Source organism: Periophthalmus magnuspinnatus, chromosome 8 (genome assembly GCF_009829125.3).
Source record: "Periophthalmus magnuspinnatus isolate fPerMag1 chromosome 8, fPerMag1.2.pri, whole genome shotgun sequence".
NCBI classification, from domain to species: domain Eukaryota; kingdom Metazoa; phylum Chordata; class Actinopteri; order Gobiiformes; family Gobiidae; genus Periophthalmus; species Periophthalmus magnuspinnatus.
In genome coordinates, this window is record NC_047133.1 from 1,357,422 (window position 1) to 1,471,470 (window position 114,049).

Genomic DNA, 114,049 nt, shown 5'->3' on the forward strand with positions numbered 1-114,049 from the left:
TTTGGAGTAAAATACTACAGAAAAATGTTAAAAGTGGAAAATACATGGAAATTCTGATGTAGGTTATTTATGTATTTAATTGATTTATTGGTGCATTTCAGGTCAACACTTAGATCTTTCTTTAAAATGAATAAAAGCCTTTGTGTGATGCAGTGGGGCCCTCTAGTGGCTCTGAATAAAACAACATTATTTGCAGGATACGTGTTGTATTTGTGCTGCGCAGTGTCCGTAGTTGTGTTTTTCTGTAAAATCCTAACACATTTTGAGTTGGAGAGGCACATGTGCTGATTGAATCTCCTCCTCATCAGCCCGGGACACCTGTGGGATGAGCCCTAATGAGGGAGCAGGTGTGTGTGTCCAATAAAAGCCTCGCCACTGCGCGTCTCTCTGCTGTTTTACGCACAGCTAAAAATCTACTATGACCAGGAAACCAAACAGATTCTGCTTCGGTGTTGTTGTCATCTTCACCTTTGCAGCATTAAGTTTTGATCCAGGGGCCTGTGAGCCTGTGGGTTACTCTGCACGAGCATCTGAACCCCCCGCGCGTCATGGAGACGTGGAGCGCGCTCTGACCACGGACACGTGGGCCCCGAGGTCAAGAGGAAGGAGACAGGGTTTAGGCTCGAGACAAATCAGCTCCAGTTTAATGAAAACAAAGGAAACATTCAGAGACATGTCTGAATTTACAGGCAAACCTAAGATGGTGTCTTCACTGGACCAATATCAAAATAATCCACCTTTTCACTCGAACTGCTCTGGAGGAGAAGTCCAGCAGGTTATTTATGGAAACTTTGACTTCACTGATACAGGTCAGAACCAACATGTGTCATTTATTTAACACAATCAGAACATGAGCAGCAAATGTTTTACTCAGACACAGAATGCAGTTTAAAATGGGCATTATTATTTATTATTATTATTATTATGATGCATTTGACTATCACTGACCTCCATGTTTGTCTTGTAGATGTCCAGGCTCAGTCCAGAGAGGAGCTGCGTCCTGTGGTGGAGTGTGGACAGGACTCGATGACCCTCACTGTGAGGGGGACCAGAGCTGTGCCGCTCCGTGTCATCACAGGTGATCACAGGTTAACACTTATATCTTCACTCAAAGTTTTCACAAATCAGTAAAAAAAAAAAGCCTTGTGATTTGTAGGAACTGACTCCTCACTCGCTCTGTCTGAACTGCCGTCTCACTGCGGCTTCTCCGTCCACAAAAGTTGGAGAGAAATCGCTCTAGTTGCTCAGTATAACGGCTGTTATGTCACCGCACAGGTAACCTCTCCATTTTATACTTCTTATAGTTTGGGTTTTTGTGTCATTGTGTTTTAAATATGACATTGATTACACACATGTTAAATAAAACATGAACATGTAACATTAGACATAAAATAAACTGTTTCAGAACGATCGACACGTGCTGCCTTTGCTGTGGCGCAGGACACCGGTCAGGATGTCGTGTCCAGTGTCTCCAGTGAAGTCCCAGAGTTTGGACGGACTGTCCCAGTGCTGCTCGTCCTCTGGCCTGACCATCAGCCTCAGAGACCCGTCTATGTCCAAAGAGCCCAGTGTAAATGGTAAACCACACACAGACTAAATCAATATTCTCTCAAGAAAGTCCCGTCTTATGAAGTGTTTCTCTGACTCTGTCCTTGTCCCTTAAGTCCGGGGCGAGTGGACGCCTCTGGACGAGTTGGTGCAGCACTGTGGGTTCAGTCTGGAAAGAGGAAATGCAGAGACTGTCATCACGGTGCCATTTCTGGCGTGTGGCGTCACATCGAGGGTAAGGGCTTCCTGCTTTGATTCATAAATGTAACGATTCAAGAAACTATTGTTCTAAGCTCATTAAAAGCGGCATGTGTTAAATTTTAATGTTTATTCGTCGACATAAACATTTGTCATGTCATTTTCACAGGGAGGACATCGTACACTTTCTCTTCAAATTGGGGAGGAAGTGTTTTTCTTCACATGTCCCATATTTACTACTGAAACATCTCATGAATCAAACGGAGCTTATCAATTTACCACAACACAAACCAAACCGGAGACAGAAGAGCTGAAGCCTAATCAATGGACACCACCGTATTACCTGGCACCACTCTACTACCCCCACCCTACACTGCACCACCGAGCTCGTGTCCCACAGGTGACTCCTCCCCTCAGGACAGTGGAATCTCTACTTAAAACCCTCGTACGTGATGAGCAGAATGACCACAGACAGCCCCCACATGAGTACTACAGTCTGCAGCCTTCACTGGGAGATACTTCTACCGTGAAACATCCTCCTCCACCTCTGAAGGGCTCCACTGTCCGTACGCAGCCTCACAAATATGTTTTCAATCCGTACTACCACTACTACCACCATCCCAAAATCCCACAGAATCCCGGCTCTGCGGCGAAATCTCAGCTCTCGAGTGAAATGACCGGCGTTGCACCTTTGTTTCATTTGAACTCTGCTACTGAGCTTTATCCCAAACCCCCTCTGTTGCCCTACGCCGTCCCGCAGCATGACGTCGTAGAAAAAACTAACTTTGAGTCTGAAAAACCAATGCACGGTCTCCCTGAAGTCTATAAACAGCACAATATGGACACAGTTGACCTCAGAATGAATCCAAATGATCAAAAACCCTTTGGAACAGTGCCCCCTGCTGGAGAGTCCACACCTTCAGCCAGTCCACATCCTCCCACATACACGCACTGGCCCCTGCCTTATTACTACCTGTTATTTTATGGACCTAAAAGTGAGAATGATCCTTTTCCAGCTGCTGCTCCCGCTCCACAAAGTGCAAATCCTCTTCTTCAGAGCGATGATGTGCAGCAGAGCTTTGTCTCAGACTCCCACTCTGCCCCTGAGCTGTTTGCACCGGTCCATGATGCAGCAGAAGACCTGATGAATGAAGGACAATCGACTCCACACTCCGATCTGTCACAGTGGGGGGAGAACTATGTCGTACTCCCCCCACTAATGTCTGAGGATGACGGTGTGGAAGGTAAAACTGTCCTAATCTTATCATTTTATAATATTGGCCACAGATTTAGATGGTTTATTTATTTATGGGGATTAGAAGTGACCTAATCAGGACTGGAACTGGATAATTAGTGGATATATTCATAATAAAAACCTTGATTCCGTTGCTGTTTGAGGCATATATGAATACGATTTGACTCGATTTAACTAGGATGTGAAGTTTAGTTGGCGTTTTCTTTTAATCGCTGTGTGCTCTTTTGATTAAACGGCCGTACCACGTTGAAAATCGATCCTGTCTGATCTCTGGACCTGGTTAGTCCTGGACAGGTGCCACAGTGAGTTGGTTTAGAGCGCACACTGTCGTCATCTCCTCGAGCTTGACCGTTCCCCATCCTCCAGTGACCGTGTGAGCAGATGTACAGTACGAACGAGTCTGTGCCTGAGATAATGAATGTAGGACAGGTGAAAATGAGTCTATAGCTACAATCTGGTGATAAAAAGATGCATTTACATGAAATTTACATACGCCATATAAAAAAAGATGCATACGATTTTTTTTTTTCTCAGTCTGACATGAAATCAGACTCAACTTTTCCCGTTTTAGGTCAATTAGGTTTAACAAAATTATTTATATTTGCTAAATGCCAGAATAATAAAAGGATTTTTAAGACAGTTTTTCATTTCTTCAAAGTCAGAAGTTTACAGAAATTTCATTAGTATTTGGTTCCATTGCCTTTAAACTGTATGATTTGGGTCAAATGTTTTGGATTTCCTTCCCCAAGCGTCTCACAATAGTTGTCGTTCTGTCTGGAGGAATGGGCCAAAATTCCTGCCAAGTTTGTGCCCGTGTCACTCGCACAGGCCTTTCCAGGTCCGTTCATTTTAAACAGGAGATCAGGTCTTTGTGATGGACACTCCAAAACATTGACTTTGTTATCCTTAAGCCTCTTTGTTATCCTTAAGCCTCTTTGTTATCCTTAAGCCTCTTTGTCACCACTTTGGCTTTAACTTCCTGCTGATGTGTTGAGATGTTGCTTCAGTTTTTCCACATAATGTTCTTTCCTCCTGATGCATCTGTTTTGTGAAGTGCACCAGTCCCACCTGCAGCAAAACAGCCCCACGACACGATGCAGCCACCCCCGTGTTTCACAGCTGGGATGATGTTCTCAGGCTTCTTCCTTTTTCCTCCAAACGTAACGATGCTCTTTTTGGCCAAATGGTTCAATTTTAGTTTGTTGAGACACAGGACATGTCTCCAAACATGAAGCTCTTTGTCCCTGTGCATTTACAAACTGTCCTCTGTGTTTTTTCTGTGTCTTTTGGAGTCATGTCTTCTTCCTGCAGAGTTTCCTTTCAGTCCATGTCCTCAGTCCTCGTTTCACTGTGGATAATGACACACTCTTACAGCTTCAGCAGCTTCTTCACCAGGTCTTTTTCTTTTGTTCTTGTGTTGATCTGCACATTTCAGACCAAAGCTCGTTCGTCTCTGGGACACGTCTCCGTCCTGTGACGCTGGACAGTCCCATGGCCTTTGTACTTGTGTTTAAATGTTTGACCAGATGAACACTTCTCTTTGTGATATTTTGGCTGATTTCTTGTGACTTTCCCATGACGTTACACAAAGAAGCAGTGTGTTTCAGGTGTGTCTTCAGATAAATCCACAGGTGTGTCTCTAATTCACTCAAATGTTTTTACTGTATTTTAAACGCGAGAATAATTTTTCAAAGTCAGACGTTTACCAATAGAAATCATTTTAATGAGCCAAATTGACTTAAAACGGGGAAAGTTTAGTCTAATTTTATGTCAGTGAATAAAAAAGCGTACACGTCTTTTATATATTGTGCATGTAAACTGTACGTGCTGTAACATTTTCACTGCCCAAACACATGAACATATCTGTATTTGTCCTCTAAACTTGAATAACACGGTGCTTCTTTGATTCTGCTGGTTCTTTAACACCTGAAAGACTGGTATGAAGTTTGGCCTCTTTACTCTTTCTGCCGGCGGCCCTTCTGTCCTACTCCTCACGCTGAGCTGTTTCTGTGTGTTAGATGCAAATAAAAAGCATATTCCCTGCGCTTTGTCTTCACACAGGTCACACGAGCGCCAGTGTGACCCCGCCCCTCGACGCGCCCGACTGTCCTGGCACTGGGTCACATTTCCACTTCTCTACTTCGCCTGTGAAGGGTGAGGTTCTGTAACAGCAGATCGTGTTTGCACATGCCCCAAAATGACAAAACGCACAGTGGGAAGTTGGAGAAACACTCCCCAAAAAAAATGTGTATGGTTTGTTTGATTCTCTGTCGACAGATTGCATATTGGGAGAGTACCTTTTGTTTTCTTTACCCGAGTTTGTGGGCGAACCTAAAGTGTCAGGTCCTGATCGCTCCAACGGGGAAACGTCCTGTGTCGTTGAACGTTTTACCTCCAGCCCCAACCTGTATTTTGTTCCCCTAAAAGACTGTGGGGTCACAAAACAAGTACGCACAAGAATCTAGCTCCATCTAAATCATTCTGTGTGGTTAATTTTATCTCCTCTTCGTCTTAGGTCACAGATTCACTCATCATTTATCAGCTACAACTTGAAACTCGTGACTCTGACAGTTCTTTGATAAAGTATGTGAATTCCTTTTTACTCCCGATCGTTTTCAAACTGATATCTCACAAATGCAAAGTGCTGTTCTGTGGAATTGGAAGGGACTTAATTTGTTTTCTGAGCACAAACCTGAAAGATAAAGCTCGACTAAACGTTTGTAATGATTCTGTGGATGTGTGCACCTCCAGGATGATGGTGGAATGTATTTTCTACCCCGGTTTCCTCGGAGCAGAGACTCTGTTCATACTGGACCCTTTCCCAGCTCCGTACACAGCTGCCGCCCCCGTACAGATGAGAATAGCCACAGGTGATTTATCGCTGCGGCTTTAATGTCTTCTACCGTGTGTTGGGGGAATCCTCGTTACTAATTTGTTCCTCTAGATGAGTCATTGAGCTTCCACCCCTCGGCCCACCTTCCCCTCCACAGTTTACGGGGCAGGTTGGTTTATATCGAGCTCACGCTGCTGCCTCCTGACCCCGCTGTGGCGCTGTGGGTCCACTCCTGCATGGCCTATACTTTAACTCCATACGTCAGCGCCATGGTCATTTACGACGGGTGGGTTCTTCACGTTCTTTTATACGTTGTAATAGCCGCCGATGCTTAGAGTAACTGCATTTTCTCGCGTCGTTGCAGCTGTTCGTCTGGAAGCGCCTCGCAGCATCTTCCTTCGGTTTATCCAAACACTCAGTACATCGTCGTTCCCTGCTTCCTGTCCTTAACGTCGCCGAGTCCTTTGGTCGTGGACGATGTGGATCCTGAGGTACAAAGACGTTTAAAGACTTGACCAAAACATTTTCTGTTCCTCCTCCTTTTCTTCTCTTCAGGTTTACTTTGTTTGTCTGACGGAGGTGTGCCCTGTGTTAGATGGAGTCTGCATCAGCTGTGAGTAAAATAAAGTAGTGAAGAGTTTGAAATAAGATACAATGTCGTCTCTGGTGTGTTTCAGCTGCATCTTTGGGGCTCCTACTGTAATCCTGAAACATTAGAACATGTCAAACTATTCCCTTTTTTCTTTTAGGTCCTGAATGAAAATGAGTAAACACATGAACAAGATGATACTTTCTCACAAAATGATAAATAAATGATAAACTCTGAATCCATTGTAATTTGCATGTAAGTAATACTCTGTCCTGTTTTGACGTGGAGCTCGGTGTCACTTTCTGGCAGAGAGCGACTCCGTGCCCCGGGTGAAGGTGAGGGCTCTTTGTCTGGAGCTCGAGTCCCTCCTATTGTGTAAACATGTGATCTTGTCCAGGCGAGGGCTCCATGAGACTGAAGATTAGTCGCACAAAAGTCAATTATTACTCACAAATTACAAACGTACTTGAGTCGAGTCCCTGTATTTCAAACGATAAACCACTGCCCACCACCTGGAGATGAGAGAAGTGAAAGTAAACCACCCGAGCGCTACGCAATCAAAACAGGAGCAGTGTATTTCTACAGAAGTTATGCAAGAGTCACCTGCATGATTCAATGGAAATGGAAAGTTAAAACCGTGTCACACATTCTCCACAGGCAGAGATGCGTTTTATGTCATACTGTGAAAGAAAGTTCATGCAGTGAGCTGTACTGAGAGGCACAGATGACTCGTGTGTTAAACCTCGTGGGAGTAGAACGCTACACTTTACATTTGCAGAAAATATATTAAAAATGCCTCAACATCAACGTGCACAGCTCCACATTAAACACACGGGCCTTTTCTTTTCTTAAACGGGTTAAATGTTTTGGTATTGAAGATGGTTGTCAGTGTTTTTCAGTTAAGTGGGCACAGTTAAATGTTACACTTGGATAAAATTGTGTTGATTATATGTTTATAGACTAATTCTAAAAAACAAACCAATGTAATTCTCACAGAAAATGATGCATGATGCCCTTTTTTCTACAATAACACAAGACTCTTTAAATCACTTTGTGTTTTATTGCTAACAAGCGTAATTGAAATGTTTTTTTACAAATGCAAAATAACAAAAATATTACATTTCCAGTGTATCACAAAAGTGGTTCTTAACTAAAGCTTTTCTAAAATTATGAACTTATTATTAAACGGCACATCCATTAATACAATCTCAACAAAAATGAATCTAAGTGATAAATGTTTGGGACCACTGCTTTGTTTTTAACATACAAACATTCCCTTTATGAACTTAAATCTCCAACATAACGATCAAATACAGGGACCACCATCGTTTCACATTCTGTTGTAACGATGTAAAGATCCTGAAGTGGGAAGAATTTTAAAAATCCGTAACTCCTGCTCCTCAGTCCAATGGATTTGTCTTGCATAATGACCTGACGCGTGAACAGTGATTTTTTTTTTAAACGTCTCACAGCCTTTTGAGTGACCTAAGATGAGCACGACGTGACGACTTGTTTCCATCGTTATAAGCCCCGGATAACATTAAAAAAAAAAAGTTTAACCACGTCCCAGTGCGTTGAAACGTGGTCTTCTTAGTAGACTTTGGAGTAGTAGGCATCAATGGCGCGCTGGCTCCTTTTGAGGTGATTCAGGAGGATGATTGAACAGACCAGCGCTGTTATCTGTCGTACACAAAGCGGGGAGGGGATGAAGAGCAGGGTTTGTGTGGGTGTGTGTGCGTCTATATTAATCCAACACCAAGAAAACACATGAATGGAAAGCTCAGGATGAAAAAGAAAGTGTCATGAGTGCGGAAAAGTAATAAAAGGGCTTGGGAACAAGATTTCACTGAATGTATGTTTGAGCTCACTGTTTTTATAACTTAGCGGAGCAATTAAAGCATTTTTTTTTTTATTATTATATTATTTTAATGTATTCCTTTATTGATTTGACAGCGTTTTTGACAAATGGTGCAGACAAACCCAATGGAACTTCATAATATCTGAACTTTTTACCGATGTGATCTGAAACTATTTCACTTAAAACCTAAAAAAAAAAAACATAATTCAGTCAAATCTAGTCCCATTTCCCATCCAAACAGTTTTAAGGTTGTGTAACGGGGAGGTTGGCTACAGAGAGAGGAGTGAAGACCACAGGCTCCTGATCGGGGGTAGGGTAAGAGGAGGAGGTGTAGAAGGTGTGGTGGGGGTGTGGAGGATTAGACGAGGAGGTGGTGGAGCTAAGAATGATGTATTGAGGAGATGCAGCAGCCAAGCGAATCTTTTTAGCAAGAGTGGAGCTGCAGATGAGGGCTGTGATCTGAGAAGACGTGAGCAAAACAGTGACGAGTATGAGAGGAGAGGAGAACAAGACACAATAATGGCATGGTTAGTATGATTCACCGCGCAAAAAAGAGCGTAAGACAGTATTTTAAACATCCCCGTGCAAATATTCCAGTATCTAAGGCGTTTCGTTTCACGCAGTGGAGTAATACGTTTGATAATTCAGTAAAACGACTGCATTATGAGTTGGAAAAATACTGAGAAATATGACAAAATAGACATGCAAAAAGACATTTTCATACCAGAAGAGCCCCGGTGCCGAGGAAGATGCCCAACACGACAGGGGCCTTTTCGTCAAAGAACGTAGATATCGTCGAGGGGCAGTTCTGTAAAGCAATGCCACACGTTTTGTTTATTAAAAATGCTCTGAAATTGCAGCCCAAGAATATTGTATTTATGTTCTTACAGGCATCTTCAGATTCTCCAGTAAAGTGTTTGGAGCTGGGCAGGTTTTCTTGGCGAGGTCGACAAGTGGAATCCCTGACACGCCACAACAATGAAGCTACGACAGAGGGATGAGGTCAAATGTGACAAAAATGAAACCGTTTGTGAGAGAAAATGTTTGTAGGAAAAAAAAGTGGAATTATGAGACTAACCATTTTTTGCACAAACGTAAGAGTGACCGCTACGGCCGGGTCTCCAGTCGCCACATACACGCCGTACAAACTGGTGTAGAATTCTGCCGTTCGCTTTCCAACCTGAATCATTCAAGGAAAATGTTAAAAGCTTTTGGAGAACTTTTAAAAACTCCTTTTCCTCTTACCTCGTCATGATTGGTGTAGGCCAGCACGCCAATAATTATCTCTGCTCCGGCGAGGATGGCAACGAGGCAAGAGAACTAAACATGTTAAGAGACAAACATTAAGAAGGTTAAATGAAATTATGGTAGCTTTTAGTGTCTTTTACATAAACTTGTTGACATGTTGAAATGTGCAGCACAGTGAGTGCACGGGTAAATATTAGTGACATTTGGACCACAGCTTTGTCTTACCACTTGCAGAGAACATCTCTTCTCGCTGCACGCTCCATAGTCTCCAAACGTGACAACGATCAGCATCACTGAGCCGAGCACTATCAGCACCGTCACCCCTTTGGACAACAGACATGATGAACCCAGAGAAAACAAACAACAGACTCTCTGTTACTCACCTATTACAAATGTGCTGGAGTTGAGTTCCTGTATTTCAAATATGGCTCTTGTGTTGTTGCTGAACCTCAGCCACAGACCAAGGCCCAAAAAACCAATGCCTGCCACCTGGAGGTAAGAGAAGTGAAAGTAAAGCACCAAGGCATTACGCAATCAAAAACAGTCACTGTGGGATTCAAGGGAAATGGAAAGTTAGAACCACGTCACACATTCTCCTCGGAAAGAGACAAGTTTTATGCCACAAAGTGAAAGAAACATCATTTCAATGGAACAAGCAGCAGGAAGCTCTCCTGAACACATGATGTGAGGAGTGTATATAACACAATATATATACTGTACAGTATATATAACACATGATGTACATTATATATAACACATAATATATACTGTACAGTATATATAACACAATATATATACTGTACAGTATATATAACAATGTGAGGACAGTATATATAACACAAAATGTACATTATATATAACACATAATATATACTGTACAGTATATATAACACAAAATGTGAGGACAGTATATATAACACAAAATGTACAGTATATATAACACATACTGTACAGTATATATAACATACTGTACAGTATATATAACACATACTGTACTTTATATATAACACATACTGTTCAGTATATATAACACAATGTGAGTACAGTATATATAACACATACTGTACTTTATATATAACACACGTACCGCAAAGATGCAGTCGAACAGGATGATGATGTATTTGCAGACGAGGCCACATCCGTCCACAGCCATGATGACAGAGACAGAGGAGACTGTCCTGTGTTTAAGTCTGAAACACCAAAGAGTGTGGTCAGTGCACAGTCCACGGTCCACAGTCCACAGTCCACGGTCCACGCACTGACAGAACTGACAGAACTGAGAGCACGAGTCTTTCGTGGACGACCCGGAGCGTCAGACACAAACCTGCTCTGCGCACAAAGCTGCTCGTCTTTTCTTCGACCAACTTCGCACCAAAAATTGCCAAACGCGTCAGATTCAGCCCGCTGCGTCTTTTACTCTGAGGATTTACGCACAAGTCCCGCCCCTTTGTGTTCGCTCAACAAAGTCATTGGCTCCAGTTTGAGATGGACACAGAGTTAAACCAACCAAAAGAGTCTGAGGAGGAGGAGGAGGAGGAGACAGACGGAGACAGGAGACAGACGGAGACAGGACAGAGACAGGAGACAGGGGAGCGCACGGGGAATCTGCTGAATCGAAACTTAAAAAAACTGCAGTAAGTGTGCGTCATTTTATTGCACTTTCTGTGAGGATTCAGGCCTCCCAGCCCTTTGTGTTATGTTAGGAATACATGTATTTAAAATAAATGAAATGAATGAATACATACATGAATAAATGAATAAACAAACAAACGCTCATGGGGTGTGAAGCCTTTTTTCCTTTTCCATTCCAGAATCCAAAGCACTGAAAATGAAAACTCCTCACCTTACTCTGAGAAATGAGACCTGTTGGATCTGAAATGAAGCAGCACAATGCACAGGATGAGCCTTTTTACTGATTGAAATAAGGATGCGTTTGTTGCGTGTGTTTTTTGTTTTTTCATCTCATTTAGTTTGTTAATTTTCTAAAGTTAGTAGCCTATTTTGTAGCCCATATTTTACTGTAAAATAATCCCAAAAACATGATAAACAAATAATATGAATCTCCTCTAGACTAGATTAAAACTTTGATGGGTCTTTTTAGTTCATGTGTAGGCCTCTGTCACAGAGTTTAAAAAAGCACTTATTACTATTTCCTGTTTATGTATTATGTTTAGCTGTGCATATGACTTTTATTCTGTTAATTTTATTATGATTATTTGTGATTATTTATGTTTTTATTTGTGTGATTTTAATGTTCTTCTTATTCTGTAAAGCACTTTGAATTACTTTGTGTAAGAATTGTGCTGTACAAATAAACTTGCCTTGCCTATTCTGTTTCATTTGAATTTATATGAATTGAATTGTATTATTATTATTATTATTATTATTATTATTATTATTATTATTATTATTATTATTATTATTATTATTAATTTTTATTTATTTATTTATTTATTTATTTAATCATTTTATCATTTTGACGTTTTATTTTGACAAACCGGAAATGCGCGTTGCTCCGTGTATTTTATTTTGGTAGCGTCACTTCCGCTCTCAGTCCCGTTGGAGGCCGCAGAGGGTAAATTCTGTTCGGGTTGAAAACTATATTGTATAAAAGTGATTTACTGTTAGCATAAATACAAGAACATATGTTAATAAGACATTTTTTTCACATGTATTGAATGTATTTTGGAGCGCTAATTCTAAGTTATGCAACCTCAATTTGGACTGTAAAGTTTTTCAGTTAGCTTTGTATTATTTCATGGAGCTAATGGCGCGAAAACGAGCCGCCATGTCACGTGCTGTTCTCGTTCTTACTGGGAGCCGTTCTCGTTCGTGCAGGGAGCCGTTCTCGTTCTTACAGGAGCCAGTGAGCCTCATGTGTCAACTGTATGTTTGATTTTATTTTTATTTATTTTTTAAGTCTAGTGAATAGTGCATTTGTCTCTCTAAAAAATTACTCCACTGTTTCCAATGTAAATGTAAAATTATTTTATTGTTCAGACATGATTTATATAATTGTGTTTCAAGGTGATGTGTAACTCCTGTGTAATATGATAATAACAGCCCAGGGTGTCACTCTAAGCCCCCTCCTCTCAGTAGCATGTTGGAGACTGCAGGGGGAGCCACTGTGCCTCATGTGTGAAAACATTAATAAAGTGTTTCTGTCACAGGAGTAAAGCTGAGGGACTCCACCCTGTGTCCTGTGTTTCGTATCCGGCCTGATGAAAGGTTTGCAGCCGTTACACCTATTCATCTTTAGCTCTTTTGATGATTAGAGTTAAAAAAAAAAACAATCTACAAAATGATTCTGGTCTGTTTGGTTTAGTGTTTTGACGATAGACTTACTAAAACTTCAAACTCAATAAAAAGCTCAATACCACCAGCATAATAATAATAAGAAGAACTTTTATACATTAGTTATGTTTCACCCATAACATCTTTTTAACTGATTGATAAGTGAGTTTTCATTTGAATAAGTTTATTTTGGTTTGATTTGGGCTTCACTGTCTCTTCGTTTCATGTTTGGGTCTTACATTCCCCTCTATTGGACACCTAGAACTATCTGTGTTAAATGTGTGGAGACTGTGTGGCTCTTGACTCACTGTTCTGGGGGACAGTGGGACAGTGGGACAGTGGGGGTCATCTGCGCTGAACTTGAGTCACAGAAGGCGACGGAGTGAGAAACGCAATGGAAAAAGCTCACAACCTTTTCCAATTACAGAACAAACATCAGACAAACACTGTGACAGCCACGTTAAGGCACGGGGGGGGGGGGGGGGCTGTGTGACTTTCTGGAGACGCACGTGCGATTTCATGGACATAAAACTAAAAACCACACTTCAGAACCTTCTCCGTGGAGATACATTCGTTTTTTGCCATACTGTGATAGATTATAGCTAAAAGAACAACACTTCAATGGAAACGAGCAGGAGAAAGTCAGAGTGAGAGTGAAGATCATGTCTGCTCAGTGTCAGTGCAATAAACAACCACAACCAAACTGAGAAAAAAACAAATCATGCTTTTATTTTAGTCCTTATTTTGATTTTGGCTGTAGTGTTATATACTGTGACTATAAAGGACAGGAGAAGTTAGACTAAATAATTTAATGTATTTTTAGAGATGACTTGATCCTTGAGGCCTTATGCTTATTAAATAGTGGAGTATTTGTGCTGCTTTAAGGCACATCTGTTCAGTCCCAACAGGGGGCGCTAAAGCCCCGTCAGTTCAATCTGTCTCTTATTGGTCCTGTTCCTCATCATGTACGAGCTGTATGTACATTTTATAATCATACTGTTATATTTTTATACAGATGTAACATGTTGGCCACAGTACTGTAGAAAACCACACTGGAGACAGACCAGACTTATTTTAATTAATTAGCCAATCAGAATATTAGTTTGTTCTGATTAAGCAGCCTCCATATGGACTTTATATGACAGTATATTATATATTACAGTTTATAGTCCATGTGATTATATATTACAGTGTATTATTTATTACAGTTTACAGTCCACATGAGTCCATTTTTATCTTGGATCAAATTTACAAAACTGATGATGATCATGTGGAATCAGATTCACTGGAGCGGAGAGTTTGAAGTGGATCCTGTTGATGCCAATTATGTTTTACAAGGACAAAGACATGTGGACAAAGACATGTGGACAAAGACATGTGGACAAAGACATGTGGACAAAGACATGTGGACAAAGACATGTGTATGGCGTAATGGTCACGTCTCCAAACCATAAACTGGAGTAAGAGAGCGGCTGGGGGCGGGTGGAGGTGGGTGGAGGTGTGGGGACGGGCTTTGGGAAAATAAGGAGAGACTGAGAATGTGCAGACCCTGGGCCAGCCCACCTCACCTCCCCGTCCTCTCTCCCACAGCCCGCCGTCCCACAGATCTGACCGTGGATCAGCCGCGCGCGCTCCAGGCTCCGCCAACCGGGACCTAAACCAGAGGAAACCGTGTAGAGCCAGGTCCACACGCCAAGACACATCCGCAGCGAGGAGAGGACGCGGATAGAACCAAGGAGAGGCTGAACACGGGCTGAAGCACTCCAGGCTGAAACACGGGCTGAAACAGTCCGGGCGGAGGACACGACCGGAGGACACGACCGGCCCAGGAGGACACAGAGCTGCGCTGCTCATTTACTACATTTTCCTTTATTGGCCGCAGAGAAAGACTCTCAGAGCCACATTTATACAGAGAGCTAGCGGAATGTAATGCTAGCGGGCTAGCTAATGTTAGCTGGCTAATTAGCTTGTCAGGCGTCCAGGAGTCAGACTCTTTACTCAAATAGGTCACTGTTTGGCATCTTTTACTTCTCTACACTCACTGTTTGTCACATTTATACCTTTTAAATTGACACTATGTTCATGTTTCGACAAGCAAATGGAAACTTTGACAACAAAGTGTAAATGCTGCCAGTAATAATACATTTCTAGAGCAGTTTTTGTGCGTGTTTTTGGACATTACACATTTGGAGTTGTGGACTATTACAAAGGAACGTTACGCAGAGACATTTTGACTGGAGACTGGGCCGTCCAATGTTAATGTCGACCGACGTTGCATCTTTAATGCTTCCCGTTAGTCGGGGAATAATGGACCGGGACAGGGACATTGATACTGCGGCTGGAGCCCACACGAGCGCGGCCGGGGTCCCAGCAGCTGTGCGCGGCATGAAGAGGGGAGACCCGGAGCCGGACGCGCAGACAGCCGCTGCCCTCACTGACCTGACCGGGGCGGAGTGCAAGAGACCGAGGATAGATCCAGGCACCGGGGCTGTGGTTGGAGACATAGGACAGGTGAGACTGTGCTCATCTTTGTGTTAGTCCTGGTGCTTTGGGCTTTTGTTGGTTTCTCAGAGGATTTGTGATGTTTTACCAGACCGTTCTCTCATCAACAATATGCTCATGCATCATTGCAGCAAACGGAGAAGCCCCTGGTGTAGTGGCAAGGTTAGATTTAAGAATGAGTATAATGGTTAAAAATAAAAATAAAAACTCAGGAGAAGGGAGATCACAGTGAACCAGACAAAGGTAATGTGATCCAGGCTCCATGGCTATGACAGGCAGCAGCACAGATCAGAGCCATTCATCATGTGTGTGTGGAGAGTAAGCCCCTACACGGGCACATGGGCGAAGCCTGCATTTTTACACACACAGAAAATATCTGTTTATTTGTCTGTGATTCATGCTTCAAATCTAAATACATGCTGCATGTGCCATTAATCACTGGGTGCCCCTCTGATTGTCGCTAGGTGTTAAGAGAGAGGGAGACGGATGGGGGAGGGGTCTGCACAGTGAAAGACAAAGAACAGAGTCTTTTGGGCAAAGGCAGGAGAGCAGAGGGGCTTAGGGGCCCTTCTTCTTACATGGGTCTTCCCCGTGTTCACAGCAGTGCTGAGGCAGCATTAGTCTGCCAGTCCAGTCTTTGTAGATGACTGTAAATCAGGCGTCAGCTGGAGTGCAGAATGCACCTCTAATGTTTGCACTCTGCAATTCTCCTCTTGTTTATGTCTCTGTCTCCTTCTCTCATAAACACATGCATCATTTGAACTCCTCCTCCTCACATATGCTTTCATAAGCCAACAGCACTGGTGCTTAGTTAAAGGAAACAGCCCAAAGTGCTGGGCAGGGGCACTGGGGCAGGCTCAGGGGTTACCTGGATGTAATTGAATCCTGGGGAGCTGTTGAAATGCTTTAATTGGCTGTCTGTCTGAGGGGCTGCAGAGCCAAACATGTGGAGCGTAATGTCTGATAAGTTCATAGCCGATGGACATGATGATGGGGAAAGGTTATAGCCCGCCGGCAAAGATGATGTGACGATGAGCAGAGCAGCGTGGGGACCATTCTCTCTGCCCATCAGTTGTATCGATTGCTTCACTCAGTGGTGTGTGTGTGTGTGCGTGTGTGCGAGAGTGTGGGTGTGTGTGTGTGCGGGGTTTGATGGATGGCTGGACAGCAAAGCACAGTTTGATGAAGCAAAACAAACAGATGTTAGGCAGGGTCTAAAGTGCTAAGTGTGCTCTTTGACTTCATATTTAATAACAGCAGCTTTTTAATACATAGGATAAATCACCGTGTCTACTTTAGTTTTATCCAAATCTAAGTAAATAGTTTTGCCGTATGTCCTATGCTTGAAAGAAAGTGCACCCTAGTAGTACAAATCGTCTCTTTTTTTTGTTTGATTAATGAATTTGTACATGGTCTCTGACAAATAAAGAAACAAAGATAGTGCACCAAAGCATTAATTAGAGGTATATGGTGCCATAATTCATTTTGTCTTTTAAATGAAGCATAAAATGAAAGTGAATTTGATAGATGGGTCAAGTTCTTGTATCACATAAATGCCATCCACTTTATTCCGTTTATCAGAGGGCGGGTTTGCTGGGAGAGCAGTTTAAGCAGGGACTTCCACACTTCCCTCACCCCAGACAGTTTCTCCAGCTCCTCTGGTGGGACCCCAGGGTGTTCCCAGGCCAGAGAGACATAGGCAAGGCAAGTTTATTTGTACAGCACAGTTCGTACACAAGGTAATTCAAAGTGCTTTACAGAATAAGAAAGACATTAAAATCACACAAATCAAAACATAAATAATCACAAATAATCATCATAAATTTACCATTAAAAGAGAAGAGTGCAGAATAAAAACCTTTCAGTCGTCTGCACAGCTGAACAGAACCGTAGAACAGACATAGTCCATCCAGCGTGTCCTGGGTCTTTCCCGGGGCTCCCTTGTAGTGGGACATGCCTGGAACACAGGGGCGTATCCAGGAGCCATCGAGCCACCTCAGCCGGCTCAACGTGGCTCTTTCTCCTCCTTCACTGTTGTTGCCCAAAGTGGGGCCCCAGTGACACCTGTCTGGGAGATGTAACTGGCCTTGATATTACACTCGTCTTAAGGAGCTTCTGAACCGCCCTTAGTTTGACCTGTCACCTAGGACCTGTTTGCCATGAGTGACCCTACGAGGAGCATGAAGCCCCTGACCACACAGCGCCCGGGACCATTCAAACACTTATATCACTCCACTACATCACGTGTGTCAACCTTGTGTCTAGCATTTACCTTTTCCCTGGAAATATTTGTCACTCATCTTTAGCAGCAATTAATAATTCAGATAATGAAATATTGATGTTCCTTGTTCCATGTGCACAGTATTGAGGTCATTGTTTGAGATGACCTGATGTCAGACATGTGCTGGATGGACGGACAGAGGGGTCAAATAAAGGATGACTCCAAGGATAAGGCGGTCAGAGAGAGGTATATAGTGCCATTAGGCCAGTACCATTAGGGATCATGATAAAGCAGGGGGAGATGGCTGATGGATCGCAGGGATGTCATGGAGAGTGCTGCAGATAAGCAGGAGGAAAGGCTATGAATGATGATTAGTGGAGTAACCCTTTAGCTTCACGCTTAGGTAAATATACAATGAAATGACATTCTGGGGGAAATGTCAGCGTATTTGTCAAGGTGTGCCTCACGGATGGTTTACTACGGCAGAGCACGTGCTTGGGATGGCCACGACTGATTCAGGGGAGGCGCTCGTATCTAAATGAGCCTGGCCATTACCGTAGCACTCCCATTCAGAGGTGTAGTGGAAGCGCTGACCTTCCTCCTGACTGTAAATCAGGCTTTTTATAATAAATGAGAGTGCAGCACTGGGCCTGCTGCCTTTTGTTCCTGCTCTCCTCCCCCACTTGTGCTCATACATACATTCATAAACAGCCCGTGAGGACCCCGTTTGTTACCCCTTCTCCCCTTTGGCTGTCCTCTGATTACCCCCAGCTCGCCCCGGGCTGATTTCCAGATTGCTGATTGACTCCTGGTTCTGAGTGCCATCCCCCGACCTTTACCTTAGCGAACTTATTTTTTTATTAGGAAATTAAGGAATAAAATAGGGAGACTCGCTTGTATAGAAACGCTACTACTTCAATCTTTCTTAACCAGTGTAACATACTACTGTGTTATTTTTCTGTACACGTAGATCGTTAGGCCCTAGTGCCACAGCTCCAGGCCCCAAAGGTGGATAGTGGCCTCCCGTTAACTCAGAAGAAGCAGAATACCTTTGCACTCGTCTGCACATGAGCACGCCTGGGCCCCTGCTCTCCTCCCTCTGTGTTTATTGTCCTTCATGCCTCACGCGTCTCTCATCCTACTCTATTGTTTTGATGTGCTCCCTGCAGGCAGAGCTATGGCCACTCAGACCCTTAGTCCACTTTCTCTCACTCTCTCTGTCCATCTCCCTCTTCTCTCCCCTCCACCAGAGCCGATTTGTCCTATCGTTGGCAGTAAAGAGGCTTTGTGTTGCGCTAACGAGATCAAAGCTCATTTAGCGGAGGGCATTAAGCGGCCTGATCGCTTTAACAGGGACGGAGCGGAGGGAGGGGGGCCGGGCCGGGGTGGCGGCATATGGACGCGTAGATGATGTGGATACTTGAGGTTATTACCCAGTGCGAGCGGCTTTATTTCAGGCTCGCTGGCCAAAAGTGTTTGTCACAGTTTGTTATTTCAAACTTGAACTTTTCATTCATGCCCCAGGGCCCGGAACACGGTGATATCGGTCGCTAATGAAAATCCATTGCGGACATCAGACTAAAATAATTCCTGTAAATGTCTGTCTGGGGGTTTCTCTGCGCTCAAATGCTAAAGAAAGTCAAAGTCTGAAAAAGTTCTTGCATAAACATTAAAACATTGCCAGTGGAGCTTAACAATATTGCGATTTAGTAGTTACTATTCCAATACACTCACAGTAAATACATTTTTGCCAAGTAGTTAAAACAATCTCAGCGGCTCCCATGATGACGCTCTGCACCTCCGCGTTAATGATTGCTGTTAATCTTTGAGCCGTGGCCCGGGCGAGTCTTGACTTTTGAACTAGCAGCGATAAGCTAAATATTCCCCAGACGCTGTTGCTTAACTCGTATTCTCCGCTTCTATCTGTGCTGTGCTTTTGCTTTGTCCACTTCACTACACTGTGCTTTATTGACACAAGAGCCGCGCTGCTATTGCCAAAGCATAAGGAGTAATCAGATCAAACGGGAAAGGCACTGACTGAAATGGACTGCGCGTATGCTTCCTCCTCCTCCTCCTCCTCACTGTTGTAAATGTCTGGAGGTTTAAACACGGCGCTCGCATGTGAAGTCTCCCTTTATGGTCATCTTTCCCCCCATAATCCCTTGTTGACCCCCCTCCTCCTCCTCCTCCTGCTCGTCCTCCTCACCCCTCCCCAAGGCTGCCCCCAAACTGTCACACACACTCCCATCTTGCCCCTTTAAACGGAGATATGCCACTTCTCCCTTTCACGGCTGGGTCATGCGGGATGCCCTGTCGAGCTGCGGTCACGTGGTGTGTTCTGCAGTTAGGAAATCTATCTTCATCATCGGCCAGCGCTGCCTGTGTTTACTAATGTCCTACAGTGCCTGCCGGGCTCTGCTTTGACCAATCAAAATAATCAATTGCGACAGTGAATGATGCGACCCTGAGTCAGCGATGTGGATGGATGGTAACGCCGCACTACTGTTTTATGTCGACATGTTCTTCTAGGCTACAAGTAATGAAATTTATGAAAAATACCTTGAAAAACATATATTTTTACACACATTTCTACACAAACTGCTGGCATCTCCTGTCTCCATGGAGATTATTACATTTAACGCTGTGAAATATATGGATAATACGCACTGAAAGCATGTGGTTCTTAAAGTAATTGATGTTTTATTGATTAGCTGAACTTGGCAGCATTAGATCCACATTTTGAGATACTTGAGGACATGACAGAATATACAGTATATATCTGCATAAATACAGGTTTTTGTCAGCTCGTCGCACTGAAAAGTCTGTAAAAATACCAAACGCGAATACGCCCGCCAATGCTTCAACCTTTTAACATTTTGAGTTGCACAAGTGTCTGTTTCTGCCCACATCGCAGCAGCTCAGCCTCAGTACAGGCAGGCCATACATTAAAAACAACACAAACACAGGCCAAATATAGGAATGCCACTTGGTATGTAAAGTGTAAAATATACTTGCTGTAGAGATTCTTGGCCCGTGCAGTGTATGTATAATCTCAGAAAACGTCTCTTCCTTTGGTTTCCTTCACGTCCTACCTTCTGCACGGCGCCTCCATCTGCTTTGCCTGTCACTGCGCTCCACAACTGCATTTGTCATTTTTTGGCTTCATCATATGGCTTTCATATTCTTTCTCAGCACATCTCATCCATCAGTCTGTCCGCTGTCCTCCTGCTTTATGCGACCGCTTTGCCCGTCTAAGATGCCATTTTAGTTTGCAGTACTCACCTGTACTTTGCTTTTCACTCAGTTAATATCCTGACTGTTTTCCTACCCTGCATAGATTTGTTACTATGCATTCATTTGTAATACTTTACTTTGACATTTAAAGCCTAACTAACCTCATTTGGCACAGCTTTGGCAATTTACTCGACACTTCTCAGACACTTTGCACCAGCTGCAAGTTTGGTGAGATGGAGAGGGTTGTAGCTCTTCACGTTTTGAACTTCTACCAGTTTGCGTACGCTTCAGCGCTCCAATACTGAATATCCAGTTACCTCACATCTGTTTTCAAACTTTTCACAATTATGGCACAAAGTTCTAAGCCGACTTTGAAGTCTGCACTGGCCCCAATAAAAATGAACGGATTGACTAGTTGTACATTGCAGCTTTTGGCTAACGAGGAGCAGTGTGGGCGCGGGGGGGCAGCAGGTGGGACGTTTCTTACTTTAGGTGCGTGGATAGGATCACCTCGCTGTTCTGTCTGTGGCCCGCTCGCAGACGCCTCTGTAATTACCCCTGCGTCCCTCCCCCCCCTGCGCCATCTGTTGACCTCATGTCATTTTGCCTTCCTTCACCAGCGCTCACTGCTCTTTTTTTTGCCTCTTCTTAACTTCCCCCCCCTTCTCTGCCGCAACTCCCGAACTTCTTCCCATCTCCTAAAATAGCAAGGCCCTGGGAGAAAAAAATAAACAAGCAAAAACACCCTTCAGTTTTTCCGAAATGTTTACGTTCGCCGGACTTTTTAGTACTGTCCTCGATTTTGTCTTCCAACCCTTGGGCAATCTGCAAACTATTCCAAAAAGTTGCCCCGCCAGTGCTTTTAACTCGGCAAGTGCATCAGTTTTTCCATTTTATTTCCCCAACTGTGGTAGGGAGGAACAAAAGTGCCTGGGAGACGCGCAGGCTTGTAACAGACTTAAACGCAATGCCATATGGTAAAGGCAGAGCACGGATAAATGAGGTATCAAGTTTATCCCCCTCCCCCACTCCCTTAAGAAAATATAAATCACACGCATTCTTCGCATATGACTCATTTTCTCCATTTCGCAAATGTTGGAGCGCTTGATTTCGCTCTTCCCCCTTCCCCCTCTCCGTCCTTAACTTAGGCCATGTCCAAATTCCTCTATGCCTGCCCGGTTTTCATCTTTCTCTTTCCGTCTTTCTTCTCTCCTTCTTCGCAGCCCATTCCCAGTGCGCCTCAGACGGATTGATTCCAGATGTTGCTTTAGCTCCGCCTTCTGTTTTTTTTTTCTTTTTTGTCTTTTCTTCTTGTCCATTCGTGACCTCGCTCTATAATTTGGGCACATTTGGTTTGGATTTTTACAGGAATTCCATCGTTGCCGACTTCATAATCCAAAAGCTGCAAAAGCCGACTTTCTTTTTGTTTAAATCCCCTCCCCAACTTTCGGCACATTCGGTTTCATCGCGGTTCGCCGTAATGAGTACACCACGCCAGCTGATCCTCTTACTCAGTATTCATACAGCCATTGAAATTCATTGTGGTACGATTTTTCTTATTTCAATAGGAGGCTTTTTGCTGCATCGCCCAGGGCCCCGTGGACACGCAGCTCCCAGCGCCACAACCTTAACACACTCACTATCTTATTATGTCCGTCTGCCCGGTCCAGTGTGCTGCCATAGCGCACCAAGGAGAGTGTTTCCCCTGGGGACGAAGCACGAGGGGGAAATTAGTTCCAGATGAAACAGGAAGTGGTGAACGAAGACAAAGAAAGCGTTGTTTAAGAGTGGGTTTGTGGACACATATATCTTCAGGGTCAAGGTTGAGTGGCCTAGCGTCACGAAAACGTACCTAACCTTCATATACTGTATAGCTTTTTTGCCAACCTCGTTCTGTCTCTCCAGCCCACAACGTCTAGACTTTACTTCGCTTTAGGCAGTCATGTGTCCCATACGCGTCTGTTTTGGATCTTAGCTTGTGCTTTTACAGTTGAATAGTACATTAAAACACAAACAAGCTTATAGAAAAGTTCCAAAAGCGACTGTTTTTGTAAATGCGTGCAAGTAAAGAGCATTAGATCACTGCGCTCAGAAGAAACAGCCTATAAACTCAGTCTGATCGTCTCATCATTATGGACATCGGGAAATCATTTAGTTTTAGTTAAATGTCACAATACGTACACAAAACTCTAATAACGTTGATAGTTCAGTAACACAATGATGACACTATTAAGAACTCTGCATGCTGCGCAAGACGTGAAAATCTGAATACCAGAGATATGTTTTTTTATATCAGTAACAACAAAGTGGGTGAACAATAACACAATTAATAAGAACTGGAGCGACACTTGCCAGGTTCCCAGCTGTGCTTCACCACTGGGGGCTTACACGCCGCCAATACGCTATTGTACCTCCCGCCTTGCCCACTTCTGTTTGGATAACTACCTCCATTCTCACCTTGAAATCACTACATGTGTAATAATGACAAGTTCTAACACAAGACAAAAAAAAAGAAACATACACAATCTAATTTTACAATGTTGGAACAGTCGACAAAGACACACATCGAGCAGCCTGTTTGTTCTGCGCCCGCTCGCCTGGTCATTAGAGTGCGGGTTTGGACAAGCTGGATGTCAATATGCTTCCACCGCGATCCCTCCAGCCTCTGACACTTGCGCTTGATTGGCTCAATGAGCAAACCAGGAAGTGGGCAGGCAGCTGGAGGTCAGGGCCGCAGGGTTAACACTGTTGACACTCTTCGCAAGTCAGGCGGACACACTAGGCGGCCTACTCTCAAGCTGGAACAGTGTGCGAGCGGGGCCCGTGAATAGAAACATTTTGTCTGCCGCTAGTCCGGGAGATTAAATGTAATGAAAACATCGGCACTTCTAACGCCAGGCTAACACCCATCCCCCTGAACATACATGCAGGACAGGAGGGCTAGGTGCTGCGAGAGGATTACACTCTGAGCTCCACTTCCTTAAATATGTGTTAGAGTAGAATGTATTTACACTGCAAATCCAAATTCTACACATCCTCAAATAAGTTTTACAGTTGTATTATTATTAAAATGATCAAATGTCAGATTTTATCTACTGTTTTGGTCAATGGCAAAGGTCATTCTAATCATTTTACAAGCATTGTCTTTAAAAGTTATTATTAATGTTAATGACAGTACTCGTGTTATTTATGTATTTATATTTATTTTATCTTTTGATCCAACGCGATACTTGGCCTTGGTGTTTTTGCTGAATCCAATACCAGTCCTATATCACGTATAGTGCTGAAGTAGACTAAGCTTACTCTATTTTGTAACGCTACAAGAGCAAAAAATGACTGTACTAAAAGGCTGTCTCCAAAGAAAAACTGCAAGAATAAAAGAGATTTGGAGGACTAAAGTGTTAGTCAAATGTTTAATGGTCTTGATGATAAGTTGTGCTGATTTAAGCACTTTTACTTTTCTACTTGGTCACTTTTTACCACAGAGTGTGGATAAAAACAGCATTGAGGGTTGTAAAAACGCTCATCCTTGGAGCACACTGCTAATTATGCAGAGTAAACAGAGTCTGTGTTACGCTGTCGTCGGGTTGCACTCTCCGGAGCTGTTCTACCGAGTTCAGCGTCCACAGCAAAGGCTAAATGAAGGTCTCAGAGGTGACACAAATGGGTTTTCTGTCATTATCAGCATGTTTTAAGTGTCAGAGCCTCCACAGTATGGATCTAGAATAAAAATAAAAAAAACTGGATAAGACATTAACCCTCTGTCCCGGGGCGAGATCGACTAGTGGCCGCTCCAGGTACTGCAGCTCGTTTGGGCCCAGAGTGCAGTGCCTTTTCCCCGAATTCAAACTGCCCGTGTTCGGCTAACAGGACATGCACAGCTTTCACTAACGACCGATGACAACATGAACATTTAAACATTTGAAATCCTAAAAGCACCTAAAAATGAGCTTTGTTAGAATTAACGTAGCCTCACTCTCAGCCAGTCTGCATTTAACCTCCTCTGAGCGTTAGTCGTAGCATTACCCGCAGACGTCAACAGCGGCAGTGCTCGTATCTACAGGTTGTCATTAAAATTTGCCGTATTGAAGCTTTTGCTGATACCCGTATCGGTATGGGAACAACCTTACATAGTATTACATTTCTTTGTTGAAATACATTTAAATTTATTGGCTTAATCATTTGTTTTCAAGCTAATTACAGTAGAATTTACATGTGACATAAAAAATGACTCAAATGAATTCTGTTTCCAGCCATAATAGACCGTCAGCACTTTTTTATGAGGCACATATTCTGCATAGTAAAAAATGTTCAGTTTGAAAGCTTGACATTTCTTTGAGCTTTCCTCCAAACTGCTGGGCGTAAAACCTAATGCTTTACCCTTACTGTAAATGTGAGCGAACCCCACTGGCCCTCAGACACCCCCTCCTCTCCCTCCTCTCCCTCCTCTCCCTCCTCTCCCTCCTCTCCCTCCTCTCCTCCCTCTCCTCCCTCTCCCTCCTCTCCTCCCTCTCGTGTTCGATGGAGCCGAGGCATGAGTCTCCCCAGGCGGCCATGTTTTCTCTGTTAGGCATGCCAGCAGGCGAGAGTGCACCGTTATCATCTCTCTCTGCTGTCAAAATATCATCGTCGGGTTAACTTTCCACATTGTTCCAAAGCCCCTCCTCGACTCCTCGCTCTTTGTCTCCTCAGCGATGGCTCAGCACAAATCAATGCCTGCTGAAATAACACACGAATTAGCTAAACCGGATAAGAAGTAACCGAATTAAAAATAATTACCAAGCAATTAGGCACAACGCAGGGGTGATCCTGGAGGAGTGGGCTGCAGGGGCGACCCGTCTCTTTAGATCTGTGTAGGAGGAGACTTGTCCTTGTTTGAACTGGTTTAATTTTGAGCCAGTTGGATATAGTTTTGTTGCCAACCCTGATGTCTAAGTAATTATTCAGCATTAAATCAAGTTTGTGGCTACTGTTAACAAAATGTATGGGTTTTAATGGGTTTTTATGTTTAAAAAAAAAAGAAAAATGTTCCTTTAAAGTCAGAACTGTGCTCTAAACTCCAAACTACATGTTGGCTGTAGGGTTGGACATTTTGATTCATTAAATGGACCAAAGTCAATGTCTGTCACTTGCTCAGCCTTGGCTAAAACTGAATTGTAGTTTCTCACAGTGTGTATTTGTTTTTTTTTTCCTCTTTGGGTCTTTAGTCTGAATTTATTCAGGCAAACTAGTGTGTGGTAAACATCTTTTGTACCACACACAGTCACACTGGGTTAGTGTTCGAGCGCAGTCTGTGTTATGAACTTGATAAATAATTGACAATAAAGATTTACAAATACATATATTGCCATTTTCTCTGTGCATATGACAGTTATAATGCGATGGCACTGGTCTGTACAGTTTCAGTGAGGTACCATGTGGCTTTGATCCTCAGAATGTTCAGATCTGTGTAGTCCCTGTAAAAAACAAGCTAAGTGCAGCTGTTTTTCTGCTCGAGAGCTCTCCAGCTGAAATGTAAAAGTTTGGGACTGTCATGCCGCATCCGTGTGCTTTTTCAAAGTGCTGCCACTCACCGCTCTCTTCCCTCCTGTTGTCTCTTGCAGAACAATGAACCTTTAAATCCTGGTTTCCATGGATACCCACCTCACAGTCAGGTAAGAGCTTAGTGACTGCTCGCAAACCATTGTAAAAAATTGTGCATAATTTCAAAGAATATCCTTGAATGTTATTGCACAAAAATGTGACTGTGATAAAAAGCAAATGGTTTGTGTATCTGGTGTTATGTAAGCTTTGTTAAAAATATTCTCTTTGAAATCGGTGAAGTTCATGTGCTTCTCGTCGACCGTCATATTTTGTCTTTAGTAATGATCCGCTCCATTGTATCACGCTGTTATATTTTCCTGCCACTGCCTCTGGTGCCACATAAATGACGGCTGTTAGAGGGACTGATGAAAGAGAAACTAGCGATTGAACCTCTTTTCACTGCTCTGACCCTTTGAAAATAGACATTAAGCTATTGGCTGCTTTAAACTAAGCCAGTCTCTGTGCATGCTGTGCTGCCTCACAATGCCACCCCTTCCCTTCTCTCCCTCTGTCGAACTATCTCTCCATGCATATTGCTCCCCGTAATGAGCGGCGTGTGTGCAGTGCAGCGGCCGGGTAGCTGTCTTATCTACCGCCGCGCAGTAGTGAGAGTGGCTTAGCGCGTGCCACTGGTGCGCACATGCCAGCCTCTGAAGCCTCCATGCGTGTTCCTTTGTCTGCTGCTTGTGGCCTGTGTTGGATGTGCAGCTCTCTGGCAGTGCCACAGGAGGGGAGTGTTGGTCTGCTGAGCCCGATGGCCCCCCCAGCCTCCTCCTCCTCTTCACATCACACTGGCCCCCAGCCTGTGCTCACTGTCCGCTCTCCTCTAGCAGGCTCCACGCTTCTCCTTTCTGGGGAATATACTTCTTCAGCAGCGTGACGGAGGAGAGGAACAGGCTGACGACTTCTTTATGTTATGAGATTGAGTTCACTTTCTGTGTCATGTCTGGGACGGAGCAAACATACACTGACCACATAGTATTAGGGTTGCAAGATGCAGCTTAAAAAAATCAGTTCTATATAGTAGTTTTCTTATTGAAAGCCTTTTGCTGCTGCTGAAATGAGTTTACATGAATCCTTTGCACATGTAGACGTAGTTAATAAAATGCGCTTTCTGTGCTGACATCAAAGAGACGGTTTTGGCTTCAGTCTTGATAAAAATACCATGTGTTTGGCAAATAGTCACCTGCTTGGTATTGTACTGAGATTATTCACTGTTACTGGTCCTTTAAAGTCAGGTCACTAACTAAAATATTATAACTGAGAGTAAATTATGAGGCATTTGTTTTGAAAATGCTCTTAACTGCGTATTTCCGGTACATAGCACAAATATAAACATTAAATATTAAGCACATAACTGAAATAATGACCTGTCGATGGAGATGCAACTTTAATTGATATGTTTTGGTTTGTAGTCTCTCCCATAAAACAGTTATGTATTGAATAGATTATTGTACTTCCATTATAAACCCTCTGATTTCATGATCTACTCTGGGTTGGTCTCGGTTGGTGCTGGGAGACCAGGTGCAGTAGTGGCAGAGTGGTTAAAGTGCTCATCCACCAACCCCAGGGAGGGAGTTCGATTCCCACTCAGACTTTTTCATACGTGTTTTTAGGACAGACTCTTCACTCACCTTGTGTCCAGTGTCTGTGTGGGCTGGTGTATGAAAAGTGTGTTGGACAGTCTAAACTAAATAAAGAAATATATATATTTTTTGTTAAATATTTCAGTTTTTAGTCCACTCTCTTCCTGACCAGTGAGAATTGTAAGGCAGTAAAACATGAAAAAATGAAAACAATGTTACTGAAGTCTCCTGGGCCTAAATCATCCATAATAAATATTCTGTCAAACGCGAGTCTTGGCCCTTTACTCGTCTGAGGCAAATGAGGTCAATACCTAAACCGTTCTCTGCAGTGAGCCACTTTCATCTACTCCTTTTACTTCCACTGTTCAACACATAACTCTGTGTTATCAAAGATTGAAAAGTCATCTGGGCTAATATATTCCACCCTTGAGCACACATTAGGAGTCCCCCGTGCGCTCGCCACTACCTGGTTATGCAAATGGCTGGAGTGGGGCCTAGCGGGGCTGGACAGGCTTGTTTTGGTAATGCCCCTGTCGAATGTTATGTATGCATGTTTGAACCGCCTATAGGTCTCGTCTGTGTCAATATGAATGTGTTAAATGGTGACAGGCTCCTGGAGGCCCTGCTGCTGGTAAAGTTAAGAATAAGGCCTGGGCACAAGTCGCCAAGAGACACTTTGACCTTTGGGGGCTGGAGATGTCACTCTCCCGCTGTTTATGTCATGTAAAAGACCACGGATGACAACACAAGTAAATGGCAACATGGAGGTTGCAGGCATCATGGAAAAGTGTAGTCAGTTTGTAATATAGGTCAGAACAAATCCTGACTAAATGCTTCTTCAGCAGTATACAGAAAATGTAGAAAAAAGAAAAAAAAACTTCTAGGAACTAAATGAATGTCTGTATCTTGCAGTTTAAGATGCTAAGTATGCTAATAAGTTTCTTCTTATTTAGCAAAATTGCCAAAACAAAAATGATTACAGTTCTCCTTTTTGTATCTGTTGTCAGTTTTATAACTGTAAAAAATGTTTAAAAAAAAATCTTATAATGAACTACAACAGTACAGTTTTTCAAAAGTGGTTTTGAAAACGGCGACACTTTGAAATGTAAAATGGTGGCCCACAGCAGGCTTTTGTTTGAATTGTATGATGAGCCGAGGACAGATCTAGGCCTTTGTTTTAGCCCATGTGTTTGTTTGTGTCAGCGCAGGTACAGGTCCCAGCACGGCACATCTGTGTGTACATTACACTGCCACAGTTTATCGCCTGGTGCAGCCTGTGAGCTTAATCCAGCCATCATCCCTATTCATCCTCTCATTTACAGCCCTAATCCTGTCATCCCACTCTCTGTTCCGCTTTATCCTTTTATCTGCGTCTCCAGTTATCTGTTGTTTGCATCCGCTGACCCTCTGTTCTCCCTGAGTTGGCCCTTTTTCCTCCGCAAGCACCTCCAATCACTTCTCTGGCCCTCCCTCCGCATCCCCCTGGACTCCGTTCTAGCCAGACTCAGCAGATGTCTGAAAGCTTGGCATCAGGGCTTTTTTTCCGCAGGGTTCAGTCCCTCCCATATGAAAATGCGGCGCAAGGAACTGCACTCTGCGAATTAAGCACCCTCCAACAATAAAGTGTGGGGATGAGGAGCCGGAGGGAACAGGCGCAATGCAGCCTTAGTCCGCTTCCAGCTTAGGTTCAGCCACGCTCGCCTGGGTTTTTCTACAGACAAGAGTTGAAGAAGACAAGAGGAATAGTCATGTAGGAGCCTACCCACGCAGCGTGCTACCTAGCTGTCTACTGACTGGCCTACCTACCACTGCTTTTTGGAGCTGACAGGCTGCCAAGCAATAAATAAATCATCAAAAAACGCTGCAATGCAGTGGGGGTCGCTTTCTGTACTCTCAGGCAGCCAATGCGTGGATAGAAGACGGCATCTTCCTTCCTGTTCCTTTTCTCTCTACAGGGGTTTGAGGAGACAGCCACAACTGCGTTCTGTCTTTAACCAGACACGGGGCTAGCCGGCTACTACTGAAGGATGGATGCTTTGATGGATAGGAGGGTTTGAGCCTGAAGAGGGAGGGAAAGTTTTTAAAAGAGGGGCGGGAACAAGAGGAAGCAAAGGGGGGAGCAGCGGGATGTGTAACGCAAGCGTGTGAATGACAGACGCGGTGCAAAGAGGAACCAGAGAGGTGGAGTAAGGAGATTCGGGCTGTCAGGAGCAGAAAGACAGCAAGGCCAGAAGAGGTTCACGGCCTGAGAGGAAAAAAACAGGCGGCCGGGGAGTGACAGACAGACAGGAGCTACGTGCTGGAGGAGAGAGAAGAAGGGACACACCGGAGAAAGGGAAGGAAGAAGGAGGAGGAGGAGGAGGGAGCAGACGAGGGAGAATTTGAATGTGTGAGACAAACGTGGACTGAAGCCATCATCACCTCATGGTCCTGGAGCACAGACACAGGAGGAGAGGAGGAGCAGGAGAGCTGGACACGCACAGGGAACCGGAGAGCAGTGCACAGTGGACAGTGGTTCCTCCAGAGCAGACCATGATGGGGCTGTACTATCCTGCACTGCTGCCGGTGAGTAAGCTAAATGCTAAATGTAAACAGTTTGTGTACATGTCTGAAAAGTCAAATGCGAGGCAAAAAAGCGGCTCATTCTTAGAGATTGTTATGCGGGAGCTTGTTTGAGCGTGAATATATGGTGTGTTTTTTGTTGGCTGAGTCTTGGCCCAGGTGAGGCCTTCGTCAGAGTTGACTGAACAGCAGAGCCTGGAGCTCACTTATTTTCCAATTAAGTCACCTGGACTTTGTTTTAGTGAAATGTTGGTGCTGTTTTTTGTTTTTCCGTACGTTTAAAGAAACCATTAGCTGTGTGTGCTTGCATGGAAACATTAGCTGACTTACTGCAGTACAGTATATGAATTTTAGTTGATATTGCTGTTTTTGCAGTGCTTAGCATATGGTGGGTGTGTCTGCTCCTTTAGCTGAAGACAGCCTGAGGAGCAGAGCTGTGCTGGGGCCCTGTTGGAGCATGTCCCTCTCTGGTGTAGAGTTCCTCTGGGCCACTGGGGAGGTTAGGGTGCATACATTAGGTAGTATGGCTGCTCTTTGCCTGTGTTGACATGAATCTATAGTAGAAGTTGATTGCCCGCAGCATGCTGACTGCTCAGTGTGGCGTTAGCTTCATGTCTGTGTATGTCCGCTGTGTGCAGAGTATGCAGCTTTGGCCCGCCGTCTGACATTGTCATCCAACTGTCTGTTCAGCTCAAACTTCATCTGTCTCTGGACACAGGGAGACAGGTGTCACGGCCCAGTTGTTTCAGAGCAGCCACACACCAGTTGTTGCTTGAAATACTTCAGTGTCTCCTACAGCTCTGCTATTAATGAATACACAGTCACATCACTGTGTGCTCTTGCAACATGAGCTCACTCACAGCAATGTCTGTCAGTCACAGATCTACATAAGTCGTCTAGCGGCCAGTTTATCTCACATCCAGAGAGTTCACTCTCACAATTATAACCAGACATGACTTCATTAACATCATTTACCTGTTGTATTCCAGAGGCACTGCTCGTGGCCGCAGCATGTTGGACTGTCATGTGGGACATTGTTTACTCTGTGACGCTGCTGTGCTGAGCGGTCACGTCCGTGTGGTTGGGCCCACAACAAGACCACTTAAATCTCAATCAAATGTTGCCCTTTTCACCATGAACTTTCCCTCTGTCTCCCCTCCTCTGCACTTCCCCTCACCCTCCAGGCTGTAGCAGCTGTAAGCCAAACACATTATTCCTCTTCAAAGGGAATGACACCAAATGGAGACTGGCGGCAATAACGAGAAGGGTGTAAGGCACTTTAAAGGTGACACACCAGCAGTCGCCGCATTACTCCAAAACCCACGTGTCGCTCTATTTTTGGAGAGTTTAGCAGCAATAAGAGCTACCTCGACATTCTTAAATTAACTATAACATTTGTTGCAGTCACTAGGGTCCATTCTTTCATTCTATCATTCAGTTCTCTGTGTAGAGCGTGCACAGTTTCTACCGCTCGGCAAATGACAATATCCAGTTTGAAGTTTGTTCTAATGGGTTTTATTCAGGTCACAATTAGAATATTTGGATGATTATTCAGGAAAATGTGAATGTTTATCTCTAGGAATATTAAACCAGTATCACTTATCAATCAGGTGTTTTTTCTGATTCCTGTTTCAGGACTTGGTGTATCAAAACTTATGTGTATCACTTCTTCTCACCTCTGTAAATGTGTTTGTTGTCTGGAGGTGCTGCATCCTTCCTCTGACCTAGCTTCTTACTTTTAAGCTAAAGGCGTGCATCCAGACCTGTGGTATACTGTGAGTATTCTCTGAGTATTAGCATAACAATTCATCTGCAGCATTGCCTTCACAAAAGTGCATAGTTAGCCACTTTAGGAAGACAGCCCTTCAAGGAACTCACCAGGGATCCACGCCCAGGTGCTGCTGTTTGTGGGAGTGGAACTGCAAACACCATGAAAATAAACAGTGGCTGTACTCTCCACCAACAGGGGGAAGCACACAGACCTGTACGTTCTGATGTAAGGCCAGTTTAAACTAAACGTGTCTTTACTACAATGCTACATTTCACCTGCTGCTGCTGTGCAAGTAATACATTTGAGCACTGATGCTTAAGTACTTTGAATATTATGTGTGTAATGTAATGGACTTCTCCTGCATCTATACTTCTATGAATAACATAAACATACGTGCTTTTGGAACAAGCGGCTCCAGGCAACAATAAATAATATCTGTGTACCGTGAAATGGTGAGCAAATTGGTTAGCAAAACAACACATTTGGACTTGGCAATAAGCCCTGATCCATCCGTAGTCGTGGTCAGTGATGCCTAAAGTGAAGTGCTCACTTCACACTATTGGTGGTCTAGTGCACTCTAACTGTTTTCCCGATGCTTTTAAAGCAATGATATTGTCAGTCACTAATGCTGCTCTCAGTGCTCCTCGGGCATGTGGAAGGGTCAAGGTGTGAAAGCACTGACCACACTGTGTGTACAAAAACAGATGTGATTCACAAATGCTCCTCAATACATCTCCATGGTTACCTGCAATATTAGAACCTTAATTTAGGGGAAAAATGCATGCATGAGCTTTTGGTGTTTCATTGCTTTGGTATCGGTTTTATTTTGGAAAGCTCATCGTATGATTGAAGGTTTAGGGCTGCAAACGTGTCGCCTTTTGGTGAAATTTGTCATTTTGATCTTGAAATAAAAATAAGGTCATTCAGGTGAATCGTGTATATCTGCAATAAAAATAAACTAGGGGGCGGGGTTATATCAGTCAGCTCTAAATACAGCACGTTCACGTTGGTTTAGGGCGCACTCTCACCACAGCGAGGGACAGTGTCATGTGCATCTGCAGGAGCCAATCAGCTACAGGCTGAGCTCCCCCCGCCCAGCGCTGACCCGCCCTGAGAGAAGACATGGCCAGGTGAAAGTTTTGGCGCTCCATATGTTCGCTGTTTGTCTGCTGTTCACATTTTAAAGTATTTTTGTTGCTAATACGAAGCTAAGTGACTGCAGCTCCCGTTTGGCCCAAAGCTGCTGCACGCTGTTTTTTAACGACCACTTTCATGATCGTCAAGAAATTATAATTCTAGAAATGTGCAATAAGACGTGAGATTTTCCATCCTCGCGATGTGAGGAGCGTGCGTGTGCATAAACAATGAAGTGACTCTGTAACTTCAACAGCCTCAGTCACAAAAACATGAGTTCAGATCTACACATCAGATTTGGGTTTTTCAGGAGCCACTGTCCAAATCAAACTTATAATCAGTGAATATATTCAAGTAAAAAGTAGAGATTCAAATATGGACCAAACAGTTAAGTCTTTGTTCAGTCTTACACTTACGTGGGGTAATAATACTAGTAAACACTTCAAACTGTAGTAGACTAGTGGTAAATGGCTCCTGTATTCTCTTCTTTTATTGACCTGCTGTGATAAAAGTCGACTGTACAGGGCCCCAGCTCATTCTTTAAAGCCCAAACAGTGTGCTGAGCCCAGCCTTGTGTGACTCTTGTGTTCTTCCATTTACTGCTGAAACAGTTTTATTTTTTATTTACTGTGAAGTAAAAACATAACATTATTTGCACTGCAAAGTATGAGCTCATTTACCTTCTGAAATGTTCTAGAACACGGGGAACCCCACGTCCCCATTTCTCTCCCATATTGACACTTTACACACTGTACACTGCAGACACTGTCTCGAGTAGGCGTTTTTATTTAAAATTCACATTTTTCAGACAAAAAATTTTTTTGAGCGTCGTTGCTGCAGACGGTTAGACTGTCGCCTTTTTCACTTTGCACCAGTTTGAAGCCTTGAGGTTACAACTTTAAGCATTGACATTTGGCCAATTTCTCTTTTTTCAATGTACCAAACTCACCAGTGATGCTTCTACTTGTAAATGCATTTATACATGAATAAAATACTAATGATATTAATTATTCTGGGCTATGCAAGGTGAAGGCATGTGGTGCTGCCTGTGTGATTATGATAATGAGACTCATGTTGACGATGATGTGAACTGTCAAAAACAGGCATGTGTTATGTTACACACCTTGGAGGGGGCGAGGTGACACTGACAGCCATGTGTCCAGCTCCTGCTCCCCACTGTGTCCAGCTCCTGCTCCCGCTGCACTCAGCTCCGTGCTGCTTTACTCTACTCAACTGTCAACTGTTATAATGTCAGATGACATAATGAATAGGAAACACTGTACACCGCTGTTAAAGAACTTCTTTTCCATTTCCTGATGTTGAAGATCATTCCTTTCAAAATCCAGATCTGGGAAGTGTGACCAGTACAAATACAAACCATACAGTCTTAAGGGTGAAGCTGCAGCGTGGAATGTAGAGTGGATCTTATTGGTGGATCTGTTTTCCACAATCAACTGATGCCTCTTTGAGCAGAATTCACTGTGTGGAGTCTTTCAGAATATCAGTACAAAGCTAAAATACGTTCAAGCTTTTAAGATCCTAAGTTTTAGAGTGGAGGAAAAGCCACTGTATTCTCTGCTGTGGCTTGTCCTTATAGGGGCATGGGCAGAAGGCTGTATGTGATTGACATAACAGAGCAGTAAACCCTTTGAGTGACTTGAGAGGCGGGCACTGGTGGTTTTAAAAGTACAAAAATCTCCCCCTCTGGCTTTCATCAAGTGTGGTGAGTAAGAGCAAAGGGGAGGAGGGGGCATACCAACCCCAGCAACAGCACACACTGCAGTGGTAGAAGACGCTCTCTCTATCCTCGGGCTTCTCTCGCACTCAGCAGTTATAGAATACAAACTGTATGATTGATGAGCGCGGTCAGACCCAGTAGCATAACCACTTACCCATTAATCAGTGGCTGCCGGGTGCGTTACTTGGGCGGTGAGGTGAAAGTCAGCGCAGCAGACTTGATAAGGCTTTGCAGTGAAAAGCGTCCCCTCTCCCCACCCCCTGATCTGCTCCGGAAAAACATATGGTGCTCCAGGTAGCACCGGCTTCTGCTGCACGCTGAGCAGTGCCTCCAGATGGAGCGCTCTTCAGTCTTCTGTCGTTATTTAAAGGTGCGCAATTCAAAACACAAATGCTCAAACTTTCTCAATATTTGTCTTTTACAACACAGCCCTCAGTGTTTCCCTCTCCATTACACTGACCGGGTGCCCCGCCCCGTCAACAGCCCCCCGCCCTGTCAATCAAATTATATGGTGCTATTTATCTAGCTTCAAAACGTCTTTACCAAATCAGTTCCACTGCTCCATAAGAAACGACTGTATTTGTGTAACTACAGTCCATATTTTCCCTCCTGCTCGGCCTGTCTAATCCAGTCCGTCCTTCACAGTGATCCGGTCCGGTTTTACGCTGTGCCGCGCTCTGCTCCGCGGCTCACGGGCAGCGGCGCCAGCGCTGCTTCTCAACAGGGATAGATGTAGAAACTGTCCCAGCTCAGGCAGAAGTTAGAGTTGGTAGATCATAATATAATAATTTAGAAACACACCATACAAAAGACATTTATAAGGCCTGAATATAAAATTACAGACTGTAAGCTGCACAAATATCCTAAAATATTTGAATAGAATCAGAATAATATTAGATGTTATAATGTGTTTTACAGCCGTTTAATTGTTTGTATCTATATTAAATATCATACATTTAAAATAATAAATGAATATAATCTATAGGCGTGTGTTTATGTCCTGAAAGTGCGACTGAGCGTGTGCACATATGTGACCACCCGAGGGAAACACTGCGCTCGTTTTGAGTGATTCATGCATGTTGCAGTAATATTTATACTTTATGTTTGAGTAATCTTTATCCTTTATGTTTATACTCTTATACTATACAGTTACAGTTTGTGTTTTTTGTTTTTTTTAAGCGGTGATATGCCCAGGATTCAGCTGTGTCACATAGTCATTTTGGTACAAATGTCAAAAGAAAATCTGTCAATGGACAAATCATTGCAGGATTGAAGACGTTTCGCTGCTCGTCCAAGCCTCTTCTTCAGTTCTGTTCAGATTACCACTGAACGCCGCCTTATATTTGTCTGAAGGAGGAGCTAACGACACTGAAACTCAAAATACTCATTGTTTACAGTTTGTGTTAGTAGCGAGGTCTGTGGTGCTTGGATGTGCACTGTGCCTGAGACGTAGCAAAGTTATTCAAGCCCCAGTGTCTTTTGCTATGGATCAGACCTGGACAACTGAGGCATTACACAGATAACTTTGGTACAAATGGAGAAAAAAAAGCACTAGTTGTGGGCGTGATCTGTAGATGTCCATAGGTGGCGCCAACAACTGTGTGGCTTGTTGTCGTGATGACGTTTATGACGATATCAGCTCCCACTGGGCACTTTCTAATTCAGAAGTCAGCAAATTTGTTTTATTTTATCCTTTTTATTAAGTCATGTTGGATCAGATATAAAAACCAAATCAAAATATAATTATCCACAGGTGTCGTAGGTGCAAACACACGCACAGTTTATCTTCTTTAAGACAAATCTGTTTTAAATTAAAATCTAAAGATGATGTTTTTTCTTACTAAGGCCGTCCTTTTTTTTAAATTTATTTTGACAGTTTGTCCCTTTTCCAATGAACTGAACAGTACATCACATTTTTCCTTGTTTTGTTGCCGTATCTTTTATTTACTTCTACTGCATCAGAAAGTCATTCATCAGGATGCCACCAAATTGCCGATGTGCGCTGTATTTTTTGCTCTTGTCGTCGTTAGCTTAGCCTTTTTTGCTAGCTGCCACTCCTCTAGTGTAAATACTGCCCTAATCCCAGTGCAACGTGGAAGGAGGTCTGTTTTGTTCTTGGACACGCTTCCTTGTTAATCAGAAGAACTTGCCTAGTGTGACAAATGCCTCGTGTTTGTATCTGCCACAGACTCGGTTCACCACATGGTAGAGAAGCATGACCAACACTTATCGAAAGGCAAGCTGCTGCTAATATCCACGGGGTCTCTGCTGGTCCGCTTTAGCTTGGGTTCACGTCTTGAGTCTAAACCCGCTTGTGAGGACACGTACAGGCCCTAAACATGTACGAGCCTGTGCTTCAAAAGGCATTACCCGGCCCAGGGATCATTCTGACATGTTCACAGTTGGGAGTCAAATGAACAGAATCCAAAAAGTCTCGCGACATTGGGGCGTGGGGATCGAGATTAATCAGAAAAGTAATTAGTCTGAATAAGTGGCCATTTAGATTCAACTGAGATGTGCACTTTTATTCAATTACTCGCTCTATTAAAAACCTCACACATTTTAAATCGTAGATGATTGTTACGTAACGATTGGAGAAGAAGAAGAAAAAAAAAAGCGTATTTTTTCCCGGCCGGTGCAGGTTAGCTCTATTGACTTTGCGCCCACGTTTAGCTCTGAGTTGGATTAGATTTATCCAGCGCGAGCTCAAATTTGTTAAAGGCTGAAATGGTGAGTTGATAAATGGAGAATGCGATGGCAGTGGACGTGGATCATAAATGAGAAGCAGGCCTCCTCCAGACTGCACCAGAGGCATTCCTGACTCTGGAGCGGTGCGCTGCCCTACATGGCAACATCATATACTGGAGATATACACAGAGCCAGCCAGGAAAAGTGCAATAATGGAAAAAGACAGTGGAGGAGAGCCAGAGACTATGGGAAATAGTGACACGCTCATTTAATGTGGTCCAAAACTTTCCAGCCTAAGTTTTGCGATCGCCACAGTTGAATATGCATTGGTAGAAAAACATACACTGCACAATAATGAGGTTGATCTAAAGTTTAGAGGAAGCCCACACGTTTCTTCACAGACGCCATCAGACTTTGTGCTTTAAATAATGAATGAGTGCAGTGGTTATACTTTTCTGTTTTAAATGGCATCAGCAGACTTCCATGTTGCACAGCGTTGGCCACAGCAAAAACACATAATCATATTGTTTTTATGCGCGACATTTGACTACATATATATCTGGATTAAAAAGTTACCCATGTTTCTTATGTGGGTGATTCATTTTTATGTTTTTCCTTGAGGTAAAATCTTCTCAAATACAATAAATACAGTGTTATACCCTTTGGCGAACAACAAAGACAAAATGGAGATGCTTCCCCTACTGCACTGGGATTAGGCTGCATTTCCAGTTGCATGCTCTGTCGCTTGTGCCCAGAGCCGCCTGTCTCTCAGATGAGCTTTAGCCCTAACTAGCAGAATACAGTTGTCACAGTAGAGGAGCTGTGTGCAGCCAGGCGGCCTATAGGCAGAGAAAGGGAGAGACTGAGAGAGCACCCATTTGCTTTTGTGGCGTTGCATCTTAGTTACTCTGTCTAATTAAAAAGGCTGTCTGGAGACTGAGTGTCTCTAGGCGTCACCCTGCCCACATCAGCCTGCGGCAGACGCCACAACAGCTCTTCATGGTGTGGATGCTGTGTGTCATGCTGTGTGTTTTATTTTGATTGAATTAAAAAAACAAAAAAAACAACCTGTCTCATAATATTGGCTTAACCGTGTCACCTTTACCATCACAGAACTGTCAGACGTTGATGATATAGTTGGTCAGCATAGTCAGCGTTCTTTTGTTGGCCTGATTTGAAGTGGCTATTTTAGCGCCGGCTTTGTTTGCTGCACAAATCCAGATTAATATTAGACTTTTATGTATTTCATAGCGTGTGAACATACCATCAAAATGCCACAGTATGCGCTACCTCTTTAGATTTGTGCTTGAACGTCATTTGAAAATACTGTGATTATGGGACGTTTGCCGTTGTTGCTGTTGTCCTCCATCCTTTCCCACTTGGGCTTTTTCCAATCCTCCACAGTTTGCGCACCTTCTCAGACCAGGTGTGAAAACTTGAGCCTGCCCTTGAGGCTGTGAAGATTGCAGAGACGGCAGCAGTGCAGCGCAGTCACTCCCCGAGATAAGACGTACACGTATTGGACCTGGGCTGTAAAGAATCTGTGGATGCTCCTGCTGTTCCTGATAGGACTCCCCGGTCTTTGTTCTTTTACAGCTCTATCTGATACACAGTAAATCTGAATTATAGATGCCGCCTCAAAGAAACCCACTGCTTCTACAGCTTAAAAAGAAAAAGGAATAGCAGTAAACACGTCACGGTTTATTTATCTGCGCGCGTGTGTGTCCATGCATCCTATGAGCATCTTGGTATCTCAAACTGTGTATCGAATTTTCTGACTCTTAATAATAGATGTGTTTGCTGTAAATATTTCATGGTCGGCTGACTGAAAACACATGCCTGTCAGAGATATGGAGGTAAAGGGAGGGGGAGCGGCGAGCGAGCGGAGTGAGAGAGTGAGAGAGAGAGAGAGAGTGAAATGTAATAGGCAGGTTTTAACCCTCGTATTCTGCCTTCATCAGCCAATGGAATCGCCGTGCTGACTGTATATATGCTAATCGACTCTCTTCCTCTCCTTCTCCTCTTTCTCCTTGTGTGCGCTCCTCCAGGGCTCCCAGGATTCGACAGGAGGACAGGAAGGACTGGTAGCTCCGCCTTTTGCAGCGTTCCCCCCTCCACCCCCACCTCAAAACGGCCTACCCGGGACAGAATTCGGCCCCGGGGCCATGTTTGGTGCTGCGGGCCAGGGCACAGCAGAAGTAGGGGCCAGTGCAAATGGAGCCAACGGTGCTGCCACTAACACAAACAATAATGTAAGTATTGTTTTCCTTTTTTCTTTTTTTTTGCAGGGGGAAGGTTTGCTGTAGTGAAATTGCTTTTGCACATAAATGTTTCTATGTTCCATCTTTAATTTTTCCCTGCTCTACACAGGTCAAGCCCGAGGAGTCGTCCCAAGGAGAGGCGGGGGTGCAGTGTGGGACAGGGGGCTCAGGAGGAACAGGAGGAGGGTCCCCAGGAGATTCAGAGGCCAAAGGCGCTCCAAAAAGACTCCACGTTTCCAACATCCCCTTCAGATTCCGGGACCCAGACCTCAGGCAGATGTTTGGGGTAAGTATCAATAAATCAAGTGCAGGGGGGCGGGCACGGGCGTAAATGAACGAGAAACACAGACCTGGGATAATTGCCCGTGTGTCAGCGGCGAGCAAGAGGCCAGGGTTCAAGGGAAAGAGACGCAGTGAGAGGTTTTTGTCTTTGGTGCTATAGTGACCCCTGGTGTTGGGTAATTAGAATGCCTCTTGTGATTTCAGCGTTGAGGACCTCAATGTTTTGACCATAACTTTATGTATAAAATGACTTAAAGCTTCCTGCCTTTTGAATTAGCAACTGTGATAGAGTTAAATATGAGTATGAGACAGAATTTTCTCTATGATTTCGTTGCTTCATTGTTTTCTACATTTTTTATTTTCTTTTTTTATTATGTTTCAGCAATTTGGGAAAATTCTTGATGTAGAGATTATTTTCAACGAGAGGGGCTCAAAGGTAAGTATATACATATTTGTTGACTCTCTCAGACTCTTAAATACCCCTTTTAGCGCCTGACTGCGTCCTGTCCCCCTCACCCCCGTCACCTGTGCTCTGTGCCACAGGGTTTTGGCTTCGTGACATTTGAGACCAGCGCAGATGCAGAAAAAGCCAGAGAAAAGCTTCACGGCACGCTGGTGGAGGGCCGTAAGATTGAGGTAATTTTCTTCATGCTGTCTCTACCACCACTCCCTCCTCCTGGCTTCTTTTATATCCTTGTGCTTGTACAATGACTGCTAGCTAGCACTCATCCTCCCTCTAGTCACATGCTCTGATGCAGCCCACTGGTATCCCACTCCCTGGACCCTTTGCTACAAAACTATTACTTCCAAATCTGTTTCCCTCCTCCTCGTGTTTTGGTGGTGCCAGTGATTGGGGGTGCAACAACAGTACATAAGGCATGCTGTTTCCTTTTCTTCTGCTGCCTTTATTTTGACATATTTGCCTTTTCACCTTTTTCCCTCACTGAACTCATAGCCACGTGATGTTCCAACTTTTCTTTGTGCTAAAATGGGAATGTTTGTGTGGTGGTACCGGAGGTAACTTAGAGGAACGCAGGGAAAGGATGATGCATGGCAGATGGCTGTCAAACACTCATTGAGTTCTTTAGTGTAGAAATCCCTCTGTGTTCCTCTCTCCTGGTGCTGTGGCTAAGTGGTTGTGACAAGCTTCTGGTGCAACGGCAGCATGCTGGGATCACAGCGACACTGACGCATGTTCACTTTCTGGAGATTTGGCCAGAGGAGTTTGATGTGCAGTTCTGTGGGTGGAGGTTGTGTTTTTGTTTTGTTTTTTTTGTAACTGAAGCATGTGCTGACTGTGTCCAGTTGCTCTTTTCTTTTTACTTGGGGGTTTCAAACCACCACTGTCTATTTTGGAGACCCAAGCCGCTGTAAGCCAGGACCTGTGCATGGGCTTATGGTGGAACTCCTCGTGAGTGTGTGTGGATGTTGAAGTCATTTCTTGCATGACAGATGAGACTGGCTGGATCCTTTTTTTTGTTTTTGTTTTATTTTTAACTCAGCAGAATGGTGGGTTGAGAATGAAAGACAACCACCTGCTCCACACCCCCTTCACCTCCATCTCCAGTCAATCAGCCAGCTGAATGGATACAGATGGAGCAAACATAACCTGTCTGTGTTGTTGAGTCCTGTCCAAATCCATGCATGCTCCCAGCCACTTTGTAATAACGAGAAAGCAGTTTGTGTTCATTTTGAGTTTTGAATCACTCTGCATGTTGTACTGGCGTAGTGGTGCGAGGCCGTGGTGAATTGGCTGCATGGTGGGTCAAGCAGCGGGAGCCTGTGGAGTGTTTTGGTGCATGGGCTCAGAGAGACAAAAGACTGACACAGGACAAATATTGATGTGTTTGTTTTTCCAAAGCAGCATTTGTGCCATTTCTCTCCTCTCACAGATGTTAACTCTCATCTTAACCGGGTCATATCATTTCAGAGTTTATTAAACTATATTCATAAAAGATGGAAATGTAACTCTGAAATATAGGCCATTGGTATAAGGCTGGTTTTGTGTGACTGTAGTTTGCTAGCATGTCGGTTTAGCATGGTTACTTAACAATAATTAGGCCCAATGATCCGCACAACTACACTGCTTTACTTGAGGTAGTCGGATGTTTTGTTTTGCATGTTAAGATGTTCTTTTGAATTCCATAGATGAAACTTTCGCATTTATTCATTTAGCATGAAATCAGCTACACTCTGCGGCCTTGGGGAGTGATTCCACTCATTGGAATAGGGCTGAGAAGCTGAATTTTAAAATTGTTTAAAATGACTTCAATCTGGCGTTTTGTATACTCAGTGCATGTTTGTAGATGATTATTTAGCGGTTACTAATAGTGCATGCTGTTATAAAACCAGTCTACGCTCAAGTTGTGCTCAAAGTTCCACTGTACTTCTCTTTGTCTGGAATAAAACTCTGCGTTTTGAAGAAGTCACTTTGCCGTGTGCATCCAATGTGTCCATGTAAGTCGCCCAACTACAATTGTCTCTACCTTCTGTTCTGTGACCTCATCTCATTCTCTTCATCTATATATGGACCGCAGGGTTCTATATATAGGCGTGTAAGTGTGTCTGCTGATATGCACTCACAAACATCTCAAAGTATCAACCCCTCATCCATATCTAACAAAACATAACCCCCTCATCCATATCTAACCACGATTGCGCCAATGCTCAATCACACATAATCCAGCTGACCTTCATAGCATCGGTTTGCCTCGTGCACATGATACCACTGCCATTAACTTTGAGAGCTAACGATGGAAAGGTCCTTGGATCCATTTAACCACATTCATGCATCATCTGACAGAAAAGCCATAACTGAGTAGTATGCTTCCATTCGCACACCAAAAACATACACATTGATCATTAAAGCCAGTTTTGATTTCATGACCAGTAGTGCTAAACAAAGTGCTGGTCTAGTAAACAGATTTGGCCCATTCTACCACCTGTTCTTCAATAGCTAAGGATCTAAGCTCAGAAAAAGATGCCGTTTAGCTCATCTTTATTTAATTTCTCACGTCAGTTCCATCTGCTGCAGTGTCAGACTGTCAAGATAAACTACAGATTGGAATAAAGGCATTCGATTAAGTTGTTTACCCAGTCGGCCTGAAACAATTAACACTGAAAAAGTGCCAGCTTTATCTGTTTAACTTTGATCTTTGTTGAGCACCCGTGTACTAAAACTCCACCAAGGACAGGAGCGGCACACGTGGGCCACCGAGGAGGGAACTATAGGAAGCTTTAGCACCCCATTAACACATACTTAAAGCTGTCCCACTGTAGTGACAGCTCTTCTCAGCGCAGAGTTTTAGACATTTAAAGGGAATTGTGTAGAAGAGCTGAGGTGTGTGTGTTGCATCTGCATGTGTGTGAGACAAATGTGTCATTCCTGTGTTTGGGCTGCACAATATCCTGAAAAAAAACATGAAATAAATGTTGCTCAGATCAGTAAAAGTTATAAAAGTACATTTGTAATTCCTTTTAAGGACTTTTTTACACTCAAGACTCATGTTGCCTAATTGGACGCCATATTCTATAATTCATAAACACTCAGAACGTGCCTCTGCTGTGAGCTACGAGCCGTTAAACTATCATGCACAAATTGAAGAGCGACTGTAACAAGTAAGCCTATAGTTGTATTAATTCAAACTGTACAGATAAGCTGCACATGAGCGTGTCCTATAGGACTTAACTGTAACTGTAGTAAACTGTAAACTGCATATTGTGGAGCCCTGATGCTTGTGGGTAAATGGAGTGGGATTCTTGCATGTTTGTCCATTCTGAACAACCCTCGTCAATGGGACACAGCTGGCGTTCCTCCTCACCTGAGCCTCAGCCTCATCATTTCCATGAGCATTTCTGAGGCTTTTATTCACCACTAAAAGGTTTGGAATGATAAGACACGTGCGCAAACCAAGGCTGCCAGCTCCCATGTCCCAGTTTCAGATGAGCGGCTCCCTCACTTCCCCTCTCTGGAATTTGACTTGTCCAGTTTTGTCATATTGAGTTTGTGTTCCTGCATGACTTGTTTTTAGACAAGACTATTGGACGTGTGTGTATCCATGCGTGTATGCTTTGTACATGAGTGACAATTGTCCAAAAGGGGAAAGAGAGTTTGCACTTTCCCGTTCCACTTGTCTGTTTTTGACTGTGTGTCCAGTTCATCCTTCCTCTTCTTTACCTCTTCTTATTGCCAGTCTTTAAATTCTTTCATATCTTTTCTAATTCATATTTTCCTTATTTTGAAAACATTTCTGTCTTTTGTAACCACTCTTGTATTGTTTGAATGTTTTTTATGGTGACTGGTGGTAGAGAGAGGAAATGTTAGCCATTTTTCCCACAAACAATTTAAAAATAAGCTCTCCCCTGGTGGCTTGACTTAAACCACAAAAGCCTTTTCTCGCAGCTTCTAACTAAAGTAGCTCCCTTTGTCCTTTGACTGTAATTGCCCCAGACCGTGTCAAACCATCCCATTGCTATTCTTAAATGGAGACTGGTGTGCTTTTTGACTGGTTGACACCGATCATTTTAACTGGCTAGCTCTTTGTAAAGCAAGGTTGCCCCATATCTCTATTATTCATGTCTATGGATTAGCAGAGTGATGTTAAAATGGTCTTTTCACAGATTCTTTAAGCTTTAACGGGGCCATGAGCGGGGACATTTTAGGCTTCCTTTGTTTTGTAGGATTATTTGTTCTTTTTTATTTATTATATTTTTTCTGTTTTCCTGACGACTTCTGTGTGTTGTTGTCAGTCTCCACGGTAACCACTCGCTGTTTCTACGGCAACGGTAAGTTGTGTACAAACATTTATCACTGAAACTGATCCCACTCCTCCACCCCATCTTTGAACTAGTTATAATGATATTGGAGCTAGTAATGATTCTAGTTCTAGTTCCTGTCTGTTGTCACCTAGACGGACAAAGCATTAGCTGTGTTAGCGCTAACACCCCCACCATCTCATTAACACCTCTGAGAATGAGCGAATGTAATCACTCAATGCAAAGATCCTTGATCTGTCTGCTAAATTCTCCCCCAGGACCTTAAATGCATACTGTTTGTTTCCTCCAATCATTACAAATCTGCACAAATGATGTAATGCCTCTCGTTTCATTGACCTGCTTGCTAAGGGTTGACCTGCAAAATGTCCACTCCTGCTGTATGTCAACATCGCTATACGTTACCTTTTTATATTAGACTAGCACCAGGGGCGCAGCTCTGTTTGTATGGCCACACGCTTACTAAAGGATTAATTGGGTTAGGGTCCTTTACATTTTCAGAAGGGGTTGTTTGAAGCTCAAGAGTCAATTTATTCTGATTGTGAGGCTGTACATTTCACTTCAGAAATGTAAAAGCATCAAGGCAGGGAGTACAAACCCCAAAGCTATTCAAGACCGACTTCAAAAGTCAGTTCACCAGGCTCAGCCCTGAAAACACTGAAAACTGTCACTAAAAAGAAATGTGCTCACTTTTTAAGAATGCCTGACAGAAGTGCCATGTGCTTTTTACTGTAGCATCCCTTTAAAAGCTTGTGCAGGTCTGGTGACGTCTAAAACCAGCCAGTATTTAACCATATGCATCTCTGAACCGATATGGGGTTTACCTTGCTGGGTCTACATGCTGCAATTTTGTTTTCCTTTACTTTTTTGTTTTAGTTTGGTTCTTGTAGTGGACTGTCTTGTGTTCTCAGTAGTGGTAGACGATGTAGTTGTAGTGTACTGGTCTCAGTTTGTGACACAGTTCTAATGCCTGGCCAAGTGTCTCATGTTTATTTCATTTCTCTTTTTTGGGAATGAGGATTTCTCTCTCTCTCTCTTCTGTCTCTCTCACCACATACAATGAGATTTGCAGGAGAATGGTCACCAAATCTAATATTGCTTTATTTGAATGATGCACCTTGGTATTTTGTTCATTCATTTTGTGTTCCTCTCTCTTCACTCCATCTCTGTCCTGATTTTGACTGGCTCTGTCTCTTACTATCACCTGCACCCCTCATGTACCTGTCCCATCTCTGTCTTGTATGTGTTTGATGTGGGAGTGCTGCTATTGTAATTTGATTGGTCTCTATGCTGCATCCGACGCTTGCTGATTGGCTGATTTTATTTTTATTTTTCTCCTCCACTTTTTAGTCATGTGATGCACCCATATATGGCTGCGTGTTAATTTTTGTGGTATATGATTCTTAATTTTGTCCAAAAATGTTTTTGCACCCCCTCTATCTCTCCCCTATTTTTGTATTTAATTATTTTTTTAGGTTTGTAAACCCCACAAGTTTGGTTTCATATGGAGTTTTGACATGCCTGATTTGAGTAATTCCTATTATTTATTGCTAAGGAAAATTATGGGCCAAGAAAAGTTCAATTATCGACTCAGATTACCTTCCACGCCGACCTTTGGTTAATTTGCATGTGTCCACCTAACGGCATTAATTGTGCATGACTCAAACAGTATAGAGACAGGTGACAAATAACAGAGAGCGCCCCCTCTGGATGACAATGCCCCTCCCCAGGCATGCTGTGAATACGACGTGAGTCATCTGCTGTGGGCTCCAGACTGCTGCTTATGTTGAATCATACATGCTAAAGAAGTGCCATTCTTGTTAAAAAAAAAAACAAAAAACAATGTCCCTGGATTTGCTGCTCTGAAACTTTTACCCAAATTATTATTTTTTTGCAGTTGCTTATTAACTCCCTGTAACATCCCTTTTAATTTCTCCATGCGCAGAAGGTCATGGCTCTGCACTGCTGTCAGTTAAGTACAGTGCTCCAAACCATTCAGTTCTGTGAACTAAAGAACATTATTTCCATTGCAAGTTGGAGTCAGGGCTGTGTAGGATGCTTATGTACTTGGTGTCCTTGTTAATATTGTTAACAGACGCCAAAAGCTGAAGAAATAACCCAACCGCTTAAGAGGCATTCTTTTAAAGACTGAAATGCACAGTACGACTGCAGTGCAGAAATGCTCTAGGCTCAAGTGAACAATGTCATCAGAAAGCTACTCCGGCTATGCTAATAGAATCAATCACCACTGACCTTGTCATTTGGAATGAGGGGAAAAATGAAGTAAACCCCATTTCCATTTGAATTAATGAAGGTTGGCTGATAGAAAAACATGGCGCGAGAAGTTCTGTGAACAGCAGTGGGGCCATAATTGTTTCCTAAATGGGAGTGCGGTGTTTACATCCACACGAGCACTCATTTCCCAGTCCGTGTCCTTTTTTGTCACACATAAGCACACTCATCATGGCGCGCCTAAAGGTCATTAATCTTTAGCTTGTTTCACATTGTGCAGTGGAACAGCACACTCATACTGCACGGTTATTAGAGGAAGCTACAATCTTCTTCTTTTAAAGCCCATCAAAGGAAGATGAGGACAGATCAAGGGACCCGTGTATGAGCCTTTGAAGCCTGAAAGAAGATTATCGGCCATCTTGAAGAGAGGCGTAGGCATTAGCCTGAAAATGTCAGTGGATGTGCACACATGTGCACGTATTCAAATTCTCAATGGATGGTACAACATGCCTGCTCCAAAAAGCAGGCACTAAACTGCTGCTGTTTCTTCTACTCTGTCCCTCTCGGCACAGGAACATAAGCAGCCCTGTCCCCATGGCAGCCCTAATGCCTGCAATGAATCACCAAATCTTCTCTGGGCAACTGGCTTTTAATTGCATGATGACTAAAAATCTCCATAACGGTTCCCACCCACTTTTTCTCCCCGCTGTAATTGACATGCAACACACAGACAGAAGTGAAAGTGTTAGGCAGCCATGACAGGAGCAGGGCACAGCTGAAATCCTTGTACACGCTCCCACAGGGCAGCTACAGCGCTGGGGAATGATGCTGTTTTATACATTATGTAAGAAATAAAATGGTGACGTGAATTAAATAGGCCTGATAGACAAAGTTAGAGTGAGCATGCCAGAAGAGAACTGTGAAATGTGTTAAAGTACAGCTCTGTGTTTGTCTTTACCTCTGACTGTGTCCTCCTTCATCCCCAGGTGAACAATGCCACAGCCAGGGTGATGACTAACAAGAAAATGGTCAGCCCCTATCCAAACGGAGAGGCTCTGAGTGCACTGCCTTATGGTAACCACGCACACACACTGAAACATGACAACAGTTTAAAAGAACATCAAGGATTATATATGATCTGTTATAAAAAATAAAACACTAATGGAAAGTTCACAAGTGGAGAATTTTCTACAATACTGTGTCATAGAAAAAGCAGCTTGTGTTTCCAAAAGTTTAAAATTTATACTGGATCCAGGATAAGATTTTACCGCAGTAAAGTTTCTCTCCTCCGTAATGTTTCGTGCAAGATCGAAACATGTTGATTATTAATGACATCTGCGGCCTACGTGACGCCTCAGTGCCACAGCGAACCACAGAATCAGAAATTTGGATTACGACCAAAGAATAATATCACGTGGACAAAGTATTCGGAAGAAGTTATGCCTTTTGTGTCCGCGCCTCGCCCTTTTTATGGACTGTTCTGTACCGCTCCCAGGAAATATTTACTTTGATGGTTTTCATTTTATCTGCGTGCTGTCCTTGTGAAACGACTTGTGGTGTTTCATCCGTCTGGCAAACTCCTAGGGATGCAAAAAAACATTACTGACTTCCTTCTTCTCTAACTACTTATCACATTTGAATCAATTCAGCTGCTCTTTAGGCGCCACTGGACCCAACAGCCCAGTATGAAAGTGAACGAGTGCGGCAAAAGAGAATGGAAATGTAATGTTGTTTTATTTGACTGTGCGACTGTCATCAGCAGGTTGGAAATTGAGTCCCATGGTGGGAGCGGTGTACGGCCCAGAGCTCTATGCAGGTGAGACCCCAGGAGGCACTGATGACTGTTTACACCAAGAGTTTTCTTATATATCCTTAATATTCTGTTTTACTTCTTTTAAACCAAACCCAATAAAACTCAACAAATATCAACTATCATTGTATTAGAATTACACATGTAAAATACACTTAAACATTTGGCTTGACTGTAATCTAAGTAAAACATGTTATAAAGGTTTGACCCAGCAGTGTGTGCTCCAGGGAAAAAAACAAACAAAGGTTATTTTTATTTGTCAAACTAAGTAGATGAAAAGGTTTGCACAGTCTCTCGTGGTGCTGTCAGATCTGGGGAGGTTTTTAAACCAAGTGTTTGTTCTTGGTATAAAGGTGAACTGTTTATTTGAATAGGTATTTGATAACTATTATTACTAAATATATATAAAGTATAAGACTGTTTCCATGAGACTGTGCAGAGACGTGCACTGCATGTAAAATCCCATAGTGTTTTAAATGTAGGTCACATTTCCTTCACATTTATATGGACATGTTTATGTTGTGCCCTAAGGTTGAGTTTACTTATTCTCTTTCTTCTTTTCTGTTAATTTCCTGGTTGTATTTTTCTGTTTCTTATTCACGTTCCTCTGCTCTGTCCAGTGCCGGGGTTCCCGTACCCGTCAGCAGCTGCCGCAGCAGCCACCACAGCGGCGGCGGCGTTTCGCGGGGCACACCTCCGAGGGAGGGGTCGGCCCGTGTACAGCGCCGTGCGGGCCGCCGTGCCCCAGGCCGCCATCCCCGCCTACCCCGGGTAACTCACACTCCTGCTCAGAGCGCCCCCTCTGTCCACTGCACACACTACACTCAGCGCTCACAGTAGATACACCTTTGGCCCTTAAAGCTCCGTCTTTTATCACAGAACTTTGCATAAAGGGAACGAGCTGCAAACAACACCTAGAGAACACTCAATTTCCACGGTGGAAAATTATATGCATGTTGCCTACTTGGGGCTTCTTCTGTATTACCACTTCTTAGAAATTCCAATTTGCTGAACAATATAAATCACTTCTCATTTTTCCCGCTCTGAGCTGCGCAGGTAGAACACACAGGGGGTCTTAGTTGGAACATAAAGCATTCGTAACAGTTTATTCTCTCCAACATAGCTTTATAAGTAAGTTTCAAGCTCAAAATTGCTGCTCACTTGAAATTTTCAGTGCACTGAGAGAGATTAGTTTCCAAAGTGCGACGCCTTTCAGCACAACCAGCCGCAATTTTACATTATGGCGCTTGTTGTTAAAACTGGTGTACCTATTTATGTGGCCGCTGTACATAGATCAAACACAGGCTGAGCTTAGGCTAAAACATCTATTTGCAACTCTAGTGTGCAATTTTCCAAACACTGTTCCCCGCTCCTGTTTGAGCAGGTCCCACTTTATTACAGCGGTGCTCAAACCTCGTCCAACTGGCACATTGTCAGTCAGCGCGGCCTTTGAGATGAGAGCGACAGGCCCATTTGAATAAACAACAGATACCAGCATCAGCCGAGCAGCACAAACACATCCATATCCTTCTGCACTCCGCACACACACACACGACACACTGCGGTCTGTCTGTTACTGTGCACGTCGCTGCTGTGCCGGGCTGATTGGCTAATGGGGTCATGATTACAATGATACTCGAATCAAAGCCGCATTGATTGGGAAATAGCCGTATGGGCGCTTACTGTCACGATTCAAATTAAGCAAGATGGAAAATTTGGGTAGCAGGAAATGCCCTCTCCATGTCTGCTCCACAGTTAAAACGCACGCAGCTCTCAAACTCCCATTTCCCTCATAAAGTGGCCGGTCCCTGGGAGACTTTCTGCAAGCGGGGAACAATGGCAGTTTGTTGTTTCATTTGGCCCGCTGAACGTTTTTATTGCTCCTGCGGGTCTATTGTGCATAATGGTTTAGCTGTGGAGCTTCAATGGAGGTTTTATTTCCTCTGCATGCTGCATGGGTGTGAAATAACAGTTGTTTCTCTCTTCTCTCCTCCTCTCCTCTACCCCCTCTGTATTTTTGTTGCTGTGTTGTGAATCGCCTCCACTTTGGTTTTTGGGACTGTGCACCACCATCTGTTCCTCCACCGCTCTCTCCTCCCTCTCTCCTCCCTCCCCTCGTCTATCTCTCTCAGTGTGGTCTATCAGGATGGGTTTTACGGCGCTGCAGACTTGTATGTAAGTAAACTCACGTCTCACCCACACCACACTCTTTCCCTCACTGCTTTTCTCTTTTTGTTTTTCCTCTGCGGGTGATTCTGCATGTGCGTCCACTCGCCCGCGCCGCAGACTGCCCAGCTACAGGTGACTGAGCCCTCGATGGGAATACGATCAACCGAGATTTATCACGCCTTTCCAGTCCAAAAACAAATCAGAAAACGTATTTTCTGAAAGTCTCCACAACCACACGGCACAAAGCTCGTTAAAGCTCAGACGCTGGAAGTGAAATATTACACCTTTTTCAAATTATGGCTATGACAGCTACAAGTTTTTAAAATAGTTCTTTGCTCTTTTTAAGTTAATCACATGATCTTAATTGCTAATCAGCACTGTAAGGATTCACATTAATCAATAAAAGCTGTGCATATATGTAAAAACATCACATTTAGAACCACAATCTGTCATCCATCCTTATTATTATCTCCTAAACGACTCCTAAAGCAGATCCACATCCACACAAACCTTATCTGACTATACTGAGAGTGTGGGGTGGTCTGGAGGGTCTCAGTCATCTGGCCGGGCTGTCCTGCGGGGGGCGCTGCATCGCTGGAGTAGTGTGAGTGTGTAACCAGGTTGACCACGGTTGTTTCTGTTCTCTCTATAGACTAGTGTTTCAGGACTCAGTGCTTAGTCCCAGGTTGCCTCAGGTAGGGTCAACACCAAACCCTCGAGTGTGCATTGTTTGACTTCTACTACTACTACCTCCCACTGATCTTACGAATCATCTTCTGATCCAGTCTGGACACGTGTTGTCTTCTAGTTGTTTAAAGTAATGACTACTGCTTTGAGGTTTGCTTCCTACTAACAAGATAAGGTCTTTTTGTACTAAACAACTAAATTATAATGAGTTTCTTCAAAAGAGTACCAGGTCTCTCTCTCTTTTTGAAAGGTTTCAAGCGACAACTATGTTAATTTCCTCCTTTGTTTTTTTTCTAAATTGATACACCCACGTGGCATTATGACAACTACAGGAAAAAGCTGTAGTCTGTCATTTATTTCGTCCTTTCTTGCTGAAACTGAGAACATGGTCTCTTCCTGAATTAACCGCCCTCTCGTCTCCTGCGGGACGATTACTGAAGCATGCGTCCATCAGCTGCTGCATGCAGACATACTGTTACACTCTTCTGTGTCCTTTTGCCTCCACTTACCCAGAAAGCCTTGCTGTCTCTCCTAACAGCCTGCTTGATCTACCCTCTGCCCCGCCCCTCCACTCTGTGTCTGGGGGCATCTCAGAGAATGTTCTATTTGTGCTGTGCTCTGTCCTGGTCAGGTTCAAATGCAGTGGTGTGGTGTTCTTTGACGGTTTGGTAAACTGGGGGCTCATGCATGCACTGTCAATGCAAAGAGGTGATCTAGAGTTAGCACAGGCCTGTGTGTGGGTGTGTTTGTGTCTTCCTCCATCTGTTTTCCATTCTAAATCCACATATATAATCATATTAATGACATGTCAACTCTACTTGTAGTGTCCTTTAGGCAGTTTCTTTTCTCTATTCCCAAGACAAAGAGCTTTCTATAGGCCTCTGTTTTCACTCTATCTCTGTCTCTCTGTCTTTAGTGGTAATAATCCAGTCTAACTCCACTTTGACAGTGCAATTTCCTTTTTCTGTCTCATTGATAAAATGCTATTGTTCCACAGAATGCTCTCCTTTCCTCTCTTTTCGAAATGCAATACTCTGGCACATGGATAACATGTAATATAACTTAATGGTGCTGCTCAGAGGGCTGCACAGTCTGACATATAATAACACTGCACTCACAGGTGGACTGTAGCAATGGTACTGTACTTGAACCAGAAATATTATAGTTTAGTGGCAAATGCTTCATTGTCTGATCCATAGTCACAATGTTTAAAATAAAACCGTTATTTGCTGCTTAACCCTATAGTGTCAGATCCTATCGTCGCCAATAGAGCGCGGACGCGGACTTGCCAGCAGCGTAACTCCGCGTCCAGTCGTGCTCTCAAGTAAATTCAAACGGCGTCTCAAAGCGGAGGCACGAGGCTATTTAAATATTTTACCGTCATTACGGTAATCTGCCTCTGTTGCTCCGCGAAGGCGACGAATGAGAGCGCGGTGCTGCGGGGATTTTCCCAGTTATTTATTTGATGCGTAAAAGAAAAAATACGGATGGATGTGTAAAATAGAAGTAGATGTGTGAAAAAATGCAGTAAATTCTGATACTTCCTTTAATATGATTTTTATGGCTAACAAAAATCTAAAAGTCTAGGTGATCTGTACTGGCCCATAGTGCGCTCAGTCCTTAAAGGGTTAAGTTCTGCACATTGGTCGATTGTAGATTCACAAAAATGAAATGAATAAAATGTATATTGTGTCTTTATATGAGTTGGGACACATCCATCACTCGTCCATCCTCCTCAACATCAGAGACTTTAGGTTCCTCATGTTGTGCAGCCCGGACTTAAAGACACAAGTCCCTTTTTTATGGAAAATGAAACAAAACACGGCAGCATTTTGTCCTGAGCCTTGGCTCTCGTGTCAGTCTATGGCATTTCGTCATTCATCCACTCTTGTGCAGCGTGTTCCTCTGTCCCAGCGTGACTCAGTCCTCTCATGTGTGTCTCCAGGGGGGTTATCCCGCTGCTGCTGCGGCCGCCGCCTATCGCTACGCCCAACCGGCTGCTGTAACCGGGGCAACCGCTGCAGCCGCCGCCTACAGCGACAGGTGAGGTCACTCAGGGACACGCTATGTAAACACGACTACGACCGAGTGGGGGAACATTAGACTCAATATTGGTGTTTTAAAAGATAAATAAAACTGTTTATGTACAAACTCCAACTTCCAATGTCAGAGCAGAAATAATTGTGAGTTTTGAACATTTAAATAAGGTTTTAAAATTCATAAACTTGAACCAAGTTTTGCTCCATATTTGTAAAATGAAGTTGATGTTTTTCATCTGCAGCAGATGTCTCTCACTAATATATTCTACACCTCATCTTTTACTAATATAATCCATCCACCTGGCATTTTGCAAGTGCCCATTTTAGAGTGGCCCCGTCTTGTGCCCAGTCCTTGGCACAGCTGGGTAATAATGAGGTGTAATCATCATCTGTACGTCTCACCTGTCTGGAGAAACACACTCTAATCTGTACTTTCCCCAGGATAAGATTATGAGTTTACTATTTTATTCAAATGTGAAGAGCTGTCTTTATTTTGTTTTCATAACTTCTTCAATTAATTAAAGAAGACAAGTGGATGTGCATTGTATAATTACTCAGAACGTGCTAATGGGTAAACCAGCAGGACTCATGTGAGATGTTAATTGTCTGCTGTTTTCACTAAGGGCTTTTTGTTATGTTTCCAGTTATGGCAGAGTGTACACTACAGACCCCTACCACGCTTTAGCCCCGGCTGCTGCTGCGTACGGAGTGGGAGCCATGGTGAGAAACAACTGACAGGGGGCATAAATTAACAGTATTTTTAACAAGAGCCAGACCGTATTAGATTACACTGGTGGTAATCTGGGGTATACGGCGGATCACGGCGGTCATTTGGCTGTTTGTGTTAGTGAGATTTATGGGCAGATGCTCCATCGCAGTTTGCCCAGACATGAAAAATGGAAAAAATGAAAGCTAATCATTATGAACAAAGTCGTATAATTATTTCCTTATAATTCTGGCTACTTCACAAAATGACTAGCATTGTTTTTGTTTTCTTAATATTTTCAATGCTTCGTACTTTGATACTAAATCTGTAATTGAGGATATTTCATAATCTGTAGCAAAAGCCAAAAAAGAATTGATTCATGTACCATATTTTCTGGAGTATAAGTCGCACCAGCCAAAAAATGCAGAATAATGAAGGAAAAACATAAGTCGCACTGGACGATAAGTTGCATTTTTGGGGAAATTTATTTTAGACATTTTATCTTTAAATCAAGTTCTAATAATAATAATAAAATGTGGACCAACAGGGTGAATATCAGTACATCACGCTAAAGTAACACATTTATATTTATTCAGCTCCATGAAGCACAGACAGAACTGAACACGTGTCTGGTTTGTTAACGTAAGATATTAACAGTTAATCAGATAAATAAAGAAGAAAAAACAACAAGTTTACTCTGGATCTCACTCCAAATCAATAGACTCAGACTCAGCAGAATAACATTTTCTTTTATGGGCGTTTTGTTCAGTCTTTCCCAGATGCTTTTTAAATCACTGTAATGTTGATATTTTAAATGTTCAGTGGTTCAGGAGGAGTAGATACAGGAACACAAGTCTAGAGAACCCTCGCACGACTCACTGCGACGAGAACGAAGATGTGACATTATATATTTGAATCATTTCACATATAAGTCTCATCTGAGTATAAGTCACACCCCTGGACCCTATGAACAAAGTGACACTTATAGTCCAGAGAAAACTTTACTTAATTAAGACAACTCCCTAAAGACCCACTGCTTTGACTCGTTTGTTTTAATAAGTTTTAAACATGATGATTCAAAACTGCAGCTCACTGTTTTATGTTTCATTTCTTTATATAAAACGGTGCAACCTTTTCTCATCATCTGCTCTGTCTTTTCCAGGCCAGTTTATACCGGGCAGGCTACAGTAGATTCGCTCCGTACTAAACCACAAAACTCCAGAGGAATTTCACACGGCTCCAAAACACAAACCCGTTTTCCGGCTCTTTCCTTTGGCGAGGGCTCCCTTCCATTACCCCGCCGACGGACTCTAGTGGCAACTCGTGTCGTGGTTTTTCCCTCCATTTTTTTTTTTTTGCCTTGTTTTTTCTGTGGCGAAGAGGTCACCGCCACATCGTCAACTTGCCTGTCCCTGTGCTTTTTATGTCTCGGCGTCGACACGGAAACAACGGAAAAACTGCCACGTGAAAATAGCCAGAGCTTAGTTTCGTCGGACCGGGGGCACTACTATCATGGGTTTTCTTTTTTAGCAGCACTACAGGACCGCGAGAGACTGAAATCTGCACACTACGACCTATTACAAACACTATATCCACTGCCCTATTGTACAGTTCAACTCCAAGTAAAAGGATTCCACTACATTTCAAAGTGTCGGCTTGTGCGGAAATGAACTGCCATGGCCCACTTTAAGAAGGTACTCAGCATCGACATGACACTGCACCCCCCTGATTGAAGCTGAATTAAGGTTTGAACGAGAAATGGACAGAAGAGATGACGCTGGACTTTCTGTTGTGAACTCATTTTGAAGAAAACCACTGTCAAAGCAACGCTAATAAACGCATGAGAAGTACCGTAGTCTTTCCCCCCAAAAATGTGTACAAAATCATTTTAAACTGACAAGGAAAACGTGACTGTTTTTTTCTGCGTTACTTCATTTTTTTTGCCATGATAGATACATGTGTCGTCCGTGTTCACTTCATCGAGTCCCCCCCAGTGCGACATAAGCTAGCCCTCGCAGCGCTGATGCAACATTTTTCCATTCGGAGGCAACTTAAGGCCTGTCCGTGCAGTCGGTATCTCCACAGATCGCAGTCAGTCTTTGCCTTAAAAGGTTTCGACTCTGCTTAGGACGCCGCAAGACATTCCAGTTAGCAGCCTCGTAGTAATGAGTGGGTCACATGGACGACCCAGCAGAAAGACGGAGATTTGAAAGCAAGAACACCCACAAGGGGAGCTAATCATCTGCCAGTCAGCCAAATGGAAATATGTCCCGGCCAATTGAGATGTATTGAGATATTTCTGCCTGCGGGCTTTGGGCATAGCGGCGTTCATCAGATGTGCACTCCATATAACCGAAAATCCCAATAGAGCAGCTGCAGGCGCGAAATGGCCAATCAAAATTATCAAGTCTAATGAGGCTTACGGAATCTGTGTGGCAAATTTATCTTGCTTCAGTAATTAATTTTGAAATAGTCGCAGGGCAGCACATTCTGTTTTAAGTTTATCATCGCGCTTTTTTAAAAATTTACAAATCAAAAGTTTCCTCCATCCACAGGAAAAGGACTGTCTCTGTCATGTAACCCACGTCTGTACTACTCTGCTTTATACTGTTTTACATTTTGTCTGTTTGGTTCCAAAGATTTTCTTAAAAACAAGCACATTTTTTTGGTAATTATGTATTTCATATTTTGTCGTTACTTTTCGCCTTCACTTTTTTTTTGTTATGTTTTCTGCCTTCGTTTGGTAAAGCAGCCGCAGAAATGTCAACTACAAAAAAAAAACAAAAAAAAAAGGACCTGTTCAAAAGGTTAGGGTAATTTAGCAATTCTGACCTGCAAACAAATCGGTCACTCATTTTAATAATCGGCTCTGTGTGTGAAAGCCAGTGCGCTGCAGAGAAAGGGAAAAATCCGAGCCACGAGGGACACAAACGGTAGAGGATATTTATTCATTCGCGTTCGCCTCGAGGTGAACGTGAGGAAAATGTCCAGTCGATGTCGAGCGGTGGTCACCTTGTGTGTGTGTGTGTGTGTGTGTGTGCGCGTGTGTGTGGTGCAGGGACTACCACAGTGAAGGTGACAAGCTGAGCCATTAATCATTCTCTGACAGGACAGCCACGTTCCCCACTGTCTTTTTGTGTCGGGGCGCGGACAGAGTCAGGAGGAGTGATGTTATTGTGGAAAAAAAAAAAAAAAACAGTGTGCAGTAGGTCCAATGAGTATTTTTTGACGCGTATACCTCTTTTTTGTCTTTATTATTCCTTAAAAGTATTATCAGAAGTGTTGCTATGCATGCTTTTGTGAGAGGAAAAGGTTTCACTTGTGCATGAATTTCGTAATGCTGGAGGAAATATTGGGGGAGTTGACAAGGCGGCGGGGGAGGACCACACTACACCGGACCTTTAGATCGAAAGAAACTACAGTGGCGGCAGATTTACTCCAATATATTCCGAGTTATGATCGCTCTGTGCCCCTGTGTCGTAAGATATTTAATTTGGCAGTGCTGCTGACCCACTCTAAACTGAAACGGGCCCACTCGATCTAATTGTAAAGCTTAATTAGTCCGGAGGGTGGACAGGTGCGTGGACGTCCTCCTCAGCCGCCGGCCCGTCCTGACTCTTAGCCGCTGACCCTTGGCTCCCTGCACTGTGCTCAAGTCAACCCATTGGGAGTTTTTTTGTACAGGGATTTACTAAGTGGTTTTGAATTGCATGTGCGCGTTTTTTCATGTCACATGCTCCAAAAAGACCCAAGTGATGATATATTTTTGTTTTGTTTTTTTTCAATAAGTGACGTATTTTCACAATGTTTTACTTTGCCATTCTTGTGTCTGCCTTCAGTTTATTCCCTTTCATTATTATTGAATGTATATACTAAATAAACTGTTTGGTTTTTACAGTTTCTCCTCAGAGTTCTTATTACCTCCGTTGACTGGTAGAGCCCACGCATATGCTGCTTATCTCCACTTGATAGAACCCAGGATTTTCAGACTAGTTACCATTATGTTATTTCCTTCCCATGATTGTCTCAGTCTTATCGTTTTTTTCCAGCATTTGGCCGGGTCGGGTTGTCCAATCAGGAGAGAGAATGCCTGAAATAGCTGAGACCACTCCACTGCAAAGAGATAAAGGAGCAGTTTCCAACCGAATAAGAGCTCAGAGAAACGGTGTAATCCAATCCCGGCATCCACTGCTGCTCCGTCATCATCAGGGAGATATTTCATAGAGCAAGGGCCCCGGTATTTAACTTTTATATCCAGATTGTTTCATCAATGTCCAATGATACAGGCAATTGTCTTTTATTTACTTTTATTTATAGTTGTTTTGTGTTTGTTTTGTAGGACTAGGAAGATTAAACTGAGCATTTATTCCCTGGATTTGGAGTTTGAAGTTTAGTTCAGGCTGCGTTAAACATGTAAATATCTATTTTAATGCCCTTATTGATTGAGATTTGTGTATTTGCAAAGGCCTACCGTATTTTTCCCATCAGATTTGTGTCAAAATACCAGGCTTTTACCGTCCTGTCTTAGGGTGGGCCTCATTAAGGTGCCCTCTAAAGCTCTAGATCTTCTGCTGCGGCTCTAATTTTCATTGTGCAGCTCCAGGAAAAAAATGTGTTCGTCCTACTCTCTGAACTTTCCCTCCCGGCTGTGCCCTCTGCCTGCTGCCGAGGGGAACATATCTGGAACAATCTTTAATTGCATCTTGGAGTTAATGGCCGTAAATGGTTTGGATGTGACGGGAAGCTTCATATCCCTGCTAATTGCTCGAATGCACAAGAGGCCAATTGGCACTTTGATGGCACGCGCTCTGTGTAATTGAAGGCGGCGTAATTGGGAGACTGGATAGACCTCTGTGGGCAGGGGCGCTGCAGCTGGAGGGAGGACTTGACCCGAAGATGAAGAGGTCACAAAAGGTCAGTGAGGTAAAGATCAGCGATAAAACTCCCACTTCAGCCTAATTGTGCGAACTCCGTCTCTGGCACAACAGCGTTTACCGGCCGCGTAAGTGGAATCTGCTGCTTTTGGCGTTACAATAATTAGTGTGGTTGTAATTAAAGTGTTAGTGTTCACCCACAGTTTAACACTTATGCCTAAACACTGACCCCTGGTGGAGGCGGTCAGGGCCGACATGCAGACAGTGAGTGTGGAGGTAAAAACACAGACTGATGAGTGGATAAAAATGATTAATTTGCAGATTCAGTTCAGTTTTGTAAAGCCCAAAATTAGTGCACAATTTAGAGAATCAACAATCAGAATCAGACGACTTTTATTTTATTGTCAGTGAACGCAACTCACAAACTAGGAACTTTCTTCGGTGATAAAGTGCAACATAAAAGAATAAATTTAACAACATAATAACAATATAAAGTTAAAAAAGAATAAAAAAGACATGCTCCCTGTCCTTAGACCCTCCTTCTCAGCAAGAAAAAACTGAAAAACCCAGTGGGAAAAAGAGAAACCTCGAGGAGAACCACAGTGAAGGAGAGATCTACTCCCAGGACGGACACTGCAGATGTGTCCAGGACTAATGTGCATCTGTTTACAGAGAGAGTTCAACTAAGAGACGGAGAGGGGCTCATCCACGACAGGAGCCGCCCCAGCCAGGTGAGGGACGGGAGGGTCTAGGTCCACAGGGTCAGGGCAGAGGAGGAGCATCTAGAGTCCAGACATCACCGGGCGGTCAGCGGGAGGGCATCTGGAATAGTTACACTCCTCAGAGGGCAGATGAAAACACAAAAGACTAGAGGGCCGTCATGTTTAACCTTTAGTCTAATTACTGTTTAAACAAAACTAACTGGGGTAGCCCAAATTAATATTGTTTAAACGCGATTTTTTGTTGAAGTTGAGCAAATTCTACTGTCGATTCAGTAAAAGATGTTATTAAGTTTGGATTTTTATTATAAAATTCCATGTAATGTCTGCAGGAGTGAACACTTTGAAGCAGCAGGAAGAACTTTAATGCACAGTTTAATTTGCAGCTGAATAAGTCAGAAAATTAAATAATGTCAGTCACAAACATAAGATTCAGTTCAATCCGTTATCAGTCCAAGATGTGGAGACACTGGTGTGTGTGGTTTGTTTTTTTTAATGTAAATATTACTGTTTGTATTGTCACTGTCTGTTTTTGAAATGGATCAAGAGTCTGGATAAAGATGAATTGAATTGACAAACAGCTTATTCCACCGGCATCATGTTCTCAAATCTGAAAACCACCAATAAGTTAAACTGGAGTATAATTTATTTTAAAATGTTTCACTTACATTTCAAGCATCTGTAGTTTTTATAAAGAACACTTTTGTTACCTTCATTTCATTAATCAGACTTTATTTATGACATCGAGTAAACAGTAGTGACAAACATAGTTAATAACCTTTATATTAACTTTAAACACGTACACTTTTGTTTCATACATTCCACACGCGGCACTGGACAGAGCGTTTAGGTTGAATTGTTTGGACCTGCCTCGACAGCACAGTTCTGAAAAGTGAGTTTAAACACAAAGACTTAAAGCAGTGAGGGCAGCAGGAGCCTCCCACTGAGCCGACATGTCCCTGTGCTTCTTCCTCCGTCTTATCTCCTGTCTCTCTGCTCTCAGATGCCTCTCGTGAGCGCAGCAGTTTGGCACCTCCAGAGTGACAGCTTCACGCCCTCCTCATCACCTCAGGCCCATTACACCCCGGCTCACGCGGCACACTCCCCTCCGAGCCATACTGATGTGGATCCAGCCCCGGGGAAGATCCGAGCACATCCGCTGATGAAACTCGTGAGTCATTCTGCCTTTTCTTTGGGCAGACGTCTCGCTGGCAGATTACAAATAACATCGCACATAAAACAGCACAAATATTTACACTGCAGGAGAAATGAAATAGCAAAAACACGCGTCGATGCCAGTAACTTTTATGAAGAGTGCGTGAGTCAGTGGCTTTGAAAACGTCTTTCTTCTAGGACTTTGAGGGGATGAGGTGGGATCAGAATCAGGTTTTGAGGCAACACTGCAAACTCAAAACCGTCTTTTTTGTATTAAATTTAGTGTAATGTTTCTGGTTAAGCGCACACCACCTGCTTTTCTCAATGGAGATGTGGTTTCTTTGCTCTGAACGTTCCAGATTATGGCATTAAACTTCACGGAAACGAGCAGGAGACGCCACCAGGTGAAGAAATAACATGTTCAATGAGACTCTCCACCGCAGAAGTGACACACCATTAAATAATGATATAGCTCTGGTAGATTTGGATGTATTTCTAACTCTTTTTATTCGTTTTTGGTTGTTTTAGTTGTGGCGACCCAAATATTTAGTTAAATTTTGTTGAAATGTTTAGAATTTACAACAAGTGCAACATAAAAAAAGAGTTTATGTTGCAGGTTTTACACTGCACACACTTCTGTACATGGATAACGGGTTGATTTTTTAAATTTTTTTGTCCAGTTGACAGATTTTACTTTGATTTTTACATAAACTCTTGGGATGATTCTTTGCTGCGTCTGGGCTCGAGGTTTAACTTTGTGTTTGGGGTTGTGTTTTCGTCTTTAACAGTCCAAAAGGTGTTGTATATCCTTTGGTTTATGCGCTCCTCAGGTGTCTTTGTTAAAGGGATTGTCAAAACGATGGGCGTCTCCTCCTCAGGTTTTTCTTTGTGATTTAACTGAATCATTGCGTAACATCGTTGTCGCTCGGTACAGTCATGGCGTAACTTTAAAACTGTGTAACATTGAAAGAACAGACACTGTAAGAGGTGTGCCAGGATTATTCAGTTAACCAATAATTGTGATTATTCATGACAAAATATAATTGCAACAGCTAAAAATAGAATCACTGAGAATTTTAACATAAAATTTAGGACATTTGTATTCAGTCTATACTAAATCTGAATGTAAAGTGCATTTTATGTCACATTAACTTGACTTTTTTTATTCAGAAAGCTTGATTTTCTAACGCTGGCTGCTAGAGCAACACAGATCTATTACACAAAGAGAAATAAAGTAATTTGACTGAAGAATTCCCACTGTTTATAGTGTCAGTAACCGTAAATACTGGTAACACCGTGTTACAATAATCCAAACACAAACATTTAACCTGGTGACATCCTTATTTGCACGTAAACAATCATATAAAATCAGAGTTAGAATGTTAAATGTCTTCACTGCTGATCACTTCACCCCAGAGATCATTTCTGTAAAAAAAACCAAAACTCTCGTACTGTCCTTAATATTCATCGTAGGGTTCCCCGTAGTTCGTCGTCTTCGGCCGAGGAATGGAGTAGTCTCTTTCCGTGTCAATTTCCTGTAACACAAAGATATCCGTCAGCGACTTAACGTCCCTAATAATATATAGACTCAGCATCTGTCTCACATTACGGCCTAATCACCTCCTATGCTAAAAGGTCAGCGCTTAATTACTACAGACACAGTATTAATGGAGATGCTTTACTCACTGTCATGGAGAACTCGGACTCATAGGGAGAGCGCAGCGCGGGCTCCGTCCTCCTGCCTGAGGGGGACACGTTATCACCGTTACATACTCTTCATCATAAAGCTCGATTACAGGAGCACTCCGTCACTTATAACGCGCGGGGATTTCAATGCACTCGTGGATACAGATCGATCAAGGCGCGAAAACTAAACTGGAATTTCCGCCTGACGATCCCCCCGGGCGTCTCCCATGGATTATCGTTTGTCTTGTACAACACGGAGCCTGCCCGCACACGAACGGATTCCTACTTTCTACCAAACGGCGCTTAAATCAGAGCAGATGTAAACGCTGTTGTACTAATTTATCTTCCACGCCACGTTGTTATTTGCTGTAAACACTGGCAGTTGGCAAACAGCGAGACATCAGTTTAGAGGTATTTACGCCTCACGCTGGTTTACCCTAAGCTCGGTTCACATGGTTTTTTTTAATGAGGACCTCAGTTCACCTACAGACGAGTAAAAGCGCGTGACGTCAGGGTTGTACCGTCTCCGTGTTTCTTGTCAAAAGCGCTCGCACATGAAGAGGTCAAACCAGTCCAGAGGTGTCAGGGAGAGGCCTCGTTCACGTGTGCCTAAAGAAGTTTGGGCTTGTTGTTGTTGTTGTGTTTAAAAAGCACAGATCTCCTCCTTAACCCCTGGGAACCCTGCTGAGCCCATAAACTAGAAACAAATAAAGAAAAATGGGATTATGCTGTTTAACCAAGGCCTGCACCGGTATTTGTGGAATCGCAGTTTAGTCTGTAAATGTTTTACAGAGACGCACAGAACGTTTTAGACTCATTTTATTTGACCTGATGCATTTTATTTAAGCCTGAAATGGAGGAGTTTAAGACCAGAACACCTGATTTAACCAAGATTGTGCCTTTACCGTACGTTTTGTCAAGCTGTAGATGAATAACTACTTGAGTTTTGATTATATTCATCATCGTTTAAGGTTAATTAGATGAATAACTGTAGTGTGTGGACTCCAACGTTGGGGTGTGTTATGATTTTAGTAATTAGAGCAACTGTATTTTTGTTTCAGCCTCGCTCTAGTCCTGGGCGTCTCTTCATTTAGTCCATTAATCATCTTAATGTCTCAATTATATGAAGTAATTATACTGTTTTAAAGATGTCCTACTACGAGAAAACGATTCCATATTTGTTTCAGACTAAGATTAACTTTTCCAGATCCATTATTTGATCTCTCACCTCGTCTGTCGCCCTCAGTCTCAAAGCTCCCGTTCTCCCTGCCCTCCTTCAGGCTGTTAAGTCCCGGGACGTCTGCGCTGGGACTGGTCCACCCTGCGAAGTTCAGAGGCAAGTCCTTGGCCCTGGCTTCAGCACTGCACAGGAAGGCCACCTGGGACAGCCCGTGCCCCATCAGGAACACCCACCCGTTGCAAACCAGGGCGATGCTCAGGACCGGGTCGTCCCAAAGAGGCCGCTTTTCTATCTCACGATTCCCCCGGGTGAACATAGTGATCCACACCACCCATATACAGCCAGACGCGACCAACGTGAACGCTAGCAGCATCGTTTGGATATTTCCAGTCTGGTTTGAGGGTCCTGAGTAGCTGTAGCTGTGGGTCATACAAGATCTGCACACGAGTTTGAGGGACATCACCAGACTGATAAACAACAGGCACAGGACGTAGATCAGCAGCATCACAAACTCTTCTTGGCTGTATTCACACGGATTTCTGTCCCGAAGCAGGACTATGATCAACCACTGCGTCGCAATGATGATCTGGACGGCGAAGAGGCCCAGCGCTACGCCGGTCTCCCCCCAGCCTCTCGCCGCCCCGAACCCCAACAAAGCCAAACAACGGGCGAGGAGGCAGGAAAACGCCAACGCAAACAGCACTCCGAATAGAAAGAGGCGCGTGGGGCAGGTCTGCGGAGTTAACTGGATGATGAAGGCGAAGGTTATCCCAAATATTCCCGCCGTAGCCAGGAGAAACATGGACATACAGACCACAGCCCCTCCGATATTACCGCTCTGCCTCTTCGTGCACGTGCATAACAACCAAACGACCAGGCCGATCAGGAGGCCGACGGAGAGCAGGAAGCCAGATGTTGCGAATGTCTCCAAAACGATGCCCCACGCGGCTCTCCGGTCGCACAAGTATCGATACACGGGGTCCAGTCCAGTCCCACAACCCCGGATTGTGACCGTCTTATTTTTCGCGGGGTTTGCTGAAGTGCTGTTGGTCTGAGACAGGCACATTAGAGGCATTTGGGCGACGAGAAAGAGGAGTTTGAAAACGAACTGGGGCGACATCTTTAGTTTTTCTTGATCACGTCCTATGACAAAAAAGAGAAAAATACATGAGCACATCTGCTGGATCGATGTGGACAAGTCATAAAATCCATACAGGTGCACAACAAATTGACTTCGACCGTCAAGGAATGAAATTAGATGTAAATGACTGGTTGTTATCGATTTCAGAAATGGCACACTTGGAGAGTTTAGACGTTGGTGCTTTGTTTCAAGAGGGAATTAGTCAAATGAATGATGTTTCCAGGAGCAACTGTGACTCTTTCATAGAGGGAATAACGGCACCTTTGGCCTGATATGGCTCATTAAACCGGGCCTCGTGGCGTTTGATACGTCACAAACGCCAATTGTGGTTTGCCATATTTGTGCACAACCATTTTGAACATTTGAGAGCTTCTGAAATACGTTACCATCTGCTCAGCTTGTATAATAAAGTCTGCGTTACATGTCATTTACAGTCACTAAATAGACTATTCTTCAAAAACACAGCAGTGAAGAGGCAGGAAAAACAACCCGGCTGAAATCAAAGGTGAAAGTGGCGAGTCACAACCTGGAGACAACGGTAAAAGATTGTTGACAGCTGAAGAAGAGAGTGGATAAACATGTCAGAACAGCACAGGAGCACAGGGAGAGGAGCCACATTTGGATTGAAAGGCTTCGTGCACGGCCTGTATGAAACAGTAAAACACGACTGACCACCGTCCTGTGAGTCATGGTCAAGTCCGGGTATGATCTGGCTTTAAAATAAACTGACAGCAGCAGCATTCACCATTGTACGACACCGGTGCGTGTTAACTGCTTTGTTTTTGATTGGCCGAATACTCCTCGTGTAAACAGAGGCGGATTATACTGCACTTATACTCATCCAACTGTATAAAAGGAATGATCTGAGTCTTCTGTTTATTATTACTCAAAACAAAACGCTCGAACACAAACCCAGACCAAAAACAAGGATCATCAAAAGCCCCGCCCACAAAGTGTAATATCTAAATCATGATATTGTTTTGATATTTTAGATTGTCACATGGCACAGGTTTTCAGAGGTTAACGCTCTATTTCCTCAGGGTGATACTAATATTTCACAGATCCTTTTAGTCGACTACAACATGTGATCTGTGTGACATGAGCAGCAACATCTAAGCAGTCCACGCTACAATTTGCAATTAATAAATCAGAAAAAAAACTACATTTTTCTTTTCAAGTGACCACTAACTAACCACACATGTGTCATTTCAGTGGTTTTCGTATTTTCTTCTCGCTTCTCACGTTCAAACTTGTTTACGTCGCACATTTTTCTTTATTCCACGTTACAAAACCAGGACTGTTTACTTCTGATTATCTGAATTTGTAGATGAAAATATATATAATTACACATTCACTTGGCAGAAGGTAACAATTGAATTTAAAAGGAAGGTTGATTACTATCTCCACAGCGACACGACATTAATTTGTGCATTTTCAGGTTTAACTTTACCGTGTTATTATGGCAGGAGATAACAGACTGCGGCTCGCTCCAGCTCCGAGCGCTTTGTGTGGGGCTGCGGTTTGTACTTGACCTTTAATGGCCTCCTTTAACCTTTACCTCCTCTTGAGTTAAAGCTGCACTCACCTCATTGATCTTTGTGCAATAAGAAGAATCAAGGAGAATTATGCACATTTTTCTATTATTTTAAACATCAGTTATTCAAGTTATTCATTTTATACAATCGTGGGTTCTGTTTAAGTGCACGTTCTTTCTCGTTCAAGTCTGTTTGTTTAAAAAAAAGCCAGTGTTTCTGTCAGAATATTAAAACCATATATATTACAGAAAAGTTGGAAGCATAAACTCAACTCCAAGGCCAGGTTTGCTATTTTGTTGTAGCAGCGAAACTCTTACTCACCTTTAAATCCTGGTAGTTTAACCTCTTCCAAAGTCTTTCAAACACGTTCTCAGATAATCCTAAAGTGCGTTAATCTCTGTTTCTTCTCTTACCCCGACCATGTGTCCATTTTGTGTTTGGTGGCAGGTACCAGGAAGAGAATTTGATGAAGTAATTGCTAGGGAAACAAGATCTCTTAAGTCCACGCCAACCGCCTTCACCTCGCCCACATTTCCACAGACAGGTTTGGTAAGCGCTCAGACTCCGGTGCTTGTTTCACTCCTCTTCTCCCTCCCTCGAAACAAAGGTGGGGCCCTTACACCTGGAGAAAAAGATACTAGAAAATACGCAGCGGCCGACTAGACGCGCTCCTCCCTTTACATCCAAATTATAGCAGAAAAAAACGTGATATCTGTGACTGCGAGTGTGAGACAGTTCGGTGAGCCAAGTTGACTCATCAAAATGTTATTTCTGTTTCCATCGCTACCACGAACTCTCCCCAGCAATGTCATAGCCTCAGGGAGCACTGCGTCAAAAACCTCCTTTTCTCTATTGTCTGGTGCAAGCCTGTACACAGCCTGCCCGTGTCGTGTCTGCACTCGCTCGAGTTTATCGGGCGTGTTTGCTGCTGAACCTCGTCTTGAACTTTAAATTGTGCGTGGATTTATCACAGGACTTACACTGGTACATGCACATATCTCTGTTTGAACTGTCAGATAAAACAGAAGAATGTGTGACACCTGACGTAATGTTTTCAGTATCCCCCAGGCGCTGACACATTGTTCTGTTATTGAAAAGAATCCTGCTGCGTGATAAAGGCCGATCGCGCTCCCTCTTTTTGGAAAACCTTTGGGAATCATTGGGAAAGGTGAATGCAAAGTGTTGTTGTATGTCTGTAAAGAAGGATGCTGCCAGACGCCGAGCTGTGGCTGCAACATTCTCTTTTCCAAAAGCTCACCTGGACTAAATTCTCTGGTTTCCATTTGCAAAGGACGGCACCAAACCAGCTCTGGGGGAATGAACAATCTATCAAAGTGTTTGAGTCCGATAACAGCAGAGGGAACGCTCCAGGCGCTCGACCAAGAGCAGTGCACCAACGCCGTTACTTAAAAATCTTTACCCTCTTGCACAATACTTCATTTTGCTTTCTACCAAACTTGGAAGATGAACAAGAAGTAAACAACCTCCTGTCATCATAATAAAACAGATTTAAAAGTAGCAGTTATGTTAAATGCAAAGGATAAATATGAATAACCATTGTTTTTTTTGTAATCTGATGTTCACACACTTTTTGAATGCAGAAAACAGACAAGCACAACCGAGTAGTTAAAATAAACACACTTTACTGCGACTATGAGGACACAGCATGAGACAGTGCTGCACAGTGCTCTGAAGTCTGTTTATCTGTCTACAGGGACGTACAAGAAGCAGAGCCAGGAGAGACACAGGGCACTGGGGCTTCCTCCTCAGACTGCAGCGTTCCAGCTGTTACACTCCCGTAGCGTCCGTGGTGTTCACAGTCACACCGTGAGCGAGCACATCACACAACGTCGTAAAAAGAGCGAGGAAGTACAAAAGGTGAGAAGGTCGAAAGGTCTTACTCAGTATTTACATTTGGACAGACTGCTAGAAGCAAACTCAGGCTAGCGGTGACTAGTGCTTTGCTTGCATCCGTTGCCGTGGGTTTGGGGCGTGGGGGGTGAGGGGCGGAGGTGAGAGGAGAGTGGAAAGTCTTAATGTACTTGGATAGTTCGAGGAAAAGGGTACGGGGAGTTGTTCTCGTCGTTATACTTTCAGCAGCGTTACATAGTACATATATAATAATAATGATATAAAAATAAAAACATCATTATAAGTCCTCTTTACTCAGTAGAGGGCGGCAGAGGTAGATTGACGAGAGGGCATTAGGGGCAGCCCACAGACTTATGTGGCCTGCGGCTGGTGAGTAAAGGCGTGGGCGGGGTCACGTGGAGGACAGGTGCGAGGCGAGGAAGGCAGGAGGCAGCGGGTTTAGATGATTCCGTATTTGGCCAGGTCGCTGAGCTCCATGTCGCCAAAGGCCTCCCATGGGCACACCACGGTGATGTCTGTGCCCAGCCCCTCCATGCCCGGGATGTCGTCCCCGAAGCTGAAACAAAAGCGCAAAGGTCAGACACGTGTCGGTCTGTAACACGAGTGAGACTCTAGTGACAGATTCTTACCCCTTCTGTCCGGGCTTGGGCGCCTTGCTCTTGAATGTTCGGGTTTGCCTCTGCTTGAACTTGGGTGGGCCCTTCTTGGGCGTGGTGGGCCCATTGGCTCCGGCGGCTGCCAGAGCACTTCCTGCGGGGGGCGCGGCGTTCATTTCTGTTGAGAGTCTCTAAAAGCAAAATGAGCAGAGCCACATTAGCGAGTCGTTGTGGACAGTGTTACCTCTGAGGCCCGTCGCACCCATCACCGCCCTGGCCTTTGCTAATCCTGTTTTCTCGCAGCTCTCAATCTAATCAGTGGGGACTATGGAGATTAACATGAGCATAGTTAATCCCACTCAGATCCACAGCAGATTTATTATGCTGGATCACAGGCCGGACATGTGCACAGGACGCTTCTGTTTTTAGCTCCGTGAACAACTTCTGTGACGTTTGACCTTTTATGTGTCGAACAGCAAACATCACCTGCAGCTCCTGATCTTCTTAACCGTGACCCTAAACGTCAGGCCGCGCTCTAATCCCGTATACGTTATGTAAGTGTCACGTATACACTTCAGGAGCGTCCTCCAACACGAGAAGCACTGCAGAGACGTTGTGATCTCTGTGCTCATTAAGAGATCTATGGAGTCAGCCCAGCGTGTTATTAGCCATCTGCTGCTCAATCCTCTTTACAGCTCGTGTTAGAACACACCTGCCTGCCCCACACTCCACTTAACACACACTTTCTACCTCTGCTGGTGTTTAGAATGTGCTCAAAACCAATTCTTAGATTAGATTAGATTAGATAATACTTTATTGTCAGATCAGAGATCTGAAATTTGTCTTGCACATAAAAACAGTGGCTCCGTTGCTACACATTAACATCACACATGCGACACAGACACGATACATAATTCTGTCTAAAAACGTAGGGCAAAATCCTGGTTAAAATAATAAACTTCATATTTGTAGTTCGTTTTTAGCTGGAATTTGAAAAAAACAAAGATGCAAAATGCTGTTACTTTAAATGAAAATACATAACTTCATCTCATTATGTCAGGATATACACAAATTAAAGTCGTTAAATTCAATAATTAGACACAAGAGATGGAACTAGAAGCAGAAAAAGGTTTAGCTTGGCTCATCTGGAATCATTTTCTGTAAAGATTTTCTGTTGTTTTAACCCTTAAAGTGCATAATTAGTTGATTAGCTCGTGTGTAGTTGGTTCATGTCAAGTAAAACTAAATGTCTCTGTGCAGTAGTTTTATATTTGTCCTGTCTTTGTCCTGTCTTTGCCCTGTCTTTGTCCTGTCTTTGTCCTGTCTTTGCCCTGTCTTTGTCCTGTATTTGTCCTGTCTTTGCCCTGTCTTTGTCCCGTCTTCGTCCCGTCTTCGTCCATCTCGCCGCTCTGCTCCGTCGGCGCTCACCTGTTCTCACAGATATCCCAGAGGGCGTCCGCCGGTCTCTTTTCGCGTCACGTTCCTCCTGTTCTGTTGGATCTGTGATGTCCTCTGCTTCAGTCTTTTATACCTTTGCCCTAATCCTTGTCCGTCTTGTTTTCCAGTCACATGGTCATCGGGAACACTCATCCAACGTCTCGATAACACCTTGGCCCGGCCCCGCCCCGCCCCCTGCGCCCCCTGCGCCCTGGCGTCTTGTCCCCACGCCACAGGCAGACGTGTCAAAGATCAATCTGGAAGGATTTGACGGGGCTTATCTGGACAAAGCCTGAGCGTTTCAAAGGGTCTGAAGGAGAAGAATCTCACATTTTGCACTTTGTGAGGAGCAGGTGATTCTGGAAACAACACTGAATATTTTAATACATCAATAAAATAATATGATTTATAAATGAAACTTAAAGTAAATATGTAAAATTCTGCATTATTATCATCACTTATTAGCACATCTGAGGATACGTTTTATGAAATGATTTAAAACATAATTATATCAGATTGAATCATGTTTAGATTCTGAACAAACGACTCGCTCGTCGACACTTTGACACTTTTAACCTTTAAATAGGATTTGTGCCCTTTGATTATTTATAGTACAAGATTAAACAGCACTTCTAATCACCACTCTGAACAAAGAACAACACATTTACAGATCGTGACGTCTCAAAACTCAGTCGTTTATGATTGATTTCTCCGTCGTGGTGTTTACACGAGCACGTTTCTGTTTATGGTTCATTAAAACAGGAGCAGACGTGTGATGTGACTCAGATTAAACGTTCATTTACTTAAAGACGGTATTAAACTTCTATGCTAACACTTTACAGATCATTATGTTATTTTTCATTGAAACGCCAAGTTCAGAGCGACACGACACGACACGAGCGACACTAAACCACTGCACATCGCGTCAGGTTTGTGAAGTTGTGCACTGTTTTGTACCATGTTTTTTATCACGTTTATTTATGGATAATTGTCACACGTGAACAGTTTCGTCTCATGGGCTGAGCTTTGGACAGAATCTTACAGCTAAAAGTGAGGAGGGTTTGAATCGGACCCAGAGAGATCACTAAATGACTCAAACATGCAACTCATTCCCCACTTGAGACGTGTTTATGATGAAGGAACAACTTTATAACACGGTAGAACGCTCCAAAAAAAGTGGATTTAGCAGAAAACCCTGTGTTTGACATGAGGATCATTTTAATGTTTTGTGTTTGTAAAAAAAGCACAATGTAAAAAACAAAAGTGCGTCTGGGAGAATGACCCTTTGCACTGTCGGATAAGACGATACCAGTCACTAATCCACAGGTAATCACACGAGGGCTTCATTAAAGTTATATAATGTTAAAAAAAACACTTCTGAAGCTCTTTGTATTAAAACTGTTGATTTGTTGCTCCTAAACGAAGCTGCACTAACTTCATAAATGTAAAAATAGAAGCTAAACACAATATTAGATAAAAATGACGCACTATTTTCTCCAATTATTGTCTTAATCGAGGTTTTTCTGATCTGAGCTTCTTCACTGCCTGTGTTTTTTAGAAAATATATTCAGTTAATCTTAAGAAAGCGTGAATAAAGTTTCATTCATAATCAGCTGAATGTTTCTTATCGTTGATTCAGGCTCAGCAGTTACTTCATTAAGGAGTTTAGGATTAGGGCCTTTATTTATAGTAGTTAATGAGCCTGGATCGTTCTTAAACTCATGTTCATTAGGAGTTCAGTCTCTCTTCAGTTTATCAGGGCCGATTAGGTGCGTGTCATTATTATAAAGTGTCACCACGTTTGTTTACTGAAGCTTTGACAGTTTGGCGTTTGGTGGAAGAATCAGAATGAGGAAAAACACTTGTTGCTGCAGGAGTTTGAAAACAACACGATTAGTAAAACAATCTGGGGTTTATAACGTAGCTCTAAATGCGACGTGGAGCTTTGTTTGTGCAGAGATGTTTCTATGACGATCTGGGATGAGTTTGGGACGTACAAAGAGTCAGGAATCCTTTGAGTGTTTGGTGAGAGTTTGTCCGTTAACATCCGCGTCGTACGTTAAAATATCTCGATTTTATCTCTTGTTTACGGCGGTTGTGCGACTCTCTTGGGTCAGTGTGTGGGTCAGTTCAGTCTAAGCAGGACGCTGGGCTGTTTAAAGGAGAACAGGACTTAGATTAAGCTTCTTTAAGAGTCCGGTGTGTCCTGAGAATAACACAGAACTGCCCTCGTTAAAGCATCAGCAGTGAGAGGAGGTTTAAGTGTCAGACATAGTTTTTACACCAAAACACGACTAGAATTAAGATCATAAATGTCATAAAAATATACATTACCTGGCCAAAAAAAGGGATACTTAGTAGATACTTCACTGGTAAATACTGTGATAGTTACTGTGGTACTTCGGCTGGGAATTATACTGATACTTGCGAGTTCTTCACATGTTTAATAGCAGATTCTTTAATATTGTGTATTAAATATTTTTTCTATCTGCAAAAACACCATCACTCTGCAATAATCCCATTTCACTTCACCCCTCAATACATAGAAGTACCATTACTAGTACCTTTAACTATTAGTGTAAGTATCACTTCTTGTACCACTATAAGTACCACAAAGTACTGTATAAGTACCGGTAAGTATCAGTATAATAACAAGGAACTACCACAGTAACTACGACTATAAGTACCTAGGAAGTTCTAGGCCTTATTTTAACCTCCTGAGACCCGAGCTCCTGCAGGACGTTATTTGTAAAACTATTAAGAGCTTGAACACAGACATTTTGTGTAAAAAACAAAATGAGAAACAATTGTGTAAAAAAAATATAATAAAAACAAATAAAAAATAAAATAAATTAGTAAATAAAATAAAAAAGAAATTAAAATATAATAAAAAATGAAATAAAAAATTATAAAAACAAATACAAATTAAAAAAATAATAATTAAAATAAAAAATAATTAAAATACAAATAAATAAAAATAAATAAATATTCTAAACTTTTAGAAATATTCAAAATTGAACATGTTCTTCAAAAAATTTGCACTGTGGCCTAAACAACCCAAAATGTGTTGTCCACAGATGAGGACACCAGGTCTCAGGAGGGTAAAGTTCTACAAGAAAACGTCGCCATCTTGAACTAACAAATAAGTCCGAGCCTCCTGTTGGATAATTACTGCAGGGACGATTATCTTTCATCTGCAACAAGTTATTTAACCCCAACTGGAGCAACGAGCTGCTTCTCGATTCTTAAACATGTGGAAAGACACGTCCCGGGGTCGAGGAAAAGATGTGAGTTTGTTTGAGAAAAGTCAAATCATCGGCGTCAAGCAGAGAAAACGTCTGAGGAGACTGAAGAAATGACTCAAATTGTGTTAAGAACTGTCCAACTCATCGTTCTCGAGGAAGAAATGTGTCGGGACAAACATCCTGAATGATCGTGATCGACGACATTTAAACGTTTGGTGAAATCAAATCGAAGAAAAACAACAGTAGAACTCAGGGCCGTGTTTAAGAGTGAAAGTCAGAGCATTTTTAAACGAAATATTAGAGTTTGTGACCTTTTTTTAGGTGTTTTTTAGCGGTTGTTGAAGATGTTGGATTTGAACTGTTGACCTTTTGGAACAGGGGTTAACGTCCCACAGAAGGAGCCGCTTAAACCTTTTTGTTTGAGTTTTGCACTGCGTCATTAGCCCGTGTGTTTTTATCTATAATTTCATATAGACGTGTGATGGATTATAGTCGTTTATCCCCTGAGATCTGTTTTTCTAACCTCTGAACAGACTTATTCTTCTTCCTGTTCCTCCTTCACCGTCACAGTGAGTCTTAAAACTCGCCGCCTGTTGCCTGATATATATTAACCCCATCTTCAAAACGCTTTATATTTCTGGTCGCAGTATTTTTCTTAAGGTAACCCGGGTCTTTTTAAAGCTGGCGTTACATTTAAACCTTTAAGTGAGTCTCCGCGCGGGTCACTGGGGTTTGTCTAGACGCTTTTTGAAGTGAAATATTATTCAGACGAACACTCAAACGTCCCCTGCGTCTGGACCAGGAATAAATCTCCATACATTCCCCCCGCGTCCGCCTTCCTTAAAACACACACGACTTCATGAGGCCGTGAAAGAGCGGATCTGTGCTCGACTCATACTGAGCTCGTGTTTACACTCACAGGCTGTAAAACGCCGCCTGTGTCGGAACACGCCGCTGCCTCAAAGCTATTTCTCTTTAATTCCAATGGTATGCTAATTAGCCAGGTATTAACATGTTTGCACAAATTAAGCAAATTAAAGTACAGGAAAGGTGCTAAAGGTGACTTATTAGCTCAAAATGCGAATATTAGACACAGTTAAGCTAATTGCGTGTTGTTTTTAGCCACCTGCTTTTGAGCAACGGTTCACAAACAAACAAAAACACGACTAATATTGGAAAAACGCACTGATGGTTTGTGGAGAACATCGATATTACTCATTAATATTGTTAATGCACACGTCAAATTAATAAAACAAACGATGGTTCTCAGATACAGTTGAAACCAGATGGTGATGTCACGTCTTTGGAAGCTTCTGATTTATTTTATTGACACATTTGAGTTGAATTAGAGACACACCTGTGGATTTATCTGAAGACACACCTGAAACACACTGCTTCTTTGTGTAACGTCATGGGAAAGTCACAAGAAATCAGCCAAAATATCACAAAGAGAACTGTTCATCTGGTCAAACATTTAAACACAAGTATAAAGGCCATGGGACTGTCCAGCGTCACAGGACGGAGACGTGTCCCAGAGACGAACGAGCTTTGGTCTGAAATGATCAACACAAGAACAAAAGAAAAAGACCTGGAGAAGAAGCTGCTGAAGCTGTAAGAGTGTGTCATTATCCACAGTGAAACGAGGACTGAGGACATGGACTGAAAGGAAACTCTGCAGGAAGAAGACATGACTCCAAAAGACACAGAGGACAGTTTGTAAATGCACAGGGACAAAGAGCTTCATGTTTGGAGACATGTCCTGTGTCTCAACAAACTAAAATTGAACCATTTGGTCATAAAGAGCATCGTTACGTTTGGAGGAAAAAGGAAGAAGCCTGAGAACATCATTCCAGGAAAGAAAATTATGTGGAAAAACTGAAGCAACACCTCAACACATCAGCAGGAAGTTAAAGCCAAAGTGGTGACAAAGAGGCTTAAGGATAACAAAGTCAATGTTTTGGAGCGTCCATCACAAAGACCTGATCTCCTGTTTAAAATGAACGGACCTGGAAAGGCCTGTGCGAGTGAGACGGGCACAGACTTGGCAGGAATTTTGGCCCATTCCTCCTGACAGAACGACAACTATTGTGAGACGCTTGGGGAAGGAAATCCAAAACATTTGACCCAAATCATACAGTTTAAATACTGAAATGTAAACGTCAGACTTTGAAGACAGGCATGAAAAATCATCTGTAAAAAATCGTTCTCTCATTATTCTGGCATTTTGCAAATAGAAAAAAACAGGAAAAGTTTAGTCTGATTTAGTCTTAGATTTAGATTTAGTCTGATTTCATGTCAGACTGATAGAAAAACAAAAGTGTGTGTGTCTTTTTATTCAATGTAAACTTCTACTTACTACTTCTACTTACAATATTTCATCACTGATCGTTTTTGAACATTTAGATTTAAGCATTTTATAAAACCTTCAGTCGCTCCGACAGTATTAACAATCTGCTGCCGTGTGTGTGTGTGTGTGCGCTTTAACACACACACACAGGTGATGTGTGTGTGTGCGTTAAAGAGCACACACACACAGGTGATGTGTGTGTGCGCTTTAACACACACACACACAGGTGATGTGTGTGTGCGCTTTAACACACACAGGTGATGTGTGTGTGCGCTTTAACACACACACACAGGTGACTCACATGTGGCTCGTCTTTGACCCTTTTCATGTAAAAGCAGCGAGGCGTGACATAAAATCCTTTTCTGACTCGCTAAAGCACAAACGGTTTGACCCACATGAGGGAGGGGCTCAGGCGTCACAGGGTCTGCGTCTCCGCTCACGCCGCCGTCTAACGTTAAACACTTGAAGTGTCATAATCTCCTTGACCACTGCCACGCCCTTTGACCTCGTCCACTGACACACTTTGTCCCTTCAGTGTCTTCCTCTTGTTTCTTACATTATTCAGGAGCACAACCCGCTGTTTCATTAAAATGATAAAAGTCGTCTGTCGTCGTCGTTAAACGCCGCTCTGTCCTGGACCGAGGAGGAAACAGGTTCAAATCATTTCAGACGCAGCTGATTTTTCTCAAACACATGACGCGTTTGTGTTTTGTCTTTGCCGTCTCTGCCGTTTTAGATTAAACCTGGACTTTTAAGGCTCTAACGGTTTATTTTATGAAAAGATTTATCTGTAACTAAATACAATTTTAACACTTGATCATTAACGTTTTTTTCTTTTTAAACACATTCAGAAACTTTTAGATGTGAGATCTGACTCTGAAGGATCGATGTTTTAACCCTGATCACTGAAATATACTTTGTACTGCAATATTTAGCGACACAGGATTCATATTTTTTATTCATTAAATCAAGATCTCACTTCATGATTCATATTTAAAGTTTTGTATTTTCAAATATTTTAATGGTCCAGTCCCAGTCCTCGTGGTCTCTTGGTCTTTGGTCCTGACCAGGTCCAACTCTGTTTATCTTCTGAGATAAAGGAGACAAAGGAGACGTGACTGACTTTAGATCATAAACTGTCATTTTTATGTGATAACTCGGGACTTTGGCTGTTTCTAAACCTTTATTTTGTGTTTCTGATCACACACACACCTGATCACCCCCACACCTGATCACACACACACACACACCCCATCACACACACACCTGATCACACACACACCTGATGTGTTTGAGGGGAGGGGCTGGTACATCACTATTTCACCACCACTTTCCATATAAGGTAAAAATGACGTCATCCTTCAGTTTTGTATAATTGTATATAATAATCTGAAGTCAGACGGTTCAGAAAAAATACAGAAATTAGATATTGCTCATTTTATAGGTTGAAAAATAGTGAATATCATGAAGTCAATGTGAAATACAGGCAGATAAACATCATCATCATCATCATCATCATCAAAAAACGATGTCAGAACAGTCAGCGACAGGTTTGTGAAAATATATGTAGTTTGATATTCGATGTTTTACACTTTGTACAATGGCAGGTTCATAAATGGTGATTATGATGGAAGTCTGTGGATTATTTTTGTGCACAAGCTTCTGCAAAGAGAATATTTCCACTAGACTGAATCAGACCAACATTTATAAACAGATGGTGAAATGTTAAAGCTCTCAAAGACGCATCATTCTGCTAAAAAAATCAGCCAATTTGCATAAAAAGGAAGAAGTTATGCAAGAAACAAAAGTCAGAAAAAACTAAAATGTGAGAGAGAGTGTTAAGTTTCTCGAGTGTTTTTTTATTTAGTGACTTTTGTGTGAGCAGGAGGACGCTCCAAACTAAAAACATGCACATCCACTTTGTGTCCATATGAGGCTCAGCAGATTGTTCCTGTTGTTACGCAGCTTTATTAACCCACCGAGCGTCGTTTCTGTTTTAATGTTACACCTGACGCTCTCCACCGCCGCCTCCACAATCCGCAACGTATTTTTATTTTAGGGCTTTATTCACCGCGCCCTTGAGACCAGAAACGCGCCTCTCCTTTTTATTCCAGCCTCAAAGTAAAAGCTGTTTTCTGTGACTGTGCCTCCGACTTCTCCTCTCTGTGTCGGTTATGTAAGACTTTAAGTAGCCAGCGCTGAACTAATTGGACTTTTGTGGACTCAGATTGACCTGAATCTCATTCATGGGCTTACTCCGCTTGTCGTCATCCAAGGTTTTTTTTTTTTTTTTTGGCTGCTGGTTGTTTCCACTGGTTACCGACTCCACTTATCCCTCTCCGCTCGCTTAAGAGAACGTTACCTCACTGCCAAACTAATCGTTTTACGTCGAACATCTCCACCTTTATATATTCACCGGATACAGGATATTTTAATTTAAACTGTCAACGCATTATTTCAATCTCTCTTTACTAAATATAATCTTTAAAATGCAAAACAGCAAGATTTGTTCACACACATTTACCGTATTTTCCAGACTATAAATAACTTTTTTCATAGTTTGTCCAGGGGTGCGACTTATACTGTGATTTATATGTGATCTATGTTTTTTTGTCTTCGTTATTATGCATTTTTTGGTGACTAAAGCGAAATAATCCGTACATATTTGTCCTTCCTGCAGCCAACACCACAGTCCTAATCTGCAAACAGCGTCTTCTTGAAACGTGTCATTCTGCACCGTTAATTAACCGCAGCCTTTTTGATATTCTCTTTGCAGCGGCGCCTGGAGGAGTTTTAAAGTCCGACCACGGCGCTCCCAGGACATTTCAGAGCGGAATCCAGCCGGTGCGTGCCACATCCACCCGGAGACGTTCATTAACGCGCCCGGAACAGTGGACACGAGGACGAAGTGGACGCGAGGACGGAGTGGACGCGAGGACGGAGTGGACGCGAGGACGGAGTGGACGCCTGAACAAACCTGCAGTTGTGATGACAGGTCTGAATCCCAAACACCGCAGTAAATATTCACCACTGTATCAGACGGACAGGGCCGGCTCCAGCTCTCAGGGGCCCTGGGCTGTGTCTCTGGGGCCCCCTCCTCTCAGGGGCCCTGGGCTGTGTCTCTGGGGCCCCTCCTGGCTCAGCTGTTGTTGATTCACATTTGACACATTCTGACTCTCATCACTTTGACCAGTTGTTTTTGTTTTTATCTGAACAACATCAGACTGAAAACATCACAACACAACTACAACAAGAACACAACAACAACAACACAAACACACAACAACAACACAAACACACAACAACAACACAAACATATAAGAACGACACAAACATATAAGAACAACACAAACATAAGAACAACACAAACATATAAGAACAACACAAACATAAGAACAACACAAACACATAAGAACGACACAAACATATAAGAACAACACAAACATATAAGAACAACACAAACATATAAGAACAACACAAACACATAAGAACGACACAAACACAACAACAACACAAACATATAAGAACAACACACACACATAAGAACAACACAAACACATAAGAACGACACAAATGTATAAGAACAACACACACATATAAGAACAACACACACATATAAGAACAACACACACATATAAGAACAACACACAAACATAAGAACAACACACACATATAAGAACAACACACACATATAAGAACGACACAAATGTATAAGAACAACACACACATATAAGAACAACACAAACATATAAGAACAACACACAAACATAAGAACAACACACACATATAAGAACAACACACACATATAAGAACAACACACAAACATAAGAACAACACAAACATATAAGAACAACACAAACGTATAAGTCAAGATTTTTAAAGTTCTAGACATTTTTTCTTAATTTCTGTTGTATTGTAATGTGTTCCAGTTGTGTGTCCAGTTGTGTGTCCAGTTGTGTGTTCAGTTGTGTGTCCAGTTGTGTGTCCAGTTATGTGTTCAGTTGTGTGTCCAGTTGTGTGTTTCTTACACATTGATGTCGGGTCCTTGCTCCGGTGTAAACTCAGAGCTGTCCTCACCTCTGCCCGACTCAAAAACAGCAGCAGAGATTTTACAGATGTCATATTTTTAGAGGATATTTCTGCTGTAAACACACAGGCCCCGTGTCCAATAAAACTTTAAATATTACATTATTTTCAATATAAGTGCATGGGCTCTTGGGGGCCCCCTGGTGACCTCGGGGCCCTAAGCAGCTGCTCAGTCTGATTAAAGTCTGGACCGGCCCTGGATACAGCTACTTTTTCAGTTGTTTGTATTCAGAGTACAGTTACTTTTTTTAAATCAAATGAATACTTTAGGTAATAGGTACTTGAACTGCACAATATTAGTGAGAAAAAATGAGTGTGTGTGTGTGATTTTTGTGTTTAATCAGACATAAATGAACGCAAAACAAACAGTGCAACAAAAATCAAGTTGTTTGTAATCTTGTCATGTTTTTTTACTCTATAATATATTGCAACTCTGTGTAAAAGTATTCACAGCGCAGTACTTTGGTTGATTCAGTATTCTGGAGCTAAATATATTTTCAAAGTTTTCCCCCCAGCCCTGAGTATTCTATATATTTAGATTTACTGACTTTCCGAGGATGAAAACCAGGTGAGAAACAGAGCCGTGTCGTTTGTATGCACAGACTGCAGCTCTGCACCTGCCTTCAACCTCCGTGAAGGACGACCGTGTTATCAGCGGGAATGGGAAACACGGAATCACCATAAAATTCTGAAAATATTATACAACAGGAGCGACGTGCGGCCGGGACCTGGGCTTTGATGTCAGATGAATCAAAAAAACATAGTGAACACGGACGGCATCCAAATGGAGCCAAGAGTCTGGAAGTGCAGCCTGTACATCTGAAAAAAAATATGCAACGACGCTACCCACGCCACGCTAAAGGCTAGTTTAGCATTAGCATATTGTAATTGAAATCATTTTCGAGTCGGCGTTCAGCCCCGGCGCTCGCGTGTGTCGTCCCTGCAAAATATTTTCGAGGTGATAAGAAAAAAAACTGCAACCCCTACATTGAATTTTCAGCTGCCCCTTTTTCATCAGGGTGGAGCTGGACCGGAGCGAGCGCGAGGGGCCTGACGACGTTTACCCCGGGACGCCACAACGGCATCAAGCGAGACGTGAACCACCAACCCCGTGATGACAGGGCAAACACTGACTGAACCCACTGTGTCACTATGAAAGACTCAGGAGACACGGGTTTTTGTGATGATCAGTTTTTATTATCTCAGTGTTTTTTTGGCTTTTCCTTTCGGCCATATTCCATCCGTCCATGTTCTTCCTCTTCTTCGGAGCCGGGTCGTCGTCGGGTCGACTCTCAGACTTCCCTCACCCCAGACACGTCCTCCAGCTCCTCCGGTGGGACCCCAAAGCGTTCCCAGATATTCAATCCAATCAAATATTTAGCATATTTTATTAGCGTGCAAAGTCACAGCCCAGAATGATCTCTCTAGTTTTTTATGCAGATGTTGTAACGTCTGAGGGATCGAAGATACAGACTCGGAGTGAGATTTAACAGACGAGAGGATGCGATGCTGGTTGGAGGAAGCTGGGTCAGAGGTGGAGGTTGCACGGTGGGTCCGAGAAACGGGATCTGGCGAAAAACGGAAACACCGACTGAGAGAACTATGACCATAACCACGAAAAAAAAAACAGACTGAGCCGAGCAGAACTGAACCACAGAGGACGCACGGACGATCCGGCGGAGTGTGAAGGACCCAGAGATCAGCTGGAGGTGTGGAGTGGGCGGTGCCAAAGTCTCCACCCAGCTCCAGGTGCAGAAGGGAGGAGGAAACGCAGCACGGAAAACACAGACAGACTGGGATTTTAACAGCAGAGGGACATCAGTGTGATCCCCACGCCCTCCGTCACATCTCACTCCAGAACCAAACGTGATCGTCCAATCTCATTTGTTTTGGTTTTTTTTCAGTGACAGTTTATTTCTCAAACCTCCATAATGTTTTTCAGTACCTTGTGATATTTCTTTCCTTTCTTTTTTCCTCATACGCAGCCATTTTTGTTCAGATTGACACACGGATGAGCCAATCACGGGGGACACTCCTGGAAGAAGTGTATAAAGTGTTCCCTCGTTTATCGCGGGGGTTACGTTCTAAAAAATAACCCACAATACGCGAAATCCACGAAGTATCATCTTTATTTTTTACATTATTCTCCATGTTTTTGTCTGTAAAACCCCTCACCACACACTTTATACACTTTTCTCACACAGGCGTTAACATTTTCTCACATTTCTCTCTCGTTTAAACTCTCTCAAAGTTCAAACCTTCGTAACAGAACACGGTAACACGGTAAAACGCATCTATTTACTGTACTTACATGAGCGCAAAATAATAATTTATACCTTTATTTGAAAGATTACACTTGAAGCGTTCCTATAATTACCGGAGAGTGCTCGTTTTTTCCCGCTCACTGTGTCGCGGCGGCTTGAGGCTGCAGATGTAACTCAATAACCAGCGGAAGATTGTCCTACTTAATCATAAAGCTCTGAAGCTCCTTTACATGAGAAAGAAACTGCTATTTTTGGGCCAATCAGTGCGAACTTCCACTGAGCTCTAACAAAACTGTACGATTATCAATTTAGATTTAAAAAAAAACATCAAAAATAGCGAATCTGTGCCCGTCGTTACCATTCCTCATAACGTCTCTAAATACCGTTAACTCCCCCGTTCAAACTCTCAGGCGGCGATATTCTGAGAAGTGCTTAGAAAACGACTTTGTGAAAGCTCCATCAACACTTTTATCATTCAGATCAGCTCGTGCGCAGATTTACAGCCTTTTCTTCTTAATAACTCTCACCCACAGAATCGTATTTCATCTGCTCCTCTCATTACACACATTTACTCCCCGAGGGCCCTGCAAAGATCTCAGTCACATCCCTAAAAACCCATTTAGACATAATGACAAAGCCCATTACACAGACGCACGGGGGGAGGCAGGACGCACGCCGCCGTCCGCTAACATCGGGAATCTTTATCGAAACTGTGGAGATGTAGGTAAATATGGGTTTGGGCGGGTGTCGTTTTGAGCGGAAATAACACACAAAATGAGTGGAGTTGTGTCACTTTTCTTTAGTTTTCCAACCCGCCGTACGTGATCTGATCTGCAGAGAAGCGACGTCACTCGTTTATGCGTTTGATTTAGCGTTTGTCCTTTTATATTTAACGTTTAACGCCATCTAGTGGTGAGACTCAGGGAACAAATCATTTCAAATAAAGTTCCGCTTGATCCTCATTAGTTGCGCACTCAGCCACATTTTATTTTATTTTTTAGTTTTTTTTTGTTTTGTTTTTTTCCGTAAGATAAAAAATTAACTAAAATGTAGAAATAATAAACGACCTTTGACATCTTTATTCATATATTTAGAATAAGAAGAATGAACTTTAGATGAGCAGTTAGCCCCTCGTTGGACGTCGGTTCACGAGGTTTGTTTACTTTTATTTCGTGTAATTTAAGTTTCACGTCATGTGTTGTGTGAATTTCACTTTAAATATTTTTTATTTTATTGTATTTCCTTTCGGGACAGTTCTCCCGGGTCGTCAAAGAAAGAACAAACGCTGTTTTGTCGACCTGAAATATGAAATCCTTGAGGTGCTACAACTACAAAATCAATTGTTTTTAAAGGTATTTTTGAGCAATTAAATGCGTATAATTAAATAAATGCAATATAATGCCATACTGTGGGACATTCTGAGCGTAGCTATAACATCTCCACGCAGCAAAAGTGACATGATGCACATTTAAATGAAGGAATTATCGTATTTTCCGGAGTTTAAGTCGCGCTGGAGTAGATAAAATGCATAATAATGAAGAAAAAAAAACATATTTCACATATATGTCTGGAGAATACGGTTTTTATTTCACTGTTGTTGCTCTGCTGCTTCTTTATCTCCGTCGGATAATTCCCTTTTCTCATTCCCAGAAATCCCTTCAGTAATAACTTGTCCGTGGGAATTACCCGGAGCAGTTCTATTTATACAAAGCTGACGGCGTTAAATATGAGCGCAGAATCTAAATGTAAAAAAAGAGACGTTTTACAGGCTTCTCTCTCGCCGGGGCTCGTTGTACCTTTTGTTCTTCAAAGCAAAAATAAGTAAAATTCGCTGTAAGACGGTGAAAGTGAGCGTTTGGAAACAGGAGCTGCTAATCTGGTCTTTGAGAGTCGGCATTAGGAGCGGCTCTTATTAGATTGGGCGGTGGAGTCTAATTGGATATACAGGAGGGTGACGCGCGCAGAAAGCAAACGAGAAAAGCGTTCGTGGCAATTACAGGACGAGATGACGCGGCGTAAAAGAGCGGAGGCTTTTTGTGGAGGCGCAGACGCTGGATGCTAAGCTCTAATGTGCGGCCGTGTGTCAGGAAAATGAATGCTCCAATTAGACGTTTCCACTATCGCAGCTTTAGCAGAGAAACAGCTACGCCCACTGTGGAATTCAACACATTCAACACATTCAAACATAAATATGAACGATTTTTACCAAGGGAACTGCAGTTCTATCAAAATAAAACTACAATTAAAGTCGGAGCCAGTACGTAGTAATACTCAGAATGTTTTTGGGATGTTCTGAAGTAGTTTTAACCCTTTAAGACATGACGCTACGGAGCCCGGCAGAGGACATTTGCAAGCTTTAAAAACACTGGACAAAAAAACGTTGTCACATCACCACTGTCATATTCTATACAAATATAAATTACTGCATTTTCAAAACATGATCAATCTAAAATCAGCATGTTTGATCTATAAAGTTCTGCACTCTCTCGCTCCTCCACCAATAAAAGAATTTATCAAGAGTAAAGACACACAAAGAACCACACGAGCCTCCACCAGAGGAGATGTGGTCACACCCCACAGACGCACCACCTTTGGTCAGATGGTCCTGTCCGTCCGAGGTGGGAAAGTGGAACAGCCTCCCTTTAACTCTGAGGCCCAACATATGATTCATTTAAGGCTCAACTGAAAAACTGGCCCTGGGCAAACCAAACTTGCACACACTAAGTACCAGGCTGTTTATTATATATTGTGTTTCCTTTATGGACTGTTTTAGTATCGTCTGCTGCATGTGGGTCTGGATAATGAGCTGAGTGAATGTTAATGGAGTTTTGTGCAAAGTGACTCAGATTGTAAGATTGTATGGTTGAAAATTGTATTTAAGGCCTGATCATTGTTTAATGTAAATTTTATTGTTGTTGTATTTTTGATCCCTGTGACCCGTGGGACTACGGATGGAAATGAGCCATATGGATACAATCCAGCGTGTTTACATTTGTGCTTTTGTCATGTATGTTCATTAACATGCACTGTCCCAATCAAATAAACAAATAAATAAATAAAATAAAATAAAACATAATATTAATGCAAGGCCACGAGATAATGTCACATTCCCACATGATATTATCACGAGGGAACGACTTGATTATCACGAGGGAGCAAGATTTTTTTTTTTTTTTTTTTTTTTTTGTGCGGTCGTGAAAATATATGTATAGAAATGATGTTCCCTCAACATCCCTCCGTATGAGCCGCTATAAATAAATAGTACAAAAAAAAACAAAAAACACAACAATAGATGCACTGATTATTTGAGCTAAAAAACGCAAAAACTAAGAGAAAAGTCACTGCAAGGACAAAACAGAGTGTGTGTACATATTTACACTAAAACGTCGGGTTCATTTTGTCTTTTACTGAATGATAAATGTGTACATTAAATATTATACCAGCCGTAGTAGTAGAAGTAGAAGTAGAAGTAGCTGACTCAGTATTAATGGATTTCAGCCCATACACTTTTTTCAGACTTTTGGCCTCTTTTTTCCAGACTTTTACCCTCTTTTTTCAGACTTTTGGCCTCTTTTTTCAGACTTTTACCCTCTTTTTACAGACTTGTGCCCTCTTTTTACAGACTTTTACCCTCTTTTTTCAGACATTTGCCCTCTTTTTTCAGACTTTTGGCCTCTTTTTTCCAGACTTTTACCCTCTTTTTTCAGACTTTTGGCCTCTTTTTTCAGACTTGTGCCCTCTTTTTACAGACTTGTGCCCTCTTTTTACAGACTTTTACCCTCTTTTTTCAGACTTTTGGCCTCTTTTTTCAGACTTTTGGCCTCTTTTTTCAGACTTTTGGCCTCTTTTTTTCCAGACTTTTACCGTTTCAAAGGACGTTGCATTTTACTGATCATTTTTCACAGCTCTTAAATCCATGCATAGTCACGTCGTAGTCGTACACGTCCGAACACTTGGATCAGGCCGTACTCGCTCCTTCTGCTGTTTATCACGTATTGTTTTTTTGCCGGAGAAGGAATCGCCGCCCACCTCACCCAGACACGATAAATCAAAAACAACAGAATTGGTTTTGTGTGGAAATCCCAAAAAAGATTAAAGAATGAGGCGGGAGAAGAGAAACAAAAGGCTGCGCTGTGCTTTGTGCAAACCACCTGAAACAAAGGGAATGTGATGATATAGAGCCAGTGTCAAAGTGCAGCGTGTTACTCGGCACAAACACACTCCCACAGTGTTTGTATTAACACACACACGCCTCACAATAATCACTGCTGCGGCGTCTGTTTCAGCACAAAACAGGATCCATGGATTAACATAAAGGCTCAATGACATCCCAGAATTAAACCAGCGGATCAGAGACATATGGAGAAAAATATGTTCAAATGTGACAAGATGCAGGCGGGAAACATGACATAACATCACATTTAAGCATCAGACACAGGACGCACAAATCACACAACTGTTTGACTGAGAACATGGAAATTCACACCAAGTCTTTTGTCTAAAATATTGAGTTTTTGTGACTGGAGTTTTATAAATCTGAACTGATTGAACCAGATCGTAAATAAAACCCGCTGCACTTCAGTGTGTCTCTGTCCCTCAGTCGTCCGAGTCTAATGCAAAACAAAACACCAAAGTTAAATCTGTCACTGGACAAAAAGTTGTAGTTGTGAAAACATTTGTCTGCTCGTCAAAGTCTCTTCTTCAGTTCTGGTCTGATTCCTGCTGGACACTGCCTCATATCTGTCAGAAGGAGGCGCTAACGACACTGAAACTGTAAACAGCTTTCACACCTATTAGCATCCTGGCTCGCTCTATTGTTCTCTTTGTTCCTTTGTTTGCTTTGGGTCTGATGGTGAAGTTATAGACAGGGGACAGGTGATGTCTGAGACCTCCGTTCACGTTTAAGGAAGGATTGTGGAAACATCTTCACTCCTGCAACTTTTTGTCCAGTTTACAGATTTTCTTTTACTCTACAGTAAAGTTCTAAATTTCAGTTTTCTGGAACATTCTTTCTGAAGATGTGACTCAGGCCTCGACTTTGACGTTTAAATCCAGACTCAAACTGTTCTGTTTATCTGTGCATGTGACTCAAAGGTTTTTATTCTGCACTTTTCTCCTTTAATGTTAATTTTATGATGATTATTTATGTTTTGATTTGTGTGATTTTAATGTCTTTCTTATTCTGTGCTGTACAAATAAACTTGCCTTTGCCTTTAAACGAGGATTGAACCCAAAGCAGGATAAGTATTAGCATATATTTTATTCTAAATTAAACAAACGGTCCAACAGTAGCAGAGCTCGCAGACCACAGTTTGAGAAGCTCTGTTCAGTATTAAAGGAGCTGTGTGAATGTAAAAAAAAAACAAAAGTACTTCTCGCTCCTCACTGATGTTCATGTGCCATCGTTTCATTTCTTTTCACCTTCAACATCATGAAAACTCAAAGACAAATAAACAAAATTTGCTTAACTCTAATATTTATAATAACTTTAAAAATAAATACAAAAACAAAATAATCTTTTTCTTTTTCAACATCAGGACCAGCGATAGTTCAGTCTGATTTTATTATTTTTGCACTTTTTTTGCATTTTTCTTGCTCGTCTTTTACGCTTTTTGTGGCTGCTATTATTTATTTTATTTTATTTTTCTTTTTACAAATAAAACATGTATAAAGTTAATAAAATAAATCGACACAAATAGAACAATAATCTTGAACTGACTTCTGTTATCATGAAAACAAAGACACTGACATTTTACCGTCAAATACTGTGTAACTTTTCTGCTGTATGGTGCGCCACTTTCTGGAATATTCCACAGTACGGCATTAAAGCAGAAGATGTCACCAGGTCAATTTACAGGTCAGATCTGTGAAGGTGTAAAAAGTAGTAAAAATGCATGTTTTCGTGTATTGGCAAAATCGGAGACGTGAAACATTCCAGGCAAAATAAAAAAAAACATCACACAAAGAAAAGTTACATAATTCAGCTTTAAAATACAAACTTTAGTGAAATAAACGGCTCGATTCTGCACAGTCCAGCGAAGGAGCAGAGGAACCGGAACTAAACGTCTGCTTGTTCTTTGCCCGAGAGGATTAAAAATGCATTTCCTTTCAATAAGCAACACCACCCACCTCCAGCATCTCCACCTCCACCTCCTCCACTATCACCACCACCTCATCCACCTCTTCCACCTCCTCCACCACCTCCTCCACCTGCAGCATCTCCACCTCCTCCTCCACTATCACCACCACCTCCTTCACCTCCTCCACTATCACCACCACCTCCTTCACCTCCTCCACCTCCACTATCACCACCTCCACTATCACCTCCACCACCTCCACTATCACCACCACCACCTCCACCACCTCCTTCACCACCTCCACTATCACCACCACCATCTCCACCACCTCCTCCACTATCACCACCACCTCCTTCACCACCTCCACTATCACCTCCACCACCACCTCCACTATCACCACCACCTCCACCACCTCCTTCACCACCTCCTCCACCTCCACTATCACCACCACCACCTCCTCCACCTCCCCTACCTCCTCCACTATCACCACCACCTCCTCTACCTCCACCACCACCTCCACCTCATCCACCTCCTCCTCCACCTCCACCGCCTGACGTGATACGTTCAACATAATTAACCCCGTGTTCTCTGATATCATCTTTAAATGGACCGGCGTCACTTTCCGTCATCAAACTGTATTAAACCCACAGTTTCCTCTCGTCGTCTGAACATATGACTATTTATTCGTCCGTCTTTGTGTTGGATGTTTTTGTTTTTTTTCCGCAGCTTTCACTCAGCTCTTGACTAATGATGTTTATGTCTTGGATTGCAGCTCATAAATCCACCAATCTGTTCTTGTTCATTATTCATCTCCGTGCGGTGCAGGATTCGCCCTTGGCCAGCTCCACTTCGCCGTTTCCAGGCCCGGCTGCAGCTTTGTGCTCATAAATACTTAACTAGTCTATAACAATACGACTGTACGTGATTGTGCTTTTAGGCAGTCGTTAAAAGTCAGGAAGCACATTACACATTCTATAGGCTGAGAGTGGATTAGTGATTAGCGACGAGGGGAAGGGCTCGGAAAGGATGGCCTGACCCCCGAGAGGAGATAAAAGCACATGTTTCTAAACGATAATGCAGGTTATTCGAGGTGCGCTTTTATGGCCGACACATAAAGAAGGGCTGGAAAATGCCATAAGCCCAGGATACGGCTGAAACTCATTAGAAACTCCTACAGAAAGTGAACTACGCCAGTGTTTCGAAACTGCAGGCGCGGAGACATTCAGAGTTTTGTATCAGGACCAAGCGCTTCAGTGATAACGAAGTGTGACCTTGAACGACGAGAAAGAATCTGAATGTTCTGAGAGGGAAAATGGTCCAAATAGTTTTGTCAAAACACAGTGATATCAAAAAATAATACGTAACATGTTATTTTTTGAGGAAAATCTGTAGTTTTTTATCAGTTATTTAAGGTGATACTGGACATTGCTCTCACTGAACTTGTCCAATACAGTTTTGCTTTTGTATTATCGTATTTTCTGGACGATAAGTGTCACTTTGTTCATAGTTTGTCGTTGGTGCGACTTAAACTCAGATGAGACTTAAATGTGAAATTATTCAAATAGATAATTTCACATCTTTATTGTCACAGTGACGTCGTGCGACGGCAAACTAGACTTGTACCAGTATGACACGAGGAAGAGGAAGAGGAAAAGAAAGCAGAAGGAAAAGTAGATGAGGAAGCAGAAGAGAAAGAGGAAGAGAAAATGGATGAGGAAGACAATGCAGAACAGGGAGTGAAAGAGGAGGAGGGAGAGGAAGTGGAAAAGAAAGCAGAAGAAAAAGTAGATGAGGAAGCGAAAGAGAAAATGGATGAGGAAGAGGAAGACAACACAGAACAGGGAGTGAAAGAGGAAGAGGGAGTGGAGGAGGGAGAGGAAGAGGAAGAGAAAGCAGATGAGGAAACAGAAGAGGAAGGAAAAGCGGAAGAGGAAGAGAAAATGGATGAGGAAGTAGATGAGGGAGAGGAAAGTGGCGCTTTACCTCTGGAGTTGGTGGATTTGTTCAGAAGTGACACCGAGGATGAAGAATTCAGTGGATTTATTGATTTGGAGTGAGATCCAGAGTAAACTTGTTGTTTTTTCTGCTTTATTTTTCTGATTAACTGTTAATATCTTACGTTAACAAACCAGACACGTGTTCAGTTCTGTCTGTGCTTCAGCTGAATAAATATAAATGTGTTACGTGTTAGATTTATCCCCGGTTCATCCTGATTTATTCTTTATTCCAAAGTCAGTGAATTTACAGAATGCGGTCGTAGTTGTGGTTGAAAGATCGGACGTAATAGCAGAAATAACACAGTAGTGAGTGAGAAAAAGCCTAATACTTTGAAACTACAGGCACTTTTAAGCACATCTTTGCCTCTTTGAAGGTTTCTCCCACCAGTATCTCCTCTCTGCTCTCTGCTCCTGAGCTCCTCTCTCTTTTATGTTGTTTTCTTGTTGCTTCTAGTGTAACATATCACATATACGCTGCATAATATCTTACTCAGTGCATGAAAGTCTAAAGTGTTTGCGTGTAACTGAAACCAAGCATTCCTCACGATACACAATTCAATTTCCCATAACGCAAAGTGTCTTATTTTGCAGATTACGGCTCTTACGCGCTCGTTTCTTTTGCAGAATGGTTCGGTTTCACTTGCGATCTCAGTGTTTTTGAGGTGAGGCCTGCACTTCCTCTACCAGAAATAAACTTGAAGCACCAACCTCTTCGCTAATTCCCCACTGAAAGCTGGTTTTAAACTCGTACTCTTTCTTCCCTCACCCACTCGCTCTGCTGCAACGAGAACGACGAAGAAGTGAAGTATGGAAACGCAGTACCACCTGACCACACGATGGACGCTGGACTCGCTCAATGTTCAGTTCTACGAGGAAGTTCTGCGTCAGCAAAGGGTCAGGCCGACTCCAGAGGGGGGGCAGAACTACGTCTCTCATCTGGGCTCGGCTTAACGGGACACAGACTTTACAGAGAGATGCTTTTATTGTTGCACAGAGAGATGAGTGTAAAAAGTGTTTGAAAGTTCCCATCCAGCTGAGGAAGAGGAGGCTAAATAAATCCCACTTATGCTGCACTCAAACTGTGCTTATTAGAAACATATTTTGAGCTTTTTTCTGTCTTCAGTAAACTTCTCAAGGATAAAGATTATTAAACCAGTTGACTTGGTTTTATTGTTGCAGGTCAGGGGATAATTCGTGCTCCAAGGCTGTTTATTTTCACTCGCTTTTCTCGTAAAAATAAGATGATAAGGTCGACAAAAAGTAACTAACAAAACTCCAGGTGGTTGGAGGTTTTTTTTCTCATCTTTGCAGCTGAATGTGCCAGTTGGGTTTAATTTCAGAGGGTCTTAAATCTTCTGCCTACAGAGCCCCCAATCAAATCAGAGCAGCCGTAACAGCGCCTGGGTGTGTCGTGTGGGGATTCTGCAGTGGAGCCGAGTAACTTCATAAGTTCCACTTTGAATCTTGTGTTTGCTGTTCACCTTTTCTACTTCATCTTTGTCGCTGTGTGAGGAGAGATGTTCAGTGTCGTGGAAAAATGACAAATCTAGATGAAAAATAATCCATTTGTGAAGCCCGGTGAGTTTTGAAATACAAAAAAGGTTTATTCTATGTTACAGCAGAAACAGACGGGACAAGGCCCAGACCTGCCCTGGACACAGACTGATGACCGACGTCCCGAGTCTCTCCGAGTGTCTCCGAGTCTCTCCGAGTCTCTCCGAGTCTCTCCGAGTCTCTCCGTGTCTCTCCGGGTCTCTCCGGGTCTCTCCGAGTCCCTCCGAGTTTCTCCGGGTCTCTCCGGGTCTCTCCGGGTCTCTCCGAGTCCCTCCGAGTCTCTCCGAGTCCCTCCGGGTCTCTCCGAGTCTCTCCTCTAGAGCATCTCTCCCCCTGGGCCTCAGTTTCCCTCCAGAGCGTCTGAGGATTTATACCAGAATGACAAAGCTACAAACATCTCAAAGCAGAGTGACATTAATACACACATATGTGACTCATTTAAATCATATATTATACGACTAGGGCCCAGGTTATACACAGACTGAGCAGCTGCTTAGGGCCCCGAGGCCACCAGAGGGCCCCCAAGAGCCCATACATTTATATTAAAAATAATGATTGGAAAGTTTTTTTGGAAACTAAATGGTGCTCGGGTGTTTAGACGAGTCTAAATATTTCTCTAAAATGATTAGATGTTTTTTATTTTAACTATATGCTGCCTACATTTGTTTTTGAATGGGACAGTGACATGTTTACATCTGTGAAGGACCCCCTTCCCTCGAGCTGTGCTCTGCATTTTATGACATAAAACATTTATAAACATAAGACGCCCACTTTAGTCAAATGGAGCACATTAAAATGCACCTCCCCCTTCCACATGTTTTTATACTTTCATTCTTTTTACAACTGGTTGAGATGAGCTCTTCATTTTGTGGCACTGAAGAGGTGAGGGCCCCAGTGGCACATTCTACTCAGGGCCCCTTAAAGGCTAAAGCCGGCCCTGTATATGATAAATGAATAGTTATTGAAGAGCCAGATATGGAGGGAGCATGGACACAGCTGCTGTCTGTAGAGGTTCAAGTGCAGGGCAGTTTCAATAGTTGTTTTTAATCTGTTATTTTCCTGTGAGCTATAAATAAAACATCTCGAGGCCTCTGTGCTCAGTAATAACTGATCAGAGTTTAAGAGTTTGTGAGTAATTCTGTGTGTTTAAGCAGCCGACACACACCCACACACACACACACACACACCCCCACACCCACACACCCACACACACACACACACCCCCACACCCACACACAGTCCCTCAGTACCACTTGGTAATAACACAGACTGGCCATTAGGGGGCAGCGGTCAGTCAGTGGTAGAGGTTGAGGCCATTGAAAACATTCTCTGTTACTGCTGCAACAAAGAAGGTTTTATAAGAGGAGCAGAGGTTTTTCATTTGAGGAACTGTAATCAATACGTTTGAGTCAGAAACTTTATGACAGTGTAAACGAGCTCCTCCCTGGGTCTTCAGCACCATCAGGTTAAAAAAAGTCTGACACAAACAAACTCAAATGTAACAGTCAGTACGATCGACCCACGAAAATATCCACATCATTTTACTGTCGTTTTCACACTGGATTTAGGAGCATGTTTCTCTCGTCTGGTTCTTCTTCTTCAGCTCTTGTGTGTTTCATCTGGTTCTTCTTCTTCAGCTCCTGTGTGTTTCGTCTGGTTCTTCTTCTTCTTCTTCTTCAGCTCCTGTGTGTTTCGTCTGGTTCTTCTTCTTCTTCTTCTTCAGCTCCTGTGTGTTTCGTCTGGTTCTTCTTCTTCTTCTTCAGCTCCTGTGTGTTTCTCTCGTCTGGTTCTTCTTCTTCAGTTCCTGTGTGTTTCGTCTGGTTCTTCTTCTTCTTCAGCTCCTTTGTGTTTCGTCTGGTTCTTCTTCTTCTTCTTCAGCTCCTGTGTGTTTCGTCTGGTTCTTCTTCTTCTTCTTCAGCTCCTGTGTGTTTCGTCTGGTTCTTCTTCTTCTTCTTCAGCTCCTGTGTTTCTCTCGTCTGGTTCTTCTTCTTCACCTCCTGTGTGTTCCTCTCGTCTGGTTCTTCTTCTTCTTCTCCAGTTCTTGTGTGTTTCTCTCGTCTGGTTCTTCTTCAGCTCCTGTGTGTTTCGTCTGGTTCTTCTTCTTCTCCAGTTCTTGTGTGTTCCTCTCGTCTGGTTCTTCTTCTTCTTCAGCTCCTGTGTTTCTCTCGTCTGGTTCTTCTCCAGTTCTTGTGTGTTTCTCTGTGACTGTCATTGGTCACACTCACATCCACACGTGTTATTATCGTTAGCAAACTCACCACACGCCAAATTTATGACCACGTTCAGACCGACAGACGAGGCTCAGAGGAAAACCGCCAATTCAACTTAGACGACCGTGATTATAGACGAGCGACTCATTTCCTGCAGAGCCATTATTAAACGACCCATATTAGCTCTTTTCTGATCGATGTTTTAATGTTTTCTCATTAAAAACAGATCTGGAGTTGTGTTTTGTTTCATTCACACATATTTAACACCCAAACCTGCATATTAAGGTGGAGTTATCTGCTCCGTTCCACTTTGTGATGTCATGTGGTGATACAGGAAGTGCTCTAAACTCCGTGCATCTTCACTCGAATCATTTAAACAACTTCAGCTCTGGAAATGGCAATCTCTACTGAACTAAAATCAAAAGAAGCTGTTGAAAACTACCACTTCATGACATCACAAGGTGCAACCAAGCGTTTTGAGGTTTGGAGATGTTACAGACTAATAATAAAAAGTGTTAAATTGTTACTCAGACATGTGTGAACGAAACTAAACACAACTCCAGGTCTGTTTTTGAGGAGGAAACAGCATTAGAACATGACTTAAAGCTCTAAAGAGTCAGTTTTGCATAATATAAGACCTTTAAAACCTGAAATAAATTACAATAATAAGATATAAATTACGTATAATCCAACTATTATGAAAATAAATGTACACATGTCCTCATCAGGTACAATTTTCTCCATCTCAGTATTCGCCAAAATGATGCATTTTAGCTCTTTTTTTTTAGCCATTTATAATCTTATATTCTCTCTGGCACTGACTTTCTGTGAACCTAAATGTTCTTTTTTCTTTATTACGGCTCATAATTATCAAAAAAACATCCTGTATTTGAACTGTTCTCCATTCAAATACAAAAAAAACCTCAGACTGAGCTCATACAAAACTCAGATCTTCTGCAAATGCCACAATCCTGTTGCTAAATTTAAAGTATATATCCACATATTTTGTCTGGGAGCGCGGCATCCGAGTTTAGAAACTGCTAAACAAATCCGAGCACAGTTGAGTTGGCGTTGCTCGGTTTTAATGATGGGGAACGTTCAGCCAAGAGAGAAAATAGTAGAAGAAAAAATCCACAGCTTGTTTTCTGAAACGAGATGACGTCAAACACGAAGAGACGAAGAATCAAGAGGAAACATGCAGTGAAAATGAGGAAACTCCCCTTAGTCTTTTGCACTGGAGAGAAAATGGTTGTCTGTCTGGCCTCGTTTGTGCCGCCTAATTGCCAGATAGTGCCGCGTGAGAAGAGTTGTGTGAGATTCCCGATGGAGGAGGCGGCGCCGGGGGATCTCGTTCACGTTGGCGAGGCAGAACGGCACCAACGTGAACGGCGAGAAAACGACAAACTTGGATGGAACTTTGATGTGAAATAGACGGCGGTTGCAGTGGAGCGGTGAAATCTCCTCATGTGACCCGGGTCAAGCGCCCCCTAGTGCCCAAACGACCTCTCCTACTTTCAGCTGAACTCATATTTTGGCAAATGCCGTAAAACAAACGTAGATCCTATAATTAAACTACAGAAAAGGGCAATAAGAATCATTAATAAAGCAGAAAAAATTGAGTATATTAAAATTTACGGACATAGTTGAGTTAAAAATCTTGACAGTTCTGTTTTGTTTTGTGAACGAGGATTTTCGCGTCGGCATCAGTCCGTCTTTAAATGAAGAAGTAAGGCAAGGCAAGTTTAAGAATCATCATAAAATTAACATTAAAACAGAAGAGGCAGAATAAAAACCTTTCAGTCGTTTAAACAAATAAACAGAACAGTTTAGAGTCTGGATTTAAACATTGTCAAAGTCGAGTCTGTCTCACATCTTCAGGAAGAATGTTCCAAGTTTTAGCTGCATAAAACTGAAACGCTGATTCCTCATGTTTAGTCCTGACTCTGGACCAGCAGGAGGCCGGTTCCTGAAGTCCTCAGAGTGCGAGATGGTTCATATGGCACTAACATGTCAGAGATGAACTTTGGACCGAGGCCATGGAGAGACTTATACACAAGCAGAGCTGCTTTAAAGTCTATTCTTTGAGCTACAGGAGCCACAGACCTGAGCACAGGACACATGTGTGAAGTACTTCCTGGTTCTAGTCCTGACCCAAGCAGCAGTGTTCTGGATGTTCTGGATGTTCTGATGTTCTGGATGTTCTGGATGTTCTGGATGTTCTGGATGTTCTGATGTTCTGATGTTCTGGATGTTCTGGATGTTCTGGATGTTCTGATGTTCTGGATGTTCTGGATGTTCTGATGTTCTGGATGTTCTGGATGTTCTGATGTTCTGGATGTTCTGGATGTTCTGGATGTTCTGTTCTGTGGCTCGTTTGGAGAGTCCAGTGATCAGGACGTTACAGTCGTCAAACCTACTGGACACAAATGCAGGATAAGTCTCTGAGTCTGGTTTTGACAGTTTACCTTTGAGTTTTGACATGTTTTTAGATGTAAAAAGCTGCAGATGTTCTTGATTTGATGTGACTGTTAAAGTTCAAGTCTGAGTCCATTTTTACCTCTAGATTTCTGTCCTGAGTTGAAGGTTTTAGAGAGAGAGACTGGAGGTGACGCTGACACTTTCTCTATGTTTCTATGACTTGAGTCTTGTCTGAGTTTATCTGGAGAAAGCTGTTTTTCCTCCACACACTGATCTGTTGATGCAGTGAATCCACTGGTCCATATTCACCTGCTGCAGTGAGACATAGATCTGACTTGTCTGCAGAGTTGTGGTAAGACACATTGTTGCTGTGTATTAACTGGACTAACAGCAGCATGTAGAGACTGAACAACAGGGGTCCCAGGATTGACCCCTGGGGCACCCCACAGGTCAGGGACACCTTATCCGAGACACACTTTCCAATTTCAACAAAGTACTCGCTGTTTTTCTAGAAGTAGTCGCTATAACTATTATATAAAAGGTTTACTTCAGTTTGAATCTAGTAAAATAAGAACTGATGTGACAAAGATGAGTCTGAGGAATCAAACTTTGGGTTGAGCTCAGAGATGAGTTTAAGTTAATTAAAACTCTGTCTAAATTTTAAAAAAACACTTCATACTTGTACGTTACTGTAGGTTTATGTGAGTCAAGACGTCTGTGTTTGAGATTTTGATTAAAGAAAATGGATTTTGTTTTGTGTTTTGTGGATTTGTCAGTTTTACATAAAGACGCAGCTTCAGCTCAATCCTTTTTTTGTTGTAATTAATGAAGAAAATGTTTAGTTTTGTCGTACAGAAGCTCATCTCTGGTCTGAACGAGCGAAGAAACAACTTATAAACCATTAAATATTGAACCGGTTGCTAATGCTCTTAACCAAGGAACTTATTTTTCTCATCATCAGCTCCTCTCCACCTCATTTTATTACATTTTCCATTTTAATTTCCCATTTTCCGTCCATTTTTTGCTCTGAAACATAAACTGCCTCCTCTGAAATGATCACGCAGTCACACTCCACTAAAAAAAACACTTCACGTTAAATCTAAACTCTAATGTTTTTATGGAGGGTCCTTCACCTGCTCGTCTCTGTAGATGGTATTTCTCTGTCTGGAATTTTCCATGTTTATTGACCGGTGCTTTTGTTTCTAAAGAATATACCTTGAGAAACATGGAGTCTTAAGTGAGCGGTGTTGCTTCTCCGGAGATCAGACCCGTAATTTGTCCTGGTGCATCATCTGTCATCAGGGGAAGAAGAAGAAAAAGAAGTTGCAGAGTTTGCACCTGTAACGTTTGTTTACAAAATGATCCTGAGTCTTGTTTACAAATGTGATGGATTTATGTCGTCGCCCAAACTTCACCACTTAAACTCATTCATGTGGTTTGGAGAAACGTGGACTCGTCTGATGACACGGCCCGGCTCCCGGCTCTGCGTCCCGGCTCTGCGGCTGATTGCAGGCTGCACAGGAGATTAGAGGATCTGACCTGTGCTTGGGTCAGTCCGAGTGTGGACCTGCCTCTGGAGAAGTGCCCGGCTGAAGATGAGCTGTTAAATCAACAGCGTCGCTCGCAGCTGGAAAGACGAGTGGAACCGTTTCTTCGAGGTCTGCAGCGGCCGCACAGTGAGACTTTTCAAATATTATGATTCTAGACCAGTGTTTGTCAATGATTTATGATTTAACTGTGTGACTTTGAGTAACTGGAGCAGAAAGTGTCAGATTAGAGCTGCATCTAGTGATTATTTTAGTACTTTGTTAGTGATGATGTGTTTATTTTTCACTTTAAACATTTACTGTGAAAGTCTCTTGAATATTTACTTGATTATTACACAGTGTAATAGTTTATTCTCTTTTAAACATTTTTATTTACATTTTATTTAACTAGACCAAAGTCTGCTCCACCTCTTTACTCCAGCTCTTTACTCCATCTCTTTACTCCACCTCTTCACTCCACCTCTCCACATTCAAACTCAGTGAATACAATTAATTCTTTGAATCAGGACTAATCTGTACAAACTGTAAACACTTTAATGACGGCTTCCACTTAAACGTCTCTATTTGTGGCCGTGGTGTATATTATATTCCATTATGGACGTTGAGTGTATAATCAAACATAAATGGACTCAGTGTTTAGGTCTTTACATTCTGAGAGGAAGACGTCCAATTTAATAGAAAGTGACATTTCACTACAGTTTCCCAGAAAAGACATATGGACATATGTCTTTTCTGGGCCATATGGGCATATGGACATATGGACATGTGGACATAAGGACATGTGGACATGTGGACATGTGGACATATGCTCTGAGCACATCCAGAGATGCTTCATTTCTGCCGTTTGGTGGAACCTGCCTCTCAATGGACCAAGAACATAAACATCTCGACACTGAATCACGAGCAGCTCTGGAGGAAGATCTGCTGTTTGTTTTACCCAGAATTCAACTGGATATAGTGTTTTATGTGAATATGAAAACAGCACAAACATCTTATTTAAGACAAGACACTCAGTCACAGACACGAGGTAAAAGACATTACATAAAAGACATTAGATAAAAGACATTACATAAAAGACATTACATAAAAGACACTAGATAAAAGACATTACATAAAAGACACTAGATAAAAGACATTACATAAAAGACATTACATAAAAGACACGAGTTAAACGTCTTACTCTCTTGACATAAAACCCAGATTTCTGATTTCATTGATTGATCTTGAATCTATTTGTTTATATCATTTAAACTGACTTTTTTCTTACACTGTGACATAAAGATGAACAAATTAGCACCAACAGAAATCACATTTTCAATCTTGTACTAAACTTTTTGTTTTGTTTTTACATAAGACTTTGTTGGTTTAATTACTCAAATCCTCAATAAGACCCATAATTCTCTCAGTAAAATCTAGAGTCTCTGATTTCACTCGGCCAATGCAGGAGACAATAATGTGTCGTGTTCATTGTATTTAAAGGCTCTTCGTTATTGTGACCCGGTGATTTATTGAAGTGCAGCTGGACAATTATTTTAGAAACAAAAAGAGAAAAATCAGAGACGATGAAGAGCAAAGAGCTGAGTGTGACTCTTCTCCAGCCCCGTGTGCGATAAACTCTTTGAACACTTTCATTATGTCATTTTTTCATTTCATTTTTTACCCTGTGTTTTTGATGCTCTGGTCTAAGGGGAGTTCTGTCCTGAAAATGCAGAGTTTTTACTCCTCTTTTTGATACAACACTTATTATAAAGAAGATTTTTGTTTTTCTTTATCTTGGAATCTACAGAATGACATCGCTCTGCAAAATCCATAAATCCACACACAGGAAATCTGACAGTCACATGACAGAATTCACACGATCGGACAAAGAGATCATAAACCTGGAAGAGAGAAGGAGGGAAGGAGAGGAGGAGGAGGAGAGGGAGGAGAGGGAGAGAGGGAGGAGGAGGAGAGAGGGAGGAGGAGGAGAGAGGGAGGAGGAGGAGAGAGGGAGGAGGAGGAGAGAGGGATCGGACAAATACACCACAAACCTGGAAGAGAGAAGGAGGGAAGGAGAGGAGGAGAGGGAGGAGGAGGAGAGGGAGGAGGAGGAGAGGGAGGAGGAGGAGAGAGGGATTGGACAAATACACCACAAACCTGGAAGAGAGAAGGAGGGAGGGAGAGGAGGAGGAGAGGGAGGAGGAGGAGAGGGAGGAGGAGGACAAGGAGGAGGAGAGAGGGATCGGACAAATACACCACAAACCTGGAAGAGAGAAGGAGAGAGCGAGAGAGGGAGCGAGAGAGAGGGAGAGAGGAGGAGGAGAGGGAGAGAGAGGGAGGAGAGGGAGAGAGGAGGAGAGAGAGCCATCACAAATCTGTGAGGAAAGAGAGAAAGAGGGAGGGAGGAGGAGGAGAGGGAGGAGGAGGAGAGAGGGATAGGACAAATACACCACAAACCTGGAAGAGAGAAGGAGGGAGGGAGAGGAGGAGAGGGAGAGAGGAGGAGAGGGAGGAGGAGAGAGGGATCGGACAAATAGATCATAAACCTGGAAGAGAGAAGGAGAGAGGGAGAGGAGGAGAGGGAGGAGGAGGAGAGAGGGTTCGGACAAATAGATCATAAACCTGGAAGAGAGAAGGAGAGAGGGAGAGGAGGAGAGGGAGGAGGAGGAGAGAGGGATCGGACAAATACACCACAAACCTGGAAGAGAGAAGGAGAGAGCGAGAGAGGGAGCGAGAGAGAGGGAGAGAGGAGGAGGAGAGGGAGAGAGAGGGAGGAGAGGGAGAGAGGAGGAGAGAGAGCCATCACAAATCTGTGAGGAAAGAGAGAAAGAGGGAGGGAGGAGGAGGAGAGGGAGGAGGAGGAGAGGGAGGAGGAGGAGAGAGGGATAGGACAAATACACCACAAACCTGGAAGAGAGAAGGAGGGAGGGAGAGGAGGAGAGGGAGAGAGGAGGAGAGGGAGGAGGAGAGAGGGATCAGACAAATAGATCATAAACCTGGAAGAGAGAAGGAGAGAGGGAGAGGAGGAGAGGGAGGAGGAGGAGAGAGGGATCGGACAAATAGATCATAAACCTGGAAGAGAGAAGGAGAGAGGGAGAGGAGGAGAGGGAGGAGGAGGAGAGAGGGATCGGACAAATACACCACAAACCTGGAAGAGAGAAGGAGAGAGGGAGTGAGAGAGAGGGACGAGGAGAGGGAGAGAGGAGGAGGAGAGGGAGAGAGAGGGAGGAGGAGAGGGAGAGAGGAGGAGAGGGAGAGAGGAGGAGAGAGAGCCATCACAAATCTGTGAGGAAAGAGAAAGAGGGAGGGAGAAGGAGGAGAGGGAGGAAAGAGAGGAGGAGGGAGGGAGGAGGAGAGAGAGAGCCGGCACAAACCTGGGAGGAAAGAGAAAAGGAGAGTGGGAGAAAGAGAGAGAAGGAGGAGAGGAAGGAGGAAGAGAGAGCCATCACAAACATGGGAGGAAAGAGAGAGACAGAGGGAGGAGGAGAGGAAGGGGGAGGGAGAGGACAGTAGAGGACAGTAGAGGGGGTGTCCTGAGTCATGTCTGTCCTGCTCCACAAACATCCTCTGATCTGACTCACTTTAACCTTTAGGACTGAATCAAAAACAGACGAGTTGAAGGGAAACACTTTACCTTTGGTCACTTTTTGTGGGAGTAGTGAGTGAGTTTTGGTCAGTCCTTTTAAACCCGGTGGACGGCCTGAGGTTCACCTGTTCGGCCACAGAGCCGCACGGCGGATGTCCAGACACAGTCCTACATTATGTCCTGTTTGTCCAGATGTTTGTGGACACGGCGTCTGTAATTAGCTCCATGGCCCTGGCCTCACCTTTGCCTTTTCTCATTAAGGACGTTTGTGTCATTTTGTCTCTATATTTAGCCTGTTCAGTGTTTGTACACAGCAGCTGTGCCGCGCGGTGGAGTACGGCTCGTTAGCGCAGCACTGGGTTTCAGCGCATCAACAACTAAAGAGACACACTGGAACTTTTTTATTGAGTTTAACTATGAGACTATAACATCGTTCTAACTGTCCCAAAATGAGGATGACGACCAACAGGTGCAGCGGTTAAAGACGCATCTACTCGTCTCCAGTGGAGGTGTAGTGCTTTCTCTGAAGTGTTCCACAGTATGGCATTAAACTTCTCTATCTCCATGGAGATAAGCTCACATTGGAGTGCATGTGTTTCAAGGTTATTTCTGAGCAGTGAAAACACATGATAGTAAGTTTAATGTCGTACTGTGGAATATTCTAGGCGAAGCATCTCTATAGAGACAAGCTGGTAGAAAAAATACATAGTACAGCTTTAACCTTGTTTTATCAGCTCGTTTCTGTCCACAGCTGTTGTGTTTATATTAGTCTGGACGGCACAGTCGCTCAGAGCTGCCCACACACGTCCTGTGTGTGAGAGTGAAACTCACCCCATTATATCTAAACCTGCGGAGGAGTGCACGGAGGAGTGCACGGCAGAGTGCACGGCCTTGTGCATGCCCATGTGCACGGCCTCGTACACGGCCTCTGACCTCATGCAGTCTCTGGCCCCTGGCCTTGTGCACGGTCTCTGGCCTCGTGCACGGTCTCTGGCCTCGTGCACGGTCTCTGGCCTCGTGCACGGTCTCTGGCCTCGTGCACAGTCTCTGGCCTCGTGCACACTCTCTGGTCTTGTGCACACTCTCTGGCCTCATGCACAGCCTTGTGCACACTCTGGCCTCGCGCACACTCTCTGGCCTCGCGCACACTCTCTGGCCTCGTGCACACTCTCTGGCCTCGTGCACAGTCTCTGGCCTCGTGCACACTCTCTGGCCTCGTGCACACTCTCTGGCCTTGTGCACAGTCTCTGGCCTCGTGCACAGTCTCGTGCACACTCTCTGGCCTCGTGCACACTCTCTGGCCTCGTGCACACTCTCTGGCCTCGTGCACACTCTCTGGCCTCTGGCCTCAGAGACCTCGTCCTGGCCTCACTCTCACGTTCATTTCTCATGGGGGGACATTCGGTCACTCGGGGCCAAACAGAGCGACTTGGTCAAATTGGTCATTTAAGGACATTTTGGTGGAGTTGGTGACAAAGTGGAGGGGGTGGTCCAGATCTGGCACAGGTTTAAATCTGAGCCAGTCTGTCTGTAGATTGTCTAACGCTCCACACTGCTGCTCTTATAAAGACTCTGCTTTGTGCCAAACACATCTCCATATTTGGGAAACGTCTCGTCCAGGTCAAACTGTGTCTGCTTTTATGTGCTGGTCCTTGGGTGTTGTTTTTGTTGTGCTCACAACCTGGAAAGTAAAAAATCTAAATGTTTGCAGTCTTCTCACTTCAATGATTTTCCACTATTGGTGCTGTTTTGGTTTGTAGGTGGCCCCTGAGGTAAACTCAACATGTGAAAGTTAAATAGGTTTGTTAGTGTGTTTAATATTCAGAAAGACAAAGGCTGCTCCATTTTTAGTGTCACTGTGGAACATAACAGGCCACAGATAAAATAAGACTGAAGTACAGGTCTCTAACCTTTTTCCCCTTGAGCTGCCAAAATGAAAATGCTACAGTTTTTCATTTTAGTGACTGTAAAAGTCACATTGAGCCTCAGATGAAGCACAGACAGATGTTTATAAAACATAAAACAATATCCATTTATTAATACACAGAGACAACAAAATGATACATTTATAAAGGTAAAGCACATTTAATTCATCACATTTGATTTGATTTCTGAATGGCCAGGGGTAATGCAGAAAAATGATGAGTTTCCTGGAAGGAGGCGGAGATCTGCTGAGCCACAGGTCAGAGACGCCTGGACTCAGGTCTGGGTGTATTTTTGTATCAGCAGCAGTGTCAGGTCTGGAGAGGCTGTTATCTCTGTGTGTTTTATTATCACAGTGAGCACTAATCACCAAACCAGGACTAAAACGTTCAGAAACACTAGTGTCCCAAAGAATCCCTCCACCTCAGGGTCTGTAGAATCATCCTGGTGTGAGGGCTTCGTGGTGGTGGTTGTTTTTGTTGTTGTTTTTGTTGTTGTTTTTGTTTTTGTTGTTGTTGGCTCCAGACCTGGACTTTACCTTTAAACGTCTCGTCTTCTGCTTCACCCATGTTTTGTGAGAAGCTGTTGATTTGTGTGTCTTCTCTATTACCGTTTGTTTATTTCTTGACTAGACTCTTCGTTGGCTCAGTCTGTAGAGTTCTGGCATTACATCATCTCTGAATATGACAAGTTTACATTTTTCAGCTCTTGAAAACAATACCTGCTTTGTTCCTGCGGAGGAGGAGCCAAAGCTGAGTCCAGGAACCAAAGCATCTGAAGCTCGTGTCTGAAGCTCGTGTCTGAAGCTCGTGTCTGAAGCTCGTGTCTGAAGCTCGTGTCTGAAGCTCGTGTCTGAAGCTCGTGTCTGAAGCCCGTGCCATGCTTTGTAAACACAGTGCATACTATCATGGGGCTGTTACAGATGAGCTCGTGCCAAACGCCTTCACTTATTTATTTTTTTATATAAAAGTGGTGGGAGTTTTGGAGACACTGAGCTAATACTCTGGTCCCATTGACTGGTGGAAAGAGGGATGAGCGGAGGAGAGGAGGGGATGAGGAGAGGAGGAGGGGAGGAGGGGAGGAGGGGGGAGCTGTTGGGTGTAATGACGGGGTGGGGGGTGGTGGTGGTGGTGGAGGTGGGGGCGGAGGTGTGTATAAAAGCATTGCTGTGGGGAATTAGCAGATATTCCTGTGGAAAAACGCACTCCAAGTATTTTCAAGACGGCATAAAGTTTTACGGTGAGTGAGAAACTTTTGAAACTCTGTGTTAACTCTGATGGTCATAGTTATGGTGATGGGATTAAACATAGAAGAGTAGAAGTGGTGTTTAGTTGTAATAGGGGAAGTAAAAGAGGCAATAATAATCTAAGTATTATTGTGTATTTTTTGGGTTGTTACATTTTGGTTTTATTATTTTTGATAGAAGTTCATGCAATAGGCCAGTGGTTTTGGTAACATCTTAGACTTTCTACCTTTGCCTGTTTTTTTTTTAAAGGTGCATTTGCCTCTTGAGTAAATCTGTGGTGTTAAACGTCGGTTCTTGAGTAAATCTGTGGTGTTAAACTTCGGTTCTTGAGTAAATCTGTGGTGTTAAATGTCGGTTCTTGGAGTTGTCTGCAGAGTGGATGCTTTTTCCAGTGAGCTGAGCACTTTTGCACTTTCTTCTCCCCTCCCGCTAAGATTTAAACATTGTATAAAACTTTACAGACACTTCCGTCAGCACATCCCACTCCTCCTGCTGCAGATTTGGAGTTTTGGGGCCCGCTGCGTCGGGGAGTGTTGCTGCGACTGATGCCAGACTTTGCCTCGGGCTCGTGTGTCGTCTGGTTTATGAAAGGTTCTATTGACAGTGAAGGAGAAGAGTGCGTGAAACAGAAGCAGGTCCAAATCCTACAAACACAAGATGTGGGGTTTCGACACGAGCCAGTGCATCGTGTGTGTGTGTGTGGGGGGGTGTGTGTGTGCGTGTGTGTGTGTGTGTGTGTGTGTGTGCGTGGGTGTGTGTGTGTGTGTGTGTGTGTGTCAGGGCGTGTTTAAACAGGTGCACTTCACATTAGCACAGATTAGGTCCAGTGCTGCACCTCTGCATACACAACACCTGCAGGATTACGCCGTGTTTAGAATGAACGCACAATCTGAGCGCAGCAGCTGAGGACGGCGTTTGGAGAGTCTCAGTCCGGTCACGTGCAGTCAAGTCACTTAAAGCTGCACTATGTAACTTTTCTCATGCCACATCTTGCATTTATTCATTTGCAGATGTTTCGTTGCTCAGAAATATCTTGGAAAACGTGAATCTTACTGTGAGCAGGGTCTGCAGTTTGTCCTGGTGACTTCTCTATCTTCACGATAAGTTTAATGCCATACTGCGGGACATTCCAGGGTAATTAAAAGCATCTCCACGAAGACAGACGGCCTTTAAGTTGATTAGAAACACACACAGACACAGACACAGACGGCCTGGGAATAACGGCTCAGGTTCGACGGGAGGTTTTCGGTCGGTGAGTCGTGCGTTTTTTTCTCCATGATTCAGTCACAAAATGGAGTCTTTTGTTGTTCGAGTTTGAAGCCGTTTTGAAGTGTTTGCTTGTGTTAATTACAGGTTTAGTAATCGTTTTGGCAGATGTCATTTATGGCGTCGGTGAAATGTCGTTTGGATCGTGTTTAAACTGTTTTCTTGGACTTCTTTTACCTTGTGCGTGTTATCTTAACGTTACCCGCTGTATACTTTTCTTTATCTATTTTTACGTTAAGAAAACCCTCGTCTCTGCTGCAGCCACATCCAAAGCGTCAACTCTGTGCACAGTATTCTATATCTCCTCATGTATTTAGACCTGACATGTCCAAACCACACTCACATATAGACTCTGGAGCCAAACGTCCAGTCTGCGTCTGCGGTGGAGTTGTGCTTTAATCCGGGGCCAGTTCCCCCTCCTCTCCGCTCTTCTGACCGGTGCACACACTGGACTCACCCCTCCGCTCTCTCTCTGCAGGATAAATAACACCAAGATGACCAGGCTCCTCCAGCTGCTGGCTCTGCTCGCAGCCGCCTCTCTGTGCCTCTGCTACGGTAACTCCCCTCCACGGCCTGCACATGTCGCAATCACATCGGAATTTCAATATCCTGCTCATATTTATTGTGCTTATTTAGACTGAGATGCATAAATATTGTGCCGATACTGGTCCAAGTAAATATTAACTCAGCTGATATTATGTTTGGACATATAAAGTGACGTAATAAGATGATTTACTGGCTGTAATTGGCCCAGAAACTCTCAGAATGTTTAAACTTTTACTTATAAAAAGCTGTTGAGCAGTTACATGAATCTGCTCTGGTGTTGGCAGATGATTATTTATTTTTTTTAGTCAAGTGTTGATGATCTGCAGTTAAACAAGTGACATTTTGAAGACATTTTTCTCTTTTTTAAACCTCACACCTCCACTTGTTTACCCCGAGATCCCGTTTTGATGGGCATATACAAAAAAGCCAAAAAGATAAAAAATAAATACAGAATAAGGATTTTTAAAAAAAATTAAAAAAATAATATTTATAAATAAATAAAAATAAAATAATAAAAAAATAAAAATAATACATAAAATAATAAAAAAATAAAAATAATACATAAATAACAAAATAATAATAATAATAATAATAATAATAATAATAATAATAATAATAATAATAATAATAATAATAATACAAAATCATGCCTTAGAGAAGTAGGGATTATATATAAAAAAATAATTAAAAGTAAAATAATAAAAAATATCTGCAGATACTCAAAGCTATAGCAAAAATCTGTATCAGAAGTGAAAAATCTGGATTGGTGCATCTCTATTTTCAATCTCTACAATCTCTAATGTTCTGAAACTCCGGGGATTGTTGTGTTATTTCAGTTCTTATTTCAGTTTTTTTGGAGTTTACCTGCTCCACTCTGAACAGAATCACAGATAAATATAAAAAAGCATCACAAATCTGTCTGTGCTGTATATTTGTCGTGTTTCTAATCTACTTTTTTCCCCACAGATTCTCAGGAAAGCTCCGAGTCCGTTGAAGGTGATTAAACGTTTCATTTATGGAAAAACATGCATGCTGCTAATTACACGGTGCATCCTGTTGTTTCATTACGACGCCGGGTTATTGTGTTAAGTTCGGTTTAATAAATTGTTCCAGATTTATTCGTGGCTCCCAGCCGGGCCAACTCGTTCATCGCTCCTCAGAGGGGGACCCTGCACAACCCGTCCCGAGGCAGCGCGTTCAACTACTACAACATGATGAGGTAAAAATGGCTGCTCTGAGTATGACACAAGGCACCGCAGGAAATAGCTCTCACCACAAGCAGCGCTGACGACTTCACTGTAATTACGCCGCTGTTTGGAGCCGCGGGCCGGAGTGAAGCAACGATGCAAAGTGTCTGACAAAAGAGGAAAATGTACCAACGAGCTGCACCCCACCGGCAGAACCATAACGTTAGAAGTAACAGCCGTAGCTCTCATTTTTCTACTTTATTTTGACGTTTTAATCCGGTTAGAGTCCAGGGAGATGATAAATGTTTATGTTTACATCCACGGCAAACATGTGATCATCATCCGGAGCTTTTAGAGAAACAATAATCTGGATCGTGCAGGTTTTAGAAGGACAATTACGCGTAAAACGATAATGAAAGATAAAATGTCAAAGGCAATAGGCAAAATCTGCTTTTTTTTACGTTATTCTCTCTGTTTTTGTCTGTAAAACCCCTCACCACACACTTTATACACTTTTCTCACACAGGCGTTAACATTTTCTCACATTTCTCTCTCGTTTAAACTCTCAAAGTTCAAACCTTCGTAGGCGTCTTTGTCGGTGCAGAACGTTTCATCGACATTGTGGGTTTTGTCGGGGAGAAAACAAACGTACAGCACTTCAGAGTCACACTGAGATCCAACGTTTATGTAAATTTGTAAATCTACAGTTTAACAGCCAATCAGGACGCACGACACAATGCACGTTTATACAGTGTAAAAAAAACATGTAAAATTGTGCAAAAAAAAAACAACTGCAAAACATTGAGATATATGGAGGGAAAACTGTAAATAAATGATCTTTTCAAGGGACAAACTTGACATTAGTGAAAAGTGGAGCCTCAGCCAAAAAAAAACAGATTGTACCAAAAATCAAAACAAAATCTCAGTTTGAACGACAAAGACGACGTTATTTTAGGTGATAGATTGTCTTCTGTAAACACAAGCAAAAGAAATCTGCATTTTTTTGTCTTTTTAATCAAAACTAATCCTGTAGTTGTGACTGAAGTTTTATTTTAGACTAAACACGACACAAAATGAATGAGATTCTTGTGTTAGTTTAGTTTTATATTTCAGACTTCTCGGAAAAGTTAATGCTGATGGATGTGTTGAATATTTGCACTTTGGACTTCATCCTGATTTGAAAAACACATCTCAAATCTCATGTTTTTACAAAATTGCGCAATAAATTGGAAATACTACTGTTGCATAATGTTTGTACACCTGATTTTACAGAACCACAAACTGCAAAAACCACAAAAATCTCTCCAGTTTACTCTTAACTGAGGTTTGAAACTGACTGGGGGCTGCCAAAAAATATCAAAAATCTGATGCTAATCGAGACTAAAACTAGTATCGAAACTAGATACTCATTTGAGGAGGTATTTATACTGAAAAAGTCACATTCACACGACAGAAATGAACCTTTTTTTGAACATCTTTAAGTAGAAAAAGTGTAAGTGGAGCGTCACCTGGAGTACACACATATAAAACCACATGGGAATATAAAAAGTACTATTATTTAATGTTGAAAATGGCGTCGTATTGTCAAAAAGAAAGAGTTTTTTTTATTATAATCGTGGTATCGAGTTGAGTATCGTGTTGAGTATCGAGTTGAGTATCGAGTCTAATCCTGCACATCTGAGTTTGAGCTTTCTCCATCGTGACGAGACTAAACTGTGACTGTTCTGCGTCTGATCCAGGATAAAGTCTCCAGCCGAGCGCCGCGCTGAGACCTGCGAGGACTACACCCCCTGCCGCTTCTACGCCTATCGCTATGGTTACCAGCAGGCCTACCAGCGCTTCTTCAGCTCCCAGGCCCAGACGCCTCAGAGAACAGCCTTCGCCCGCAGATACTAAACACTCACAGCTCCTTTTTCTCTCTTTTTTTCCTGTTTTTTAATTCTGTCTAACATTTACCGAGACACCCGTCATTATGCACCTGTAGAACCCACAGTGTAGCTTTACATAATCCCACTTCATCCACTCCTGCCCCTGTATTTAAGAGCTTTAAACACAAGTCTGTACACATGTGTTTGCTTCTAAATGTGTTTAGTAAAATGACATGACTGATAACTCTCCGTGGCGTCTGTTTGGATTGTATCAATGTGTCAAAACGCTGTTATTTCTTTACCTGACGCAGAAACAGTTTAACACACAAATAAAGATGAGTTTTAACGTGTTTTTAAAGAGTTTATTATCTGTTTTTAGGACGCAGAGAGAGGACAGCAGAGTCAGTTTGTCAGCGGTGCTTGTTTACTTTTCTTTACTGCGTCCACAATTACAGCTGTGCTCAGGTCCGGACAATAACGAGTCTGGACGCACAAATTACAGTCCACACGAAGCAGATGAGTGTAACTTTAGACGCACACGCTGATACGGGGCTTATATTCACTTTATTTATAGAGAAATATTTAAAATCATATTATATTTAGTCATTCTGTCGTTCTCACTCTTTAATCTTTCATCTCAAAGTAAATATTGTAACTTCAGTTTGTCGTTATTTTCATTAAAAATATAAAAATACAGTGTTTGGTTTTAAAGGTTCACTGTGGAGCTTTTCTACTGGAGGTTTGCAGGTGGTGGCACTTTTGTAAACTTTGAAATTGGGGACACAAAACCATCATCACCCCGAGTTTGAATTTGAGCTTAGACCAGACATGGGCAAACTACGGCCCGGGGGCCACACACGGCCCGCTGGGTTTATTAATCCGGCCCGACGAACGAGACAAAATTATATTAAAATAGGTAAAGGTAAACCTGTAATGCCAATGTTTCCCCAAAAGATGGCGCACTTCAGCTACATCAGCCTTGTCCGTGTGTGTTACTCTTTCTCTTATTAGCGATTCTGCAAAAATGAGTTTATCAAAGAAAAGAAAAGTGGAGAGTGAACGTCGAGTGTTTAATACAGAGCGGACAACTAAATATATTTACACTGAAGTCTGATCAAAGGCTGTGTGTCTGATATGACAAGAAAGAGACAATATCAGACGTCACTTTGCTACGAAACACGCTAACTATGCTAACAAACAGTCAACGCAGGAACGGGCGGCTACGGCTCAGAGGTTGGCAGCCAATTTACTGACTCAGCAACATTTTTTTCACCGACAAACAGCGATTCGAAGACAAGTTTCATATTCCTGCTTTGCTTCATGTTCCAGGACAAATCACTAATGTCAAATAAACATATATCTATCCTGGCCCCGCCCCTTTGTCACATTTTAGACGCACTGGGGCCCAAGTGTCAAAAAGTGTGTCCCCCTCTGGTCCAGACCCTCGATCGCTGCTGCTCCTGTCGATCTTTGCAATTTTATAAAGAACTTGTCAACATTTTTCTCTGTCTTTGTTAAATTCAGAAAAAAGATGTAACTTAAACATTTGAAGAACATTTCACTCTTAAAGTTACAGACACACACCGTTATTTTAATAGTTCCCTGACGCACACAAAATATGGCTTTGACCAAAATTAGCATCTTAATTATTTCCGCGCGGCTACACGGCCAATCAAATGCATTAAAGTCTCCTGCTTTATGCTAATTAGCTTCACTGCACAATTACAATTACCCCAAATCCTTTAAATCCTCCCGATGCCGCACGGTTCTGTAGGAAATCGCTGTGGTTTGTAATAAAAGTCCAAACCACAGATTAAAACTAATGCCGCCCGTCTGTTTGGGGCAGATTACGTGTTTCACTTCTGCCCCCGTTGACCCGTGTCAGAGGATTGTACTGTTCAAGTCTGCCCCTCTACAGGCGGAGCAAAGAACTGCACCCAAGAGCCTGAGGAAACAGTTTGTATTTTATATTTTACTGCATCAGGAGTAGACTATAACTGTTCTAAACTTTTATCTGATCCTAACACAGTCTTCATTTTTTAAAGTATTTACCTTTTTAAACATCACATCAAAATAAAAGCATCAGTTTGGGACATTCTTCCACATACAAAGCACATACTGGGCTCTTTTTATGTGCATTTTCCTCTGAACAAATGTGCCAGTGTGGGTGTATGTTACCGGACGCTTTGACCAATCACACGGCCACGCTCCACAGCGATGCCCACGTCTATAAAGTTACACCGAAGCAGAACACAGTATATATATGTCAGAAAGTACACGCAGTATTTTAAAGTACAAGCCTGACGACTTGAGGAACCATGAAGACTGTGGTCATCGTGTTTCTGGGCTGTTTGGGGCTCGTCCATCTCGCCTCAGGTCAGTGTGGGATCATATTTAGAAAAAATAATTCATATTTCATAATAAACTATAGTTAAACCCATGTACAATCTGAAAAAACTGATATTTACACCATAATTCTTCAACATATTGGTATTTTTTTCTGAACAGGGGCCTCAGTCGACCGACCTGTGATGGACCGACCTGAGCGAGATCAACACGGTAAGTCACAGTCGACTTTTGTCTTTTAATTAAGTTCTATTTCTTTGAGTCTTTGGGTCTTTGGAGGTTCTGTTTGCTGTTGTATAAACTGGTATTTATTTAAAGTATTTGTTCCTGTATTTCCACTGATGAATGTCTAAATGCAACACTTGATAAAAACACTTGCATAATCGTATTTGTCTGACACGGGTTTATTGTTCATGTTGCACAGGCTCTTATGTCATCAGGTGTGTGTCAGGTGTGTGTCAGGTGTGTGTCAGGTGTGTGTCAGGTGTGTGTCAGGTGTGTGTCAGGTGTGTGTCAGGTGTGTGTTGTGCATTCGTCTGTGTTAAGCCTCAGTCTGGTGCAGTGGCTCTAAAAAAATGTGTTTGTTTTAATGTTTGTTTGTGTTTTTCTGTGCTGTTTCTGCTTTATCTCAACATCACAACTGCACATGTTTATACTTCCATCTTAAACTTTAAAGAAATCTGCACGCATCTGTGTTTAAACGGCCGTGAGATTGTGTTTAACGTGTTTGTTTTGTCTCTGCAGATGTGTCGGTGGAGCCGGAGCGAGCCGCCTCTGTGGTGAGGCAGAGGAGAGCCCTGTCGCAGTTTCAGCTGGAGAGGTAAACGTAAACCCGCCTCGCCACATTCCTCACCCGCAGACAACGATGACAACGAGCTGTAAATCTGCACGTTTATAATAAAATCACTTTGGTTTAAATGTGTGTGTTTGTCCTCAGCCTGAGAGAAGTGTGTGAGGCCGACCTGGGCTGTGAGCACATGATGGACACGAGCGGGATCATCGCCGCCTACACCGCCTACTACGGACCCATCCCCTATCAGCATTAGACCCTCACACTCAGGTCATGTGCTCGACCTGAAGGACTAGAGCGGGATTAAAACTGTCTGTGAGGTACAATTTATAGAACAAAAAGGAAAATGTCACAGCAAAGTATGTGCAGCGAAATAAAAACAACATTTAAAGTGTTTTACAGACGCACTTTTCATTTTTGTTTAACCAACTTCTCTCAGGATGGTAACAAAACCTTTAAAATGATATTAGTAAGTGCAGGTTGATTCAGGGTGGATACATTGATTATTAACTATAACTATAAACTATTCTAGCACACACACACACACACACACACCCCCACCCTGTCCCAC

At 42.8% G+C, this 114,049-nt stretch overlaps 6 protein-coding genes across 15 annotated transcripts; 3 read left to right on the forward strand and 3 right to left on the reverse strand.

Annotated features, from left to right (window-relative positions):
• Positions 1–235: 235 nt before the first annotated feature.
• LOC129456428 (uncharacterized) lies at positions 236–7,466 on the forward strand. Its single transcript, XM_055223472.1, has 14 exons — positions 236–809; positions 968–1,078; positions 1,157–1,275; positions 1,406–1,577; positions 1,665–1,783; positions 1,916–2,990; positions 5,063–5,155; positions 5,279–5,448; positions 5,517–5,584; positions 5,753–5,871; positions 5,946–6,120; positions 6,199–6,325; positions 6,390–6,447; positions 6,584–7,466. Exons 1-14 carry the CDS (start codon positions 419–421, stop codon positions 6,592–6,594), a joined length of 2,808 nt encoding a protein of 935 aa, XP_055079447.1. The 5' UTR covers positions 236–418; the 3' UTR covers positions 6,595–7,466.
• A 5-nt stretch (positions 7,467–7,471) lies between these two features.
• Positions 7,472–10,949, reverse strand: zgc:65811 (uncharacterized protein LOC393524 homolog). Of its 2 annotated transcripts, none has more exons than XM_033971556.2 (9): positions 10,854–10,949; positions 10,617–10,719; positions 9,913–10,018; positions 9,755–9,852; positions 9,527–9,601; positions 9,360–9,461; positions 9,170–9,265; positions 9,006–9,089; positions 7,472–8,103 (listed from the first exon to the last, which is right to left on the reverse strand). In XM_033971556.2, the coding sequence occupies exons 2-9, from the start codon at positions 10,680–10,682 to the stop codon at positions 8,014–8,016; spliced, it is 717 nt and encodes a 238-aa protein (XP_033827447.1). In that variant the 5' UTR covers positions 10,683–10,719; positions 10,854–10,949; the 3' UTR covers positions 7,472–8,013. The 2 variants fall into 2 exon arrangements, with proteins under 2 accessions (XP_033827447.1, XP_033827445.1); XM_033971554.2 differs by having other exon boundaries at positions 7,472–8,740.
• Positions 10,950–14,329: 3,380 nt separating this feature from the next.
• On the forward strand, positions 14,330–58,696 carry LOC117375255 (RNA binding protein fox-1 homolog 2-like). 7 transcript variants are annotated; one of them, XR_008648762.1, is made up of 13 exons: positions 14,330–15,334; positions 26,384–26,434; positions 39,891–40,094; positions 40,213–40,389; positions 40,768–40,821; positions 40,929–41,021; positions 48,377–48,464; positions 49,150–49,206; positions 49,821–49,971; positions 51,333–51,375; positions 52,022–52,064; positions 54,002–54,099; positions 54,740–54,772. XR_008648762.1 is itself a non-coding variant. In XM_033971536.2 (13 exons), the coding sequence occupies exons 1-13, from the start codon at positions 15,077–15,079 to the stop codon at positions 56,006–56,008; spliced, it is 1,395 nt and encodes a 464-aa protein (XP_033827427.1). In that variant the 5' UTR covers positions 14,330–15,076; the 3' UTR covers positions 56,009–58,696. The 7 variants fall into 7 exon arrangements, 6 of the variants coding, with proteins under 6 accessions (XP_033827427.1, XP_033827429.1, XP_033827430.1 ...); XM_033971536.2 differs by lacking the exon at positions 52,022–52,064 and adding an exon at positions 55,964–58,696 and having other exon boundaries at positions 54,740–54,815; XM_033971538.2 differs by lacking the exon at positions 51,333–51,375 and adding an exon at positions 55,964–58,696 and having other exon boundaries at positions 54,740–54,815.
• Positions 58,697–61,024: 2,328 nt separating this feature from the next.
• On the reverse strand, positions 61,025–67,755 carry LOC117374631 (G-protein coupled receptor family C group 5 member B). Of its 2 annotated transcripts, XM_033970806.2 has the most exons (4): positions 67,413–67,755; positions 64,464–65,558; positions 63,236–63,291; positions 61,026–63,084 (listed from the first exon to the last, which is right to left on the reverse strand). In XM_033970806.2, exons 2-4 carry the CDS (start codon positions 65,533–65,535, stop codon positions 63,007–63,009), a joined length of 1,206 nt encoding a protein of 401 aa, XP_033826697.1. In that variant the 5' UTR covers positions 65,536–65,558; positions 67,413–67,755; the 3' UTR covers positions 61,026–63,006. The 2 variants fall into 2 exon arrangements, with proteins under 2 accessions (XP_055079464.1, XP_033826697.1); XM_055223489.1 differs by lacking the exon at positions 63,236–63,291 and having other exon boundaries at positions 61,025–63,084.
• Positions 67,756–68,714: 959 nt separating this feature from the next.
• On the reverse strand, positions 68,715–71,027 carry LOC117375279 (retinal cone rhodopsin-sensitive cGMP 3',5'-cyclic phosphodiesterase subunit gamma-like). Its single transcript, XM_033971572.2, has 3 exons — positions 70,988–71,027; positions 69,593–69,750; positions 68,715–69,519 (listed from the first exon to the last, which is right to left on the reverse strand). The coding sequence occupies exons 2-3, from the start codon at positions 69,733–69,735 to the stop codon at positions 69,402–69,404; spliced, it is 261 nt and encodes an 86-aa protein (XP_033827463.1). The 5' UTR covers positions 69,736–69,750; positions 70,988–71,027; the 3' UTR covers positions 68,715–69,401.
• A 27,750-nt stretch (positions 71,028–98,777) lies between these two features.
• On the forward strand, positions 98,778–110,968 carry mgp (matrix Gla protein). 2 transcript variants are annotated; one of them, XM_055223495.1, is made up of 5 exons: positions 98,778–98,870; positions 107,220–107,296; positions 108,254–108,283; positions 108,401–108,506; positions 110,214–110,968. In XM_055223495.1, exons 2-5 carry the CDS (start codon positions 107,236–107,238, stop codon positions 110,368–110,370), a joined length of 354 nt encoding a protein of 117 aa, XP_055079470.1. In that variant the 5' UTR covers positions 98,778–98,870; positions 107,220–107,235; the 3' UTR covers positions 110,371–110,968. The 2 variants fall into 2 exon arrangements, with proteins under 2 accessions (XP_055079470.1, XP_033827460.1); XM_033971569.2 differs by lacking the exon at positions 98,778–98,870 and adding an exon at positions 105,403–105,468 and having other exon boundaries at positions 110,214–110,966.
• The last annotated feature ends 3,081 nt before the right edge of the window (positions 110,969–114,049 follow it).

What these genes read in the sequence shown, in the direction of transcription:
- LOC117375255 (XM_033971536.2), top strand. Translation starts at nt 15,077, where the DNA reads ATGTTAATGTCGACCGACGTTGCATCTTTAATGCTTCCCGTTAGTCGG. An exon ending in ACGGCGCTGCAGACTTGTAT is followed by an intron (nt 51,376 to 54,001) that starts GTAAGTAAACTC and finishes GTGTGTCTCCAG; the next exon opens with GGGGGTTATCCCGCTGCTGC. An exon ending in GCCGCCGCCTACAGCGACAG is followed by an intron (nt 54,100 to 54,739) that starts GTGAGGTCACTC and finishes TTATGTTTCCAG; the next exon opens with TTATGGCAGAGTGTACACTA.
- LOC129456428 (XM_055223472.1), top strand. Translation starts at nt 419, where the DNA reads ATGACCAGGAAACCAAACAGATTCTGCTTCGGTGTTGTTGTCATCTTC. An exon ending in CTTTGACTTCACTGATACAG is followed by an intron (nt 810 to 967) that starts GTCAGAACCAAC and finishes TTTGTCTTGTAG; the next exon opens with ATGTCCAGGCTCAGTCCAGA. An exon ending in GCCGCTCCGTGTCATCACAG is followed by an intron (nt 1,079 to 1,156) that starts GTGATCACAGGT and finishes TGTGATTTGTAG; the next exon opens with GAACTGACTCCTCACTCGCT.
- LOC117374631 (XM_033970806.2), bottom strand. Translation starts at nt 65,535, where the DNA reads ATGTCGCCCCAGTTCGTTTTCAAACTCCTCTTTCTCGTCGCCCAAATG. An exon ending in GACTGAGGGCGACAGACGAG is followed by an intron (nt 63,292 to 64,463) that starts GTGAGAGATCAA and finishes TGTCCCCCTCAG; the next exon opens with GCAGGAGGACGGAGCCCGCG. An exon ending in AGTCCGAGTTCTCCATGACA is followed by an intron (nt 63,085 to 63,235) that starts GTGAGTAAAGCA and finishes TTTGTGTTACAG; the next exon opens with GAAATTGACACGGAAAGAGA.
- zgc:65811 (XM_033971554.2), bottom strand. Translation starts at nt 10,682, where the DNA reads ATGGCTGTGGACGGATGTGGCCTCGTCTGCAAATACATCATCATCCTG. An exon ending in CTCCAGCACATTTGTAATAG is followed by an intron (nt 9,853 to 9,912) that starts GTGAGTAACAGA and finishes TGTTGTCCAAAG; the next exon opens with GGGTGACGGTGCTGATAGTG. An exon ending in TTACGTTTGTGCAAAAAATG is followed by an intron (nt 9,266 to 9,359) that starts GTTAGTCTCATA and finishes CCTCTGTCGTAG; the next exon opens with CTTCATTGTTGTGGCGTGTC.
- mgp (XM_055223495.1), top strand. Translation starts at nt 107,236, where the DNA reads ATGACCAGGCTCCTCCAGCTGCTGGCTCTGCTCGCAGCCGCCTCTCTG. An exon ending in CTCTCTGTGCCTCTGCTACG is followed by an intron (nt 107,297 to 108,253) that starts GTAACTCCCCTC and finishes TTTTCCCCACAG; the next exon opens with ATTCTCAGGAAAGCTCCGAG. An exon ending in AACTACTACAACATGATGAG is followed by an intron (nt 108,507 to 110,213) that starts GTAAAAATGGCT and finishes CGTCTGATCCAG; the next exon opens with GATAAAGTCTCCAGCCGAGC.
- LOC117375279 (XM_033971572.2), bottom strand. Translation starts at nt 69,735, where the DNA reads ATGAACGCCGCGCCCCCCGCAGGAAGTGCTCTGGCAGCCGCCGGAGCC. An exon ending in CCCAAGCCCGGACAGAAGGG is followed by an intron (nt 69,520 to 69,592) that starts GTAAGAATCTGT and finishes CTTTTGTTTCAG; the next exon opens with CTTCGGGGACGACATCCCGG.